A 107,081-nucleotide genomic window follows, 5' to 3' on the forward strand; every position below is an offset into this window, starting at 1 on the left:
TCTAATTTATATGTGATGCATTTCTTCTTTTCTCTTGATTGGCTTCCATATCCAAAATAAAGATCCGAACAAAAACAAAGAACATATAAACACCAAAAAAAAATTGAAAAGAGAATATGAATAAGAAACATCAACCTAAGAAATCACATAAAAAGGAACATAACAATAAGAAATGTTAAATAAACAATAAAACAATAAAAAATAAAAAAATAAAACAAAAAGATAATGAGGTTGAAAACAATGATTTTTTATGGGAGGAAGAGGTAGATGAAAATAATAAAAAATCAAATTGCCTATATATAGGGAAAAAATCATATCATGATCAATTTTGATTGGTTGGTGAAAAATAAGTGAGTCATGATTCAATTTTGATTGGCTAATAGAAAATGAATGAGTCAAGATCCTTTTTGATTGGTTGATGGAAAAACAATAAATGAAATGGGGAGTATGAAGATGCCACGTGTACTTTTACTCAAAGATGTAAGCTTTTGTATTATAAAGGACACAAACTATGCATGTATACATTAGAAAGACCATAAACATTTAAGAGAATTTATTAATTTTTTTAAAACACAAAATGAAAAAGGAAATTCAAAATTATTTGATGTTACTTCTCAATTAAGTTTGCACTTTTTTAAACTAAAGGAATACTTTGTACCAATAATTTTTTAGAGGAATGTATACTAAAATGTTAATATATCATTGAATTTTAGATGTATTTCTTTTCTTTTTCTTTAGATAATTCTTCCTTGGACAAAAACAAACTACATATTTGGTCAAAAAGAAAAGGACACAAACTATGCATGTATACATTAGAAAGACCAAACATATTAAGAGAATTTATTAATTTTTTTAAAACACAAAACGAAAAAGTAAATTCAAAATTATTTGATGTTACTTCTCAATTAAGTTTGCACATTTTTTAAACTAAAAGAATATTTTGTACCATAATTTTTTTAGAGGAATGTAGACTAAAATGTTAATATATCATTGAATTTTAGATGTATTTCTTTTCTTTTTCTTTAAATAATTCTTCCTTGGACAAAAACAAACTACATATTTGGTCAAAAAGAAAAGGACACAAACTATGCCTGTATAGAGAAGAAAGACCTAATTCAAAATTATATGATGTTACTAATCAATTAAGTTTGCACTTTTTAAACCAAAGGAATATTTTGCACCAATAAAAAACTAAAGCAGTATTTTTATAAGAAAACCCTTTATGATCTTTCTATATTTGGATAAAGAATATCTATCTTACCATTACTTCTCAGATACTTCTCATCTAAGTTACCAAATACTATCTTTTATAGTACTATTTGATAATTAATTAGTTGCCACTAGTAGAGTCTATTTTTTTTATTATTACAAAAAAAAAAAGAGACGATTTTTTTTTCATATATATATGTGATCTCATCTTCGGCTCTTTGAATCACACTTGCAGCAAAAACCTTGAATTCCTCCATTCTGCTCTCGCACTACTTGCAGTGACCAAACGTAATCTCCTTACCCACAGGTTTGCATATTCAATCACAGATGGAAAAATCCAGGAGTGCTCCAAGAGAAAAGGTTAGGAACTACATACCTCATGATCTTGCTGTATGTATTCTTTCAAAATTACCTCTAAAATCGTTGAAACGATTTGGATGCGTGCACAAATTATGGACTCTTTTATTTGAGAACTATCGTTTTATGAGCATTTTCGGCAACAATTTCATATCTTCTCATCATTCTTACTATGATGATACATCTCTCATGCTACAATCGACTAATAGAGATTTATATTCCCTTTATGGGCATAAGTTTGAGAATATTGTCAAATTAAATTTGCCAAATCCATTTCAAGAGGAGGACCCCTTTTTCTATGTTTTGAATTCCGGTAGTATAACTGGAATTCTTTGTCTTTACAGACTTTATGATGAAAGAACTGTATTATGGAATCCAACAATCGAGGAATTCAAGATCATTCCTCCAAGCCCTTTTCATCATGTATCACCTTATCAATGGGTTAATTTCACTCTTATTGGATTTGGTTATGACCAAGTTAGAGATGATTATAAGTTTATTAGGTATGTAACTTATTATCCACTAAGCATGCATGATTATGAAGTACGTGGTATTTCATACAGTGATATTCCAGCTCAAAAAGATTTATCTGACGACACCTTATATTGGGAGATATACAGCCTTAGAAGTAACACTTGGAGAAAACTTGATGTCAATACCTCTATTATTTCTGGAGCAATTGGTGATGTTAACGGTGGTCGACTGTACATGAATGGAATGTGTCATTGGTGGCAATTTAGTGCTAGGATTGATGAAGGAGCAATAGACTTGACATCATTTGACTTGGTCAATGAAATGTTCTTTACAACACCCATACCCTTAAACATATATTCAAGATATATACACATAATGGAATTAAATGGCTCCATAGCTTATATGTCATGGATTTTTGGTACTACTACTTTTGACATATCAATTTTGGGTGAAATTGGTGTAAAAGAATCATGGATTAAACTATATAGTATTGGACCATTTCCTGACATTAAACTTCATACTAGAACTTTTACCCGTGCTACCGCCCGGGTCATGAGTACATGGAAGACGATAACGGTGGTGTGCGATAATGTTGATGAGGGTTAATTGAGAAGGAGTGTCTAGGAAAGGGAAGATAGGAATAGGTATGGTGGGCTGATTGTACCGAGGAGAAAAATAGGAAAAGGTGGAGTGGGGAATTGGAACGAAACATTGGTTAAAGGGTCATGGTTGCATAGGAAACGTAGCAACATTTAATTAAGCAAGCCAGCATTAAGATATGATCTAACGGCTGATATCATAATCACAGCTGATGACTGAGATCCAATGGACCACCTTGATTGGCGCCTAAACATTCTAGGTTTAGGGTTTGCAATGTCATTAGCAATGTTAACAAAGATTAGATATAAGTATGATTGGAACAGGAAAAAATGGTGATATATTTTTTGGGAAAGAAAACGGAGAAATTGTTTGGTATAATTTACGCACCCAAATGGTTGAGGAACTTTTCATGAAAGGAGGGGATGGTCATATATTAGTATATAAAAAATGTCTTCTTCCATTTGAAGGAGTAAATCATTAACTTTGGGTTTTACCCACGATATTTATGCCTGTGGATATTAAAATTTCGTTTTTTTTTTTCTTTTCACTTTACCGTATGAATCCAAGTTCATGTTGGAAAAGCTTATTTATTTTTTTAGAGGGGGAAATAGCTTATATTTTGGGACCTTTACAATTTGATGGGAAATATATATATATATATATATATATATATATATATATATATATATATATATATGTTTCAACGTTATTAATATAATCTACTTGAATAAATATGCCAAGATGTTCCATTTATTTTTTGTGTGTAAGTGTGTTTCAAGCTATATTTTTTTTTGTTGTAAAAAAAAAACTATATATTTCTTTTATTGAAGACATATTGTCAAGCTTGATTATGTGCCAACTGCCAAGGGAAGATATATCCTAGTCCTAGAATCCTAATTACTAGTAACTCTCTGGGAAAGACGTAATAAAACACCTTCAAAATAGAGAAATATCACAATTACGGACACATTTGATCCATAAATAAAACACCTTCAATTTTGAAATAACACATTACTAATAAAGGAATGAATTAAATGCAATTGTAGTCCCTATATTATAATCAATCTATAATTTTGATCTTCTAATTTCTAATATTTATCCTTTTATGTTTTACAATTTAGACATTTAGTCTCGACCATCAAATTAATCTCAAATTTGATGATATGGCCTTAGTATTAAGGTTAAGTGAAATATTGTTTCCAAATTAAACAAAATATTTTAAATAGCTTATTTTATTTTTGAAACATAAGAAAAACATATCATATAAAATAGAAAAAAATAAAATTAGCAAAGAGGTGAATAAAGCAAAAACACTTAGATGAAATGGTAAAAGATTTCTTTAAAATTAATCAGAAATCCTAAGTTCGACCAAATCCTAAAGATGCTAAATCTCTTGAGGACGACTTTTTCCACTTTGCACATAAATATACCCGGTTCACACAATAAAATAAAGAGGTGAAATTAATTCACATGGACCTGGAAAATTTGAGGAACTACTACAACGACCGGTCCCTAAAGCCAAATCAAGCTTTCCCCTCCACAAAGATTCCCAATGAGAATATCATAGGTAACAAAATCATGCGAAAATCCTATTCGAAAGGAATGTCATGAATAACAAGTTGCTGCTTGTTCACTTTTTTGTTATTGCATTTTCCTTTTTTCTTTTTTTCCGCTAGTTTGTTATGCAACTCGGCTTTGTACATTGAACCATTTGAAGTACGTTGAACGTTAAGAAGGTTCTATTTCCTCTCAAATTTCTTCTTTGTCTCTCTTACAATTTTCTATGGAGTTTCCACTCACTCGAAGAGTGCCATAAATTCTTGCATCATGAGACAAGCAAGGTGTATGAATGTTTGCTTTCATCATGAATGCATGTGACATATTCAATTCAAACTTGATGCTCAAGCTAATTTAGTCAGTTTGCTCCAAACATTATTGGATTCTCACTCCAATTCCATAAATTCTACGCTCCACTGTAACCTCGTAAAGGTTGAGTTCAAGGTCGACGATATGCGTGTAGATAGATGTCACTCAAATCAAATCTAGATGTTCTCAGACTGGCATCACAGGCAGTGGAGCTTATTGTTCCTCGTTTTGATGGATCTGACCACATGGATTGGTAATTACATAGAGAAATTTTCTTGAAACAACGATTTTGATATGTGAAAAGTGAAGATTGAAGCAATCTTGATTCAAGAGAAGTGTGTAGATGTTTTAAAGGGTGAGACAAAGATGTTGGTCCCTTTAAAAACTAAATCAATCAGAGAAGACATGAATGATAGATAAGCTAAGATGTATCATTATCTTGTGTCTTTGAGACAAATTATTGAGGGAAGTCTCGAGGCAAAAGACCACGACGGAAATGTGGACCAAGTTAGAATCGTTGTACATGACCAATGTCATTGGTTTGCTCTATTCATTTAGGATGGTAAATTCTAAGCTTATTGTAGATCAATTGATGAAATTCAACAAAATCATTGATGATTTGCAATATATTAAAGTGAACTTGATGACGAGGATAAAATTTTACTCTTACAGAGTTCGTCACATAGATCTTTTGAGAATTTTAAGAATGCACTTCTTTATTGAAAGTAATCTACTATCACTTTGGAGGAGGTCCAATCGACCATTAAGACCAAGGATCTAACAGAGCTTAAAGACTTGAAGGTGGAAGATAGTGGAGATGCTTGGGTTTCTCAAGAAGAAGAAGTGAGAGTAGAGTCAATGACAAAGGAAATAAATTTAGGCAAGGTGGATGACAAATCAATGTATAAATGATTCAATTGTCACAAGAGCAACTACTTCAAGAAGGATTGTTCCGAGAAGCGGGGTAAGGACGATTCCTTGCAAGTTGTGCTTGTGTTGGAGGCTGGTAATGAGAGTGTGGGGGAAATAGTGGCGACATGTTTGGAAATGGAAAAAAGTTGGTTCATGAACTCTAGATGCTCTTATCACATGTGCCCAAAGAATGAATAATTTGAGATTTTAAAACTAAAAGAAGGTTGTTCTACTTGGAAACAACAAAGAGTACAAGGTTAAAGATACGGGTTCAATTCATCTTAAGATATTTGACAACCGTAAAATATTCCTTTTACAAGTTGGTTATCAATGCCAGCAAAATTGATTCAAAATTTGAATTTATTTTAAAATAAACTAAAATAAAAGAAAAATATGAAAGATTGGATGATTCTTTCAACAAAAAAAAAATGATTGGATTATGACTACATTACTGACCAAACTCTATCTTAGGTTCCAAGTGCTCTTCTTACTTTTAACCTTAATTAAAACCGATCCAAATAGAATCATTAAAACCTCATTTACCAGTTTATAACTTTTTAGATCCAATTATCTTATTGGTGTGCATTCAGTCTTTGATGATATAAGTGGCAATTACTTCGATAACATTATGATAATCATTCTTATACATATATGAAATTACATCAGAAACTTAAGAGACTCGTCTTATTCTAAAAAATATAAATCCTAAACGATATAATTAAGAACTTTATATAGTGTTATAATAAGAAATGTGATTTCCCTACTATGGAGATTGAGCAATGGTCTTAGTTTGAATTGGAGAAGCACAACACTTGCTGCAGCAAGAGCCCGGGGGTGGTGGAGTACAACACACGCAATCGATACATCTCTTAACTGCATAACAAAATACACTTCATGATGAGTTCATTAATTAAATATCATAGAAAATCATATATCAGTTAATTTATATATAATTCTCTAGTTGAATAGTTTCTGTTATTTGTAATTAAAACGGGTGCTTTACTTACCTGCTAATGGAACACGTATAGCATCACATGGTAAAGTGGTACAAAGAGCCATGGCAAAGATGAAAATGGTCGCCCAAGTAAGATAATTGGTTGCCATTGCTTAAATACAAGAGGAGACTATTGAGAAATTATATGGATGTGATAGGTTTCTGGGGTATTGGAACGATGAGATCATGAATAGGAGATAGGAATATATATACAGGAGTTGTTAACTTACTACCACCTAAAAACGAAGAAGTAAGTTAGCAAACCTACTTCCACCTGCTTTTTACCAAAACCTCAAATCTTTCATATTAACAACTACTTAATTATTAGGGTACTATTGTAATTTACAATAATTAATGTTTCCTTGCTCTCATTTACTTTTTGTTTTTCATAAAAAACAAACTAATATTAAGGAAACAAAAAGAATGCTTTGCTTTGTAGAAAAAAAACACAGGCAGGCTTTTTATAATATAATATATATATATATATATATAAGTAAGGTTTGAATTTGAACTTTGAAGGTTGAATTCCAAGTTAATTAATAATTCCTGCAAAGATTAGTCAATGGCAAATATCAAATTGAGTCTACACGTCCACACTAATAAAATAAGGCAAAGAAAAAGTACAAACGCATTTCAGAAAATTCAGTTGGGAAGCTTCTCATTTTAAAATAAAATAAAGGGTGAAAGAATTTAATATGTAGAAGAACTTGACTAACAGAACTCATGAAGATTAAAATGAAAATCATCATTGAATGGTTCGTCTAGTTCATAAACTCAAAAACTTAACCAACTAAGTTTTAACATCTTTTATCATATTGAATTTGACTGTTTAACAAGTTATCAAGACATATGACAGGACACTTGCTACGTATAGTGTTTCTACTTTCTTTCGCTCTTCCTTTTAGTGTTCATGCTCAGAACAACCAATCAGGTTTGGTAGTCTCATCTCTTAAACATTATTCATCTGAATATAGGATTGTTTAGCACCGACACTTCAGATCAAACACATGTGGTCAGTGTCTGTGTGCATGCTTCAAAGCTTAGAACTTACGCTTTCCTCTTTTGCAGGATTCATTAGTATTGATTGTGGACTAGTGGATGAACAAAATTACACGGATGAAACTACTTCCATCTATTATACTTGGGATGTTAACTTCACAGATACTGGTATAAGCCATAGCATATCATCTAAACACAAGGCATCCCTTGAAAGACAGTTTTGGAATGTTAGAAGCTTCCCAGAAGGAACAAGGAACTGCTACACCCTTTTTGTTTCACAAGGAAGTAGCAAGAAATATTTAGTCAGGGCCAGTTTTGTGTATGGTAATTATGATGGAAAAGATTCTCTTCCTGAATTTGATATCTATCTTGGAGCCAAATGGTGGGAATCTGTGGTGTTTGAGAATTCATCTAGTGTAATAACCAAGGAAATCATTTATACTGCTTCCTCAGATTATGTTCATGTTTGTTTGTTTAATACTGGCAAGGGTACACCTTTTATTTCTGTTTTAGAGCTTAGAGTTCTTAAAAGTGATGCCTATCTTTTTAACTCTATGGAGCTTTTGGCGAGGTTTGATGTAGGCTCACAGGATGGTAAAAAAATCAGGTGAGCCATCTTACATGTAGTATAACTGTAACAACTACTCATAAGAGGAAAAAAAACTTAAAAATGTTTTTTAACACCTTGTCGGATAAACAGCTTCATAATCGTTCATATAAGTGCTTATGTATAATCTATTTCGATTTCTATAATATTGATAAAATAAAGTCAAATTATTTTCATAGAAGCTATATTTTGTTTTTATAGGTTATCTTGGAGATCTTATGGAAATAAGTTTAAAACAGCTTTTGGACATGTCATAAACTGTTTCTATAAGCTCTCCAAACAGTTTCACAAGCACTTACACTTTTTCCTTTTCCAAAGATATCCAGATGATATTTGTGACAGAGCATGGACATCTTATAACTCAATTGATTGGAAAAAAATAGACACTTCACTCACCATAGATCAAAGAGCACCTCCATTAAGCTTTTTAATGGCACCACCCTCCACTGTCATGAGAACAACAGCAATTCCAGCAAATGCCAGTGAGAGCATCAAATTTCACTTCCTTCCCAAGTATAATGCCTCCAGATATTATGTGTACTTGTACTTTAATGAAATCCAGAAGTTCCGGGCAAATCAAATCAGAGAGTTCAACATTTTTGTAAATGGGGAGCTTTTAAATAGTGATCCACTCAATCCTGTGTATCTTGAAAACCTTTATTATATATCAGTTGTTAGTGAAACGAAGTTGGAACTTTGGTTTAATAAGACTAGTAGATCAACTCTTCCACCGCTATTCAATGCCGTCGAGATATATATGGCAAAGGACTTCTTACAATCAGAAACATATCAAACCGATGGTATGTACTATTTAGTTAGATACATTGATTTTACTCTCAAATATCTATTTACAATTAATTCAAGCCCCTGCACTTCATTATTTACATGCATTATTCTTACAATTTAATTAGTATTGGCCGTGTTAACTTTGTTTTCCTGACCTAGTTTTATTTTTTATGATGATAGTTGATGCTATCCTAAACGTCAAGTCAGTTTATGGGATCAAGAGAAATTGGCAAGGAGATCCTTGTACTCCGGTGTCTTACTTGTGGAATGGCCTAAACTGCAGCTATGTTGGTACGGATTCACCAAGGATCATATACATGTAAGTTATGTGGCATGAAATGAAATGCATACGCCGATGATAATCCTTTAGTATAGTCTAGTCTTAAATGATATTAATGAATTTCATAATCATGCTTCAGGAACTTAACTTCCAGCAGCTTAATTGGAACTATAGCTTCTGGGATATCCCATCTGAAATCAATAGAATCTTTGTAAGTTCTTGAATCTATTATGTACACGAAATACAAATAGAAAGCTAATAAGTTGATCCCAAAAATGAAGCATACTCTTAATGTTGAGTAAAAACATTTTGTTCCAATTTTAGGGATTTGTCAAATAACAATTTGACTGGCGCTGTGCCTGATTTCCTATCTCAGCTGCGCTTCTTGAGAGTTCTGTAAGTCAACTATCTTCATCTGGTTATCGTAGGTGGACTTGATTATTCAATTAATTTTATTGCTTGAGTTGTTCAAAATATCATCTTGGTGAGAATGAAAGCATGTAAAGAGTAAATTTTTTATTTTGTTTATTTACTGAAGAAACTTGGAAGGAAATCAGCTAGCAGGATCAATTCCAGTACAACTCCTTGTGCATTCAGAGAATAGTATGCTCAAATCCAAGTATGTTCTATTTCAAGTTTTACTTTTACATATTTTATGACTTCATTTTCCATGTGATGAGTTAGTGATTTATCTCATTTATATTTCAAAAATGTATGGTGTCAGACAATGTCAAATAAATAACATGATTATGTATTACTGTATGTGCAAGTTTTGGTAGAAATCCAAATCTTTGCACCTCAGGTTCATGCAACAAGAGGAATGGGACTAAGGTTTTAGTTCCATTAGTAGCATCAATTGGTGGAGCTTTCATTATACTAGCAGTAGCAATGATTTCTTTTCGCATATATTACAAGAGACACCAAGGTAGGTTTGGCTTTCTATTCTATTCACATTGGTAAGAATAAGATAATCAGGATCAAGTTAACATTATTTTTAATGATTTGACAATTTTTTATCGGTAAATTGGTTGACTACACTCAACGTGTATCAAAATTAGACTCGTACGTAAACACTGCAACAATAAACGATATTTTTTCTTCTATTTGGATAATGAATGATTGTGTTTGCTTTCTTCCCAGTTTCACATAATCTGAGCAAGCTGGGTGCTTATTCAAGAATAAAGCAGGAACTAGAGTCAAAGAAACAAGAATTCAGCTATAAAGAAGTATTAAGCATTACCAGAAACTTTGAGAAAGTTGTGGGGAAAGGAGCATCTGGAACAGTCTACCATGGCTGGATTGATCATGATACCGAGGTAGCTGTCAAAATGCTATCTTCCTCATCTGCTCAAGGATATCTGCAATTTCAAGCAGAGGTAGTATCATTAATAAACTTGTAAATTCCATCATGCCTATTCACACACATATAGCTTCAACAAGTTTCTTGTGAACTGAAGTCATGATGGTTTTCCTTTCTGATTCACAGGCCAAACTCTTTGCTGTAGTTCATCATAAATACTTGACAGGACTTATAGGGTATTGTGATGATGGCACCAACATGGCTCTAATCTATGAGTATATGTCTAATGGAGACTTAGCCAAGCACTTATCAGGTATTGTTTATGATTGTGTCGGTACATCATTTTTATTTCTCACTAACATGTTACAATTCTAGCAACACTTATACTTAATCAAGTAATTTGTATCGACTAAGGCTAGATGATAGTATTTGATTGAAATCAATTATGTGACTTTTGCTAGATGATAGTATTCATTGAAACTAATGTTTCCTAATTTTGCTAGTTATGAATTTCTTGGTTAAGTTTGTTTCATGAATGCAGATAAAAACGAAAATATATTGAGTTGGAATCAAAGACTTCAAATTGCTGTGGATGCTGCAGAAGGTGAGTATACATGAATCCTTTTGGCCATCAGTTTCATGATTTTCACCAATAGCTCATAGAGCTACATTTTATGCAACAAAACTTAACTAAAGTTGAACATTCAACTGTAGGATTGGAGTATCTGCATCATGGCTGCATTCCACCGATTGTTCACAGAGATGTTAAATCTAAAAACATCTTACTAAATGATAAACTTCAGGGTAAATTAGCTGATTTTGGGTTGTCAAAGATCTTTCCTAATGAAGATGACACGCATGTCTGCACGGTTGTTGCTGGCACGCCAGGATACCTCGACCCTGAGTAAGTTAATGCTACTCCGTCCTTAAATATAAGTTAATACGTCACTTTTAAGACAACATTTTTGTTTTTCCTTTTCACTTTTGGTTTGTATATAGATTAAGTTGCAAATTTGTATTTTGCAGGTACAATAGATTAAGCAGGTTGAGAGAAAAAAGTGATGTATTCAGTTTTGGAGTAGTTTTGCTGGAGATAATTACAGGAAAACCAGCCATAACCAAAACTGAAGAGAAAATCCATATTGTTCAATGGGTTGGTTCCATGCTTCTGGAAAGAGAGGTAAAAGATATTGTTGATACAAGATTACAAGGAGAATTTGATATTTACTCTGCAAAGAAAGCTTTGGATACTGCTATGACTTGTGTAGCACCCAAATCCATCAATAGGCCAACCATGAGGAATGTAGTTAAGGAACTGAAACAATGTTTGGAAAACAAAATCACTCATTCTTCTGACTCTAGTTTCTCTAATTTCACTCCTGAGATTTCACCCAGCACCTTAAATTCTGCCTCCTTTGATAGAATTAGTGGTGAGAGCTCTCTTGCGAGGTAGTAAATTAATCAAAACTTGAATGAGACCCACTCGTTGCTCGGTCAATGTTATTATTTCTTATTCTTATATTTGAAAGTGATCTATTACTTGCTGTAAATATAAGTAACACATCATTTAAAACGATAGAATGTTGTAAGGCCATGCATCAGAAACTAGCTAAATACTTGTCAACCAACTAAGAAACTGCTCACTGTTAGCAGAAAACATGTTATCACAACAGTTAACTAATTAATCAGTTAGTATAGCAAAAAGGTTGACTAAAACTGTTGACTAAACCACATTATACAACAACATCAAATAAAATATAGGAAACATTCTTGTTGTTTTTAATAAAAACATAATAATACTCAATTCTCAAAACAGAACCGTTTAAGGAAGGCTCGAACATGAATTGTTTACACATGGAAAGATATACCTTACACTTCGTACCTGTTGCAAACCACCATGTCCTTGTTGTTCAGGGAAGAGCGATTCAACTATTGCGTTTAGCGAGGAACTTGAACAAGACATCAATTTGGTACTCACCAATTTTATAAGTCTATTTCTTTTTTATGTTTGACAATCAATTATATAAGTCAATTTGTGTATGATCTTTTTATACTAGTGTGACAAATTACTATCCCTATCATCAGGCTTTTTTGTTCAATGAATGATTTTTTTTAATGTCTATAAAAAAATGAATGATTTTTTTTTTTTAAGAAGTAAAATTAACCTACGGAAATTGGTACGAGGAGAATTGAAACTGAGAGATTGATTTTTTTTTTTGAATTTGATAAAGAAAATTGTAAAGTACCAAGTTGAATATTCACTCATATACTATGAGAAGAAACAAATAATTGAAGTCTTGTTTGGTCCTTAAAAAAAAGGTCTTGTTTAGCAACAACTTATTATGTCTTTCCTTGGTTGCTTGATGATAAGAACCAAATTATTGGTATTTTTCATTTATACACGTGTACTTCTTCTGTTGAGGACTAATTTGAAGTATGAGGGTTTGTTTGCGGAATTGATTTTTGAGGAGTGCTAGCAACACTCTCTTTTGAACACTCTCTCTATCACTCACTCTTTTATTGGGTGAAATCAATGTAGGACATACACTTTGAAAATGGAACCCACATAAAGTGGTGGGACATACATTGATTTCACCCAACAAACGAGTGAGTGCTAGAGAGAGTGCTCAAAAGAGAGTGTTGCTAACATTCTTCTTGATTTTTTTAAGATTTTGGAGGGGTAAGTTTGAAGTATTAAAGTCTATATTTTGATATATATATATTTAAAGGTAAGATTTGTGATTTTTTAAGGTAAAAATTGTGGTATATTTTGATATATATTTAATATTTAAAAATAAAAATAAAAGAACAACATATAATATTATTTTTTTAGAACGAGTAAAATACTTGGTTGAGTTAAAGGATTAAAATGAGTTTTTTTTTTTTTTTTGACAAAAGGAGTTAAAAAGTTAATAAGCAACATAATAATTAACATCCTAACATTTATCACTAAAAAAAATGTTCACATATTATGTTTTTCTTTTAATTTTTAAAATATCATATATACCTTAAAATATATAATTAATTCTCCAAAATTCAACTCGTAAACACACTTTAAGTTTTTCTTGCTTTGTCGACACCTTGGTGAAATGCAACATTGGAAGATTTCAAAAAGTGACCAACCAAAAGAATGAAATTAGTTTCAAAGGATAAAAAACCATAAATCTCTAGCTTTACCTTAAGTGGTTCAAGGAATTAAAATCTACAGTTGCGCGTAAAGATATCCGATTCACATAAAAAATAATCGAAAGGAAAAATGATTTGATAATTGATAAGTGATTTTTTATTACAAAATTTAATTAATAATAGGATGCGTAGGTCTGTCATATCATATGCATATATAGTTAAGGATTGTTAAGAAAACATGATTTCTTTAATGCAGTTTTAAGCAACTAACCACTAAAATGGATTTGAAAGAAATAGGTGTTCTCAAGCTGAAAGTCAAACTCAAACTAACTAAGGTTTGACTGAGTGATAATAAGCAGATGTTTGCTACTTTACATTGTAATTTGGCTTGACGGTTAGTTGGATTATACATATTCTCAAAACTGATCTGATTTTATTTTCAAAGTAAGATAGGGAAATCACTTTTGAAACATAATCAAATTAAGGAGAATGAGTAAAAGTGAATGATTTTAGCGTTTATGAATGAATATTAATAATAATGTTGTTGATTAATACTAATAATAATATGAGTTTAGCGTTAGAATGGGAGTCTCCAACATCATCACCTACTACACCTCCCTCTCCACTCCCCATTAGTTATGGAGCTGGAAATAGTAGATACTCTTTCTCAACTTCTTCAACTTCATCTTCACCTTTCTCCACTCCAACGTCGACTGCTGAAAATCTTCCCCTTCTGCATCTACAAAAGACATTTGATTCTCCTACTATGAATGTGCCATCAGTATTTTCAGTTGATCGCGAAGATCCTTCAGAATTGGAATCCAAGAGTACATGCCTCAAGGACTTGTAAGTCTCAAATCTCAATCTCTTTTCTTTACTTCCATTTCATGGCATATGGGAAGTCTTAGGTGATAAATTTACACTTAACGTATTATTCAAGTTACTGGATCATTGTATTGCATGCATGTGAGAGTTTGATCGATTCATTTCATATATAATTTAAAAATTAAAATCATCTATGTGCAACTCCTTGTGTTGTGTTCTAGACTAGACTAGTAGTTCAATAAGTTTCTTGACTGGTTGTTAAAGTTTAGGTGGTAGTAATTTAATACACTAATCCATCATCCATCTGTAGTTTCCTAATTTATTCATTACACAATAAAGTTGTCAATGAATTTGATTCAATCCTTACAACATTTTTTTTAATATCGGTGGATCATTTTTTGTGATGAAATGAAATTCGATGGATCATTTTCACTATTTAAAAAGATAAGTTTGTTCCGTAAAAAAAACGCTAATAATAATAAAAAAAACTATTTTTTATATTTTTAAATTAATTTTTGTTAAGAATCAACATTAGTCAACTGTGTATTTACTAGTGTTTATTAGTTTTTAATATTGTAATTAATCATATTTAATACGTTACCAATTGTATACACAAGCATATGAATATAAAGTAAGACACACAACCATTATACAATCTCAATAATTTTAATTGTTAAACTAGATTATAATATTTTTTTAATTAAAATATGTTAAAAACTAGAAATTAAAAATAGTAGTAATGGGCAACGTTGAAGCTCCATCGTAGACCACCGAAGCGCTGCAATATTGTGGGTTATCGGAGCTCTTCCGTGGATAACCATTGGTGACTCTTGTGCTCTAGAATTTTTATTTTTATTTTTTTGACAAAATTGTGATGTAGAGTTGACTGTCATCTCCATCAGTAATTTTATAATATATAAATATTTTTTATTTAAAAAACAATATGTAAATATTTTCTTAATTAATAAATTGATTATATTTTTAAAAAAATAAAAAATAAAAACTTGTATTTTTTATGGTTTTCTGTTTTAATAGTATTTTTAAAAAAATATTCATCCATTGTAAATGTAATTTAATTAAAATGTATTCATCCATTAAAAAATAATTTTAATATGCTATTATAAACGGATTGGTCGAATATCCGTCTATTAAAAGTATTTTTTTTTAGGGGCGTCTATTAAAAGTATGATAATCAATGAACTGGATTATTTTTATATTTAGTGGATGGATTGTATCTGATTTTTTTCCAAATTTTTTAATTAACATAATGTTAATTGATTAATAGATTGTTTTGATTCATCAATTAACAACCTAATTTACAAAATTCAATCTATTTTGTCACATCTAACTCATGTCATTCCAAAAACATTCTTCTAACAAGTGGGGCATTTGTTCCTCTAAAAAAAGTGACTATTTGTTAAGAAATTAAAAAAGAAAATATTACCTTAAAACAATTGTGTATTCTACTTTTTAAAAGTTGGAAAATAGTTATTTTCAATGCAAAATTTGTCCCTTTTTTTAATTCTTAACAAGTGCTCTATGACACTTGTTAATATAACCTTGTTTATATGGGCTTAATGTTAATCACAACAACACGCTAACCACCTTTTCTTTGTCCTCCCCTTCCATTGAATAACAACAGGTTGGAATGGTTTCTACAAAGATGTTGCTGTTGCTGTAACAAATTTCCTTCTATCTTCCTAACACCACAAAAGAGGTCCAGTATTCAAAGCAATGGTCAAGATTTTGCTGCCATTCATTTCAACTCCAAAACTTTCTGAACAAATAACATCTAACAAAATAATGTCAATACATAGAGTAGATCATGAAATACCATCAAATCTCTCACACTACACAAGTCCCCGCAGTTCAAAGTATAACAGTGAACATCGTTACTGAGGCTTGAACTTTGAACAAGAGTGCTCCACCTCTTTTTTAAGATTGTTATTCTAAATGTATACTTTGTTATTAATGCAAATACTAAGATAATATTTTGCTGATCCTAATTGTTCTATTTTTGATAAGAGAAAAACTTGTTATTATGAAGACCATTGCCGAAGAATAGCAAGAAAAGAACATTTGTATTCCGTGAAAAACCACCGCAAGAATTTTAATATTTATTAGTGTAATAGTAGACCTAATGAACAAATAAATTGATGTCTTCGTGAATTTAATTCAGTTGGTATGAACAATGCATAATATATGTAAGGTTTGAGGTTCGAACCCCGACCACCACAAAAAAAAAACAAATAAATTGACAAAAATAAGTTTTTAATTCGGTTTAAAACCGATTAGAATAAAAGGTCAAACATTTGTTGACCAAAGAATTATCTAAGATTTAGTTCAGTTTTATTTTATAGTTATCAAATTCTTACCTTAGTACATTTATTAGCGTAATGCTCTATGTATTCTTTTTTGAAAAACCACTGTTATAAACTATTTTTATTTTATTTTAATAATTATGTTTGCATAGTTTTTTTTTTTGACCAAATGTTTGCATAGTTATTTCTACAATAGTTAGATGTATGATATCAGTTGTGTGTGGACTGAGGAGAAATTATTTCTATATTTTGTCTTCATGGAATTATTACTCTTTATTTATTTCTCAATATCTGTTTATTTTAAAGAGAAATTGTGTTGCTATGTGTTGCTTATTTTATTTTTTATTTTTTGAAACAGCAAAAGAATCACATATTGATTAATGAGAATAAGTAAAATTGATACTCCTCTCTAAAAAAAAAAATGTAAAATTGGTACTTTCACACGAGAAGGTTGAAGAAGTTTGTGGAAAATCCTTTTAGTTTTTTGAATAAACCGAAAGAGAGAAAATTCATTATCCTTGAGGTTAAGCAAAGGCACAATAAAACGATTAAATATCTTTTCACAAATTATATTTTATTAGATTTTTGTTCAATAATTTGGATTTTATTTTTTGAATACAAATAAAATTCAACATATAAAAAAACACCAGTAGCATCTTAAACAACGAAATAATTTGGATTTTATTTTTTGAATACAAATAAAATTCAATATTTAAAAAAACACCAGTCGCATCATAAACAACGAAAAAGTCAAATATATCTATTCCCCTGGATCTTAATCCCACTTGTGAAAGCCTACAAGACAATGAGTTAATAAAAACATTTTTCAAGACAAAGTTTATTGATCAAGAAATCAAAATTCAACGGAGAAAAATCCAAACCAACAAGCCAATTGGATGGTCCTTTTCACACAAAAAAAATTCTATATTTAGCAAGGAACTCAACCACCCTTATCCTCTTCAATTAGTTGTGTCCCATCAAGGTTCTTCCTCTCTTTTTCCCAGCCGTCAACCTTCAATTCCAGCTGCAATTTCAGGAGCAAGACCATATTTAAAAAACATCTTTGAGGTCAACAATTTCTTGTAATTGCGTTCCTTCAAAAAAATAAAAAATCTTCTAATTGTGAAATAGTATGTATATAAAATTACTCATATTGCAATGTTAAACTAAAATACTCTTTCCATATTTAAGCAAAAAAATGACATAGTTTATTAGACTTAATTATCATACACAAAATGTTAACTAACTTAATTATCCGTCTTTAGCAAAATATAAGCAAAATTCATGTCAATTATCCGTCTATAGCAAAATATAAGCAAAATTCATGTAAAAAAGGTATTAGCAAAATGATCCAAAATGGTGGTTTCGAAAGAAAAAGAAGTTATCTAAATTCAAAAATTATATTAACTCAACTAACATCTCTTTTTTTTTCTTCGATAAATACTAACGTCTTTAATATGAGTGTAGCTAGTTTGTTTATAAAGAATTAGGAAGGAATAAAACTTAGTTGATAAAGACATTAGATGGCAGGTGGTGTAAACCGCATATGTACTGTGTAAACTGTAATGTTGATGCATATTTCTCTACATAGCTTCCTAGGTTTTGAAACAAAATGTGTCTACATATGAATTTTGGTATTTTCATGTGTCATGTGTGTTAAAACTCTTTGGTGTGAACCAATTCTTGAAGTTCGTATTAGAGAAGCATACACTCTTTATCTTGTTTCAACTCTTATATAAAGTTTACTATAAGATAAGTCAATGCGACACCTTATTGCTTAGTTTTTTTTTTTTTTTTTTGATAGCTTATTGCTTAGCTAAGACCGTCATTTTCCGGTCATCCGCAACAACAATCTAAGGAATTATCCGCAAGATTGCGCAATTCCCCCAGAATACAACAGGTTCTTCCCGGCGATAATCGTACCGAGGCTATCAAGACACGAGAAAAATTATTGACATAGTAACTCAGGCAAAATAGTTTAATTTAAAACTTTTGAAATATGTGGGGGATTGTTGTATATTTGAGATATTTCAAAAGTTATTTTATTCTATTCTATTTTATTAAAAATAAATGGTTTAATTAATTTTATTGAGAGAAAATTAACTTTGTTGACTTATGCATAAGAAGCTCATTTTGACAGGATATTACGTTGCCATTTTACCATGATTTGTAGAACCTCCTTTTTAATTACTCTTCATGCTCCGTATTTATTAGGAACAATCACTTTTCAAATGAATTTGATTTGGTTTTCTCAATAATTAGCTACCCTTGAATTTTGCTGACCGTATACGTTACCTTTTATCATTATTATTAACAAGTAATATAGAATGTTGCCTTTTAATGGGAAGAACCGTTTTCCAACGGGAGAAAATATATTCCTTCTATATTAACTCAGCTACATTGCTTTTTCGGATAACAAAGAGAAAACATATATTGTTCTACTTTTCTTCCTTCAATTTTATAAATTAAACTAAGTGCCTGAGTTACTATGTCAATAATTTTTCTCGTGTCTTGATAGCCTCGGTACGATTATCGCCGGGAAGAACCTGTTGTATTCTGGGGGAATTGCGCAATCTTGCGGATAATTCCTTAGTCCAGTGACGTAGTCGCGCCTCAGGTTTATTTCACAGTTTGTTATTTTTGCAGGTTAATCATTTTCCGGTCATCCGCAACAACAATAGTTATGCTTGTTACGAGGTCTTTTTTTTTATATATATATATTTCTGCATGTATTAATTCTTTGGTTTTTTTTATTAATTTAGGTGTAACCAAGTGATTGGGTTCAAGTAGTTAATGAGCTTTCCTTATAACTAATGTTCAAAAGAATCCAAATTTGATTTTGAATGGGAACAATTATTGATCAAGTTTTACTTACTTAATTCTCTATCGAACCCTAAATTATTATGGTCTCTTTCCTCCAGGAACAAGAGGGTTCATACCAAAAAAATAATTAAATTTAGTTGTTTACAAAAAAGACTAACCAGTTTGATAGACTTGAACTTGAGACCAAAAAGAAAAGATAATTATAATTAGTGGTAGCATTAGATTAGATATAGTCTTTTATATAATTGATGATGATCTATGGTGAACAAAAAGTAGGAATAATTCTCAAGCATGACAGAGGAAAGGCCGAAAGGGTTTCACTTTTTTGTACTTGAAATATATGCCACATGCAGATACAGTAACACAGATGCATGTGCTTAGTGAAGATATTCGAGCTTGCCAAATTAAAATAATGCTTATATACATGTTCTTCTATTGTATATGATCATAGCACAATTATCCCACATCACATTTCTTTGAAGCCGTCGTTATCATATTCATCATCATTATCAATATCATTAGTTAAGAACTATGGAACTTAATTTTAAATTAATTGATATTAATAAGGCAGAGAGGTTCTTTTACGAAATAAACGTTTATGCAAAACTGTCACCAATTCGGATCACTCAGCAATTTCATGTATTCACGCAATTAACACATCAGTTGTTGTATCATTGAGATCGGTTAGTCTAAATTTCAAGTACTATATTTCGGTTTCGAATTTAGATTGCATGTGATCAACAATTTCACGCATTCACAGGGTCGATACATCAGTCTTCATATCATCAAGATTGGATGGTTTGAATTTAAAAATTGATATTTTAAATTAAAACAAAATATGCATTGAAATTTGTATCGTCCACTCTCACAATCACATGATGTACTGATTGCATGAATGCACATAGATTGTTGACCGTACGTATGAGATTTGAATTATTGGGTTTCAGGATGGTCATGGTTAAGATTCATGGCTATGCTTACATAATTTTTTTACATATTACCACCAACGAAATTCTCATATCAGAAGCGGGATTGAAATCCAAGTTCTTATAAGATCTAAGTTGAATCTTTACCAACCGAATCATGGAGTTACTCACATTAGCACAAAAGTGTTATACTCCTATGTGTGTATGTGTTGCTTAAGACAAACAGTTCTGCCAAAAAAGAAGAATAACACGTGCTAAGCATAATCAGTTAAGTGAGATTTTCAAGAGCACGCTTTGGGTTGAATCAAGGAGACAGGACCACTGACACTAGTCTTAAGAGAATGTCTTTTGCATTGTTTAGCTAACCAATATTACAAATTATCACTAATTAAAAAATACACCAAGTACATAGATTGCATTAATCTAATTTAAAACAAACTTTAAGTGACAGTCCCTTTCTAGCCCTTGATCTTAATCATGGCTGTTATAATTGCTACACCTTTCTGTAAGCCAAAAGGTTGTGTATCTCACTTCCTTTACTTTGATCACTTTCAATGTAATGTAATAACCATCTTTATACTTCATTGCATCAAAAGCATATTAAGCAAAAGCACCCTATGATCCCATGCATGCATAATGCAGAATTATTTAATTACGATAGTAACTAGAAAATTAACATTCTCATATTGATGAGTTTCAAACAAATATCATTGAAGAAAAAAGTCACATGATCATAGACAATGAACAAATTGAAACCTTAACTAGAACATTAGGATATGTTAATCACTATTAGGATATGTTAATCACTATCCTTGGATGAAATGTCAGAGGTTATTGGGTTCTTTGACCCTTTTTACATCTTTCTTTCCATATACCAGATAAAGTTGAAATAACGACGGAATTTAGAGAAAAAAAAAATTAAAATTGGTCACAATACTTGGCGTCTGTAACACTTAGTGATGAAAATAGAGACGAATTACACATTTTTCCTTCTCTAAATTTCTGTCGCTATTTCAACTTTTTCTAGTATTTCTGATGATAATGATTTCAATCATGGGAATATTGGATGTTGACATTAGGGTTTTGCATGGGAATCGATGGGTTGAAGGAGAAGGCTATGTTTGTAGGAGAACAATTATTCATTGTATCAATCTTGTTTCCTAGATTCTCCAGTGCTTTGACTTGTGCTCTAAGAAACTTGAGGTAATTAGCGGCTTCATCAAGCATTGATGCAGTGTCCATCTTGGTTCCACCAGGAACAATCTTCTGCAAGACCCTAATCCTCTCACTTATTCTTTCCCTTCTTTGCCTAGCCGCCACAGTTTGTGGATCATTTGATATCTTAACATTCTTCCTTTTAGGCTTTTCCATCACTTCCAAACCCAAATTCGTCACCGGCCTAAATGCTGCAGCTCTATATATCATTTCCTTCATTTGTGCTATTGCCTCTGGATCAGGCTCTTCAAAGGATGAATTTGACAATGAAACTGATGAATTTGGTTGCTGGAAATTGATATTTGATGAACCAGGACACTTATTATCCCATCTTGGTTTCTTTGACTTTGGTGGTTTCTCTGAGATAAGCTTGAAACCAAATTCAGTAGAAGAAGAAGAATTCTGAGTAGTAATGCTGAAGCAAGGATCATATTGATCAATATTAGTCCTTTTTGTGGAATGAACCATGGAATTATCAATGATTTTACCTTGATCTGAGGAAGCTGGAGTTACTATTTCTTGATCCAGTTCCTTGAATGCATCCTGCATGTCCTTGTTTCTAGCATTTGTACGCTCAGATTCACCAGAAGAAACTGCACTAAAGTTCCATAAGTTTCTGTTTTTGCAGTCAGAAAAAATCATGGAAATTCCATCATCTTGAACAGAATTAGTGTCAGTGTTACTGTTTGTAGTGGCTGAAAGCAAACAATCAAGTGATGATTCAAGTGAGCATGTAGTAGTACTCTTGCTGATTGGTTGGTGGGCCATGTTGAAATCAGGCAGTGGCACATAATTGTTAGGTGGATCGATATTGACTGAAAGTGAAGGGTATGATTGGAATATTAAAGTTTCTTCCCAACTGTTTCCAGCTCCTGGTTGAACCTTCTGCATTTCTTGCATTTGATAGTTAAAAACACTTGAACTTGGGTTGGACATTGAATAGTCTCTTGCAAAGTCTTGTGGTTGAGTGTTCCACAAGATTGGTATGTTGGTAACAAGTTGTGTATCATCATCCCAGCTAAGACAATCCATATGTATAATGACTACTTGACAACAATCTCCAATAGAGACCTAATTGAAAGTTTTAATCCAAAATGATCCTTCTTTTCCTATCATGATGAAGACAAAATATAAGATAAAATCAATATACACTATGAAGCACTGACACATACATCGAACACGACACTGACACGTCAACACCAATAATAATTTGAAAAAATTGAATTATTGAGTCTAACCGGTACATGTGTCGGTGTCATGTCCGGCCTTCATTCTGAAGTGTTATACATGCAAATAATGTATTATGTTTAGGTACAAAGTGTATGTATGGTTCCAACCTCAAGTCCGCTACACTGATTTCATCTAAGGATAAAACTGTGAGGGCTTACACAAAGTCCAAAACGGACATTACCTCAAAAAATATCAGTGCAACAGACTTGAGGTCGGAACTTGCACAAATTTAGTTTTGAAGGACTTACCAATTCTAGATCCAGCTGCTTCCAAAACCTTAACACATAAATCCTTGTTTGACTGTTTTCTACAATTCAGTAGGATGAAAATTGTGATAAATCAAAAAGAGAGAGAGAAAAAAATGTCAGATTGTGAAACTGAATTCTATGTACTGTTTTATTGGAAACAACTGTAAAGTTAGAACTTTTTAAGTTGTATGGTTTATAACTTTGACCAGATACATTGAAAAATAATTGAAGAGGAAATAGAAAGTGAGAGAATAAAGTTTGTATGTACCTTAATATGCCATGGAAGACTAGTACTGATGATGTAGTGTGTGTTTGTTGAAGAGAAACTTATATAGATAGAAAGAATAAAAAGTACAAACTTTTGTAATAAAACAAATATTGGTACTTGAACAATTATGTGAGGAAATTGTATAATATATATAGGCATTTCATCATTTATTATGCAAGAAAAAAAGGTAGGAGGAAAGGGTATTTAATATTATAGTATATGGTTCAACAGTTTTAAGCATTACAATATGGTTTTTTTGGAAAAGATAAGGCTTTTGGGTCAGCTTGATGGCTGTTTTATTGCAGAAGGGAAGCATGAGAATTCAGAGAGAACAATTTTGAATCTAAATTCTCAACTAAATTCATTGAATATTTTATTATCTTTTTTCTACTTTTTTTTAGTATTCTTTTTAAGTGGAAAGTTCTGACTTCTTTTTGGTTATGTATATTCCATGCGCACTGTAAAGTTGCAGTGAAAACTGCAGTGAAAGTATGAGCATCTTTTAATCAACAGCATCATTACTCTCTTTACAAAGATTTTTTTGTTAATCATAGTTTTAATCATAGCCTAGTGATGGTTTCACTTTCTAATGAAATTACTTGTTTAAGTCTTTGTGGTAAATTCTTGGAGGAATCTACTTATTAATTACTGAAGTATAGAGTATTATTGATGATGTAGGACTAAACTTTTTACATCTTAAACTGCTCCAAATTCAAAGCTTAATGGAGTGGAATGGATGATGACTCAAGTTTGTGAATATTTTTTTACTAGTATTTATAAGAGTGTCTCTGCATCTTTGCTCTGCTTTTTATAAATGCTTTATCAGTTGTATTAAGGTTAGGGAACCACAATTTTATCTTCTCTTATCCTCCCTCTGTGTCAACTACTCCATCATTCTAATGTTACATGACACAATTGATTGTTTAACATACGTCAATGCACAATTTTAACATTTATGTATGTTAATATTTTGAAAATATTCATTGAGATAAATCCAACATCTTATATGTGATCATTTGTCTTTATATATTAGTAGAAATTTTTTTTCAAAGTATGACATCTAAATAGTGCACATGTCAAACGAGATCATTTAATATAGAACCGAAAGAGTATTATTTAGGTCACATTTGATTATATCACACATATTAAAGAGAAACTATAATTAGTCTTCGTGAACATAGTTTAGTTGATAGGGACATTGCAATATACATAAATTGGGGTAAGAACTCGTGATTCCCCACTTCATTGAGGTACAGTTGGAAATAGTGATTAATATTACATTAACAGATGAAATGACATTCATTGAGGTAATTTCTCTTTGTAAATGTGATGCTAAATGAGTACTACCTTACTTATTTTTGTCTTTTGAAGTCAAATTACACATAACAAGACAATAATATAATGTCCTTATTTATGTTAAAAAAAATATAATATAACTTTTTATATAAATATCAACTTTTTCAAATTGGAAAAGAAGTAAAGTTTGAGACTTCAATATATAACTTTTTATATAAATATATAACTTTTTCAAATTTTTTCCCGCACAAGGATTAAGGAGTGTTAGAGAAAAGCAAAGAGAAAATGGGTGGTACACAGAATTGTTTGAGGATAAGTAAGGTTCAAGACTTAAGTCGGGTGGTACACATTTTACTTTGTCCTTTCGCTATAAGTCTTCAATTTCATCTAATGCAGAGTATTGAAATGCTCAGAATTACAGATATGTTTTCACTAATAAATATTTCATGCAAGATTGCATGTATGTACATAAGAGAAAAATTACGATAAATATTTGTGAGAAATTTTGTCATGTGTCAATTGTTATTGGGTAAGACTTCTTCAAACAGATTGATAAATATGATTATTTCTTGTGGGTAGAGATTTGGACCATGAAACTTGTGAGATTTGTGCATAGAGAAAGCAAGTTGCCTATAATACTTTTTCTTATCACATACATACTCTGAATCCGTTTCCTTGTGGGGATATAAACAATAAAAATTTGACCATGTTATAGACTTCATTCAACTTGGAATATTTTTTTTTTTTTTAGGGATTCAACTTGGAAATTTTGTTGAGTAGTAGTATTGAATTGAATTCTACCAAGCTCTTTTAACACCCATAACATAACATTATTAACTAGAAGCCCGCACTCAAATGTATATATCACCCAATCATATTCTCTTCCCCTCTAAATAATGTTTTGGTCAAATTTGTTGGCTTTTCTTTTCTTCCTTTTAACATCAAGTACATGTACAACCCTTTATGGAATTTAGTTATTTCATGACAACACCGTATCCAAATGTATGAAGTAGGTACCTTTAATAACTTCTTTGGAAAAATCTTGAAAGCGGTTTAGAATATGATAGTTTTTTATAGTGATTTTTTTTTTTTGTGTTCAAAATATAGAAGAAGTACTAGTTAGATATAAATATATGCCGTAACGATTGTAAAAAAACAATTTAATTGTATATGTTCAATTGTGATAACGATTTGTTTCCAAAAACAATTTGTTTGTGTCTAGCACCAATTGTGTCGCATATAAGTTTACTTCATTTAAAAATTTAAATTTATAGTGGACCAAAAAATAGACGTATAAAGAGCCCCACGAGCGACGACCTTCAATTATAACAAGGCACACGTGAACTTAACGTTCTTATGTAGACATGGCAACTTCTCATTGGTTGAAGTATTGATGAGATAAGTGTGTGCCCTAGATATCGAATCAAAAAAGTAAAAACCATTGGATGTGTATTCTTAACTGGGTCCGGTCCATCTCATCCATCCATCCTTTCTCATTTTTTCACATTTTCGATCTTCTCAACTTTATTTGATGTGGATGTTTTGTTCTATTTCTTCATCTTTTTTCTTTTTTCAAGTGGTTTAATGAAAAAAAAAACATCTTTTTAAGATAAAAAAAAAAAAATGAGAACTATGGTTTGAATTCCGACCCCAACACACTCTGCAATGTTTCTTCCAACTAAATTTTGATCACATGGACGTTCTATTTACTTTTTATCTCATACTAGTAATTTTCATCGACAAATTTTAAATAATTGGATAAAATTTAGATAAGTTTGTTAGCTATAATTTAGGATCATTATTTAGATTTAGTAAAAAAAAAAGTTCATGATATTTAGATAAAGTTCTTATGTTCATTTTTGTTTTTGAAGTTCAAATAGCCAAAGTAGCTACGTTAACTTATGTCTAATGGCACAAGTTTTGTTTCTTTTCTTCGTAGCAAATGTCAATCTTCATTCTACAATATTGACTTTGATCATTTTTTCGGTGAGTTGTGACTTGTGAACGTAAACAAGGTTAGTTGCATGAATTGCTACAACCTTTACAGACAAAGACGGGAAGAAATTGGGTAAGAAAAGGATAAAGACGAGAAAAACAATGAATGCATTACTCACGTAGCTTATATATGGACCATTAGGTGATAGACTTTGTTCCAACTTATTCATGCAAAACCCATAACATATCTAAGTACTCTTAATTATTCTCAAACCCTTCATTCAAAGAGTTCTCATAGTAATGTGAAATAAACACTGAGCCCCATTTGCCAGCTCTTTCCATGTATGAAACCAATATGTCGACCAAATATCAGATAAGAAAAGAAAATATCCATACATACATGACTTGTCGTGGTCATGAAAAAAGCTTTCCTCTAGATAATTCGATCTTTTTTTCATGGTAGTGACCAGCAAGTATTTTTCTCACTATGCATGTATGCATGTACATGTACATTATTTGTCACATTCATTCAACAACCAAATATATAAGACCCTACTATGGGGTTGATTATGATGCTGACTTCCACGTACACACAAACCAGACCCTCCCGATCATGTCGTTTTCTTTTGTAAGAATTTATTGATGTTTGTTCATTACATTACAATGTACTAATGTACGTACCAACCATCTCATTTCCTTCAATGTCGGTGTTGAATGATCATTTTATTTCCCAATTTCATTCATAGCTTCAACAATCAACATCAACCAGCTAGATCCAAACTGGGATGAATGATCATATAAATACAAATAAAGATATTGATTGTGAATGTCACGAGCTGAGTTTGAAAATTAACTATTATATGTTTAAACAGAATAAATAAAAGGTCATCCCACCCTTGGTGTTGATGCCGTCCAGATATAAAGTTTCAGAGACATTTTAGGGAAATTTTTAAAATGGAGTAGATACAATAAGTGGGGGTGCCAATAGTCTGGCCCAAATATAGATGCAGCATTCCAGACCCAGCTCTTCTACCAAACATGGATCCATCTATACAGAAAGAAACTTTCCCAAATCCCAACCCCCTTAATGACTTAATATGTACATATCCTGGAGGGAAAAAAAATGCAAAATTCTATATTAACTTGAGAAATGTGAATCATACATGTCTTTGTTTAGCATACAAGTTAGGGGATATGTCAGTAAGAGTCATGTCTGCTTCCGGTTTGAGCTAGTACCCCTTTGATCTCATTCTCAGTGAAAATTGGCTCTGAATAACACATCAATACAACATTCAAAATAAATTGAAAGCAGTGAATATTGTTTATTTTCTAACCCCGGCATGACAGCAGCACTTAATCTTGAAAACATTTAAAAAAAGAGGCACAAAGAACAGAATTTGATATTTCATACTGAATATATTCACAATGAATAATGTTCACTCATATGGCCAAGCATCTGAAGTTTCATGCACTTGCACGTCAACCTTCTTCAATTAAGCAAGAATCTGACAAGTGTAGGATATGATCTACTTCATGATGGACAAGTCGCATGAAGTAAATAGTAATCCGCATTTGGAAGGTAAGAACTAATCCAACCCTTGAGAGCTCTGCATAAATAGATTATAGTAGAAACTTTAGAAAGTTGGCAACAATGCAGTCATCCATGCATGCTTTGCCAATGCTACTACCATTCAAAATAATTTTGTACACTGATGCAATAGTTTTGGGTGGGCAAAAAATTAGTCCAACCTTGCAGCGTGAAAGCATGTGCTTTCCCATTTATCAACTTGAAGACCCAATTTTGACCTATATCTAGTACCAAGCTTGTTATCTCCTGAAAGACATAGCAGAAACAGAGAAATAAAGAAAAGAAAAGAAAAGAAAAGTGGGTAAATAAGCACACAAACAATACAACTGTGGAGAAACATCTATCAGTATTCAGTAGTAGTAATAGACACTAATGTATCATATTGATTGAACATTATGTAATTTTTAAAAGGTGACCTGTTGTTATTATCATTTAATTAATATATTAGCTGCATGAGAATTGTATAATCATGCTGGATGCTGAATAGAAACACAGGGCAAGAGGGTATATAATTTTTATTGAAATTTCTTATAGGGATGAAATGCAAGTCATAGTTAACCCTGTTGAAAAGAATAAATCCAGAGTGCAGTTATCCATTGATTATTGCACTTCACATTCATTTTCATCAACAAAAAAAACTGTAAATACAGATCAAGAATTCAAGTAGAAATGCTATGATAATTGATTGGTCTTTTCCCAAATATAATCTAAATCTGAAAGTCACCCAAAATTCATCAGACATCCAAGGTTCAAACTGCAAAGTAGTCCCAGATGTAGCAAAAGAAATGAGATGGTGCCCAACCTTGAAATGTAAAGGTTTAGATGATCACAGATCAACAAAGCTCCAGAAGGCAAACACACTCGATATGAGGTGTGTGTGGGAACATGTCAACTGGCTGTAGGCTTGTTAGCTTATAACATCCTTCTATATTCAGCTCTGCCTACACAAAACCTTCAACAACTCAGATAGTTGAATCTCAAAAATAGAGCTAAAACACAATAAAATTAAAATGACACATACCACACCATGACAGAGATAATCAAGGTCACGTGCACATGTAGCAGGATTGCATGAAACATACACTATGCGAGGCGCCCTAAGATTTAAGAGGAACTTGATCAGCTTCATGTGCATCCCTGGGCGGTTGGGATCTGTATTGGTCACACCAAATGACAACATGTTTAATTGTGTACTTCGGTGAGTGTGAAGAATATATATGATCAGCATGTTGATAATTAAAATAGAGCAAATATGGTTTTCTTTACATGGAAATTATCTGTCGATGACTTGAAGCAATTACTTATTAAAACTCGCATAAACCAGAAAATCTCCCTCCATTAAAGACATAAATAACGAAGCAAGTACAGCTCAAATGTATGCAAATGCAGAATAGATATATGCTTCAGCTAACATTCAAATAAATGGGTTGGGTGGGGGGAAAGAAGTGAACAACAATGGCAATTTCAACAATTAGGATAGATTCATATATACTTCTGATCAAATAAAGTTCACAAGTCAAACTAATTGAATAAAATAATATATAAATAGAATAAGTAGGAATATGGAAATGTAGGACAACGAACCTGAAATAACAATGTCAGGTTTAGGAAAATTCTTCCCGAAATTTCCATCAATTTTATTAAGATCCCCCTCAATAAATGTTGCATTTTGTATGCCATTTAGCTTGGCATTAAGTCGGGCATCTGCGATGGCTTGAGGAACAACTTCATAGCCATAAACATGCTTTACACTGTTCAAAATTGGAAGAGAAGACATTACTTTAATTGTTTGACATTTTGTCCTAATATACTAAAACCAAATGAAGATAAAAGCATACCTTTTTGCAAGTGTCAGACCTATGGTGCCTGTTCCACAAAACAGGTCAAGGACAACTTCTGAGCCATCTCCTCTGATGCCAGCACATTCTTCGATGAGTTTATACAAAACTTCTGCCTAATAGGGAAAATCTTGCTTACATTTCTTTTCTGATGGTCATTATTCAATTTAAGAAATAAAATATGGGACAGGATCTAAAGACAGAGCCAAAAAAATTGGCATATTGTAAACCTGATGAGTATTTGTTTGAAAGAAAGAGTTTGCTGATATTTGGAATGTAAGCCCTCTTAAGGTCTCTGTAATGCTAGATTTCCCATGCAAAGTGTATTCCTCCTCCCCAACAGATGTGTTACCAACAGAAGTATTTACATTATTCATGATGCTTACCTATCATTCATGCAGAGAAGGAATTTACTGGTATTAAATACAATAATTACATAAAGTTTGGAAACAAGTTAAAAAGGTCAGATATCCACGCACACAAAAAGAGACAGTTGGGGTTAAGTATTGAATAAAGTGACAACGTATGAGGGAAATACACTTTAAAAATGAAAATTTTACTCAATAAAATTTCAACAATTTTTTAAAATATGTTATCACAGAAATCCTGAAGTTCACCCATCCATAAAACTAAAATGTTAATAGTTACATTGATGAGATCTCTTACATAATAAGGTTTAGTAATCATAGTTCAGTGCCAAGCGTCTTCTAGACAAACTAAACAATATTTCGCTCAGCATCAGTTCACCTCAGTTCCATCCCCTCCCTATTTAGAAGTGGGATGTTACAGAATCCATCCCCTTGGTATACCTTAAAATTTGAAATCTGAGGGTCAATCAAACTAACAGATTCGGGATGTTACAGGATCCATTCCCAGGATATACTTTGAAATCTACGGGTCAATCAAATAGACAGATATTGTTAAGGACCAACTATCCTAAAAGCTTAAGATGTTACGAGGAAGCACCACATAGCTTCATGTCATTTAGACATCCCTATGGGCTATAGCCTTTTTGGCTTGGAGCATGGAGGATGCAAAAGCCCATTTAACCTTGTATAGAAATTAAATTTGATCGTAAAGAATGGGTGTAAAAGGCTCAAAACTCCTGACACTTGATCAATGAAACTCCACTACAGTGTTAAGATCAACTCTTATATAGCTTAAGTTGATGAATGCAAGGAAGCACTTAATTGTTACCTTCAACAGAAACAGAAATTACAGGTTTAAGGGGTTTCGAAAGTTAAGGAAGAAGCACATGTGAAGAAGCTAAAGCAGGATGTATAATCGTAGTGAAAAATTGAAAAACTTAAGTACCAACCACTTCGGGAAATGCAGAAACTTTATCTACTAGGACCTTCAGCAAATCGGGCTTGTAGGAAGAGGTCACAAAGTTGACCATTACTTCAGGCAGACCAGTCATTACATCCCTAGAACAAAAATTAAATATTAATACTGATAGAAAACAAGGTACCCTTCAAATGAAATATTGTTATGTCACCCCTTTGAATTTGATGCTTTTTCAGGTATTATTACTCACATTACATATTTTATGAAGTTTCGTTGGAATTTGGAATTGAACATTGTCGAAATTGTATTTATCTTATGATTCAATGACTTTATTGTTTATATAGTTATATTTCTAAATGACACATCATCCCACACCTTTGCCCGAGTTAAAATAAACTCCATACCAATTTAAAATCAATGTTTGAGCCTTATCCGGTGTATGGAACCCCACATTGCATAGTGATATGGTTTGAATAGTGATAGTAAGTGGTGGGCATCCATCACCATATAAGCCAGCTTTGTGCGGTTGAGTTAGGCATTAGGCTCAACACAAATTCTAATTCTAAGATAGAGAGTCTATCATATATATGTTGGGTCACCCGTAATTGAGTCACCTAGGTCACACTCAAGCCGGCTATTCCTCCCTGGGCGTCTGAGGTGTGTGTTGAGTGTCGCACATTGGATAGTGATATGGTCTAAATACTGCTTATAAGTAATCGGCATTTCCCACCTTATAAGGTGGTTTTGTAAGTTTATTTAGGCTCGACCCAAATTCTATGGTCCACGAATATAGATGCAAGAACTAAAATGTCCATGTGTACCCAAAACAAGTAAGACAAGGAACAAATAATATAACTTAAATACCTTCCACTTCTCAGCATCAAATGCTTAAGAAATCCTTTGTGTGAATGAACATTGTAGGGTGAGAAACCAAGTTGTGGGTCTCTCCAACATTCTTGTATAGCCGCAAGAACCTGTTCAGATGTTCAAGACAAAACATAAGGAGAATGCAATAAACCTCCCAGTTGTGAATATGAAATCAAATAAGTGTAGGTTACTGTCACAGAAACATGCAACAGTTGAATCACAGAAAAACAATAACATTGCATACCTTATTAGCAGGATCAGTTTGTAGTAAGCACTTTTCAACATTTATAATTTTATCAAAAAAACCAGGAACATGCAATCCAAGTGCATAATTTTCACTCCCAGCATCAACATTTCTTTCGTGCAGCGACTCTTTAGGCAACCATTTATATGGACCAAATGAGAATTCCATCTACACAAGAAAGTAAACAAAGCACAATACAACTTAGTCATTAACCAAAAGATGCATTTGCATGAGATATAGTTTTTGAAAATGACAAAAATAAACTAACTAACCTTGTTTCTATAATGAAACTGGATATCACAAGGAACAATCGGTTTCATAATACCATTCAATTCCAAGTCTTTCTGAGAAAACCTTCCAACATGTATGACCAAGTCACGGACCTGTTTATATAAACAGTTTAATTAAATGCTTATAACATAAGCAGTTATCATATAAGTGCTAATGTTTAAATTATTTATATAACAAAAGATAAAATTAAGTAAAAAAAAAATCGTATAAACTACAACTTGTTATCATAAGCTATCATGGAAAACTTATATAAATAGGCCTTGTTTGGATAAATTATTTAATTTGCAGCTTATAGCATAAGAGCGCGTCATGGTAAGTTTTTGTGTATAAGCTATTTTTACAACAAAAGATAAAGTTAAATTGTTTTCGTACAAGCTATAAATTGTTTTCATAAGCTATCTTGGAAAACTTAAGGAGCTGATGAACATGTCATAAGTTGTTTTCATAAGTTCCTCCAAACAGTGTCACAAACACTTATCCATTAGATAAGCTCAAAACAGAAGCTTATAGACATGCCATAAGCTGATTTTATAAACTCTATCATACAGCCTTAGAAGTGCTTATGCAGATAAATAAGCTTAAAAAAATCAATCCAAGCATGTCCTATGTCACGAACTATAAAGTGTTGTCATAAGCTAAAACAACAACTTATGATTCATACATAAGGACTTATCATGATAAGCATGTATGCATAAGTTGCAAAATAAGTTGTTTATCTAAACAGCGTCATAGACATGTCATAAGCTGATTTAAAAAACTCTCTTAAACAGTTTCACAAGTATGTATACCAATAAATAAGCTCAAATAAACGAATCAAAACACATCATAATTCACTCACTCACCTGTTCCTCTTTAGCTTTAATCTGAGCCTGATAAGCCAAATTCTGCGTCTTACAACCACCACAATGCGGAACATAAACACAAGGCGCATCAACAACATCAAAAGGAGGAGTTAAAGTCTCAACCTTAGTAGCCTCCGCGTAATTCCCCTTCTTTCGAGTAATCCTCCCAATGAAACGTTCACCGGGAAGTGCACGGTCACACATGACTACAAAACCGGTATCAGTAACTTTGCATAGACCTTTGCCTTTGAAAGCGAGGGATTCGCAGAGTAGTTCGAGGGTTTGGCCGCGTTTAGGGAAATAGGAATTGGAGGTGTTAGGGTTTGGGGTTTTGGGAATTGAAGTTGTGGTGGTTGGTTCTGGTTGTGGTTCGGGGAGGGAACATGAGAGAGTAGAGAGAGCAAAACGGTGAGAGGGAGAGGATGGGAATTTGAATTTTCGGAAATGGAGTGGGAGTGTGTTTGTTAGGTTTGAAATTGTTGTTGTCATTTTCGCGGTTTCTGAAGCCAAATGCTTCTTGCTTCTTCAATCAGAAGCTGCACTGTAGAGTAAGGGGGTTTTTGTGAAGGAAGGAATGAACAAACGATTGATGAGAGAGAGAGAGAGAGAGAGAATTGAATATAGTTTGTAACTTTGTATTTTATTTTATGAGAATAAGTAAAAGTGTTTTTGGAAAAGATTGTTTTTGAAATATATGATTAAATAAGGTAAAAATTGTCTTTTTTTTATATATAATTTTGGATAAAGAAATTGAGTTTATTTTCCTTATTATTTAAGATGGAGGGAGTATTATCTTTTTGTTCGTATAGAATCACAAGTTTTTAAGTTGAACATTTACTAAACTTTATTTAAATTTTAGTTTTTCATAATATTTCAATTTGTAAGAATAATTCATAAAATAATGCATAAAAATGTAAATAAGAACTAAAAGTGAATAATTTTTTAGGATTAAACTTTCTTTTTTGACGGATTGAGGGACTAAACTTAAAAGGTGATAATTTTGTATAGATTAAAAACATAATTATTTAATTTTAACCCAGTTGATTTTGAATCTATACTTGAGTATGTTTATTTAAAGTTAATAAAAAAATATGTCTTTATTTATGTGTAAAACATAGTTTGATAGGGAATTTCACATATTTTTGTGTCTTTTGACATTTTAGGGTGAAACCTTGCATTGCAAGCATATCCAAACATGTACGGGTAAAGTACTCATAATTCTGAGTTTAACACAAATGTACTGGAGTCAGTCAGTAACAACTTATGTCATATTGTCATATATAAATCTATCTTATACTGTTTTTTAAACATAATTGTGGTAGTTCGTTGGGTTGTCTTCATTGCATTCTTCAACACCTTCATTTGTGTTGGATTTAGTCCCACATTGTCTAGAGATATGACCATCAAAAACATAAGCCTGGATCTGTTCCTGCGGGTTTTGCAACACATAAAAAAGCATCATCAGCGTTTTCCTTCACCACACGGTATTGAATTGAACATAACAACTGCACAAACACGTTGTCCTGCATCCACACAATTAGTAAAACAAAATAGCCCAACCCAAGATAAAACCTTTGTGCTATTTCTCAATTTTCAAACATGATTAACACTAAACCTTTTCATTATGTTAACCATTCAAAACTTCGCACTTTAATTGATTTATGTAAATCTATTAATCAAATTAAACAAACCCATGCAAACTTAATCACCACAGCACAAATCTCACACCCTGTTATAGCCAACAAATTCCTCAAAAACGTTGCTTTAGTTTCTCTTACTTATGCACACAAACTGTTTGATAAAATTCCTCAACCAGATTTATTCATTTACAACACCATGATTAAAGCACATTCTTTGTCAAACCATTTGTATCGTGATTCCGTCGCGGTGTTTAGATTGTTGACTAGGGATTCAGGGTTTTTCCCGAATCGGTATAGTTTTGTGTTTGCTTTCGGTGCTTGTGGAAATGGGATGTGTGTGAGGGAAGGGGAGCAGGTTTTTACACATGCTGTGAAAGTTGGGTTGGATGGTAATGTGTTTGTTGTGAATTCGTTGATTGGTATGTTTGGAAAGTTGGGAGATGTGGAGGATGCGAGGAAGGTGTTTGATTCGGCTGTAGATAGAGATTTGTATAGTTGGAACACGATGATTGGTGTGTATGTTGGATCCGGTAATATGATTTTAGCGAATGATTTGTTTGATAAAATGCATGAGAGGGATGTTGTTTCGTGGAGTACTGTGATAGCAGCCTATGTTCAGGTATTGCAGGATTCGGAAGTAATGATCACACATTTACTGATTATTCTAACATTTTTACATGATTGTCATGTTGCTCTGAACTGGGCATTGCACTAGTGCACAGTTGAAAGTATGTTACATGTGCAGTCCTTTAAGTTGTTTAATTGTACCCAATTATTTTTAAGTCTTTTTTGGTCCTAGATAGGTCATTTAAATCTTAAAATATGCATGGCATTTTTTCAGATTCGGTTTAACTCCATTAAAAAAATGATTTAAACAATATAATTTTTTAATCGCCGCATCAATATCAAAACAGTCACGCATGCATTTTTTAATACCGAGCACATTTTGAGACTTAAATGACCCATCTAGGACAAAGAAACTTAAGGGCTAATCTGGTATAATTAACAACTTAAAGGACCAAAAAGTATTTTGCCTACATTTTATTATTTTGACTTGATTGTATATGTACTCTGTCTAAAATTTTTTCATGCTTACTCTAGGTTGGCTGTTTCATGGAGGCTTTGGATTTCTTCCACAAAATGTTGCAATCCGAGGTCAAACCAAATGAATATACCATGGTAAGCGCTCTTGCAGCCTGTTCAAACCTTGTCACGTTGGATCAGGGAAAGTGGATCCATGTTTACATTCGCAGGGGCAAGATTAAGATGAATGATAGACTTCTGGCTAGCCTCATTGACATGTATGCAAAGTGTGGCGAGATAGATTCTGCATCGAGTGTTTTTCATGAACACAAAGTGAAGCGAAAAGTTTGGCCGTGGAATGCCATGATCGGTGGGTTTGCAATGCATGGAAAACCTAAAGAAGCTATAAGTGTGTTTGAACAAATGAAGGTTGAGAAAGTTTCTCCTAATAAAGTAACATTCATTGCCTTACTAAATGCTTGTAGTCATGGCTATATGGGTAAGGAGGGAAAATCATATTTTGAATTGATGGCTAGTGATTACGGAATTAATCCTGAAATAGAGCATTATGGATGTATGGTAGATTTACTTAGTCGTTCCGGGCTCTTGAAGGAGGCTGAAGAGATGATTTTGAGCATGCCGATGGCTCCGGATGTTGCGATTTGGGGAGCATTGTTGAATGCTTGTAGAATCTATAAAGATATGGAGCGTGGATATAGAATAGGTAGGATAATTAAAGAAATTGATCCTAAACATGTAGGCTGTCATGTTCTGTTGGGTAATATATATTCTACATCTGGAAGATGGAATGAAGCAAGGATGCTAAGAGAGAAAAATGAAATCAGTAATGACATGAAAAAAATTCCTGGTTTCAGCTCAATTGAATTGAATGGGATATTCCATGAATTCCTTGTTGGTGATCGATCACATCCTCGGAGTAGGGAGATTTATTCATTTTTGGATGAGATGATAAGCAAGTTGAAGATTGCCGGGTATGTTCCCGAGTTAGGGGAAGTTTTGCTTGATTTTGATGATGAAGAAGATAAAGAGACTGCTCTTTCTGTACACAGTGAGAAGTTGGCTATTGCTTTTGGACTGATGAACACGGCACCCGGAACTCCAATTCGCATAGTGAAGAATTTACGAGTTTGTGGGGATTGTCATCAAGCAACAAAATTCATCTCCAAGGTTTATGATCGAGTAATTATAGTTCGAGATAGGGCACGGTATCACCACTTCAAAGATGGAATTTGTTCTTGCAAAGACTACTGGTAGATAAAGAAAATGCTCTTCAACCCTAACCCCTGGTGCATAAGTTGCAACAAGTGAACTGTTCTCCCTGCAGTGACATTTGTGAGGCGGTTTCAATTCTTTTGTCCCTGCCTGCATCATGGGAGAGTCTTCGCTAGTAGACTTGGTGTGATTTGGTTTGCCTGCATTTGGAGTATTTGGAAGGCAAGGAATGACAAATTATTCAAATACAAGGAAGTTTACTTGGAAAATATTGTTGAATCGGTGAAACGGAGTTCCTGGAACTGGCTGAGATTCAAGACAAATAGCATGGAGTACAATCTGAATCAATGGTTCGCGAATCCCAGAGCTTGTCTCGGCTGTGTGGAATTGCAAGTGTGAGGATGAGGTGTGTTTTGCTCGTTTGGAGATGGGTCAGACTCGGATAAATATCATCTTGATAGAGTTTTGGAGTATTCTGCACAGACAGGACAGATTCAAATATTTTACAGGATATCAAATTGCAGCAGCATTTTCATCTCGTGTATTATTCCTCTGTGTTGAGGCTCCATTTCTGTGTAATTCAGGCAGGCTGATGTACAAAGGCCGCTTCAGGTTTAATGTACAAAAGCCGCATCAGGTTTGTTGGGACTGTGCTGTGAACTCACCTGAGATCAGTTTATCGTCTTTGCTGGAAGTTGGATAATTTGTTTCATATGTTACTTAGTTTTGACGGTGGCCTGTTAGTTCTTAAGTGGATTTTCTCTCATTTCTTTTTTTGCTGATTGGAGGTCGTCAATGGCTTGGGATATCATTGGCATTCCAGAAGGAAGGTTGGGCACATCTAGATCAGTTGAAGGTTTGGTGCTTCAGATTATGTTCGCAATATGGAGTTTTAGTTTTTTACTTGCTGATTAAGGGTTTCGTTATTAGCCTTTCTAGCTTCGGTGTCGCTGTTTAGGCTAGTCAGTTATCGGAATCGCTTGGTGTGTGGCTGCTGCTGCTTGTTTTATTCAATCTAGTGCTGATCAGTTGGCTTAAGCGTTCCCATAGTTCGTCGTTTCTTGGTTTTAAGTTTCTGCGGCGGCGTCTGAGTTCGGCTAGTCTTGTTTTTGTTTGTTCCTAGCCGGCATAGGCCCTGCAATTTACTTTTCTTTGGGCAAAGGTCTGTTATTCATTGTATCAGGTTATGGGGCTAGTTGCTTTGTGGGAGACTTTTAAGGCTGTTTCTTGTATCAAGTTTGTGTCTGTTTGGGCGAACTCTTTGTACTGTTATAGGCATATCTAATCTTATGCCTCTTATTTTAATTTAATTTATTCTTGGCATTTTCAAAAAGAGTTCGCATAGTTGCCACACTCAAACAACATTTTGACAATTGGAAATGTTCAAAGTCTGCATAGTTGCCACACACAATACTATAAGAATTTTAATAATCGTTATGACCTTTGAAGAAGCTTCAATTCTACACGTCAATTTAATCATAAGTCATAACCAGAACTCTCAAACATACATGTATCCATGACTTACTAACTCAAGTACTGAATAGGGATGGCAATGGGTACCCTATGGGTAGGGTACTACAGTGCCTTTTCCCATACCCGCATTTGTAAAAAATACTCGTACCCTCGTGAGCAACAACTTTAGTGCCCTTCCCCATACCCTATGGGTACCTAAGTGTCCATACCCGCACCCATTACCCGCACTTCAAATATGAAAAGACAATAAAAACATCACAATTGAAATAAAACTATGATCCAAATTTTTTAAAATTAACTCATAAAATAGTACGAATCGTAGTATTTAGTCAAATAAAAAACATCCAAAATATCCCTAAAATATTGTACATCGGCAGGATGGAGTTGTTATTGTATTAAGTAGTTTTTTGGTTTATATTTAGGTTTAGGCTTAAATAGCTAAATAAATTAATTAATTATACACCAAAAATAAATAAATTATTTGTAATATTATATAAATATGTATATGCAGGGTTGCGGGGCTGGACAGTATAGTACCCTTACCCGTGCCCATACCCATTAAAATTTGCGGGTATTACCCGGACCCGTGCCCAAACCCATGAAAGTGGGGTTTTACCCTACCCATTGTGGGTATTTTTTGTGGATACCCACGGGGCCTGGGTCCAATTGTCATCCCTAGTACTGAATCCATTTTACCATCAATAAGCATAAAATCAGCAACAAACTATCTACTTAAATTGAACGTAAGTTTATATATTTATATAGACCAAATACCTCTTTTGACTCTTTAAGTTTTACAAAAATATCGGGTTAGTTTAAATTTTTAAGTTTCAAATAGGTCCTTTAAGTTGTTAATTGAATGCATCTGTTTGAAGTTTTTTATGTTTTTAAGTTTCAAATAGGTCTTTAAAAGGGTACCGATGCATTAAATTAACAACTTAAAAGACTTATTTGAAACTTAAAAAACTTAAAGGACCAATCCGGTATTTTTGTCAAACTTAAAGGACCAAAAGAGGTATTTGGGTATTTATATACTAATGCCAATATAGCACCACAAGACATAAATTCAAACCTTAATGAAGGAGAAAATACTAATATAATAACAATTAGAAACCATAGACATATTCCAAACTTGCTGAAAGTTTGGAACCACACACTAATTGGGTTTGTCCACTTGCTTACATATATACTCCTAAACATAAAAACAAAACTATATTTTTGATACTTTAGGAAAAAGATAAGTTCATGTAAAGCAGAAGATTACATATCATCTTTTGAATTCTCATAACATTACAAACGTCAAGGAATGTATAGCATGGCTACAGAGTACAACTCAACCATCTTAATCACAAACTCACACTGTTCTTTCATAAAATCCAACAGAAACAAATGACATATCCATATATTACCAATAAATTACTATTTTATGTATGTGACACTGTAATAGAGATAGAAGAAACAGGAGTTTGATCAAATTCGCAACATCAGTAACTTGAGCACATGATGCTTCCATGATACCGTTGCGAATTTGATCACCAATATCCCTAACATGGCCAGGTTCATGAGGTATAAAAACTGGCATTCTTTGAATTGTTTCCAAGGTCTCTGATTGTGTCAAAGTATTGAGTAATCATGATAAGATCCATCACTTCCTTTGCTGAAGTTCCTTCCACCTTGTTAGAGAATTGCAAGATATTCTCTCTCAAGCCATCTGTGATAGCTTGTCGCTGTCTTGCCACACCAACTCCTCCTATAAACTCCAACATCTTTTAGTAACATTTTTTCTAGTAGTTTTATAGTAACATTTTTTTATACAATATTTGGTATTATCTTCTACTCATATTATACATTTATCATGCTCTTTTTTACAAATATGAGCATCGGGTGTGTTCATCTGGTTACCTGAAAAAGGTGATATCAACTAGAAAAAATCTTGAGCTAATTTTGGAAGATCTTACATGCCTTTACAATAACAAAACATCTTCCCTTTTTTCCTATATGCTAGGAAAAGTGCACCTAATGTCTTTACAATAACAAATCATTTTCCCTTAAGTTGGTGTTAAGGAGATATTTATGTCATTTTACTTTATTTCATCTATAACAGTTGAGTGACAACGTTGTGGAAATTCATAAACGCTCATAACAGTTGGGTGACTTATGGCTAAAGATTTACAACACTAGATAACCGCAGTTAAATATTATAACACAAAGGGCTATGATATTATCAGAATTTAAATGGCAAATTCACCTACAACAATAGATGTGTCCAACCCAAATGCCCCGCTAGCTTCAGGTTGCAGCAATGATATCACACTTTTTTAATAATAATCATTGCTATAATTCATCACGATATTTCCCCACTACTACCGGTACCTCCTGATGCAATTTGAGCAGATACCTAGAAGCTAATGATGCATGAAGTGCAGCGCCGTAAGGAAGTGCATCTTCGTTGACTTTGAAATAGGGTGAGTGTCCCGACGGAAGATGTTCAACTGAGACATCTTCCATTCCGAGGAGGAATATGTATCCAGGAATAGCCTCTTAATAGAATGCAAAGTCTTCTGATCCCATCATTGGTTGCATGCCTTTAACTTTATCAGCGCCGAGCAAACTCCCGGCGACACTTTGAAAATAGTCATGCAAGCCACCATTGTTTACTGTTGGAGGAAAGAAAGACTTCTCTTCTTCAAGGAAGCTGACTGTTGCATGGCATCTCTGCACAGCAGCTTGTCCAGTGATAATCTACATCAATGAAACAACCTTAGCGCCTAAATAGAATCGCAGTGATAACTATAAGAAGAGCACGCCTTGGTTGGATAAATATCTTAATTAAGTGTTTATAGCAAAAACGCTTATGCATAAACTATTTTTATAACAAAAAATAAAATAAAGTCAAAATTGTATAAGCTATAAACGGTTTTCGTAAGCTATTTTGAAGAGCTTATAGACATTTCATAAGTTATTTCCATCCCAAACAGTTTCACAATTGCTTATGTCAAGATATGAGCTCATATAAATCAATTCAACCAGACTCTAAGAGACAAAAGTAAGATAAGATTTAGAAAATAAGAAAAGAGGTCTCATAGAATTTGACCCCATTTCCCTGGCCAAAGTTTATGCGTCTATTTGCATTCCAAAAGAATTTAGTTCCCGAAATTTCTGTAATCAATGCAAGTTTTTAAGTCACATAAAAACATAAAAACAAAAAGGCTTCGCAAAGGGCCCAACAAATTATGTTGATGGAAATCCCGTCATAATTGCGGTCAATCCCTAACCGACTAATTGTGGCAGTTGGGTTGTCTTCATTGCATTCTCCAGCACCTTCATTAGTGTTGGGTGTGAAGGGTTGGATTTAGTCCCACATTGTCTAGAGATATGACCTAAGTAGTGTTCAAAAGTTGTGCACCTTCCTTACAAACTGGTTTCGTAGGGTTGAGTTAAACCCAACCCAAATTCCAAAATTTGGTCATGCAAAGTGAACGTGTCTCTCTTCCCTGATACTATCAAGTGAAATCATATTTATTTTTCGATCTAAATCCGTAACATCTACTTAATGTATGTTGTTTAACAATTTGTATAGAAACAAATAAGAATAAAACACACTACTAACGAAGATAAAAAAAAATAATATTGAGCTCATTATTTCTATTTAAAGCACAAAATAAATCTATTCTTCTTCATAACAGACCTGCTCAATGCGGTGTCTCAGTTGCGTGAAGCTTTCATTTGAAAAAGCTCGGAAAGTGCCACCAATTGTGACAGAGTCTGGAATAACATTGAATGCACCACCTCCTTGAATCATTGCTACAGTCAAAACCTATGAGGATACTATTTATGTTAGGAAACTATAGAGGCCTCAGGTTTTCATCATATTCAAATAATTTTGCAGTGCCAGTACGGTTTTCAACATTTTTTTTCCCTCAAACAGCCATTATATTCAGCAAGACAGTGTACCTCTAAGCAGAAGTCCCAAAAGAACAAAGCTTTTAATGCTTCAAACAATGATGAGTTGCTAACAAGCACACGTTCTTGAGTTAATTAAAGTGACAAAAAGGTGTATATGAAACTTCTAAAACTAAAAGTAGATAACAAAAAAGAGTAACTGAAAGTAGGGGAATTCAAGAATCTGAGTGGTTGCTTTGGAAATGACAGATTCAAAGAACATTGCAAACTAAGTTCTAATGGGTGGTTGGAAAGGGAAGTAATAAATGAAATAAGATGTTTACCTGAGAGTCGAGGGGATCAATCTCGCGAGAAACAATTTGTTGTAAGCTAACAATCACGTTGGAAGTTGCCAATATGGGGTCTATAGAATGTTGAGGAATGGCTGCATGACCTCCCCTGCCGCTTATTACTGCTTTAAAGAAGCCATTTCCTGCAAATATAGGACCAGACCTAGAAGCCACTTCACCTAAAGGTAAGTTATTTAGGACATGCAATCCAAATATGGCAGAGACATTTTCTAAGACTCCAGCATCTAAAATTTTCTTAGCCCCACCACCTCCTTCTTCTGCTGGTTGAAAAACAAGAACAACAGTTCCCTATACCAAAAATAAGGAATGATATCACGGATCCATCAAAGGACAAAAACAGAAGGCCAAGATAATTCAGAAAAGGAAAAAATAATAATAGGCAGGAGTCATTTTGAGATTGTAGATAATACAATGGCCAAGTTTTTTTTTCATTTCCTTTTCAATCTTCTTGATCATGCTTTTGTTAGAATTACAACAATAATTGATGAATTGACTTATGTTTATAAGACATAGTTTTTTTTTAAAAGGTATAAGGCCTTGTTTGGATCGATAAACAGCTTAATTAAACATTTATATGCTTATCATGTAAGTGCTTCTATATAAGATATTTCTATATATGATAAAAATTAAAGCCAAACTTTTTTCATATAAGCTATAATCTGTTTACATAAGCTATCCTGGGGAGCTTATAGAAATAAGTTGAAAACAGCTTGCGGACATGTCATAAGTTGTTTCCATAAGCACTCCCAATCTTACAAGTGTTTATTTATTACCAACAGATAAGCTCAGATAAGTCAATCTAAGCAGGCCCAAAGTTGGCATAATGAGCCTCAAAATTTGGCATCAGTTTGCTAGTATACAGACATCAGAAACAGAATTCATGTTTGACTTTGGCATAATTTGAAATGAAAACACAGAAACATCTTAAACGCCAAAAGTGCATAACCGTCCGACCGGAATGTTTTAAATTGTGGTCTATAAATGTTATTGTAACTGAGATGTTAAAAGGTTTCAAAAATTGCCGCAACTATAGCAACCCAACTGCACATCAGCCAGATTCATTCTACGATTTTCCACTATACCAATTCACCAAAGATCGTAATGTTTGTAGATCTGCAATTTATCTGCATGATTGGTTTCAATACAACACACCATTTGTACTTTATTTGTTCTTAATTTATCTACACAAGTAACTGAAAATAAAAAAAGTGAAGTAAAAAAAAACAAGATAAGATTTTTGTAATTGAAAATATAAACTAAAAATGCAGATAGAAACTGTTTTCCTCAAACCAAAGGCAACCTCTATCAAAGGTCATGGATGTTATTATTACCTCTTCACATTCCATATTTATTTCAAAAGCAGAACATTAACAAACAACAACAACCAAGCCCTATCCCACTAGCTGGAGTCGGCTACATAGATGAAATTACACCATAATGTTCTATCATAAACCATATTTCGATCCAAATCTCTAAATCTTTCTTGATAGTTTCTCTTATAGTTTTTCTAGGTCTTCCTCTGTCTCTAGTGATATGACTATCCTCCATTTGATCTACCTTCCTTACTACAAAATCTACATGTCTTCTCTCTACATGCCCAAATCACCTAAGCCTGCTTTCCAGCATCTTTTCTACTATAGATGTTACCCCAACTCTTGTCATTTCTAATCATATCCCGTCTAGTCTTACCACACATCCAAGACAACATCCTATCATGTCAAGTACATTAACAAAGCATACAGAAAATATATCATGTATTAAGAAGAATGAACATTAATAAATGTAAATAAATGAAAAAGTGAAAAAACCATACTTGTAACTGCTTTTCATGCTCCTTAAGGATCTTAGCAGCACCAAGAAGCATAGCAACATGAGCATCATGACCACATGCATGCATTTTTCCAGGTACTTTACTCTTATGCTCCCACTCCACCATTTCCTAAGATCAAAAACAACAAAAAATCATCAATGAAATATATATGAAACACTATCCTCATCCTTGTAGAAATACAACACAACCCAAAAAAAAATTGCCAAAAAAAAAAAGTATTGAACTTGGAGTTAAAAAAAATAAAAAATCATTTTTCAGTTTGTTTTTCCTTTTCATCAAACCCAGATAAAATCCATGATCATAATTGAAAACCAAAACCTTAAAGAAGAAAAAAATGTAGACCTGAATAAGAAGAGCATCCATGTCAGCTCTGAGAGCTACAAAAGGAGGAAGACCAGTTCCTATGTAACCAATAACACCTGTAACTGCAACTGGATGTTTATATTGAACACCTAATTCATCCAATTTTGTTCTTATAAGCTTACTGGTTTCAAATTCCTCATAACCAAGTTCAGGATTCTCATGAATCTTCCTCCTTATATCAACCATCCAATCAAAAACTTGAGGCTCTTTGGCTAAATCAAGAAACTTTGGGATTGATAAGTGGTCATTTGAAGTGGAAGAGGAATCTGAGAAGATTGATGTTGCAGATAAAAAGAAAATGAAAATGATGATGATGAAGTTGACCCATTTGAAGAAACCCATGGATGGATGCTTTGAAGGTATTGAACAATGGAAAAGAAAGAACAGAAACGCTCGGAACTCCCTTAGTCATATTAGCCGTCCCACTTTAAGAAAATTATTATTGAAATATTTATAGATTATTATTGAAATGAAATAAAGAAAAAATAATAAATGTTGTTGTATTGGTGTCTTAAAAAGAATAAATGATTTGAGATAAGGAAAATTCAAAAAGAGGATACTAGATGTGGGACAGATGAAGTATTATTGACACTTATGATAAAAAAAACATGTTTCGATGTTCGACATATGTGTTTGATATTGTCGCACACATCCATAATTACATTGAATCCTGACTTTTTCTTTTTAATTTTATGTGTTGTGTCTGTATCATATTTGATGTCCATGACGGGAGTTAAGACCCTCTTCAATTATGGTTCTCTCCATTTATTTCATTTGAAGAGATACAAACAAATTTGAAAAAAGTAAAATAATTAATAATTATGGAACTCATTTTGTAATAAGACTACATCTATTTATTCTTTGTCATCTTTAGAATAAAATTGATTGTCTTTAGAATCAATTTTAACTTGAAACTTTGATTCAACATCGCATTTCTGCATTGAATAGTCATGTAAGTGTGTGTTTAATCAAATCTCTAATTTAGAGCTTTGATACTTTGGTGGTGACACTTATTGTAACGCAAGAAAGACCGAGAAAACGCGTAGTCAATCATATCAACAAACGAACCCTTAAGTTAGTTCTAAGGAAATACTCAATTGTCATTGTATTATATGTCATCTTTAACATATGAATGACATTGTTATTGGAATTGATAAATATTCATAACAAAGCTAAAGATCTAACACAGAGCTATGGAATTATCATAATTCAAATTATATCTGTGACACAAATCCAACGTCCCAACCAACAAACTTGTGGTTGCACCACTGGTATGGCTTTTTTTAATCTTTTCTATAATTCGTCATGATATTTTCCATCTACCGCTGGTACCTCCTGATTTAACTTGGCAAGATACCTAGTCGCTAATGAGACGTGAAGTGCAGCGCCATAAGGAAGTACATCTTCGTTGACTTTGAAATAGGGTGAGTGCCATGACCTAAGACGTTCAACAGTGACATCTTCCATTCCGACGATGAAGACGTATCCAGGCATAGCCTCTTGATAGAATGCAAAGTCTTCTGATCCCATCAATAGATGATGGCCTTTAACTTTATCAACGCCGAGCAAACTCCCAGCAACACTTTGAAAATAGTCGTGCAAGCCATCATTGTTTATAGTTGGAGGGCAGGACGGTATCTTGTCATCAAGGAAGCTCACTGTTGCGTTGCATCTATGCACAGCGGCTTGTCCAATGATAACCTACAAGACCGAAAGAGACTTAGCGTGTAACAGGATCTCAATGATAACTAAAACAGGATAAATATAATTTGTATCCTAACAATTCGAAAATCAACAAATAAGAATAAGACACGTTATTCATGACGTGGAAAATATAGAGATCACTGTGAATTCGTTCTTCTTCGTAAAAAACCTGCTCAATACGGCGTCTTAGTTGCGTGAAGCTTTCTCTCAAAAATGCTCGGAAGGTGCCACCAATTGTGACGGAGTCTGGAATAACATTGAATGCACCACCTCCTTGAATCTTTCCTACAGTCACAACCTTTGAGGATATTATTTTAGGAAGACATTCAGACCTCAGATTTCAAAAATCATTGTAAATAAATAATGTTACACTATGATTTCCAACATTTTTTTCCTCAAACAGCCAAAATATTTCGCAAGATGGTGTGTCTCCAACATGAGTATTGTATGATTCGTGGTTATCTTCTATCATTGATAAGTTAGAACAGATCAACGTAGAAGTTCCAAATGAATACAAAGCTTTTTAATGTTGCAAACAATGATGAGTTGCAAGTTTTTACCTGGGTGTCAAGGGGATCAGCCTCGCGAGAAACGATATGTTGTAAGCTAACAATCACATTCGAAGCCGCCAAAATGGGGTCAATAGCATGTTGAGGATTGGCTGCATGGCCTCCCTTGCCGCTTATTACAGCTTTAAAGAGGCCACCTCCTGCAAGCATAGGACCTGACCTAGATGCCACTTCACCTAAAGGTATGTTAGGTCCGACATGCAATCCAAATATAGCAGAGACATTTTCTAAGGCTCCAGCATCTAAAATTTTCTTGGCCCCACCACCTCCTTCTTCTGCTGGTTGAAAAACAAGAACAACCGTTCCCTTTACCAAAAAATAAGGAATGATATCACATATCCATAAAAGGATGGAAAGAAAAGTATAATGCGCAGGAGTCATCTTGGTATAGTAGTTTCTGCAATTTTAAGCTTTAATTTTAAGGATGAAAAGAAAAGTATAATATGCAGTGTTAAGGTTTAAAAAATTTCCGCAACTATAGCATCCCAATTGCACGTAAGCCGGATTCATTCGCAATTTTTTACAATCACAATTCACAAGGATCACAATGTTTGTAGTTTCTGCAATTCAATGGCATGCTTGGTTTGAAGACAACACCACACCTTTTCAACTTTATTATCTCTTTTTATTTTCTCCACACAAGTAATTGAAAATAATAAAATAAAGCAAAAACAATACACTTTAAAGTTTTAACGCACAATTTAAAAACCATACCTGTAACTGTTTTTCATGTTCCTTGAGGATCTTAGCAGCACCAAGAAGCATAGCAACATGAGCATCATGACCACATGCATGCATCTTTCCAGGCACTTTACTCTTATGCTCCCACTCCACCAATTCCTAAGGTTAACCAAAAAAAAAATCATCAATGAAATATAGATGAAGAGTATCCTAATATAAAATCCATGATAATATATGGTTGAAAACCAAAACACTCAGAAAAAAATGTAGACCTACCTGCATGAGAAGAGCATCCATGTCAGCTCTAAGAGCGACAAAAGGAGGAAGGCCAGTTCCTATGTAACCAATAACACCTGTCACTGCAACTGGATGTTTATATGGGACACCTAATTCATCCAATTTTGTTCTTATAAGCTTACTGGTTTCAAATTCCTCATAACCAAGTTCAGGATTCTCATGAATCTTCCTCCTTATATCAACCATCCAATCAAAAACTTGAGGTTCCTTGGCTAATTCCAGGAAGTTGGGGATTGCATTTGAATTGGAGGAAGAATCTGAGAAGATTGGTGTAGCAGATAAAAAGGAAATGAAAATGATGATGAACAACTTGACACATTTGAAGAAATCCATGAGTGCTTTCAAAGTGTTGGAGAAATGAAAAAGAAGCTAAACTAAATGAAACAACAAATACTCACAACTCGCTAGATGCTATACATGTAGTGGGACAGTACTAGGTAGTAGCAGTACTGTTGGAATATTTTTTGGTAAATTTATAGTATATTTTTTAGCAATAATAGTAATTTAGAACAAAAATAAATGCATGCTTGAATTGACTTCTTTTTTTGGAGGATGTTTGAATTGACTTTTGAGAGAGTCAAAGGTAATTATGCGCATTGAATTATTAGAGACAACCATGTGGTCAATAGATATTTATCATATTCAACTTACTTTAAATAATGAGTGACATAACATTCATCTTATCACATGTATTATGTTCTTCTTTTTGACAACTATTCAGTATTAATCTTATTATATTTTATAACATAATGAGTGACTTATAGCTGAAGATTCGCCACACAAAGATCATTGCATTTAAAGATTCAAACACAAAGGGCTAAGGAATTATAATTTATTACTATAATTTAAATGATAATTCATCTACAACAGATGTGTCCAACCCCACAACCTCGTGGCATCAATTATATTGCTTTTTCTAATTAATATTTGCTTATAATTCATCATGAATTTTCCTCTCTACTACTGGTACCTACTGATGAAGCTTGACAAGATACCTAGAAGCCAACGAGGCGTGAAGTGCAGCACCATAAGGAAGTGCATCTTCGTTGACTTTGAAATAGGGTGAGTGTCCCGACGGAAGACGTTCAACTGAAACATCCTCCATTCCAAGGAGGAAGATGTATCCAGGCAAAGCTGCTTGATAGAAGGCGAAGTCTTCTGATCCCACCATTGGCTGCTGGTCTTTAACTTTATCAACACCAAGTAACCTCCCAGCGACACTTTGAAAATAGTCATGCAAGCCACCATTGTTTATAGTTGGAGGGATGAAAGGCGTCTCTTCTTCAAGGAAACTGACTGTTGCATTGCATCTATGCACATCAGCTTGTCCAGTGATAACCTGCATAACCGAAATTTCCTTAGAGCCTAGCAGGATCTCAATGATAACTAAAAAGATAGATATAATATGTATCCTGACAAATTATTATTAGTTTGTGTTACAAATCTTAATTTTATGTTCTTACCTATATATATTCCTTTCATTTTATTTTTTCATTTGGTTATTAAGATATAATGAAATCCATGACGTTTTGTTTTGTTGTGAAGGAAATCAGCCTTCACATTGGTTGGTTCTCATGATGGGCATTCTGCCCACAAGGTGTTTCTAGAGTTGTCTTACTCATCAAGCTATGAACTAAGCTTAGTTTTGTGGTTATAACCCATGATAGCATATAAACTAAGCTTAATTAACAATTGAAATGCAAAGACACATCACCGCGCATAAAATTCACATTATGCTAATATATCAAATTCAACCATAATCGATTACTGTAGGATTAATGCATACCATCGGGTATGATAAAACATTCTATTGCTCAAAGTCAAAGTATACTAGTGGAAGATCATAACTACTGCTCAATAGAGTACTAGAATGCTTGGCTTGAACAACTAACTTGATGCGTAAACAATTCATCTCCAAGCCTTCCTTAAAACGTAATGTGTTTTAGTGTTTAGAATTAAGTATCACTATCATGTTTTTATCAAAACAAGAAAAAATCCTAATTTTAATTTGATGTTGTTGGCTAATTGGCTTAGTCAACAAGAGTGTTAGTCAACATTTTTCTGTTAATAACAGTGAGCAGTTTGTTAGTTGGTTGACAAGGCTTTAAGAAGTGCCTTCAATTCATTATTCCAGAAACCATTGTTTATCTTGTATTCATTGTGAGGATAATCAGTAACTAAGTTGAGAGAGATTGTACTCACCAAAGAGATATTGATCATCGATAATTGTGGCTGTCGTGGAAGTAGATTAGAGTATATTGCTCTAATTCAAACGATATTAAGTGAAAAATACACTTATAAGTGAAAAATACCAACTTGGTTTGTAAGAATTATAAATGTGGTTAAAAATAGTTATATTTACAGGACTCTATAGTTTTAAGTTGTATGCTACTTATATTTACAGCACATAATAGATCACATGAATATAATAAATAACATACAAAAATTCTTTCACCCGTGCAACACGCGTATCTCATTCTACCTCGCTAGAGAGCTCTCACCACTGATTCTATCAAAGGAGACAGAATATAATGCACTAGGTAAACTCTCAAGAGTGTATTTGGAGTCAGACGGATAAGTGATCTTGTTTTCCAAACACTGTTTCAGTTCCATAACTACATGCCTCATGCGTGGTTGGTCTATTGATGGAAGATTGTGCTACACAAGCCATTGCGGTATCCAAAGCTTTAGTTGCATAGTTAATATCAAAGTCTCCCTGCAATCTGGGATCAACAATATCTTTTACCTCCCTTTCCAGCAGCATGTCACCAACCAATTGAACAATATGGATTTTGTTTTCGGTTTTGGTTATGGCTGGTTGTCCTGTAATTATCTCAAGCAAAACTACTCCAAAGCTGAAAACATCACTTTTTTCTCTCAACCTGCTTAATCTATTGTACCTGAAAAATACAAATTTGCAACTTAATCTATATATAAACCAAAAGTGAAAAGTAAAAACAAAAATGTTGTTTCAAAGGTAACTCCCTTTAGTGGGCTTTGGTTCTTCCCATTTGGGTTTGAGTTAAAATAGTACTACTTATATCCATTCTTAGAAGTTACATTTAACAATTTCACATGTATTAAGAAAATAAAATATTGTATTAATTTATCCATTTTGTGTAATGATTTTTTTTTCAAATGAAACTTATATTAAGGATATCTTACTCCGTGTCGAGGTATCCAGGTGTGCCAGCAATAACTGTGGAGAGATGAGTTTCACCTTCATTAGGAAAGATCTTGGACAAATCCAAAATCAGCTAATTTACCTTGCAATTTTTCATTTAGTAAGATGTTTTTAGACTTAACATCTCTATGAACAATTGGTGGATTGCAACCATGATGCAAATACTCCAATCCTAAATTTGAAAGTTCAAATTAAGTTAAGTTAGTTGCCCAAAGTATTTCTCTTTATGAGATATATTTTGATTGATGAAAATCATGAAATTATGGCAAAAAGGATTCATACTCACCTTCTGCAGTATCCACTGCAATTTGAAGTCTTTGATTCCAATTCAATATATTTTAGTTTTTATCTGCATTCATAAAACAATCTTAACCAAGAAATTCATAACCAGGAAAACAGACATATCTATCTTGTCATTTGGTTTAGAATAACAAAGAAGTATTGTTTTCCTATTCATACTATTAGGACAAATCTTTGACTTAATTTACCTGGTTTTTTTTTTTTTGGACATCCTTTGACTATTTAGAAGTTTTATGCAGATGAGAGATATTCACAAAAATTAGGAATTACTTGAATAAATATAACATAACTGTAACTAGAATTATAACATGTTAGTGAGAAATAAAATTAATGGACTGACATCTGATCATAAACAATACCTGATAAATGGTTGGCTAAGTCTCCATTAGCCATATACTCATAGATAGAGCCATATTGGTGCCATCATCACAGTAACCTATAAGACCGGTCAAGCATTTATGAAGAAGAACTATAGCAAAAAGTTTGGCCTATGAATCACTAAGGAAAACCATATTTAGTTAACATAAAATTCCTTTACTACACACACACACACACGCGCGCGCGCATAGGCATGATAAAATTTGCATGTGAATTAATCATATAACCTCTGCTTGAAATTGCAGATATCCTTGAGCTGATGAGGAAGATAGCATTTTGACAGCTACCTCAGTATTATGATCAATCCAACCATAGTAGACTGTTCCAGATGCTCCTTTCCCTACAACCTTCTCAAAATTTCTGGTAATTCTTAATACTTCTTCATAGGTGAATTCTTGTTTTTTTGACTCGAGTTCCTGCTTTATTCTTGAATTAGCACCCAGCATGATCACCTTATTGGAAACTGGGAAGAAGCAAACCAGATTTTATTCGAACAGCGAATATCAGTCAACCAATCATAAATCGTCACGTTCATTAGAAATTGTCACACTTAAGATAATATATATCTAGTTGAAAGTGTAAAAGATTTTTAAATTAACATTACATACCAATTAAATCCTTTATTTTTATACCTGTTGTTTGGCTCCCACCAAGGTCAATAGAATAGAAATCAAAACGTACCTCGGTCTCTTGTTGTAAATGTAAACATAATTATGTTTTATACTAACATAATAAGTGACTTATAGCTAAAGATTCGCCACACAAATATTACTGTATTTAACGATTCTAACACAAAGGGCTAAGGAATTATAATTTATTACAATAATTTAAATGATAATTCATCTACAACAGATGTGTCCAACCCACAACCTCGTGGCATCAATTATATGGCTTTTTCTAAATATTTTCTTATAATTCATCATGAATTTTCCCCTCTACTACTGGTACCTCCTGATGAAGCTTGACAAGATACCTAGAAGCCAACGAGGCGTGAAGTGCAGCACCATAAGGAAGTGCATGTTCGTTGACTTTGAAATAGGGTGAGTGTCCCGACGGAAGACGTTCAACTGAGACATCCTCCATTCCAAGGAGGAAGATGTATCCAGGCAACGCTGCTTGATAGAAGGCGAAGTCTTCTGATCCCACCATTGGCTGCTGGTCTTTAACTTTATCAACACCAAGTAACCTCCCAGCAACACTTTGAAAATAGTCATGCAAGCCACCATTGTTTATAGTTGGAGGGATGAAAGGCGTCTCTTCTTCAAGGAAACTGACTGTTGCATTGCATCTATGCACAGCAGCTTGTCCAGTGACAACCTGCATAACCGAAATTTCCTTTGAGCCTTGCAGGATTTCAGTGATAACTAAAACAAGATAGATATAATTTATATACTGACAATTTATATATATCAACAAATAAGAATAAGACACACTATTTATGATGTGGAAAAAATAGAGCTCATTAAGAACTTATTCTTCGTAACAGACCTGCTCAATACGGTGTCTCAGATGCGTGAAGCTCTCTCTCGTAAAAGCTCGGAAGGTGCCACCAATTGTGACGGAGTCTGGAATAACATTGAATGCACCACCTCCTTGAAACTTTCCTACAGTCACAACCTGTGAGGATATTATTTATGTTAGGAAGGCATTTAGGCCTCAGGTTTTCATCATATTCAAAAATCATTGTAAACAAATAATGTGGCGGAATGGTCCCCTACCATGTTTTCCTCAAACAGCCACAATACTCTTTGGCAATGACAGAATCAAACAATGGTGCAAACAATCATGAGTTGTAAGCCTTTACCTGGGAGTCTATAGGATCAACCTCGCGAGAAACGATTTGTTGTAAGCTAACAACTACATTGGAAGCCGCCAAAATGGGGTCGATAGCATGGTGAGGAATGGCTCCATGACCCCCCATGCCGCCTATTACTGCTTCAAAGAAACCGCATCCTGCACCCATAGGACCAGACCTCGATGCCACTTCACCTAAAGGTAAGTTAGGTGCGACATGCAATCCAAATATGGCAGAGACATTTTCTAAGGCTCCAGCATCTAAAATTTTCTTAGCCCCGGCACCTCCTTCTTCTGCTGGTTGAAAAACAAGAACAACCGTTCCCTATACAAAATAAGGAATGATATCACGGATCCATAAAATGATGAAAAACAGTAGAACAAGATAACTTGGAAAGAAAGAAAAATATGATATGCAGAATAACTTTAACATACAAAATTGGCATGAGCACTCAAAATTTGGCATTAGTTTGCAAATATACAAATGTAAAAAACAGAATTCATGTTTGATTTTGGCATGATTGAATTGAAAACACAGAAATATCTTAAACAGTATAAGTGCATAACCTTCAGAGAGGAGTATTGTGCTTTAAAGGATAAGATTCCATAGAGTTGGGGTACACAGTTAACACATTGTTGACTGTTGGATCAAGATCGGATTGTCCAAATTTCAAGCTCGGTAATTTGGATTTTAAAAAAAGAACAAAATTCGCATATTTTGTGAACTATTTGATCTGAATCTAACGGTCATCAAGGCACGGACTAACGCTCACCAATTCACTATGGCAACCCATTTCCACATCAGCCTCAGACATTCAGAATTTTCTAGAACACAATTCACAAGGTTCATAATGTTTGTAGTTTCAGCAATTTAATGATGTTTGGTTTGAATACATAACACTACTTTTTTTCAATTGAAAATAAAGTAAAACAAAGTAAAAAACAAGATAACATTTTTGCAATTGAAAATAAAAACTGAAAATGCATATAGAAAACTTTTTTCTCAAACCAAAAAAAGATATTGTAGTGACTTCATCATATTTCAAATTTATTTCAAAAGCAGTACATTAAAGAAAGCATAAAAATAATAGCAGAGCATGAAGAAATCTCATATATTGAAGAGAATGCACCTAAAAAAAATAAAAATAAAATAAAATAAAAAGAAGTGAAAAACCATACTTGTAACTCTTTTTCATGCTGCTTGAGGATCTTTGCAGCACCAAGAAGCATAGCAACATGAGCATCATGACCACATGCATGCATCTTTTCAGGTACTTTACTTTTATGCTCCCATTCCAACAATTCCTGATGTTAAAAAAATAAATAAAATATAGATTAAACATTATCCTCATAGAAATAGAAATACAACACAAACAAAAAAATTGCAACAAAAAAGAAAAAACTTAATTGCAATTTTGGTCTCACCATTTTGTGGATTTAGTCCTTCTATTTTAAAATATGCCAGTTTTGGTCTCTTCGTCTTATTTTTCAACTAAAAAATTGGTGACGTGATATATTTAAATTATGTGGTATATGATCTGATGATTGAGAAATATGAACGTCGATAAAATTGTTAGAAAATTCTCTTGAAAACTTCATTTAAAACATGTGATATAGAAAACCAAGATGAAATCCACAACTGAAAACTAAAACACTCAGGAAAAAAAATGTAGACCTGCATGAGAAGAGCATCCATGTCAGCTCTAAGAGCGACAAAAGGAGGAAGACCAGTTCCTATGTAACCAATTACACCTGTAACTGCAACTGGATGTTTATATGGGACACCTAATTCATCCAATTTTGCTCTTATAAGCTTACTAGTTTTAATTTCTTGATAACTCAGTTCAGGATTCTCATGAATTTTTCTCCTTATCCACACCATCCAATCAAAAACTTGAGGCTCTTTAGCTAAATCTAGAAAGTTTGGGATTGCTGAGTGATTATTTGAAGTGGTGGAGAAGGAATTTGAGAAGATTGGTGTTGCAGATAAAAAGAAAATGAAAATGATGATGAACATGTTGAAACATTTGAAGAAATCCATGACTGCATGCATTCAAATTCAAGTGTTGAGGTGAGAAATGGAAAAGAAAGAAGACAAGTTAAATAAAAGGAACAAACAACAAATGTTCACAACTCACTACTAGATGTTACTATATATGCAGTGGACAGTAGCAGGTGGTGGTAGGATTGGTGAAATATTATATACACAGAAAACGATAGAAATTTTAATTTTTTAGAAGTTTCAATTTTTTTTTTTACCAGTAGACTAATGGTTAAAATTCCCATAGTAAGGTGAATAAGTGGGTTAATAATATAATGGGTTAATGAAGTTTTTGGTCCCTATAAATATCTGCAATTTTGTTTTTAATACCTATAAAAACAAATCACACTTTTTAGTCCCTACAAAAATTTTCGTTAGTGTTTTTAGTCTCTCTTAAATTAAAATTTGTTTAATTATGCTTAAACTTCTAAATTTTTGAAAGATTTTTTACAGACATGTTCATAACATCGTAAGATACTCTTTTATAAAATCTTTTAGTTTTTTACCATGTAATGAATTAAATATGAATTTTTCTAAAAGCAAAATTTTCAAGATTATATTAATGAAAATTTAGACCTAATAATAAAATTTTGAGTTACTTTTTTGCGGAGGAATTTTGTATAATGTTCTAAATAAGTATGCAAAAAAAATATGTTAAAAATTTAAAAGTTTAAGCACAATTAAGATAATTTTAATTTTACAAGGACTAAAAGTATGTGTTGGTCCCTGTTAAATTAAAATTTGTTTAATTATACTTAAAATTTTATATTTTTAAATGATTTTTAACAGACATGTTAATAACAATCTCTTTTATAAAAAATTAGAATTTTTTAACATGTAATGAATTAAATATAATTTTTTTAAACGCCAAAAATTCAAAATAAAACTTACGAAAATTTGGACCTAAAAATAAAATTGTGAGCTAACTTATTGCGGCGGAACGTTTTCTAATGTTATAAACAAGTATGTAAAAAATCATTAAATTTTTTTAAATTTTAAGCATAATTAAACAAATTTTAATTTAACAGGGACTAAAACTACGTGCTAAAAAATTTTATAGGGACCAAAATATGTCAAATTTTTTTATGAGGACTAAAAACAAAATTCGGTATATTTATAGGGACAAAAAACTTAATTAACCCTGATATAATTAATGTGTATGTATTTTTTTTAAAGGATTAATGTGCATGTTACTTTGTCTATAAATATATTAAATATTAAATGTTTCTAAAAAATGTTAAATGTTTTTCTAACAAAGCAAATGATTTGTAAATAAAGACAGAGGCCACTAGGGAGTACCGTCCATTGATTTCACATACAACGGAGTAGTATTAAAATAAAATAAAAATAAAAAAAATAAAAAAAACTAGATAACGTGCTACATTCTTTAGGGAAAATGTTAACGAGTGTTTTTGATGTACTCTTTAACATTTTAAATGGTATGTTTTTTATGAAAATTATAATAGTTGACTTTTTGAAAAAATAATTGTTAAATTTTGAATTCTTAAAGAGTATTTTGGGACACTCGTTAAAAAAACTCTTTGTTTATTAGGGGATCAGGATTGTATGTTCTATAATTATCATTTAATTAATATTTTCGATAAATAATCTCACAACAAGGTAAAAGAAAATTTGTTATCATGATATTTGTACGATTTTTTTTTTAATTCAAACATCCTCATTAGGAGAATGTGGGACACAAAAGTTAATTCTTCAATTTCAACAATCGAATTTTTCCATACATATTAATCATGAATCTAATCTCCAACCACTTGTAAAGATTCATTGTTGCTCCCATAATACGATTGCTCACGCACACTTTAGTTTTCTTGTTTTTGAATTCAAGCTTAATTTTATAAATAAATATTTCATTAACAATATTAGTATAAATCAAGTAATCGGTCAGTTTTATTTCAAATCAAAATTGAATAATAAATGTATGAACTCTAATTTTGAGAGCGGTAAATGTAGACATACCAACTTAATATTAAATGTTTACATAAACACTTTTTAACCGAGTTTGATGAAAGAAGAATCGATATGTATATAATTTTTGACTTAAATGATTAATTTATAACAAAAATAACTTAAAAAATTAACTTATTACAAACATCTAACTTAAAGCATTTGAAATGGTCTATAATCTATTTACCTCAAACATAATTTTCACAATCAAATTTATTTCTATAGAGCCGTACAATCAAAAAAATTGAGTGACCGTACAATCAAAATTATTGTTTCATTCATATGTGGTGTATATACAAACATACTATAAATTGATTTTACCATAAAGACACACTAAAATAAAATTTGCAATTTTTGACATGATAAACATGTGCATTTGAAAGTGCAGCTGGTTGTGTTATGTCAAATCAGAATGTCCTAATCACAACCCATCACCAGCATGTGAGTATTTCCTTTTCTCCACGTTTGACTTATCAAATAGAATACACTGAAAAAATATTGGTCGGTTAAGGAAAAAAGTATTGGTCGGTTGTTTTTCACTATTGTGTTAGGAAATAATTTAAATTGAGCAATTTGGTTTTTATCAAAAAATAACTTATTCCCTACTTTAATTTCAATTGGTTTTTATCGAAAAATAACTTATTCCCTATTTTAATTTGGATTGGTTGGAAAGCCTTTTTTGCACAAAGTACTGTTTTTAGGATTTTTCTTTATAATATTATATACTATTTATTGAAGTTTTTTATACCGTCACTTTCTTAATTAACAAATTGATGATCATTTTGTCCATGTGAATTTAATTTAATTGGTATGAAATCTGAAGGACTAAATCTAGTAACGGTGAGAAACTTAGAGGACCAAAATAAATCAATTTTTAGTTAGAGGACCAATCCGATACCAATTAAATAGTTAGAGGACCAAAAAGGTAATTAAACCTTTTTTTTTTACCACTTTCACTGATTCTTTTACCATGATCTCCATAATATTTTTGGAAAATTGCTGTTCACACATTAGAGAAGGCTGGGACACACATGTAAAATACGCTTTTGCCCCCTCGGCAGTTAACTGCCGAGGAATTCCTCGGTAGTTAACTGCCGAGGATTATGTTTCGTCAGATGAAACAGGAAACCTGCTCCCCCTACACACTATTTTCATCAACTTCCATACCATTTCATCCATTCCTCCCCAAATTCAATAATTTTTTTCTATCAAATCTTTCCCCCAAATGATTATTTACATGTGTGTCCCAGCCTTCTCTAATGTGTGAACAAAATTAAATGGAATGTAATAACGAATAAATCAAATGCGTAAACATTAATAAGCTATAAATAAGTATTACACTAGTTTCAAGTAAATAAAAGTCATATTATCATATATATCAATATCAATTACATAATGTTACTTATATATTGGCCACAAAAAATTAGCATTACAATTTTGACCCCAAAATATACGTCGGTGTAATTTCTACCAAAAAAAAGGACTAACACCGACAAAAAAATCCCTTGTTAATTGCCAAGTGATTGGAGAAGATCAAGTGACATAAAATCTTCCTCATCTTCCGCAATAACTTCAAATTGTTGCTTTGGTTTTTCGGGAGTGTCCAACAAAATAGGCGCCGCTTTGTTTGATTCCTTTTGTGGTTTTGGCGGTTTGTTTCCACTTTCAATAGCCATGAGCTTTCGGAACAACTCATGTTGATCCAAATACTCATCTTCCCAAGTCACCGCATCTTGTTTCTTGTGATTGTGCCACTCCGTAGATGATGGAGGTAGTGGACAACCATTCCTCAAGTAAATAAGCACAAAGTGATTAGGAATTACCCCAAGGCACATGATGGGAGTTTTTTTCTTACCCGGCGGTGGTGGCCCTCTTAGTGGAAAAAAAGATTCCGAGTTACCAAGTTCAAGATTTGTCAACACAACCACACACCTTTTGTAATAATTGGCAACAATGTGCCCCATGTCCGGAAAAGTCAACCACTTATCAACAAGATGTGCACAACTTTTTGTATTTGCGGGAGGATGTAAGCCATTTAAAATGTAGTTATAACGATCCTCATTCGCAAATACTTCAACATAATCATCTCTATGATCTTTTAATTCTTGAATAAGATGTGTACGAATCATGAGATGATTTTGTTCGGTTAAGCCCATGAACTCGGCTATAGCCCGGAATCCACAATGTCCATCGCCAATAACATCCACCACTTTTTCAATAAATGGAAGCATGAAGCGTGACATATAATCAATAGGCCTCATAACCGGGATAGCCTTAGGCTTTGGATACCGAGAAGGTGGTGGAAGTGGGGAAATTGGTGCTTTACCAAGACGAGCACCTTTTTTCCTTTTATATGATGATGTTGTTGGTGATGGTGACGGTTGACTATCCGGATTTTGGGAATCAACAACCTCCCAAGAAGAAGGGATCCGGCTAGTGGATGTAATTCTTCCTTTAGACCTCGCAATGTCCACTTTTTTCTTGGCTCCCTTGGTTGTTGCTTTTTGTGGTGGTGGAGACATCATGGTGGTTTCAGGAAATGCCAATTGCCGCAAAGCCTCCTTGACTTCAAGCTTTATTTGGAAAGGGAGTTTCTTGAGACGTTCTACAATACCCTTCAACTCATCATCCACCGAAAAACCAAGTTCATTACTTTCTTCTCCCATGCGTAACCTTTGCCAATGGTGGTGTATCTCATCCAATAAAATTGGCTTTTCTTCAAGGAGTTTAGTTGCAATTTCGCATGCACATGGTAAGCCGTAAGATGTCCTTTGAACACAACCACAAATTTCCTTGTTCATGCACAACGTTTCCCTACAACGTGACTCTTCCATAGCAATGTTGTCCAAAGCATATCTAGACACATGACCACCTAAGCTGGAGTACAAAGTGACATCTTTGAATCTATGTTCCAACACGGTAACGCTCTGACCAAAGGCTGTTTGTATCGCAGTGTGTTGAAGCAACAACATGTTATGTATTTTCTCCCAACAAGTACCCAAATCACCCACACTATTGTCCAAATATTTCTTCACCAAAGCATGAGCCGATTCTACCCTATTGGTGGATCTACAACCAAGATGCAACACACGGTCTGTCCATACCCTCACTATTTTCTCCTTCACTTCATTCAAGGTGGTCATGGCATAGGCTAGGAAAGGTGGGAAATCACTACAAGCATCTTGGAACTCCACTAATGCATTTGCATATAACTCTTGAGTGGACGATTCAACCATATCTTTCCATGCCCTCATGATCTTCTTGACAACATCGCGATTACTCACCTCTTTCCCATCCTTTTTTCCCATAGGATATTTACAATCTAAGACGCACCTTTGTTTAACATTTGCTTGCACATGAAAGTAACAATTCATACCATAACTTTCCGGGAAAACAATTCCAACCGCTTTCATCAAAGACCCATCTCTGTCGGTAACAATCACCTTAGGCATATTCATCTTTGAAGTAAGAAGTTTACGCAACATTTTTAAAACCCAAACAAAGTTTTCCTCTTTCTCATGCATCAAGAATCCAAACCCAACCGAATATGTCAAATCGGTCGAAGTTACCCCAACTACCTCAAACATTGGCATCTTATACAAGTTGGTTTTGTAGGTGGAGTCCATAACCAAAACCGTTGGAAAATTGTTAAACAACTTAACGGATGTTGGATGAGCCCAAAAGATATCTTCGATTGTATTACTTTCACCATGTGTTCTTGAGTAATAAGTATAGTTGTACTCCTCCAACTTCGAGATTAGATATTGCAACGGCTTCTTGTCACCTCTATTTGCCTTCCATATTTTTTGACGTTCATTGTACACTTGCTTCACATTTGTCATGCAATGTGGTCTTTTGTTCTTCAAGTGTATCAAAATATTTCTTGGAAGCATCTTGCTCTTGGTCAAGTCATGTACAATCTTCTTGTCATCCTCCTTTAATCTACCGGCAAGAATGTGTCCTTCTAAAGCCGGCTCCATCGCATGGTTGTGAACTCCATTAAGAATGTTCAATCCCCATTCCTTTGTTTGCGTACTTTGATATCCACTAATCATGAACAAGCACCCGCATTTTCTTGAGCCCGTTGTCGCATGCTTTGGTTTTTTTTAGGCACTTTGTGAGCTCCACTCCTTTCACACACTAGGCGCAATATTGGATGGATCAAGCTTGATCTTTGTGTAACAATTGTAAATCCCGCCTTATTTGCTTGACAACGTACCCACCCAAGCAATTCTTCTCTATCTTGAAACTTAATGTCGTCAGAAAAAAACCTAGCCGTGTCCACTTCGTGGGCTTGAAGTGGGACGACACCGGGGCTAACATATTTAGAAGCTTGTTCAATGTTTGGTTTGACTTCAACCTTAGGCGGCTTGACATCTCCGGAAATTTGGACAAAATTACGTTTTGTCTCTTCCGAAACATCTTCCGCGTTCTCGGTCATTACTATAATTAAACAACACATAAATATGAATTAACAACTAACTAATGCATAAACATCAATGCCATAATGAACTAAAACAAAAAAACAAAGAAAAATTTTTTTTGAAAAAATGGCAGTAGCTGCCATTTTTTCGCACCAAATTTTTTCCCTAAGTGTTCCTCGGTAGTTAACTACCGAGGTTTTCCTCGGTAGTTAGGTACCGAGGTTTTCCTCGGCAGTACACTACCGAGATTCCCCATGCCAGAGTTCTACGTAACTGACGTAGATACCCATACAATAACCAAAAAATAAATTGATTAAAATGCTCAATACCTGTTTTTTTACGTCTAGAGTGTGTTGATAGCTCCTATTCTTGATGCTTGAATCATTTGGGGGAAAGATTTGATGGAAAAAAATTATTGAATTTGGGGAGGAATGGATGAAATGGTATGGAAGTTGATGAAAATAGTGTGTAGGAGGAGCAGGTTTCCTGTTTCATCTGACGAAACATAATCCTCGGCAGTTAACTATCGAGGAATTCCTCGGCAGTTAACTGCAGCCGCATTTTGAATTCCTCGGCAGTTAACTGCCGAGGGGGCAAAAGCGTATTTTACATGTGTGTCCCAGCCTTCTCTAATGTGTGAACAGCAATTTTCATATTTTTGTGACCTCACTGTAATTTCCTTGGAGAACTACATCTGTCATGAACTAAAGTAACTCCGTTGGATCAAAAAATCATTTGTAAATTTTACGTTGATTAAATATACCTCAATCTAGCATACACCAAATTATTGGCGTTAGAAGGAGGGAAATCTCCACACATCCATCACTCAACTATTTTTCTGATGCTCGAAACTTGTGACACAAAGCCTTAAATGTATTCTCTTAACCATTGCACCATGGAAATGTTTTGTGAATTAATTACTTCTAATAAACACATTTTAAAATAAAATGAAAATATCATCGCCTAGCATCACATATATTTGTATAAACATTTTTTACTTGATTGCAACTGTATTTTTTTTTTTTTTGGCTTGTACTTATAGATCAGAAGTGAATTTTTTTTTAATATTTATTATTATTATTTTTTAGATAAGCCAAGAGTCCAACGACATAAAAAAGGAATAGAAGACGGTCCAACAAAGTTGAAGTGTCTTGCGTATTCCAGTTTATGTTAGGTGCTCATATATATATATATATATATATATATATATATATATATATATATATATATATATATATATATATATATATATATATAGGGGTTTGCTACAATAGACCCACTCATTTTTATGAAGGTCTATTTTAGCATGATGCACCTTTTTGTTTAGGACTAAAAACCCCATTTTTGTTTTTTTGGAAAAGACAAAATTAAAGGACATAATTGTAATTGATGATTTAAATGATTTTTATTTGAATATTTTCTACTTTTTTTGAGCTTCTGCTTGGGTCCCACTCTCTCTCAATTCACGTTTTCTTCTTTACTGTGTTTCTTGTTCATCTTTTCAAATTCTTCAATATCACAGAACCAAACTAATTTCATTGGAAGGAAGAAAATAGAAATTCAATCCAATCGAATATAATAACAAATCAGAGATGAGAATTGAAATTTACATGATGGGAATGCTTCTTTTTCTCCTTTTTCACTTCCTCCAACAAAATTGATTATGTAAAAGTTGTTCATAGATATGTAAGAAGATTTATGATTGTGGTGGTTCAATTGATAACGAAATCAATCAATGTTTACTGTTCAATAACTTCAGACTGCGTCTCTGGTTCTGTACATCGTTGGGTGAGTTTTAGGTTGCTTTTCCAGCGGCTTCCTCTTCATTGGCGGCTGGGTTTGGAATGTATTATGGTGTTATGGTTTCTAGGTGTTCAATTTTCGATTCTTTCTTTCTTTCTTGTCTGCAACTAATTTCTGTTTTCCAATATGTTCAAGAACTCATCCTTTCACTCAAATAAAAAAAGAAGAAAAAAAAACCATTCTATTGATTGAAATAAAAAGAAAGTTCATAAGAAAATAAAAAAAAATAAACAAGCAGCAAAGATGATAAAATTGTTGGGTGAAGATCTAGAACATGGTCGTTGATTTATGGAGAGACCTCAAGCTTTCGTCAAGTTCCCGACAAATTATCAGGAAGAAGAATAAAGGAGAAGAAGAGCTAGAATTAAAAACAACATTGAGAAATAATCATTAAACCATTTGAATTACATGGTTACCCTTCAGATTTTTGTGTTTTAAAGGATACAAAGTGGGTGTTTATGTCCAAACAAAAAGGTGCATCATGCTAAAATAGACCTTCATAAAAATGAGTGGGTCTATTGTAGCAAACCCCATATATATATATATATATATATATATATATATATATATATATATATATATATATATATATATATATATATATAGGACATATCAAGTGAGAGGAGTAACTTAAATGAGAGATGAGAGGATATACTATCATCTGTTGGATCAAAATGTACGGTCAAGATCAATTTCAGTAAAAAAAGGATTGACACATGTGATCTCTACTGATTATCTTCTACTTTTGTTCTGTCTCTCTTCTCTTCCAAATCCAATTACAAAGTTTAATTCTGTAATCCACCTCAAATCTAATTCATAATTTTAACAGACACAAATTGAATTATTCAGATCTTCAATTTTAAGGGATTGTTCAATATCCATGTCGATTGATATTTTTAATTCCTTCCAAATTCCAAAATCAAATCTTTAAGTTTAATTTAAGGCACAGATTTATTTCCTTCCTTATGTTCAGGTGTGCATCTATGAGTATGATCATCTAATTTAATTTAATTAATTAATTTCAAGAAAAACACAGTCAGGAGGAACAAAGATAAAAAAGAAAGAATAAAAAAAGCTCAGATTCAAAAAAGTGAATTTTGGACGGTTTGCAGGATAAGAAGAAGCAGAAATTGATGAGCCGTGTGAGAGAGAGATCGATAGCCTTGCCTAGAAAATCAAGTGATGATGGAGAAGCTTTTTGTTTGTTTTTTAACGAAGAAGAGGAAAAGTCAGAGAAGTGGAGGGGATGAATGTTAGGTTGTGGTCATCAAAACCTAATTATCACATTAAAGATTAATCTAAAGGTCCTAATTTAACCCTCTCATCTCTCACAATAAAACTCCTCTCACTTGATACACCCTATATATATATATATAGAGGACATATCAAGTGAGAGGAGTAACTTAAATGAGAGATGAGAGGATATACTATCATCTGTTGGATCAAAATGTACGGTCAAGATCAATTTCAGTAAAAAAAGGATTGGCACATGTGATCTCTACTGATTATCTTCTACTTTTGTTCTGTCTCTCTTCTCTTCCAAATCCAATTACAAAGTTTAATTCTGTAATCCACCTCAAATCTAATTCATAATTTTAACAGACACAAATTGAATTATTCAGATCTTCAATTTTAAGGGATTGTTCAATATCCATGTCGATTGAGATTTTTAATTCCTTCCAAATTCCAAAATCAAATCTTTAAGTTTAATTTAAGGCACAGATTTATTTCCTTCCTTATGTTCAGGTGTGCATCTATGAGTATGATCATCTAATTTAATTTAATTAATTAATTTCAAGAAAAACACAGTCAGGAGGAACAAAGATAAAAAAGAAAGAATAAAAAAAGCTCAGATTCAAAAAAGTGAATTTTGGACGGTTTGCAGGATAAGAAGAAGCAGAAATTGATGAGCCGTGTGAGAGAGAGATCGATAGCCTTGCCTAGAAAATCAAGTGATGATGGAGAAGCTTTTTGTTTGTTTTTTAACGAAGAAGAGGAAAAGTCAGAGAAGTGGAGGGGATGAATGTTAGGCTGTGGTCATCAAAACCTAATTATCACATTAAAGATTAATCTAAAGGTCCTAATTTAACCCTCTCATCTCTCACAATAAAACTCCTCTCACTTGATACACCCTATATATATATATATATATATATATATATATATATATATATATATATATATATATATATATATATATATATATAATTAAAAAAAAAAGAAAAAAGAAATACAAAAAAACTAAGGGGACATAAACCTAATCCAGTCAATCCACACAAAGTGTATGCCAACCCAATCACGTGATACAAAGAAATAAAAACAACACTGGTGGATGCCTAATATACGGTGTATGGACCAACCGTCAACACGAAATTGAACCAAGAACCAACAGATCCTTGCGACAACAACAAGCAAAACGTCTCTTTCGAGCCAAACAACCCAACATCAGAGACCGATGCGGATTTTGAAACATCCCCACGTTATATAGTACCAAACTTCATGAAGGTGGGCGATTCGACCGCCAACACGGATACAGATCCCCACGCCGACAACCTGTTATGCTGCGACAGAAAGCTTCACGACCATTTCTAGCCAAATCCAATAGAAAGCAACTCAAATCCAATTGAAGGTCAGATCGAGAGATGGTCAATCAACGAGTCCTAGCACCACGAGCACCGCCAACACGGTTATACCCGCACCCACCAATCACAGCAACAACGGACAACAGGACATGACCATTTCTAGCCTAGAAGACCTGTTACGAAGCACATCCAAACGTCAAACGTATCAAGTAGGTAAATGAAATTGTCCGCCAACACAGAAGCAACTCCACGTACCGAACCACTTGTTGCGATGAAACCCACAAGTTTACGGGCATGAATCAACGTGAATCGCATAGCCATGACCCTTTCAAGCACTGTAGTCCGAAGCGCAGTCCAAATTTGATGGATTCTCAACCCAACAACCTTGAACAGGATCAAAATTTTGAAGCAGAACCAAATAACAAAATCGGTAGAACACCAAAACTGTCACCACCTCCAAAAGGAAAGCAGCAACAATTCTTTCAAGTCAAAATCAGGAGAACATACCCTAACGAATTGGAAAGGCCAGATTTGTACGGGTTTTGTAGACGAGGTATGACGACGACACCGCCGCCTACCTTAACAAACCCCAACCTTCCGACACCGTGGAGAGAAGCTGCGATTCCATGAAAAGAACCCACACGACCCATCAGCACAGAATGAACGGCCGCCAGAAAAAGGAGAAGGTTAAGCGGTGGTGCGGAGGACGGATGCCACTCGTCGCACCACCAATCATGGAGGCTACATGGCTGAAGAAAAATAAGTTAGTTGGTGAGTAAGATACATATATCTATCAAGATATTTCTCCCATAAAAAAAAAAAGATATTTCTATTTATGTTATAAAATTATGCCTGTATTAAGTGTAAAAAAAAATTAATTTTTTGAGTTAAAAGTTATTTGATTCAGTCTAATTTAACACACATAATTTTTTTTTATATATAGACCGACTTATATGATCGAGTCAATCGATTCAATCCGATTTAGTCATTCAATTCAATAATGATTCAGTGGTTCAAGCAATAAATCAGTTAGTACCCTTACTGAGTTGATCACTGATCTAGTTTTTAAAACTACGCGAATAACCCAAGAAAGCCCACCGTAATTTTAATGCTATTTGTTTATTTTTATTTTTTAGGGAAATGCCATTTCTTGTCGAAAAAACCCTAATAACCAGAGTTTTGGTTTTTTAGGCTTGCATGTTTAATGTCGTTGGAAACCTGAGCCTTTGATCATCACTGATCACAATTGATTATAGGTATGTTATTCTTTAACGATCGATGCCTTCAATTTCATTACATCGTATATGTTTTATCGATTTCTTTTATTTTCCAACAAACCCTGAATTCATGTAATTCACACGATCATGAATTTGTATGCACCGTTTATGTTAATTTATTTATAGTTTCAATTATTTTTATAGTTTGCACTGCATAATTTGTTAACCCTAATTCTTGAAGTTGTTGATTTTTTTATTTTCTGGTTGAATTCGTAACATGTGAAATGATTCTGATGATAACTAGTTACTGCTTTCACATTATTTGAGTTACTGAGATATAGATTAATGTTTAATGTTAATTGTAACGAAAATGCTCTGTTTTTCTGATATATAGATTCTTTTATGTTTTGATTACTTGTTACGATTATTATATTAATCTGAACGTTCCTCAATCATATTGTTTAATCTGTTTATGTTTGGTTTGTAAAGTTTGAAGCTTGTGGGGATTAAGTAGCAGCATTTGTTTTCCGGTGTGTCGAGTATTGGCAGATATCTGCCCTTCCAAATGGTCTCTAGTGGCGATCCTCAACACGCGTCTCTGGGAAAGAAAAGGAAACTTAAGATCAAAGATAACACTAACTCCGTTGTAGAGGGTACGGGAAAGAAAAGGAAACTTCAGATGAAAGATAACACTAACTCCGTTGTAGAGGGTGATGGGCCAAAAGAAATTCAAGTGGAAGAGGATGTGGGGCAAATGGTACAGAGTGTTGAATCTGTGGATCGTATCTCAGAGTTGCCTGATCATGTCATCCATCACATTCTTTCCTTCCTTCGAAATGTGAAGGATGCAATTCGAACCAGAAGTCTTTCCAAGAGATGGAGAACGATATGGTTTTCGTTTGCGGCGTTGATATTTTATGAACAAAAGTTTGCTGCAGGAATTGGACCTGAAGATGGAAGTAAAAAGGAAAATATGTTTAGACAACATGTAGCTGACTCTCTGCATACATACCTTGCAAACAATTCGCAGATACATAAGTTTTTGCTGCATATGACATCCTTTGATTTAACAGACGCTCCACTTGTGGATAGCTGGCTAACTTCTGCCGTCTCACAGGACATTAAAGAAATAGATCTCCAGGTTGGCATCAAGGATAGCAAGCGCTACACTCTACCAGAAGTTGTCTTGTCATCCGAAACTTTGACCGGACTACGGCTAAGTGGTTGCATACTGCAAAGATTCAGTAATATAATGCTGCCTCGCCTGCAGAAACTTTATCTAAGGAAAATTCACCTTGGTGAGCTAATTCTTCTAAATCTGATCTCACGCTGCCCTTCAATTGAGGATTTAAGACTTATACAGTGCTCAGGTTTGAAATTCTTGTGTATTTTGCATCCTAGTCTCAGTAGGGTGGAGATCCACAACTGCAATCAACTGAAGAAGGTTGATATCATTGCTCCTAATCTTGACACATTTTGGTTTTGTGGCAAGAAATCAACACCTTGCAAAGTAGGTTTGCAGGGATGCAATGACTCTCTGAAAAATTTGACAATAGAGCATCCACTAGTGAGCCGTGACTTTTGTAAAAATCAGTTCAGCAGATTTTCCTTACTTGAAAAATTGGATCTAAATATTTTTGATAAGACGAAATCTTTTACAATTTTTAACATTAGTCTTCAGAGAATTGCTTTAAAAGGAGGCAAGAAATTGACTTGTGCTCAAATATATGCTCCTAAACTTGTTTCGTTTGAGTTGAAGGGTGAAAACATGCCATACTTTGACTTTACTGCCCCTTTGCACCTCATAGATGCTAAAATTTCCCTTGCATCTATAACTCAAAGTAAAGATGTTGGAGTTTTAGACGGTAACAAACTGTGGTTTAAGATGGCACCGTTTATAGAGAAGTTCGGTCCCGAAGGATATAAATTGATCATGCATTCCAACAAGGTAATGTTCTTCCAGTTTTTAACATTATGTCATACTTGGTCTGCATCCTTGATGAATTTCCATTACAATAACCATCTCTTGTTTGTTTTTCTTACTCGGTTGCCTATTCCAGCATATTATTATTCATGAAGATTGGAGCAGCATATTATACCCACCTTTGCGTGACCTGACCTTTGAGATTATCAAATCATCAGCATGTGTGGAGGATATTTTATCTGGTATATTGCGGACATTGCACCCAGAATCTGTATCTATAATTTCTTCCTATGACAGCAAATTTCATGAGGTATGGCAGCTCTTTATTTTTTTATTTCTTCAATGCATAAGATACATCCATGTTGATTTTTTAAATATCTGTTATCCATGATTAAGCAAGACTTTATACTCGTTGAAAGCCTACTTGAAACTGTTTTTGGTATTAACTTTTTAAACTACGTGATTGCAGTCTGTGTATGAAATGATTAAGATCAAAGATGAGGATCCAGTTTGCTGTAGCTATAACACTTCAACAAATAAATGCTGGCGGCATTTCTTGAGGGGTGTTAAGTTTGAGAGTTCGAAAGAAATGCTTGATGTCGTGGGCGCCTCTGAAGATGAAAGTGCTAATACATTGTATCTTTGGTTGCAATCGTCATATACTCCGACATCGCGGCATCAGATGACTAATCTTAGATTATCCTGGAATTCTCATGAACCTGATGTGGAGACATGAAATCCTTATTTCGTCATTGATTGAAGAAGATTGTTTAAAGGAAGCTGTGCTTTGAAATTTTTTCCAAGGACATTATACCTGTGTTCGTCTGCTTTTATCTATCTCCGTTGTTTCCTTCTTTTTGCTGTTACATCAAAATGAAGTTTTAGTGATCAGTGCCATCTTCGAACATTTTTTATATTTTGAGCATGACTCTCTGTCTCTTTTGGATACCTTTATATGTTTTGAGCTTGATATTTTTAGTGTTTCTTTCGCCGGATATATATTCTTAATTATATTTTTTTTTTTTTGGTGTCCGGGGTTTGAACCCGAGAACTTGCATATATTATGCATTGTCCTTACCAACTGAGCTAAGCTCATGGGGACTATTCTTAATTATAGTATTTGATATATCAAGTATTAATTAATGTCCTTAAAAAATGTACTAATTAATGTATTCTCCTAAAAAAAAGTTGTTAACGTACTTATTATAATGAGAAATCTGTCATGACATTACTGGGCACTGGCTGGTGGCCAGCTACAGCTCCTATCCCTTTAAATTAGTATTAAATTATAATTATTTATAACTATAAAATGAAAATTAGTGAATTGATATTTGTAGTTCTTATTCAATACTCCCTCCGTTTTAAAATGAGTGTTGCTTTAACCAAAAAAATTGTTTCAAAATGAATGTCACTTTCGGTTTTCAATGCAATAATAATTTTTTCTTTTCAATTGTACCCTTCAATTAATACTATGTTACACTACTTCCCAAGTATTATTTTTTCTTTAATAAAAACAAACCAATAGTTGATTAGGATAATTTGGTAAAATTGCTATGACATTTGACTACTTTATTCCATTCCTTAATCTATGTGCAATTGACTAAAACGACATTCATTTTGAAACGGGAGTATAAGACAACACATTGGGCTTTATTAAAGCAAAACTGCTCGAATTAGATACTTCTACCAATTTGGTTCCAGTATATTAACATCATATTAACATCGCAGACTCAGGGTGGACCTCCCACTGTGGGCGGCTGAAAAATAATTTTTAACTAGTTACAAACCCGTGCTTCGCACGGGTTGAATTATGTATTTTTTTAAAAAAAATTCTCTGAAGGAGAGATGTTTAGCACAGTGGAATGCAATGACTTCAAGATAATGCACTAACATGACAAAGTTCAAGAGAGATCACCATGACAAAAAAGAGTGATGATATAAAACACCTTTCAAATTTGAAATGGGTGAACAACGACGAAACATAACAGCCACCTCAAAATATCACTTAATTATGTCCCAGTCCCAGATACCCTAATCCCACACTATGACATTAACCCCTTTCCTATGTTTACAAAGTGGTTAATCACTTTGTTTGGTAATGGGTTGGAGCACCCTTGTACTCCGTATAATTCTATTTTGCTTACCAAAAATAAAACCTCTGGGATCATGGGTATGCCTCTACAAACATTGTAGAGGGTAAATTAACGACACTCAAGCGACAATAATTTTATACGTCGATTGTTTGGAAAATTACAGGTATAAACTTGATACACAATATCATTTGATAAATGATAGCACCAAGATGCAAAATTAGATGACTAAAATCTCTCTACCTTTTTTTTTCTTCTGGATAGTGGTCACAATCACTTATTTGAAGAATATTATACTCTCTTCTAAAGTTCAAAATCTGTTATTAAAACACCAGATATTTGACAAATTGCAAAGTTGTTGCCAGCCAAAATAGCTTAAGAAAAGAAAATTGTAATATATACGACAGAGTGAACCAGAAGGTGTGAGTGATGTTCCAATGATGCTAGTATTGTGAAAATGAGCATGATCCAATACTTCAATGTAAAATGACATATTACTTATCATTTGGACTATGATTACATTCTTTGCCTGTTTTCCAAAGGCGTGCTACAGAGCAGCAAATACCTTCATCTATGTTAGCATAATTCGACAAAAAGTGGGGGGAGGGTTTATAAGAGAAGATAAAATAAAAATTTATATTGCGTAAACTGTATTATACTCATTTCAGGCATCCCTGACACTGTATCTATGATATATGACATCCCTGACATAGTCAATGACTGCCTACTGCTCGTCATTGATCTGAGACTTCGTAATCTGGAGGCCTCGAGGCGGTGAGCAATCACCTAATAACAGTGTTCCCAGAGTAGTTGCCATAATCACCGCTCCTAGAGATGTGCCTGAAAGAGCCTGACAAACTCTTTCACAACATGGTCCACATTCTCACATTCTTCTAATCTCTCTTCTGCGTTTGGATCTTCTCCCACCCTTCCTTTCTTGAAATACAGATGCAAATGATTCTCTGGGACAACAATCGGTTGCATGACACAGTAGCTGCCCCAAACGATTTTCTGCATAATTTTCTTCATAAAAACTTGTAAAAAAATCAGTTAAATCAACAAAAACAGTGTCACTTTCAAGATGAGATTTTCTGCATAAAAACTTGTAAAAATTCAGTTAAAACAAACACAAACAGTGTCCCTTGCAGCTGCACATTTTCTGCATAAAAGTACAAAAAAACACATCCAAAATGATCCCAATTAGTCCCAACAATTCAAATTCATTTCCAATTCAGTCACTATCATCCATCAAGGATCAAGGAAACATTTAAAGATACATAATATAGGTTAATCATTCATTCTAATAGAGTCTTAATTTTTGTATTCTTTCGTCGTACCACATTTTGACTCCGCATTTGGGGCATTCATATTCAGTCTGGCCAAAATTCACATACTGAATTGTTTCCTCTGCCAAAAATAGATGCTACATTAGTCAGTTAGTTATTCAAGAATCTAGGTCCTCTCTTTGTCAAAAACAAAGCAATTTGCATCGGCCAACAAAATGGTCAAGTAAATAAATTTATTTATCGTGGTTGTTGGCTGGGATAGAGAACATGTTATTCTGAATTCTGATTCAGCTGAGCCACATATTACAGTAATGACACTGAACTGTATGTAAAATTATAAACAACCTGCAGAAGAGGTAGCTACAGAAAAAGGTTGATATATATTCTGAGACAGCAGTGAAGTCAACCGCTTTTGAGACACCAGAAAGCAAAGCTGCTGCTTTCAAAAAGTTTTATGTGCCTATTATATAGGTGCATGGTCTCAAATATTGCTCATGTTTTTCATAAGAGATATACTATACTATCTGCCAAGATACGATTACTTTATGAATACTAATCGTTAGGTAGTTAGAGATGCTATATTTTTTCTATTGAAATTCAGCCTCATTCTCATATTCAAATCACAATAACAGTGAAAGAAAAATAACCAACAATAAAAGAAAAACTCCAACAGACAAAAAATTAAGGACGTTCCCAAGAATACAGTGAAAGTGGATATCAATTGTCTGCAAAATTAAGCGTCATTCTCATTTCAATTGTCTGCTAACACTGATGAAGGGCATTATAGAAAAAATAGCAGACAGTACAGTGCATCTGATTGGAGATTGCTTATATTTGAGAGTAAAAAAATGAGATTAGAGGAAACATTTTGAAGCAAAGTTGCTTGCAGAGGCCATTTTCAATAACTGCAAAATATTACGTGTGCAGATTAATACCATTAGAAAAATAAACTAAAGCCGAAGAGCATTGAGCTGCTCAAGAAAGAACCCGATGAAGCCAAATTTACAGGACAACATAGCATCAACATAAGTTCAACTACACATCATGTAATTTCCTTCCTCATGAATTTTCTGTATCATGGATTTTCTGTATCATGAATTTTGGTGTCACCACATAAACTTCATGTTTTGTTCATTCTAACATTGTAAAAAGCCAACATAGTTCTGTGCCTTCAATTTTTATGTCATCAAGCAAACTCACTATTACATGTACAGAATCAATTTTATGACCCAATTTGGTATAGAAACTACAGAAATGGTGCACCAAATCTCTATAAAAGTGGGTTCAAGACAATTCAATAAAGGTTCAGTTCAATTTTTCTAAACTGTGGTAACTGTTCGATTTGCTTCCTGAACGGAACGAAAAATATCCTAGAGAGTAGGTATAATAAGTTAATAACCAGCTGTCATTTAACAAATTTGCTCATAAAGATTCTTTTAAAATTCAAGATTCTCAATCACATTAGTCCTTCTATGAAAACCGCTAATAATTTATATAAAAATATTTTGACTGTATTTTAACTATTGTTATAGAAAATAGCTTATACAAAAGCACTTATGCTATAAGCACATAATTAATGTGATAGAAAAAATTAAATTTCAGGGGCCATTTCATAATTAAGTTAATTTTAGGTACCAAATTGCCAATTCATACAATTTTCAGGGCTAATAAATAAGTTTAAAAATGGAAGAATCTTAAGAAAAAAATATTTTATATCAAAAGGAAACAAACCACTTGCATCATGCCAAAAGAAAAGAACTAATTATAATCTGATCTGCATAGAGAAGAGTAAAATGGTATGGGATGAATGATTACTACCTCAATTCCTTCTATTTTTATATTCACTTTCTCCCCTCCTTTGACAGTGAATTCAGAAGCTGGTTTTGGGGGGACCATTTTGCAAATCACTGGCCAAACTCAACCCTCCATACTGAACAGGAATATCCTCAGGTCTAATGAATCTGACCATAAGACATAAGACAACAAATTTCAGAAAGCAAACCCCAAAATGGAAACACAAGGAAAGTTGGAACATTTTTTGCTGATAATGGTAAGTGCATCATTTGATTAAAGACATATTTGAAAAAATCACATCATGATAATATCACCTTGATTTTGATGGATTTGGATTTCTTAGCAATTCAAAACATTCATGCAGTTGGCACATCGGTAGCCATTGACTCGAGATTGGACGATCCAAATTTCATTGCGAAAAAAATTTAGCATGAAATTTAGACCATCTGATTTCGATTCAACGACCACCGATGTGATGACCGTATAAAAAGTGATATTGCCAACTGCAGGCTAAAAAATGACAAGAAAGAAAAATTGAATACCAAAAGTAATAAATGGAAGAAAATTCAAAATCTTAAACAATAGTAGAAAGGGGTCTTAATATAGATAAAAACTGTGAGAAACTCAGGCAACTAAAACATTCTAGATCAGTGTATTTGTGACTTGTAAAAGGTTCAAAATAAATGACAGAAAAGCAAACCAAAATGGAACAACTATTATATACTCACTTGTAGAGTGTTCTCAACAGCATTTCCTGCCTTAGAGATCACAAACTTGCTCTTAGTCCTTTGTGTCAAAAATGGACTAAACATTGAATACAACATGCTGAAGTACCATGGCACATTGATGAAAATCTATAACACCAAAAAAGCAAAAACAAACACTTAAAAAACATAAACATTTAAACCAACCAATCCACTCAAAAACAACAAAAATGAATAAAACAATCTCAATTAAAAGTATACAAAAGTAATAAATAGTTTCTAAAGCACATGAAATTGGTTATTTTAGTCAATTAAAGCTATTAATTTGCTCTAACAATCAATTTAAACTCAAATGAAACATAACCCTAATGAAATTCAAGAACAATCAAACACCACAAGTGAGATAGATATAAGTATATGAATTCAAAAATTAAAATTCAACAGTGAAACACAAAATTAGGGCACAAAACTTGTGTTTGGCAACACCAAACCAAACAATTAGTAAAAACCCAAAATCATAAGCTAAAATTTCCAATTTCTTGTACCTACATTTCAGTTCCAACACTCATCCCCTGCTTCAATCTTTCCTACTTCTCCTTGCTTCTAACACCAAAACAAACTAAACTGAAACCGTGATCACCACCATGGATACACATGCTGCCACCATCAAAACCTAACCTTTCAAAAATTTCCCAAAAGAGAGAAGGGAAAGTGTGAATTAAGCTGGTTGATTGTATATAATAGGTCCAAGGATCAAGATTAAGCAATTGCATGTTGGTTTAGTTGGGGAAAAGATGAAGAAATGGTGGATTGTTAGAAAGGGAAAGGGTGGCCGAGAGAGAGTCAGTTGTGTGAAGAGAGATGAAGAAAAGAAAGCAACGTGAAAGAGAGAAGGAAAAGAGCACATCATCAAATATATAGGCAAAATAACATGAGGGGTCAACAAAGAAAAATCACCTATTAAGAAATTACCTTAATGCCCTTCAATGAACTTATGAAGGGCAAAAATGGAATTATCAAGGGCTTGTTTTTTCTGGTATAAGTTAGTAGATGTTTGGATGTTGAAGTTCTATAGTAGTTCTTAGGGTACACTAACAAAACCAAATACTTTTTCCTCCTAAAATAAAAATATGGAATATCTTGAGTTGTATTATTTGAACCACCATTTGTATTATAACTTTTGGAACAATCATAAATTTAATATATGAGATATTGACATAAACCAAAGCAATAGAGAGAGAAAGTAAGAACATAATGTAAGTACTATAGATAAAGTCATCATAAAAGTTGTAAAAAATGATTGTACAAATATCTTTTTTTTATTTATTTCGGTCGCACTTTCCTTAATTATCTCTCCTCTCGATTTGGAACAACTTTTTAACACCCAATAACTAAAATTTGCAAGCACCATGGTTTTCAAACAAGACTTCTCAAAAAGTAAAACCGATGATGTGGTATAGATGGGTGTTGATGCACTTGCTGCCTTTTCACTCATTCACTGTGGACGATATGTTTCACTCGTCTATCCTAGAAGGCACCTTAACATCATTATCCATTACAAATAATAGTTTTGTTTTTCATTACAAACCATGCTTGCTTCTTCGATCTCTTGGATACACTCATACACATCTTTGCTTGTCAATAGCCCTTATGGTAAAGAAACCTTATTGTTTTCCATTTCTAATTTGTGCTCCTTAGTTTTTTTAAAGTAGTTTAGCAGAATTTGTTGTCCAATTGAAAATTACGGTTTTGTTTATGAAGTGTGTTAGAATTTGAACAAGTTTGGATTTTACCGTTGTTTCAAAATCAAATAATGGAGGGAACGACAAAAAACAACCTTTTAAATTGAGGTGTGAAAGAGGAAGTTTCTATGCCGAGTACAAGAGGTTGTCGAAGTAATTCTTAGCATTCGCGAAATGTGATTGTCTGTTTCAATTGAGAAGTAATTTGTTGAGTGGTAGTGTATGAAGCCTTAGAGTTGGGGACGAAGAACACAATCATGAGATGACTCAATTCTTTCAAGGTCATAAATATGCAAAACGTCTAAAATCGAGAGAAAAGAGGTTTGTTTGTGAGATGACAACCTCAATGGTCCTTCCGAGAAATACTCAGACGACCTTGAAGAATATAAATGATCGAAGTGCAACTACCATCAAACACACACACACACACACATATATATATATATATATATATATATATATATATATAATGCTCGTCACATGTATAAACAATCTATCCGGGAAAAGTGATAAGAATGTTGAAAATGTTGTCAAAGGTGAAAATGATAATCTTAAGAGTGTCAAATATGATACCATAGATGTCGCCAACGATTAGTTCAAATGTTTATGATTAGGGAACGAAAATCATTATCTCACACACACACATTTATTGATTTTTTATATAATTATCTATGTTTTTATTGGTCAAGTCCTACATTTTATGCATGTCTGCTAAATTTGGGTACACATACATCTATTTATATAATTCAAACGAATGAGTACGAAATTGGAAATATGAATGGCGCGCGAGAATAGGAAAAGAAAATCTCTTATAATTATGTAAATTTGGGCCATCTGAGAATTGCTCATATAAGCCACAAATGAAGAAAATTGCTCTTCTCCCAACAGAATTGCCCATGCCCACCTGAACTTCCCAAAATACCCCCCACATGACTTAAGTCACGCATGTTTTATATTGAGCATTACTTAAGTCACGTTCGATTCTCCTTCAATGCAGCTTCCTCCTTCACTATCCTCAGCCTCGATTAGGAACATATTTTCCTTCCCTTCCCACAAACAAATAGCTTATCGTATCTAATCCTTTTTTTCTTCTTGATTCTAGATCTTCTTTACAATGGTACCTACATACATAGTTCTTAGCTAGGACACTCAACTTTGCGATTAAGGATATGAACTAGAGAGAGACTCATTATCATTTTCGATTTCTATTTCTAAACGGATAAAGCAACACTCGACAACTAACAACATCGTTTTGTATACCGTAAAGACCTCCACCGTGATAGTGTCGTCGAAAAGAGAATCGGACGTGACTTAAGTCACGTAAGTTGAATTCCAACATGACTTAAGTCACGCTATATGACACATGTGTGACTTAAGCGCGAGGGAGAAGAGCAATTTTCACAAATGAAAGGGACCAATATAGCTAAATAAAATTCCCATAACTATTTTACTCTATTTCTTCGTTCCCTTTATTATTCAAAAAATTCGAAAACAAACCCCAATTTCGGGTTTTTAGGTTCGCATTTTCAATGTCGTTGGAAACTTGAGCCTTTGATCACCACTGATCACAATTAATCATAGGTATGTTATCCTTCAACAATTGACGCCTTCAATTTCATCACATCGTAAATTGTTTTGTTGATTTTTTGTTTTTCTAACAAACCCTAAATTCATGTAATCTACACGATCATGAATTCGTTGACACCGTTTATTTTAATTTTTAATTTCAATTTCAATTTTTTTATGTTTGAATTGCACAAATGTTAGCCCTAATTCGTGAAGTTATAGACTTTTTTTATTTTCTAGTTTAATTCATAATCTGTGAAGTGATTCTGATAACTAGTTACTGCTTTCACAGAATTTGAAATATTGATATTTATATTAACCTTAATTGTAATGGAAAAGCTTGGTTTTTGTGATATCTATTCATGTTTTTGATTCTTTACCTTGTGTTAATTTCATCATGTCTTGATTCCTTGTTGTGATTATTATAGTAATCTGAAACAAAATGAGCATTAAGCCCATTGTTTATTTCTTTCTGTTTGGTTTGTAAAGTTTGAAGCTTGTGGGGGATTAAGTGGCATTTATTTTCCTAATTATGTGTGTTGGTATTGTCAGATATCTGCCCTTTCAAATGGTCTCTAGTGACGAGGCTCTGCAAGCGTCTGCTGGAAAGAAAAGGAAACTTGAGATGGAAGCTAGTGCTAACTCAGCTAAGAAGAATGTGGAGCAAATGATACAGACTGTTGAATCGGTGGATCGCACATCGCAGTTGCCTGATCATGTCATCTATCACATTCTTTCCTTCCTTCGAAATACGAAGGATGCAATCCGGACCAGATGTCTTTCCAAGAGATGGAGAACTCTGTGGTTTTCCTATGCGGCGTTGATTTTTTATGAACAAAAGTTTGCTGCAGGAATTGGACCTGAAGATGGAAGTAATAAGGAAAATTTGTTTAGACAACATGTAGCTGACTCTTTGCATACATACCTTGCAAACAATTTGCAGATACAGAAATTTTTGCTACATATGACGTCCTTTGACTTAACAGATGCTCCACTTGTGGACAGCTGGCTAACTTCTGTTGTCTCACAGGACATCCAAGAAATAGATCTCCAGATTGGCTTCAAGGATATCAATCGCTATACTCTACCAGAAGTTGTCTTGTCATCTGAAACTTTGACCGGACTAAGGTTAAGTGGTTGCATACTGAGGAGGTGTGGTAACATAATGCTTCCTCGTCTGCAGAAACTTTATCTGCGGAAAGTTCACCTAGAGCAAATTGTTACAAATCTTATCTCCTGCTGCCCTTCAATTGAGGATTTAAGATTCGTACAGTGCTCGGGTTTAAAATTCCTATATATTCATTGTGATAGTCTCAGTAGGCTTGAGATCCACAACTGCAATCAACTGAAGACGGTTTATATCTTTGCTCCTAATCTTGACACATTTTGGTTTTGTGGCAAGAAATCAACACCTTGCAAAGTTAATTTGGAGGACTGTGCCTCTCTGAAAAAGTTGACATTAGAGCATCCACGAGTGAGCCGTGACTTTTGTGAAAACCAGTTCAGCAAATTTCCCTTACTTGAAAAACTCGATCTATGCATTGCTGATAAGATGAAATCTATTACAATTTTTAACCGCTGTCTTCAGAGAATTGTTTTAAAAGGATGCAAGAAATTGACTTATGTTCAAATATATGCTCCTAAACTTGTTTCATTTGAGTTGAAGGGTGAAACCATGCCGTACTTTGACTTTGTTACCCCTTTCTGCCTCACAGATGCTAAAATTTCTCTTTCAACTGCAACTGAAAGTAGAGAAGTTGGACTCGGTAACCAACTGTGGTTTATGATGAGACCTTTTATATCGCGGTTCCTTCCTGTTGAAGGATTTAAAATGATTATGCATTCTAGTAAGGTATTACTTCTAATTTCCAACGTTTTGCCATACTTGGTCCGCATCCTTGATGAATTGCCTTTATAATAACTATCTCATTTATTTTTCTTACTTGGCTGCTTATATTCCAGCATATTATTATTCATGAAGATTTGAGCAGCGTCAAATACCCTCCTTTGCATGACCTGACCTTTGAGATTATCAAATCATCAGCATGTGTGGAGGATATTTTGTATGGTTTGTTGCGGACATTGCACCCAGAATCTGTATCTATAATTTCTTCATCAGGCAACAAATTCCATGAGGTATGTATGGAATACATAAAGATACATCCATGTTGATATTTTAAATATCTGTTATATGTGATTTAGCAAGACATTATACTCGTTGTAAGCATACTTGAACCGTTATTTTTATTAACTTTTTAAATTATGTGGTTGCAGTCAGTGCATGAAATGATTAAGATCAAAGATGAGGATCCATTTTGTTGCATATACAACACTTCAAAAAATAAATGCTGGCGGCATTTCTTGAAGGATGTCAAATCTGAGAGCTGGCAAGAAATGCTTGATGTTGTGGAAGCCTCTGAAGGTGGTACTGGTCAATTGTATTTTTGGTTGCAGCTGTCATATTCTTCGACATCGCCGCGTCAGATGACTAATCTTAGATTATCCTGGAATGCTCCTGAACTTGAATTGGAGACATGAAATGCTTATTTAGTCATTGATTGACAGAAAATTGTTTTAAAGGAAGTTATGCTTTAGAATTTGTTCCATTGGCACTATCCCTATGTTCATCCGTTTGTATCACTCTCCGTTGATTTCTTCTTTTTACTGTTACACCAAAGATTCAAAATGAAGTTTTAGTGATCGGTGGTATTTTGGAACATTTTATATTGAGCATGATTCTCCGTCCCTTTATTTGTTTTGAGCCTGAAGTTTTTAGTGTTTTTTTTTAGCCAGATTCTTAATCATATTTGGTAGAGTATTTGTGTTATTATGAGAAATCTGTATCTGTCACGCAATTACTGGATGAAGCAATTTCTTTACCACAAGAGCTATTGAGAAATCTGCTATTCCTCTAAATTAATAAATTGTAGTCGTAAAATAAAAATTAGTGAATTAATATTTGTAATTGTTATTCCATATAAGATAACTCACTGAGCTTTATTAAAGCAAAAGTGATATTCTTTCAAAACTGCTCGAATCAGATACTGCCTACCAATTTGGTTCTTTATATTAAACATCTTACTCCAATACAAATAATAGTTGCGTTTTCATAACCAACCATACTTGCTTCTTCCGATCTTTGGGACTCATCTCTTTGCTTGTCAATAGTCCTTTATGGTAAAGAAACACTCTTTATTATTTTCCTTTTCGAAGTTGTGTTTCCCTTAATTGAAGATTATAGTTTTGTTAAACAACTGTTAAAATTTGAGATTTCAGAGTAAAAACATGTCTACCAAGACAAGAAGTGCAAGGCAGGACGTGGTAAGTTGAACCCTCATGCTTACTTGATTGTGTGTTAAGTACACGCTGTTAAATTTTCATTGTTGTGTTTTACAACAACAAAAGTTGTTTTGGTGTGCTTCTTTTCTTGATTTATTTCTTTAAGAGTTAAACACAAGTATTGTTTATCAAGAAAATATATTGTTTTTTCTCTTTATGGTTTGTGCTTCCGTGTTTTATTAACGTTTAAAGATAGATTTCTTTAGAACCAACCGAAAGCAACTATGTATTGCAATACTGTAGGAAGGAACAAGTAAGAAGAAGAGTGTAATAGTTGGACCTTGGGGAGGCAATGGTGGGACTAGTTGGGATGATGGAACCTTTACAGGGATAAGAGAAATCACACTAGTTTATGATCGTTGCATCGATTCAATCCGTGTGGTTTATGATAAGAATGGTAAGCCTTTCACAGCTGATAAACATGGAGGAGTTGGAGGCAACAAAACAGCTGAGGTAAGCTCAACTGTTGTTTCTTTCTTATCCACCATTTCATCAATCTATTCTAAGAAAAGGCTTCTCTTAACGACACGTGAAAAACTTTATTTTTTGTCATTTTTTTAAGATCCGTACGATCTTTGCATGGATCTTTACAGGTTAGTTTGACTTATAAGGGACATGTTTGTTTATGACCCTTAGATTAAGCTACAATACCCGGACGAGTATCTGATAAGTGTGAGTGGCCACTATTATCCAGTTGTTCGTGGTGGCACCCCGGTTATTCGGTCATTGACATTCAAGAGCAACCAGAGAACCTTTGGACCATATGGAGTTGAAGAAGGGACACCGTTCACTTTCTCAATAGATGGAGGCCAAGTTGTGGGTTTTAAGGGACGGGGTGATTGGTATTTGGACTCAATTGCCTTCACTTTGTCAAGTGCACCCACAAAGTCTCTGCTTCAGAAGGTGCAGAGAGGCTTGTATAGGCTCACAAGCATTGCTCCAAGATCTTCTTCCACTAAGGCTGCTTAGAAGACTATATATGAGAATTTATGCCTCTTGCCTCAGTCTTATGTAATTTTGTTCATTCTATATCGTTTGCCTTTTTTAGTTTTGTTGCTTATATTTCTTTGAAGCTTATGATACTATGAATATCATTTGTGAAACTTAAAAGACATATGTAATGTTTTAATGCTTGTGAATTTAGTACACTATGAACACCTTAGCGAGACATAGTTGTGTGTATGCTCATATTCTAGACTTTTTTTTAGACTTGATATATCATATGTGATGTTTTTAACGTTGAACATGTTTTTCAAATACTTACACTACAAAAAAAATGGTCATTATATTTATGAACTACTAGTACTAGACGATGCAGATCCTAATTGAATAAACAACTTAATTTAGAGCTTACAACATAAGCGTTTGAAAATAGAATCGTTGTTTTAATGACGTGGGACTATTATTGCTTCTTTTTTTATTTTTCTAATATATATTATTTTTAGCAACCATTCCTAACTCTTTGTTTTTGCTCCATCCAATTATATTTATAAGAAAAATGTATGGGTTAACAAGAATTGATGTAGTACATTCTCTCAAAAAAAAAAAAAAAAGAATTGATGTAGTACATAAACTTTTTTCGACACAAACATATCTTATAAGTAGGATAAGAGGAAGATTTTGTTATTGCTCATCCAACCTTTCAATTCAACACACTCATAACATGCACCTCTCTCGTGAACAAGAGTAATAACGTTGACACGAGATAAAAAAAGTAAAATCACGTGGTAAAGCTAAAAACCAATGGTTTCATATTGAAATTTTAATTCTCAAATCATACTCCATTTTTTGTGACAAAAAAATATCATTCTCCTTCCTTTTAATACCTTTTACATACACCTTATAATATTCTACATGTTTACTAACAAAACATGTAATAATTATAGAAAAACTGCAAATATGATGAAAAAAATAGATTATATAATTTCAAGTATTAAGGAATAGCAGCTCTTGTATCTATTTCATTTCATAAACAACCAATTACAATCTTTGCTTAAATAACAATACCCAAACAAAAACAAATATCAATATTATTTATTATTACACAAAGTCACCAATTAATCAATGCAAAAATTAAATAAATTTTAGCAGTGGCCACTTTATTGGTCACACTATCTATATCTCTTCTTAATGCATACTCCCTCCACCCATATATCTAAGCACCCTTTTATTAGATGCAAATGGTGCTTACAGGGACGGAGGGAATATCAAATTCTACGCATAGCTGCACATTCCATAAACGCATGAACCTCTATTGTCACACTTGTTACCACATTTTCCACAATGCTTCTTGTTACTCCTAGGATTCACACATTTACCTTCACAACATATCTTCGGAAAGCTACATTTTTTTCCACACTTCCCACAATTAAACATGTCTATGGAAAAGTTGACACATTTGTTGTTACAGCAATTCGGGCCTGCACTACCTTTGATATTGCAAATCTTTGGATATTTGTTACATGACACAGAGATTCTGTTTTGTTTCCGGGAAAGGAAGTAGCTTGTTCCTTGCAGAGAGTTTGGTTCAGAAGATGTTGCTGATGATAGTATAATAGCCAAAGCCATTAGCAAGGTCACAAGGAAAAGGGTCTTGATGAACTTCATTGTTTTTGTGTTATGAGAGGTAAAACAAAGTTGGATATATATGAGTAAAAGTTGGATATGTTTTGAATGAGAAGGATAAAAGAAATGGTAGGTATTTATAGAAGAGAGGGGGGTCGATGGATAATATCATAAATTTTTCATATAGATATTGCAATTTCATGCATGGGATAATATTAGTTAGTGGGGTGGTCTAAATCAGTGTGGCTGCATTGATTCTGTAAACGAAGTTAGGCTTGTTTGGCAAGAATTTCATATACATATTAATCAGTTGAAAATGAGGAGGAATTAAACATGCATTAAGCAAAGAAATTAGATATTTTGCTGGTAATAAAGAAATTAGATATTTTAAGAAAAAGTTAAAATAATGGCATAAATTAGGGACAAAATAAATAAATTTGGTCGTCAGATTTAGTATCTCTAGCTAACAATAAGCAAATAAATTAGATATTTTGCCCTTTTCTTTCTCTAATTAATTTCATCCTTATTTCAACTTATTTCAAATAAATTTGGTCGTCAGATTTAGTATCTCTAGTTAATTTATAAGGTCTTCAAGTATATTATTGCAAGCATAATTTTATTAAGCTATAAAGTATTAAATATTTAAAGACTTCATTTAATTATTATTCTTTGTCAAAAAAACTTCATTTAAGTTGATTTTAAAGTTCATGATATATGAAAAGAGTTGTGGTAAGAATATAAAATAGTACATGTACATGAGAAGATATTTGTTCATAAAAATAAATGGACTTCAATCTTTATACATAAGGTGAATTTATATTATGTCCTAGATATATTATATAATCCAATTTGGACCGTCTGATGCCAGGTCGCATGTAAACCAGGTAAGTAGGTACGTGTTCATAGAATGCACTTAATATAATATATTCAACTTAAGACATGTATAGAATCAAAAGCATGTACTTGGCCCAAATAAAGAATTGAAAATCAAGCATGTATAGTCTACGGAAACCATAAAACAGTTACAAATCCACTACACCATTGTTTGACCTGTGTTTATAGAATATACGTATGCTTAGACGGATAAAAATTTGACTTTCCTCAGACTTCAATCAATGAGGTGCTGCTACAAAATACAAATCAATTTGGATAACAAGAGACACACTTTCTCAAGGTATTTCTAATGTGCGCAGATGAGATAGGTGTTGTATGGTACACAACATTTTTTCACCATTGGATACTATAAAAAAGGGTTATTTCGGTGGCTTAATTAGGCATATTAGGGTGGTTTTAGCCGCAATTATAAACGAAATTTGCATCTCTCAATATGTCAAATAAATTCGGCTTCCGATGTCCCCGTGAGCTTAACTCAGGGACATGCATTGTTATATGTAGGGGTCGGGGTTCGAAGACACCCCACTTATTCACCTTAAAAAAGGTGAATTCTAATCACTAAACTACTTAAAAAAAAAAAGATTCGACTTCCGATAAGTATAAGTGCGTTCACATTTCTTACTTAACTTTTTTTTAATAAAAAAGTCATAATTTAAATAACTAAATTGCAAGATCAAACATTGTGATTGAATTTCAAATCCCAATTCAACCACTTGTGTGTGTGAGTTTCTAATGATTATTGTCATTTCGTCTAGGTATCCGTTGTAACAACTGTCACTCCCAATATTGTTTAAATTGGAAGTTTCTTTTTGTACAAAAAATGGAGTTTTGTTTTGGTTTCTTATAATGGCAGTTTCGAGATCACGTATATTTCTTTTCCTGATAAGAAATTTATTTGTTTAAGGTGAATAAGTTAGAAATTTGAGATTCAAACTCCGACACTTGCATATATAATATAACGTCTCTATCAACAGAGTTAAACTAACAATGACAATTTCAAGACCACATTATCCAATGCAAAAACAACTTTCAAACACTCATTTGTCATTTCATACCATGCATATTATATTGCAATAACATTATTTCAAAACGCCACTATTTGCTACTACTCCATTTGTATTTATTGACATTTGCATACATACTAAGAAATGTAGTTAGTTTCGTATTAGAAAGTGAAATTATGAGTGATTTTATAAAATTATCACTCATTAAAGACATGAGAAAGATATATTAAAAGAATTGAAAACAAAGAAAATAATAAATAGGAAAGGGTATGATGGAAAAAAAATATTAATTATGTATTGTATTGGTATTGTAAAGTGACATAATATAATAAAACAAAAATATTTTTTTTAAAATGATATATAATTTGGGTTTTTCTTTTTTAATAATTATTTTGCAAGTAGGTTTAGAAAATCATAAAAAGTTCATCCGAAAAATTGACTCAAAATTTGATGTTTAGGTCTAGATTTTTCGTTATTTTAATCATGAACTGTTGGCATTTAAAAATCTTAATATTCAATTCATCTTATGATAAAAAAAATCTAATTTTTAGTCAATAGATTTTTTATAGTTTTATAATTTAAGATAACTAAGCAAATTTAGTCTTTTAGAGGTAAACTAATTTAGTTTGTTCATAAACTAGACCAAAACTGTGTGTAGAATTTTTTTTTTGTAAAAATTTCAAAACAATAAAGACTAAGTGGTCTTAATTTATTGGGTGACAAAGGTCTTCAACTTTTTCTCTCAAAAAAAAAGGGTTTAAATGTGTAATTGGTCCCTGCACTTTTAACAGATTTTGGCATTGGTCCCTGCACTTTTTTTTGTTTGGCATTGGTCCCTGCACTTTGTAAAAATATTGGTATTGGTCCCTGCACTTTGAAAAAATATTGATATTTGTGCCACGTGGCATGAAATGATTGGGACCAATACCAATATTTTTCCAAAGTGCAGGGACCAATACCAATATTTTTACAAAGTGCAGGGACCAATGCCAAACAAAAAAAAGTGCAGGGACCAATGCCAATATTTTTACAAAGTGCAGGGACCAATGCCAAACAAAAAAAAGTGCAGGGACCAATGCTAAAATCTGTTGAAAGTGCAGGGACCAATTACACATTTAAACCAAAAAAAAGGTCTTCAACTTTATAAAGACCATTAGAATATTTAACATATTGTCAAAAAACATATTTAACATTTTAAATAAATTTCCTTAAAAAAATCATTTGAAGTAATTTATAATTGATATAATTTTGTTCAAAGTAAAAATTTAAAATGTATGAGAAAATAAAAAATACAGGTAGAGATCCAAAAAGATTTGGACCATGAAGAATAAGCCCCGTTCTGTTAGTCAACATTGACCATGCGAATGACTGTATTTATTCGGCCAATTTTCTTCTAAGGAACTTGCATAGGCTCCACACACGTGTCTCTGCCAGCAAGCCCCCAACTTGAAGGTTTACCCGATACCGGGCCTGCATAAAATTTAAAATGTATGAGAAAATAAAAAATACAGGTAGAGATCCAAAAAGATTTGGACCATGAAGAATAAGCCCCGTTCTGTTAGTCAACATTGACCATGCGAATGACTGTATTTATTCGGCCAATTTTCTTCTAAGGAACTTGCATAGGCTCCACACACGTGTCTCTGCCAGCAAGTTCACAATGAACATGCACCTCTCTCGTGATCAAGATTAATGCTTTCTACATGTTCACAATATTATTTCAACAAGTTCCCTCCACCATAGCATATGAAAGAAATAATGGTCACACGAGAGAGCTTGACCAAAAAGTAAAATCACATGCTAAAGTTAAAAACCAATGGTTTCATATTAAAAGGAAGGTTTTAAGTAGCATTATGTGTGTAACCACTTTAGGTCAATTCTTTTAATAGCTATACCCAACTTCAACCCTCATTCATCAATAGGGTCATTTATTCAGCCGCAATATTAATTTTTTCTACAACTTATAAATTATAATACACATTAGATCAATGCCTTCAGAAACCTAGTGTTGTTAGCTAGAGAGAAAAATGAAGATGAATATTAGAGAAGCATTTTTTGTTGTGTTTGCATTTGTGTTTTTGGGATGGGGGAATGCACAAGATGATACTGTTGTTCCGGCAATCGTGACGTTTGGTGACTCTGCTGTGGATGTGGGGAACAATGACTATCTTTTCACTCTTTTTAAAGCTAACTATCCTCCTTATGGAAGAGACTTTGTTAGCCATAAACCCACTGGGAGGTTTTGCAATGGCAAATTAGCTACTGATATTACTGGTAAGAATATAAACATCAAACATGCAACTCTCTTAGCTTAGATTGTAATTTTTTTTTTAATAGGCAAAATGTTAGTATTTTCTCCATGGGTTTGAATCTCGGCCCTTTTAAGACCTTCAACACTTCTAATACTAATGTTAAACATGTAACTTTCATTCTTATTGAGTTGTTTCTTTTTGTAGCTGATACACTGGGTTTTAAGAGTTATGCACCTGCATATCTTAGCCCTCAAGCAACAGGAAAAAACCTTCTTATTGGAGCAAATTTTGCTTCAGCTGCATCTGGTTATGATGAAAAGGCTGCTATCTTGAATGTAAGTTTGTGATGAACAACGCAAACACACACTAGAAGATTCGTCTTTTTCTAACTCTTTTATTTTTTCACAGCACGCAATTCCATTGTCGCAACAGTTAAAATATTACAAGGAATACCAAAGTAAGCTTTCCAAGGTAGCTGGAAGTAAAAAGGCAGCATCAATTATTAAAGGTGCATTGTACCTATTGAGTGGTGGAAGTAGTGACTTTATCCAAAACTATTATGTCAATCCTTTAATCAACAAAGTTGTCACTCCTGATCAATATTCTGCATACCTTGTTGATACATACTCAAGTTTTGTTAAGGTATTCTGTTGTCATTAGAAATGTTGTAATACCATATATTTATAACAATTGTACTCTTCTAAAACTTTGAAATATATCATAAGTATTATTTTCTATAACCATACCACATCGTTACAAATAAAACCATTTAAAGTTGCTTTGTTTTTTAACACAGGACTTGTATAAATTGGGAGCTAGAAAAATTGGAGTGACTTCACTACCACCATTGGGTTGCCTACCTGCTACAAGGACTTTGTTTGGATTCCATGAGAAAGGTTGTGTCACCAGAATCAACAATGATGCACAAGGATTTAACAAGAAAATCAACTCGGCTACAGCGAAACTCCAAAAGCAACTTCCTGGTCTTAAGATTGTTGTCTTTAATATTTACAAACCTCTCTATGAACTTGTTCAATCCCCTTCAAAATTTGGTAAGCAATACTTTTACTAGAATAACATATGATATTCATTTCTCTCTGTAAAAGAATGTTACTTATTCTCGTAATCTATCTTGTGACATTCAATAGGTTTTGCGGAGGCAAGGAAAGGCTGCTGTGGAACTGGGATTGTAGAGACGACATCCTTATTGTGCAATCAAAAGTCACCAGGAACCTGTTCTAATGCAACTCAGTATGTGTTTTGGGACAGTGTTCATCCTTCAGAAGCTGCTAACCAAGTTCTAGCTGATGCATTGATTGAACAAGGCATAAGCCTTATCGGTTAAGGATTCATGCGGTGAATGTGATGCAAAAGTTTGTTATTTCTCTAGTGTTGAGAAACCTGCATCCTATTAAATAAAATTTTAGAAATTTCCTAGTGACTTGTTTAAGTACATTGGTTAATTTGGAAGGGAATTATGTAGTTCAGTTTACACTCCATGTTTATTTTCTTTTAAATATCTCCAATTTGTTAATGAAAACCATATTTCCTTAGTGAAATTAACCAAGATTCGTATTGTGTTATCTCGTGGAAACACCATCTTGGTCATTGTGCTAATCAAAGAACATTGAACTCCGAATTCGGGATGAAATATGGCTGCTATATGATCCTTTTTTTCGTTGAAAAGCTGCTATTTGATCTAGTAACAATAATCACATAATTAATTCTAAGAAAATTTAATGAAGAAATTGATATTGTTGCTTTCCAAGATCAGAAAGTAAATGGTTAGATAGAATTTTCCTCCAAATATTATTATTTTTGTATGTATGTTATAACATGGACAAAGAAATTTGAACCTTTAACCTCTTCCACACTATCCATAGTTATGTATAAACCAGATGTAGATTTGTAAGTATTGACAAAGTATCATTTTGCATTTGATGAACGCTGCCAATTATTGATAACGCGTTCTTCTGTAATACATGATTGGTGTCTGAACTGGACCTAAAGGCTAATTTAAATGACAGGGTTAACAGAACAACATAAGTTTCTAATATATAATATTCACAATCGAAAAGGTGAAATCCTTGTATGTTGACAATAAGCTAAAACAGACTAACTATATGATACTGATCTTCCGCGTTTTTTATATCTAGCATTCACACTAGAATCTTTTAGAGCTTCTGCATATTTCTCCAAATCGGATTTCTCTATGCCTAAAAAACCAGAGAAGGAACCTTCTCCACTTAAACTTGAATATCTCCTATCAAATGAAGTTCTACCATCAACTCCGGTTGATGTATTTGGCCATGTAGAATTGCTATCTTCTTGATATCTAGATGAAACCTGACTATGATGACGACGATGATGATGACGATGGCTATCCTTTCCTTGTATCATTCTCCTAAGCTTGCTGAAAAATTTGTTCTGGCTTGTGGTATTAGTTCTGGCAGCAGATGAATTATCAACAGAAGAAAAATCATCATATTCTCCAGAGTCAGTAATAGAAGAAGCTTGTGAGGATGACCGTTGATCAAAATCAAAATTTACAATACTCCCTGCTCCATTAGTATCAGCATATTCAAGTATAAGCTGTTTGGCTTTCTTCTCAGAAGAGGGGCTTAAGCTTTTACTCAAATCCTTTGCAACTGTTTTATTGTGTGGCGGCTGATAATTCCGCAACTCATATCGTAAACAAGCATTTATCCAACGCATGTAAACTAATTCTTCAAGATCCGAACATCGATCAGAATGTAGTTGCTCAATTTGCTTCATCAAGTCCTCGTTTTCTTTTCTAAGACACTCACTTTCTCGGTTCACATCATTAGCAATGATCTGTGTAGAGTCCAATCTTCGAGCTAAGTCATAATTCTCTGTCTGCAATTTTAAATTAGATTTCCTCAACTCTTCTACTTCAGACTCAGCATTTAGCTTTTGCAGCTTTATTTTAATATCTTGATCGCAAGCAGAACCTTTGTATTCTTGGTCTTGCAACTTGGCTACTCTTTGTTGAAGAGAAACTATCTTTTCCTTATTTTGTTCGGCTTCACGCCTAATTTCATTATTGAGTCGTTCAATTTTTGCTTTTGCTGCGTCAAGCTCAGCCAGCACCTTTGCATGATCGGCAGCCTGTTCTTTTAATCTCCGATTCTCAGTCTGTAAGTTTTTAGCCTTCAGATTGAACATCTTCACCTCCATATTACTTATCTTCAATCTATTTTGGAGCTCCATTACAACTGTTTCTTGCTCTCTAAGACCACAGTACTCAAGCAACTGAACCTCGAGATTCTGTTCCTTGTCTTGAAGCAATCTAACCATGTTCCTAAGTTGAATTATCTCCTGTTCATAGTCATTCTTATCAGGAACTGCATATTCTCTAGAAGACCCTACTTTTAACCTCTGTGCCTCTACTTCGAACTCTACCTCCTTAACGAGCTCATCAAATTCAGGTAGAAGAAACTCATCTTTATCTCCCTTTTGTTCACTGCAACTGAAAGGAGCAATCAGAGAATTTTCATTCCTCGATCCGCGGGTGCATGTTTCTTCCTGTTATATAGGAAATTCAATAGTCCTATTTTAGTTTCATTGTTTGAAAAAAGTGCATCTAAATAGGAGAAGGTCTGAATGGTGGAATTCAGTTGGCTATCCATGAAAGTTACCTCAACTCCTTACATTATTTATCTTATTTTGAAATAGCAAATCTATATGGGTAATGAGCATTACAAGAAAGACTATAAACCAGTTTAACCAAACCACGCCAAAATCAAAGCAAGTTTTGAATGGAAGGTTCATAAATTGACTTAAACCGAAACCAAATTTGAGACTGGTTCTATACATACACTAGCTCAAAACCAGTCCAAAACCAATTCACCGATAACAAATCCAGTTGTTGTATCAAACAAGCCAGTTCAATTTTGAAATACAAACCAAACAGTTAATACTATAAAATGAAGAGAAAAACTACCTCTGAAACAGTGTTGAAAGTACTGAATGTTGCTCCAATATCTTCTCCTAAATTAACTTCACTTTCATGACCTGAGAAACACATGAATCATTTAATAAAAAACTACTCACATGATTATTTGAATTCATCATGAAATTGAAAGGAAACAATACCCGAAGAACGACCCGTGGGAATGATTCTTGTGATTCGGAGGCGCGAGTAGAGAAATCCAGCAAAAGAAAGAGCCAAAGCCAAACCAAAGTTCACTAAAATTGGCTTCATACCCTTCTCTTCCTTCTTCATCATCAAAATTAATCTAAATTTTCACAAGATAACTAACATAGCTCTTCTTCATCACTATCAATCCAACTCAAACCCGCGAAAAAATCATTAAATTTTTTAGTGGTTTATGCCTAGAAAAACAATAAGTCAAGTCAACAACCAACATATATATTATTTGAATGATTTTCTACACATAAAACAAAAAATAAAAGCATTACTAGCACTTTGTTCATCACTAAACTATTATCAAGCTCAATCAAATCAAAATAGTATATATATATTTATATGTATGCGTCAAAAGGGGAAGAAGAGGAATAAGGAAAGAATTGAATTGAAATGAAATAATTTAGGAAAGAAAGAAAGAAAAAGTGAGTAAGGAAGAAAAATACCTTTCCGATCAGAGAATAACATGAAAAATGAAAAGGCAACAAAAAAAAACAAAAAGGGTATTTGGTTATTTTATTTTTGGAGTTTTTTGCTTTGTATGGTGATGGTGTGGTCTTTCCTTTCCTCTTCTGGGTGGGACCAAAAGAACAGTTGGGGAAGTACTCATGTATGTATGACTTTGATGAGAACTCACAATCTTTTAGAAATACGATGTCTTGTGTTACGTGTTGACTAATGACAGTCCCTCCGTTTCAAAATGAATGTCGCTTTAGTCAATTGTACACATATTAAGCAATGTAATGAAAGTAATCATTAGACATAACACTTTTACTAAACTGCCCTTACTTTATAAGAAAAAGACAAACTTAAAGTTGCATTGAAAATTGTGTGAGAGAAAAGTTGGAGAGGGTAAAGTTGGAAGAATAAAAATAAAGTTGTATTGAAAATGTAAAGTGGCATTCATTTTAAAACAAATTTTTTATGCTAAAGCGACACTCGTTTTGAAACGGATGGAGTACTTGATTTTCGTCATGTAAGACCATGTACAATGGTTTTTCCCTTTCAACACCCTTCAACACCCACTTTTTCAATTCTCAACACGCCACGTCATTTTCTCTCTCTTAATTCAACACTCGTTCAATTTTTACCTCTCCAATGATTTTCATTCAACACCCTACCCCACCACTTTTTATTTCTTATTCTTATTTAATTTTTGTTTTTATAATTGCATAAAATTATAATTAAATTAAAATAATACAATTAACAATTTATTTTTTAGTTTTTTTTTTGGAAAAACGAAATTTTGTAAAATAATTTATTTTTATTTTCTTAACTTAAAATGCAATACAACAAACTAAGCATGCGACACACAAATAACTTAAGAGAGTGAAAAACTTGGTTTTTTTTCTGTGTCCAAATCAAATGATCTAGGGGTGGGCATGGTTCGGTTAACCCAAAAAACCGAACCGAACCTAACCAAAATTTTGAAATGGTTCGGGAAAACCGAACCGAACCGTTTCAGGTTTGTAGCTAACCGAACTGAACCAAAGTTATGGTTTGGTTAACCATTTGCTTACCTATTAACCATACTGAACCGAACCAAAACAAATATTTTTTATCCAAGGAATAAAACCACTTTTATTATAAAAAATAACAAATTAAAATTAAAAGTTAGAATAGTTTATTTCTTAAAAAACAACTTATCTTATGCAAAACAGTTTATTTTAAAAAACAGCTTATTCGAAAAAACTTATTTTATGAAATTTCAAAAAAACTTATTTTATGAAAAACAATTTATTAGGATCTTTTTTTAAAAATAGCTTATTCAAAACCGCTTATTTTATGCAAAACACCTTATTTTAAAAAACAGCTTATTTTATGAAAATACCTTATTTAAAAAAAACAGCTTATTCAAAACAGCTTATTTGATAAATAGCTTATTTTATGAAAAACAACTTATTTTAAAAACAGCTTATTCAAAACAGCTTATTTTATGCATCACACCTTATTTTAAAAAACAGCTTATTTTATGAAAAACAACTTATTTTTGAAAACAACTTATTCAAAACAGCTTCTTTTATGAAAAAAAGCTTATTTTATTAAAAATAGCTTGTTACGATCTCTTTTTTAAAAACAACTTAATCAAAACGGCTTATTTTATGCAAACCAACTTATTCAAAACAACTTATTTTATGCAAAACAACTTATTTTAAAAAATAGCTTATTTAAAATAGCTTATTTTATGCAAAAACACCTTATTTTAAAAAAACAGCTTATTCAAACAGTTTATTTTATGAAAACAACTTATTTTAAAAAAATAGCTTATTTTAAAACAGCTTATTCAAAACAACTTATTTTATTCAAAACTTTTTTGAAAATAAGCTGTTTTGAATAAGTAGTTTAATAAGCTGTTTTAAATAAGTTGTTTTTTGAATAAGTTGTTTTTTTTTAAATAAGCTGAACGATGAGAAAGGATGACGATGATTTAAATATGCCTCAAAGAAAGCAAGTGACGGGAGAAGGTGAACAACAAATCCAAGTCACAAAAAACTCCAATCAGACATGCTCCAAACACCATCACCGAAGGTTCCCACGGGGAGGGGGCTATAGTTTGGCCATAAGGAGATATGGGCGCTAGTTAATAAGGTACACACATCTTTTTGGTGTTTTCCTTTAGTCCATGGTATCACCCTTTCTATCAAAGATCATGAGGGACTCGTCCCACATGAAAACGATCACATGGTGGTGAAAGGCTTTACATATTCTTTGGACAATGTATTTTACATCTGATAAAATGCTTGAATGGTGGAGGTTGAAGGTTTTCCAGCGAGGGTGGGGCTACGACTGAAAGTTTTGTAGTTATTTGGAGTTAGTAGAAGTGCTTGGTGTGTCTGGACTAGTGTATAATTTTTTCCAGGTTGGTTCGTTATTTGTAGGACGAGTTCATTCCGTTGTTTTAAAATTGGATGCATTGGTTTGCAAGACTTGGTTCCTTTTTGTTTTTATAGCTATAGATGGTTTTTCTAGATGACATACTAGAAGTTTGGAACAATTTTCAAGATTTGAATGGGTTAATAATAACGTGGTTATATCAGACTAATATATATGTGAGTGAGTGGGTGAATTAGCCACACAATTTATAGTTCAGCTGGGTGGAGATGTTGCTAAGTTAAACGGAGGATTGTATTAGACTAATAAGATGTTTTGAATTATCCAAATAAGCTGTTTTGAATAAGTTGTTTTTTTTAAAATAAGCTATTTTGCATAAATTAAGCTGTTTTGAATAAGCTATTTTTTTAAAATAAGTTGTTTTCATAAAATAAGCTGTTTTTAAAATAAGGTATTTTGCATAAAATAAGCTATTTTAAATAAGTTGTTTTTTTGGAAAGATCCAACAAAGAGTTCAAGCGGTTTCCTTAAAAAAAAAAAATCAAGTGGTTTGGTTCGATTCAAACGGTTCGGTTCGGTTCAAGATGGTTCGGTTATGGTTCAAGAACTGTTAATAAATTAACGGTTTGGTTCATGAACCATTATAATGGTTCGGTTATTTTTGGTTCGGTTCGGTTCTCGCGGTTCGGTTCGGTTCATTGTTCTTTTTGCCCACCCCTAAAATGATCCAAGTCTCTATTTGTAGAGAAAACAAAATCACGAATTTTGGTAAAAAAATAAATTAATTTTTTTTTATTTGCAATGAAATAATTGAGTCCAAATTATTAAGAAGATAAAAATCCAAGCAGCCAATCGTAGCAAGTCATGTGGCGTTTGCGGGCCAGCTTTCAACATGTTGAATCCTTTCAACACCCTCTTTCATCCACATCATCTTCAACAACCATCTACAATGGTTTCAACATGTTGAAAATGGCATTCAACAAGCCATTGTAAATGGTAATGTTAAGGCAAATGTGATTTCAAAAGTGGTGACATTTTCCCTCAAAAAAAGTGATGACATTTTCAAATTTAACATGAGTTCATCTCACATGATTTTTCCGGTTGTAAAAAGTTTTTCAATTTGATTTTTTTTTTTATATAGAAAACTTCGTTTCAAACTTCCCAATTTAAATGAAATTTTCAAAAAAAAAAAAAAAACTTGTTGTATAGTTTTTGGGTTTGAAGTTTTACGAGATGAAAAACCCCAAATCACACCAGTAGTTGGAGTATGTACGGTAACATAGTTGATGAATGAAACTAATTTTTACCATATGTATGGTAAAAAATAAATCATACCATTATGTTGTACTATTAAGAATGATGATGCAAGGGTATTTTTTGTAGGAGAAAACTTAGGTACAGTACCTTATGTGCTGGTGGTACTGTTCCCTATCAGAAAATAACACGTGGCTTATAAAAACAAACAAAAAGTAAATTTTATTTGTAGTTTTCATGGTGGATGGGTTCTGGTTATCGTCATGAACTTTATTTGCAATTTTAGTTAACTATTTTGCTATATATCTCTAAAAAAAAAGAACCAAGAACTTTTGTGAGAATTCCGTGAATGAAGGTAACACTTTGCTGGATTTTTCCTTGCTGTTTGAAGGAATGAAGGTGGAAGTTCAACCTTTGCTAGTTGTTTGTTGCCATTGACACTGGATTCAAAGAATTTAATTTGGCTTTATACTTCAAGCCCAACTCTAAAAAGAAGGATGATAAAGCCATCACACCCATAAAGCCAATTTATCCAAGAAGAAGGACCATGTGTGAAAGGGGTAGGGAGAAATTGAAACGGTAGCTATGAGCAGTAAAAACAGCGAGATGGATGAATGAAGAAAACAGCGAGATGGATGAATGAAGAAGAAAAGTTAGTTTTTTAATTTTTAATAAAAAGGACACGTGTATTGTTATTATTGGGGAACAGTACCACCAGCACATAAGGTACTTTACCTAAGTTTTCTCCTTTTTTGTAAATAGAACTTGATCTATTCCACAAAGAAGTCACCGGAATTCATGAAAAGTTTTTCTAATGGTCTGTTTGGTTGAAGAGAAATAAGGAAGAGAGAAAGAGAGAAGAGAGAGCAACTTTCTCTTGCATGGAATGAAGAGAAATGGGGAAGATAGATTAAAAAGTAGTGGGCCCCATCACTTTTTGGTTTCTCCTCACAATAATGGGCAAGAGAATACTGTTAACTTTGTTGTTCCATTATTGCCCTTGTATTGAAATACTATATTCTCAATTTTTAGAACTGCAAATACGGGTCTCTTGCTTACGGTACACGTGATGATTTCTAATAAAAGTTATCAATGCGCAAAAAACAAATAATTAATTTAATTGATATAAAGTTTAATTAAATAATGTAATTAATTAAAATAAATTTGAATAAAAGATTAAATAATTTTAATGGATATTTTTTATTGTAAGGGCATCTTAGTACTTTTATAAATAATCAACACTTCTCTCTCTTTTATTTCTCTCATCTCTCTCTTATACCAAACAACACATCAAATCTACTCTATTTCTCACATATTTCTCTCTTCTCACTCTCTCTCTCACCTATTTCTCTCTTCACAACTTCTCTTCCAAGCCAAACACACCTGAAAAGTAGAATTCATGAAAAAGTGTAACTGGAATAGGAGATTTTACTCATAAGTAGGTTTAAGTACAAAAGTAGATGATTTTGATACGCTCTGAAGTATTCCTCTAAAGAAACTAGCACATAGTTTCTCTGAGTAGATCCTACGAGGAAACTAGCACATATAAGAAGTGATTTTACTTTATATGCATTCCGTCTGTTTTAAAATGAGTGTCACTTTAGCAAAAAAAAAAATCAAAATGAATGTCACTTTACATTTCCGATACAACTTTAATTTTTTTGTTCCAACTTTACCCTCGATAAATACTCCAACTTTTCTCTCACAATTTTCAATGCAACTTTAAGTTTGTCTTTTTCTTATAAAGTAAGGGTAGTTTAGTAAAAATGTTATGTTTAATGATTATTTCATTCCATTCCTTAATTTGTGTGCAACTGGCTAAAGCGACACTCATTTTGAAACGGATGGAGTAGTTATTTTCTGATCCGACCAAAATGTCATATATACTTGACAAAGACTTAATTATATGGTAATGTCCAAGAAAGACACAAGCTCATTACTCTCTCTGATACCTCTCATCCTCCTGATTTCCCACCTAACTTAGCTGTTGGAGCGCATGTGCAGGTATCACCCCCTCCCGTCTCACTTACATAAACTTTTGGATGAAATAAGTGTTTTTATTTCACAAGTATATTTAAATACTAAAACAACTGATTTGGATACTCTGTCAAATACTTCATTAGATCCTCTAAAGATACTAGCACATACTCCCTTCGGTCACATATATAAGCAAAAATTAATTTATTAGGTTCATTAAATGACTAATGTACATGGTTTATAAATGTGACTAGATGCAATAATTATTCAATGAACCTAAAAAGTTGATTTTTGCTTATAAATATGACCAGAGGGAGTAGTTTTTTTTTGGTGGTGTCAGGGGTTCGAACCCCGGACCTTGCATATATTATGTGTTGTCCTTACCAACTGAGATAAGCTAACGGGAACCAGAGGGAGTAGTTTATATAACACAACTTATTTATAGCCAAATTGGCAGTGATTATATTAAAAAAATAACTCGTATATTTCTTAATAGTAGTACTACATTATGATACAACTAAAATATCATTCATCCATCCATGTGACAAGATGATTTCCTCATTGTCTTTTTTTTTTTTGGGATGAAACCAAAACCTTCTCATCGGGTTGAAAATCTAAAGTTGGACATGCCCAATGTAACACCCCGTTTTCCCAACGTAAAAATTTCATAAATAAAATCAGAGTTTTTTCATCATAAAACGGAATGTCACATTTCTTAAAAATCATAAATGGAATAAATAATAATTTATCCTTCAAAACGTTCAACAACATAATATTTAAAACTTCGCAGCGGAATAATTTCAACAACTTAAATAATCTTTGGCACAAGGGCCTCAATATAAAATCTCATAAAACTTAGTTCAACATCAATTCTTGAAAGATTCATAAAGTAATACGTAAGGAACAGAAAGTAAAGACATAATCCCATCTCGTTACGTATCAGAGCACCTAAGATACACTTGTGAGGAGTCCACTCACGACCGCAACTAATCTTGGTTACCTGCAAGTTACCCATACGAAGAGCAACATTTTCAAGCAAAGGGGTGAGATTTCACCAAACAACAATATTAAGCATATAATTCATCAATCACATTTAACAACTTAAACTTCATCAACTAGTATCATTAATCTTCCTACATTAGTCATAAACTTCATCTTATATTATCATAATAAATAATCATAAACATCATATATCATCTTAATCAAAACATCATATATCACATTAATAATAACATCATATATATCATCATAAATATCACAAACATCATCACATATCATCATCAGTAAACATGTAGCATCTTATCATAAATCACATAGCATCATATCATAAATCACATAGCATCTTATCATAAACAACTTCATAATCAATCTTCATAAGCAACTTCATAATCAATCATCATAAACATCATAATCATTCATCATCTTAAACATCATAATCATTCATAAAGCACTTCATTAATAGCTCATCAACTTGACATCTTAACATCTTAACAACTCGATAACTTGACATCTTAACAACTCGATAACTTGACATCTTAACATCTTAACAACTTCGACTCGACTATGCAACTTCAACTTCTCAAATCATCTTGACAAATGCAAATGCATGTGGTATCATTCTAGGGCATAAGCCCTCATCGTCGTGGTTGAACATAAATATACTCCTAGGGCATAAGCCCTCATCGTCGTGGTTGAGCAAAAGCTCCATCGTCGTGGTTGAGCAAAAGCTCCATCGTCGTGAGCCCTCATCTTTAAATGAGTATGCATGGACTCAACATCTTACGTCTTAGAAACTTCATGAACATCTATGACATCTTAACAACTTGACGACTTCATAACGACTCGACGACTTAACAACTTCATATCATCTTAACGTCTCAACATCTTAACATCTTAGCATCTTAAAACATCATATATAATTCACATTAATACTCATATAACAATATCACATTGATAATATTAACAGCAACATGACAGCACACAATTAATTCATCATATATCATCGTATTCAAGTATCAACAATTCATCACGCATCTTTGTAAGAACATAAATAATCATGCACAACATATTTTCATGTCAAACCAAGGCTACTGGAAAGATATCACAATTATCAACAACTTTCATGTTTACAACAAAGAACAATTCAAAACAGAAACATATGAACAAAACGCAAAAACATGAAACAGAGAATGTTGTCACTGTACAATTTCGCTAAGACCTCCTTGGAGTATTTTCATCATAACTCAAAAACTAAAAATCATATTCACGTCAAACCAAAGCCACTGGAAAGATAACAAAATTATCTAAAACATTCATGTTTACGCCTAAGACCAATTCTGTACCGATCAATACCAGTTTTCATTTTAAATTCGGAAAAGTTGTGCTGAAAGTCCATAAAAATTCACTGTGACCTACGTGCAGTAATTTGACCATAACTCAAGTTCTATAAATCGTTTTGACGTGAGACGACGACATTAGAAAGCTAACATCCATACCTACGACTTTTGTGTTTACACCTAAGATCAATTCGGCACCGATCAATACCAGTTTTAATATCAAAATTCAGGCAGAATGCAGATTTTCTCCAAGTTTCACCTAATCTCATAGTTCTAACCTCAAAACTACTTCCAATAATCATCTTATGGATTATCTAAGGTGTGTACACAATTTCTACATCAATTCAACAGGTTTTTATCATCTAATCATCAAATCTCTCTCAAAACCCTAATTCTCAAATTCTCATAAACTCAACCTACAACATGTTAAATCTAATTATCATAATTACAGACTTAATATTACTGAAAGTTAGTCTCACCCTTACCTTAGAATTATCGATTGCCAGCCCTTCTCTCTTCTCTTTGTCTTCTCTTCTCTTCTCTTCTCTCTAAACCTTGTTTTCTCCAAAAACTAATCGTACGTTCTATATCTTTCTAAACCTAACTTCTCTTATTTATAACCCCTCATCTAATTTCTCTTACACCTCAAAATTACTCTTTTCCTCATAATCTTATTTATTTCTAAATTAAATATATATCTCTCCCACTTAATAATATTAATACACCAAATAACAAATATACCTCTTCACTGAATAACAAATATATTTCTACACCAGATAACATATATTTCCACACAAAATAACAAATATATTTCTACACTAATCCAAGGACAGATAGCAGTGACGGATCCAGAAATTTTAATAAGTAGGGTCAAGTTATATCATAAAAATTTATATAAAACTTTATAAACGCGTAAGCGTGTGAAAATTATACAAGTTATGTTATAATTGCCCTAAAATGTTGATTTTTTTAAAATATTTATTCATTTCTAGCAGAGTATAAAAAATATAACTATAATTAATTATTTTTTCACCACCAACGTAGTGCCAGACACAACCTTTTTCAATAAATATAAGAATAGTTTATATTATAATAGTAGTTTTATGGTCTTGTCAACGATATGATCTAAGATAATTGTTTAAAGATTTTATAAAAGAAAAATTTATCTTAAAAATAAGCATTATTTTTATCGATATACTCCCTCCGTTCCTTTTTAAGTGTCGTTTTAGGGTGAATTTTTCGTTCCTATTTAATTGTCGTTTTGGTATTTTAAGGGTATGATTTGGCAATTATATCCTTTGTCAATTATTCTTATATTTTTCAATAGTGCTATATATTTGGAAAACTAAAGTTTGTTTTTTTAAACAAAATTTGTTTGTTTTGTTTTAAAACAAAATTTGTTTATTGTTATCTTCAAATTTAAACAAAATTTTGTTACCTATGATAATAGTTCCATGAAGAGTTAAAATTCTATAAATAACATGATTAGTACTTGTTAAAAATTTCAAGAGATATGCACGAAAATTGGAAATTGTTTGTTATGAGAGAAAGATAAAGCGCACAAAAAATTGAAATTTATTGGAGAAAGAGAGTAGTAACTAACAATTGTTTGTTACATATTAAATTTATTGGAAAGATAAAGTGTGTGCAAAAAATAGGAAATTATTAGTGGATTAAAATGAGGGTATAATAGGAAAAAAGTGTGCAAAAATACACTTCGCTATTTTTGTGTTAAAATTCTAAAAAGACACTTAAAAAGGAACGGAGGGAGTAATAATTATAACAAACATCGATACTTCAAAAAAAATATAACAATTTTTTTATAAAAAAAAACAAGAAAAAACTACTTTTGATTTATTAACTAGTGCTTTTAAAATACTCATTAGGATTCTTTTTAGTTTAGAGTAATTTTTTGTAGTGTAATAAATAAACTATGTGAAGACAATAATATCTAACTTATTCCTAATCCTAGTTAACATTCCTACTAGCACTGGCAACCCTAATTCTACTGTTTTTGGGCGCCAATCATTCCTGGCCATTGGATGCTAATCTTTGATATCAAGCTTAAATGGTATGCACAAATCACAACACTCATTTCAAATTCAAAGCACGTATCATTTATTGCACCCATCCACACCTTTTTCCTATGCATCTCCTTTTTCCCATACACCTCTGATATGATTTTTTCTCCGTATATCCAATTTCCCATGCTGCACTAATTCCTTCCTTGCTTCTCATATGGGGTTGTTTGTATGTGAGAAAAATATATCTCTAGAAAGATCCTATTTTATGTGAACTTTGAATTGTTGGTTGCTACATCTCTTCAATCTTACGTAATCCCCGGAGCTGCTACAAAATAACATATAGCTTAAGAACCTGGCTCAAGCGGTGCAGTGGTTGTTGTCGAAAGTCTTTTGATTGTTGGCGAGTGGCTAACAATTCGCAGTTGTGGTATAGCTTGCTTGGGATTTCTTCACAAATCAGGTAATTATTTGGGGTTTGTTTTGTTGGTTTGGAAGTTTAGGGATTTTTAGATTGAGGTGTTCACCATTTTTTATTTTGTAGTTTTTTTTTTTGTGTGAGTTTTGATTTGTGGTTTTTTAAATCCATCAATGTAAGTGTTATAACAAAAAAAGTATCAGGTCTCTTTGACGTTAATACTTCATGTTTCATACTCTCCCATATATACATAACCTGATTCTTGAATGTGTTGAATTGCTGCAACTCATTCATCATTTATCAACTGTTCAATTGGTAGGCATACACATGATATTAATTTAAATTTGTTAAATCATTATTGGGGAATAATAATATGTGATAGAGTGTTTTTTTTGTTTGTTTTTGTTTTGAGTAACTTATCTATCCAAAGCTTTTTTGTTGATTTTCTTAGGATTTTGACTCATCATGTTTTGTGATTCCACATCTTCAAATTTTTGGTTTTCTTTTGAGTAACTTATCCAAAGCTCTTAACCTGTTGTAGAGAACTACACAAACAAAAACCCCTCACTGCCACACCTATCTATTAATTTTTATGTAGACTTGAAGTTTATTATGTTCTTTAATTTCCAATCTCAGTTTGAATTATGTATTTTGAATTAAGACATGTTCTATTTATTTTCAAATTCAGTTTCGTCCAATCTACCACTGTCTATTAATACTATTATATTGCACCAAACATATAGTTACAATTTGCAACGGCTAAAATAACATTTGGTCGATCTCATAATTTTATCTGTGCTATGGCTGTAACTGTAATTGTAATCACACACCTCCAAGTGAAACAAAAGTGTCTTCATACTTAATGTATCTTTCATAGATGCTTAATGTAGTTTATTGTTTGATTCAACTTGCAACGGTTGATTAAGTTTTCGGTTTTCAAATTTTAATACTAAACTCGCAACTAATCTGACAGATTTCAATGTGCAAATTACGAATTATTATCAATGAGTCCCATCCACAAGTCTTGCATAACACCTTATTGTATAGTTATGTTTACACATCTGACTTTCCAAATTCATTATGGTCATGACTATATTTAATGGTCCTTCAAGTGTACTACACACACACACACGCACACCAATGCCTTATGGAACTTTTTTTTTTTTTGAGATGGAACTTAATGATCTTTGTGATGGCTTTCCTCCTTCCATGAGTACATTAAATGGCGTTATACTTTCTCATGCATTTGTGTTTTACCAATGTAAAGTGATTATATGGCATATGGTATCTAATGTGTGTGTATATACTTGATTCACTCCATTCATATCTCATTCCTTTCAAATCTCATCGCCACACAGACATGGCCAACAACGACGTCCAAGCTTTGTTTTCTAGGGCATGGTTGTTCTCCCAAGCATGCTTGCACATGATTTTGTGGACCAAATTGATCGCTACGCAAGGCTGGTGGAGTCATACATGTTGCAGGGTGTTGTCAACGTAGTTTTGAGAGTCATATATATACAAACTGAACAGTAGCGTAATATATGTACCTTTTGGCAAGCACATTTGGTGCTCGATGATGATCAAATAAAAAGCTATGGACTGACCGAAATTGAAGTGTTATTGTAAGCCCATGGAAAAGTTATGAAAGAAGATTATCCTACCATGCCTCTCGGATGGATGTGTTGAATAATGAGCGTAACCGGTTGATATATGATGAGCTAAGATATGACAGAAATGTTCTAAGAAACAAGCATGATCGATTAATGTCAACGATGACTTCGGAGGAAAAAAAACTATGACAACCCTTTATCAAGGGTTGATGAAAACCGGCCTGGTATTTTTTTCCAATATGTATACGGTGGGACATGTATGACATATGTTTCGATCCACATATACTATATAATTACCGCCACTTCAAAAAATTGTTATTATTTTGAATGAGTAACTGAATTGTATAATATTTTTGATGGAGTACGTATATAATTATGAATGTCCCAATTTTTTTTTTTGTTTCTATATACGCCTTCATTGTTTATTATTTTTGGCTTAATGTAGTGTATTTTTATTCTAATTTTTGTTACTATTTCAAGTAAAACTTTTATCTGGAGAGTCATGTCGTTTGCATTGCGCTCAATAAACTTTTATATGTCGAATTGTTTTATTTTCTATGTAATGGATGATATTGTAATATATTAGTTTCTCCATTGTTTATGATCCGGGCGGTAGCACGGGTAAAAGTTCTAGTTATATAAAGGGGAGTCAAAATAGATATATACCTAATTTTGGGTTAAAAATAAAGTACACAAGTGGAGGCAAGTGGGGTCGCTTGACCCCATTGCCCCCACACTAGATCCGTGCCTGACGGATAGGAGGAGACCAAATCACTTCTCTGATTATAGGAGCTCTAGGGAGCCTGATATGAACCTGACAAGCTTCCAAAATGTTAAACTCCAACGTACTAATATAAGATGTCTTTGTAGTGTTATTGCCAGAAATGGAGACATTTGCAATAATCAAGTTGAGGGCACTCCTCCAATGTAAGGCTTTGTCTTGGAATCTATTATGGTTTCTATTAATCCAAATAGAATAAAGAATATTGATCA

At 33.1% G+C, this 107,081-nt stretch overlaps 14 protein-coding genes and 2 long non-coding RNA genes across 24 annotated transcripts; 8 read left to right on the top strand and 8 right to left on the bottom strand.

Annotated features, from left to right (window-relative positions):
* The first annotated feature begins 1,415 nt into the window (after window positions 1-1,415).
* On the top strand, window positions 1,416-3,291 carry LOC146951219 (F-box/kelch-repeat protein At3g23880-like). Its single transcript, XM_085741592.1, has 2 exons — window positions 1,416-2,575; window positions 2,943-3,291. The coding sequence occupies exons 1-2, from the start codon at window positions 1,537-1,539 to the stop codon at window positions 3,119-3,121; spliced, it is 1,218 nt and encodes a 405-aa protein (XP_085597718.1). The 5' UTR covers window positions 1,416-1,536; the 3' UTR covers window positions 3,122-3,291.
* Window positions 3,292-6,020: 2,729 nt separating this feature from the next.
* LOC146951220 (uncharacterized) lies at window positions 6,021-6,568 on the bottom strand. The gene is made up of 2 exons (XR_015027833.1): window positions 6,426-6,568; window positions 6,021-6,291 (listed from the first exon to the last, which is right to left on the bottom strand). It is a non-coding gene; the product is annotated as an uncharacterized LOC146951220 (long non-coding RNA).
* Window positions 6,569-7,040: 472 nt separating this feature from the next.
* Window positions 7,041-11,934, top strand: LOC146951221 (putative LRR receptor-like serine/threonine-protein kinase At1g05700). Of its 2 annotated transcripts, none has more exons than XM_085747198.1 (13): window positions 7,041-7,343; window positions 7,481-8,018; window positions 8,337-8,818; window positions 8,985-9,123; window positions 9,224-9,295; window positions 9,409-9,480; window positions 9,623-9,703; window positions 9,855-10,009; window positions 10,225-10,460; window positions 10,571-10,697; window positions 10,926-10,988; window positions 11,099-11,288; window positions 11,411-11,934. In XM_085747198.1, the coding sequence occupies exons 1-13, from the start codon at window positions 7,262-7,264 to the stop codon at window positions 11,835-11,837; spliced, it is 2,664 nt and encodes an 887-aa protein (XP_085603324.1). In that variant the 5' UTR covers window positions 7,041-7,261; the 3' UTR covers window positions 11,838-11,934. The 2 variants fall into 2 exon arrangements, with proteins under 2 accessions (XP_085603324.1, XP_085603325.1); XM_085747199.1 differs by having other exon boundaries at window positions 7,045-7,343; window positions 9,864-10,009.
* Window positions 11,935-13,685: 1,751 nt separating this feature from the next.
* Window positions 13,686-16,335, top strand: LOC146951222 (uncharacterized). Its single transcript, XM_085741593.1, has 2 exons — window positions 13,686-14,356; window positions 15,978-16,335. The coding sequence occupies exons 1-2, from the start codon at window positions 14,049-14,051 to the stop codon at window positions 16,114-16,116; spliced, it is 447 nt and encodes a 148-aa protein (XP_085597719.1). The 5' UTR covers window positions 13,686-14,048; the 3' UTR covers window positions 16,117-16,335.
* A 4,731-nt stretch (window positions 16,336-21,066) lies between these two features.
* On the bottom strand, window positions 21,067-23,506 carry LOC146951223 (transcription factor bHLH87-like). Its single transcript, XM_085747169.1, has 3 exons — window positions 23,367-23,506; window positions 23,099-23,157; window positions 21,067-22,729 (listed from the first exon to the last, which is right to left on the bottom strand). Exon 3 carries the CDS (start codon window positions 22,650-22,652, stop codon window positions 21,453-21,455), a length of 1,200 nt encoding a protein of 399 aa, XP_085603295.1. The 5' UTR covers window positions 22,653-22,729; window positions 23,099-23,157; window positions 23,367-23,506; the 3' UTR covers window positions 21,067-21,452.
* A 4,200-nt stretch (window positions 23,507-27,706) lies between these two features.
* Window positions 27,707-34,145, bottom strand: LOC146951224 (RNA methyltransferase family protein). 2 transcript variants are annotated; one of them, XM_085747171.1, is made up of 12 exons: window positions 33,555-34,145; window positions 32,694-32,804; window positions 32,422-32,589; window positions 32,175-32,284; window positions 31,342-31,450; window positions 30,254-30,409; window positions 30,024-30,139; window positions 29,770-29,936; window positions 29,207-29,337; window positions 28,988-29,122; window positions 28,347-28,431; window positions 27,707-28,204 (listed from the first exon to the last, which is right to left on the bottom strand). In XM_085747171.1, the coding sequence occupies exons 1-10, from the start codon at window positions 34,041-34,043 to the stop codon at window positions 29,117-29,119; spliced, it is 1,563 nt and encodes a 520-aa protein (XP_085603297.1). In that variant the 5' UTR covers window positions 34,044-34,145; the 3' UTR covers window positions 27,707-28,204; window positions 28,347-28,431; window positions 28,988-29,116. The 2 variants fall into 2 exon arrangements, with proteins under 2 accessions (XP_085603297.1, XP_085603296.1); XM_085747170.1 differs by having other exon boundaries at window positions 28,988-29,126.
* Window positions 34,146-34,452: 307 nt separating this feature from the next.
* On the top strand, window positions 34,453-38,783 carry LOC146951225 (pentatricopeptide repeat-containing protein At5g66520-like). Its single transcript, XM_085747172.1, has 2 exons — window positions 34,453-35,813; window positions 36,296-38,783. The coding sequence occupies exons 1-2, from the start codon at window positions 35,154-35,156 to the stop codon at window positions 37,490-37,492; spliced, it is 1,857 nt and encodes a 618-aa protein (XP_085603298.1). The 5' UTR covers window positions 34,453-35,153; the 3' UTR covers window positions 37,493-38,783.
* A 2,210-nt stretch (window positions 38,784-40,993) lies between these two features.
* Window positions 40,994-45,794, bottom strand: LOC146951226 (IAA-amino acid hydrolase ILR1-like 4). The gene is made up of 5 exons (XM_085747201.1): window positions 45,350-45,794; window positions 44,990-45,115; window positions 43,150-43,464; window positions 42,612-42,740; window positions 40,994-41,665 (listed from the first exon to the last, which is right to left on the bottom strand). The coding sequence occupies exons 1-5, from the start codon at window positions 45,710-45,712 to the stop codon at window positions 41,465-41,467; spliced, it is 1,134 nt and encodes a 377-aa protein (XP_085603327.1). The 5' UTR covers window positions 45,713-45,794; the 3' UTR covers window positions 40,994-41,464.
* A 605-nt stretch (window positions 45,795-46,399) lies between these two features.
* LOC146951227 (IAA-amino acid hydrolase ILR1-like 4) lies at window positions 46,400-49,064 on the bottom strand. The gene is made up of 5 exons (XM_085747204.1): window positions 48,601-49,064; window positions 48,358-48,483; window positions 47,635-47,949; window positions 47,244-47,372; window positions 46,400-47,071 (listed from the first exon to the last, which is right to left on the bottom strand). Exons 1-5 carry the CDS (start codon window positions 48,952-48,954, stop codon window positions 46,664-46,666), a joined length of 1,332 nt encoding a protein of 443 aa, XP_085603330.1. The 5' UTR covers window positions 48,955-49,064; the 3' UTR covers window positions 46,400-46,663.
* Window positions 49,065-49,558: 494 nt separating this feature from the next.
* Window positions 49,559-56,405, bottom strand: LOC146951228 (IAA-amino acid hydrolase ILR1-like 4). Of its 2 annotated transcripts, none has more exons than XM_085747203.1 (5): window positions 55,953-56,405; window positions 55,457-55,582; window positions 54,288-54,602; window positions 53,972-54,100; window positions 49,559-49,960 (listed from the first exon to the last, which is right to left on the bottom strand). In XM_085747203.1, exons 1-5 carry the CDS (start codon window positions 56,328-56,330, stop codon window positions 49,592-49,594), a joined length of 1,317 nt encoding a protein of 438 aa, XP_085603329.1. In that variant the 5' UTR covers window positions 56,331-56,405; the 3' UTR covers window positions 49,559-49,591. The 2 variants fall into 2 exon arrangements, with proteins under 2 accessions (XP_085603329.1, XP_085603328.1); XM_085747202.1 differs by lacking the exon at window positions 49,559-49,960 and adding an exon at window positions 53,237-53,800.
* Window positions 56,406-68,289: 11,884 nt separating this feature from the next.
* LOC146951229 (F-box/FBD/LRR-repeat protein At5g22660-like) lies at window positions 68,290-71,228 on the top strand. Its single transcript, XM_085747205.1, has 4 exons — window positions 68,290-68,348; window positions 68,799-70,257; window positions 70,370-70,543; window positions 70,703-71,228. Exons 2-4 carry the CDS (start codon window positions 68,875-68,877, stop codon window positions 70,967-70,969), a joined length of 1,824 nt encoding a protein of 607 aa, XP_085603331.1. The 5' UTR covers window positions 68,290-68,348; window positions 68,799-68,874; the 3' UTR covers window positions 70,970-71,228.
* A 1,570-nt stretch (window positions 71,229-72,798) lies between these two features.
* LOC146951230 (uncharacterized) lies at window positions 72,799-76,989 on the bottom strand. Of its 5 annotated transcripts, XR_015027836.1 has the most exons (5): window positions 76,657-76,989; window positions 76,132-76,257; window positions 75,428-75,570; window positions 73,661-73,730; window positions 72,799-73,482 (listed from the first exon to the last, which is right to left on the bottom strand). It is a non-coding gene; the product is annotated as an uncharacterized LOC146951230 (long non-coding RNA). The 5 variants fall into 5 exon arrangements; XR_015027835.1 differs by having other exon boundaries at window positions 72,799-73,730; XR_015027838.1 differs by having other exon boundaries at window positions 72,799-73,730; window positions 76,653-76,989.
* A 2,322-nt stretch (window positions 76,990-79,311) lies between these two features.
* Window positions 79,312-82,134, top strand: LOC146951231 (F-box protein At3g59000-like). Its single transcript, XM_085747207.1, has 4 exons — window positions 79,312-79,430; window positions 79,968-81,267; window positions 81,378-81,551; window positions 81,690-82,134. The coding sequence occupies exons 2-4, from the start codon at window positions 79,984-79,986 to the stop codon at window positions 81,951-81,953; spliced, it is 1,722 nt and encodes a 573-aa protein (XP_085603333.1). The 5' UTR covers window positions 79,312-79,430; window positions 79,968-79,983; the 3' UTR covers window positions 81,954-82,134.
* Window positions 82,135-82,512: 378 nt separating this feature from the next.
* On the top strand, window positions 82,513-83,922 carry LOC146951232 (Mannose-binding lectin superfamily protein). Of its 2 annotated transcripts, none has more exons than XM_085747209.1 (4): window positions 82,513-82,592; window positions 82,685-82,736; window positions 82,998-83,207; window positions 83,391-83,922. In XM_085747209.1, the coding sequence occupies exons 2-4, from the start codon at window positions 82,701-82,703 to the stop codon at window positions 83,721-83,723; spliced, it is 579 nt and encodes a 192-aa protein (XP_085603335.1). In that variant the 5' UTR covers window positions 82,513-82,592; window positions 82,685-82,700; the 3' UTR covers window positions 83,724-83,922. The 2 variants fall into 2 exon arrangements, with proteins under 2 accessions (XP_085603335.1, XP_085603334.1); XM_085747208.1 differs by having other exon boundaries at window positions 82,692-82,736.
* Window positions 83,923-89,213: 5,291 nt separating this feature from the next.
* Window positions 89,214-91,052, top strand: LOC146951233 (GDSL esterase/lipase APG-like). The gene is made up of 5 exons (XM_085747174.1): window positions 89,214-89,491; window positions 89,674-89,804; window positions 89,878-90,111; window positions 90,266-90,521; window positions 90,618-91,052. Exons 1-5 carry the CDS (start codon window positions 89,245-89,247, stop codon window positions 90,812-90,814), a joined length of 1,065 nt encoding a protein of 354 aa, XP_085603300.1. The 5' UTR covers window positions 89,214-89,244; the 3' UTR covers window positions 90,815-91,052.
* Window positions 91,053-91,352: 300 nt separating this feature from the next.
* LOC146951234 (protein CHUP1, chloroplastic-like) lies at window positions 91,353-94,150 on the bottom strand. The gene is made up of 4 exons (XM_085747175.1): window positions 94,084-94,150; window positions 93,586-93,825; window positions 93,434-93,504; window positions 91,353-93,015 (listed from the first exon to the last, which is right to left on the bottom strand). Exons 2-4 carry the CDS (start codon window positions 93,716-93,718, stop codon window positions 91,585-91,587), a joined length of 1,635 nt encoding a protein of 544 aa, XP_085603301.1. The 5' UTR covers window positions 93,719-93,825; window positions 94,084-94,150; the 3' UTR covers window positions 91,353-91,584.
* Window positions 94,151-107,081: the final 12,931 nt, after the last annotated feature.

This window comes from Medicago sativa, chromosome 2 (genome assembly GCF_051527215.1).
Source record: "Medicago sativa cultivar Bolivia chromosome 2, Bolivia_mono, whole genome shotgun sequence".
Taxonomy (NCBI): Eukaryota; Viridiplantae; Streptophyta; class Magnoliopsida; order Fabales; family Fabaceae; genus Medicago; species Medicago sativa.

What these genes read in the sequence shown, in the direction of transcription:
- LOC146951232 (XM_085747208.1), top strand. An exon ending in GAAGTGCAAGGCAGGACGTG is followed by an intron (nt 82,737 to 82,997) that starts GTAAGTTGAACC and finishes GCAATACTGTAG; the next exon opens with GAAGGAACAAGTAAGAAGAA. An exon ending in GAGGCAACAAAACAGCTGAG is followed by an intron (nt 83,208 to 83,390) that starts GTAAGCTCAACT and finishes TATGACCCTTAG; the next exon opens with ATTAAGCTACAATACCCGGA.
- LOC146951221 (XM_085747198.1), top strand. Translation starts at nt 7,262, where the DNA reads ATGACAGGACACTTGCTACGTATAGTGTTTCTACTTTCTTTCGCTCTT. An exon ending in CTGAAATCAATAGAATCTTT is followed by an intron (nt 9,296 to 9,408) that starts GTAAGTTCTTGA and finishes TTCCAATTTTAG; the next exon opens with GGATTTGTCAAATAACAATT. An exon ending in CTTAGCCAAGCACTTATCAG is followed by an intron (nt 10,698 to 10,925) that starts GTATTGTTTATG and finishes TCATGAATGCAG; the next exon opens with ATAAAAACGAAAATATATTG.
- LOC146951228 (XM_085747202.1), bottom strand. Translation starts at nt 56,330, where the DNA reads ATGCATGCAGTCATGGATTTCTTCAAATGTTTCAACATGTTCATCATC. An exon ending in TGGATGCTCTTCTCATGCAG is followed by an intron (nt 55,583 to 55,952) that starts GTCTACATTTTT and finishes TTTTAACATCAG; the next exon opens with GAATTGTTGGAATGGGAGCA. An exon ending in AGCATGAAAAAGAGTTACAA is followed by an intron (nt 54,603 to 55,456) that starts GTATGGTTTTTC and finishes TATTTTGTATAG; the next exon opens with GGAACGGTTGTTCTTGTTTT.
- LOC146951229 (XM_085747205.1), top strand. Translation starts at nt 68,875, where the DNA reads ATGGTCTCTAGTGGCGATCCTCAACACGCGTCTCTGGGAAAGAAAAGG. An exon ending in TGATCATGCATTCCAACAAG is followed by an intron (nt 70,258 to 70,369) that starts GTAATGTTCTTC and finishes TGCCTATTCCAG; the next exon opens with CATATTATTATTCATGAAGA. An exon ending in ATGACAGCAAATTTCATGAG is followed by an intron (nt 70,544 to 70,702) that starts GTATGGCAGCTC and finishes ACGTGATTGCAG; the next exon opens with TCTGTGTATGAAATGATTAA.
- LOC146951222 (XM_085741593.1), top strand. Translation starts at nt 14,049, where the DNA reads ATGTTGTTGATTAATACTAATAATAATATGAGTTTAGCGTTAGAATGG. An exon ending in AGTACATGCCTCAAGGACTT is followed by an intron (nt 14,357 to 15,977) that starts GTAAGTCTCAAA and finishes GAATAACAACAG; the next exon opens with GTTGGAATGGTTTCTACAAA.
- LOC146951219 (XM_085741592.1), top strand. Translation starts at nt 1,537, where the DNA reads ATGGAAAAATCCAGGAGTGCTCCAAGAGAAAAGGTTAGGAACTACATA. An exon ending in TCATACTAGAACTTTTACCC is followed by an intron (nt 2,576 to 2,942) that starts GTGCTACCGCCC and finishes AACAAAGATTAG; the next exon opens with ATATAAGTATGATTGGAACA.
- LOC146951223 (XM_085747169.1), bottom strand. Translation starts at nt 22,652, where the DNA reads ATGGATTGTCTTAGCTGGGATGATGATACACAACTTGTTACCAACATA.
- LOC146951224 (XM_085747170.1), bottom strand. Translation starts at nt 34,043, where the DNA reads ATGACAACAACAATTTCAAACCTAACAAACACACTCCCACTCCATTTC. An exon ending in TTAAAGCTAAAGAGGAACAG is followed by an intron (nt 32,805 to 33,554) that starts GTGAGTGAGTGA and finishes TTATATAAACAG; the next exon opens with GTCCGTGACTTGGTCATACA. An exon ending in AGTTTCATTATAGAAACAAG is followed by an intron (nt 32,590 to 32,693) that starts GTTAGTTAGTTT and finishes TTTCTTGTGTAG; the next exon opens with ATGGAATTCTCATTTGGTCC.
- LOC146951234 (XM_085747175.1), bottom strand. Translation starts at nt 93,718, where the DNA reads ATGATGAAGAAGGAAGAGAAGGGTATGAAGCCAATTTTAGTGAACTTT. An exon ending in TCCCACGGGTCGTTCTTCGG is followed by an intron (nt 93,505 to 93,585) that starts GTATTGTTTCCT and finishes TGTGTTTCTCAG; the next exon opens with GTCATGAAAGTGAAGTTAAT. An exon ending in CTTTCAACACTGTTTCAGAG is followed by an intron (nt 93,016 to 93,433) that starts GTAGTTTTTCTC and finishes CCTATATAACAG; the next exon opens with GAAGAAACATGCACCCGCGG.
- LOC146951227 (XM_085747204.1), bottom strand. Translation starts at nt 48,954, where the DNA reads ATGGATTTCTTCAAATGTGTCAAGTTGTTCATCATCATTTTCATTTCC. An exon ending in TGGATGCTCTTCTCATGCAG is followed by an intron (nt 48,484 to 48,600) that starts GTAGGTCTACAT and finishes GGTTAACCTTAG; the next exon opens with GAATTGGTGGAGTGGGAGCA. An exon ending in AACATGAAAAACAGTTACAG is followed by an intron (nt 47,950 to 48,357) that starts GTATGGTTTTTA and finishes TTTTTGGTAAAG; the next exon opens with GGAACGGTTGTTCTTGTTTT.
- LOC146951226 (XM_085747201.1), bottom strand. Translation starts at nt 45,712, where the DNA reads ATGGGTTTCTTCAAATGGGTCAACTTCATCATCATCATTTTCATTTTC. An exon ending in TGGATGCTCTTCTTATTCAG is followed by an intron (nt 45,116 to 45,349) that starts GTCTACATTTTT and finishes TTTTGATCTTAG; the next exon opens with GAAATGGTGGAGTGGGAGCA. An exon ending in TTGATCCCCTCGACTCTCAG is followed by an intron (nt 42,741 to 43,149) that starts GTAAACATCTTA and finishes GTATCCTCATAG; the next exon opens with GTTTTGACTGTAGCAATGAT.
- LOC146951231 (XM_085747207.1), top strand. Translation starts at nt 79,984, where the DNA reads ATGGTCTCTAGTGACGAGGCTCTGCAAGCGTCTGCTGGAAAGAAAAGG. An exon ending in TGATTATGCATTCTAGTAAG is followed by an intron (nt 81,268 to 81,377) that starts GTATTACTTCTA and finishes CTTATATTCCAG; the next exon opens with CATATTATTATTCATGAAGA. An exon ending in CAGGCAACAAATTCCATGAG is followed by an intron (nt 81,552 to 81,689) that starts GTATGTATGGAA and finishes ATGTGGTTGCAG; the next exon opens with TCAGTGCATGAAATGATTAA.
- LOC146951233 (XM_085747174.1), top strand. Translation starts at nt 89,245, where the DNA reads ATGAAGATGAATATTAGAGAAGCATTTTTTGTTGTGTTTGCATTTGTG. An exon ending in ATTAGCTACTGATATTACTG is followed by an intron (nt 89,492 to 89,673) that starts GTAAGAATATAA and finishes TTCTTTTTGTAG; the next exon opens with CTGATACACTGGGTTTTAAG. An exon ending in CATACTCAAGTTTTGTTAAG is followed by an intron (nt 90,112 to 90,265) that starts GTATTCTGTTGT and finishes TTTTTAACACAG; the next exon opens with GACTTGTATAAATTGGGAGC.
- LOC146951225 (XM_085747172.1), top strand. Translation starts at nt 35,154, where the DNA reads ATGATTAACACTAAACCTTTTCATTATGTTAACCATTCAAAACTTCGC. An exon ending in TGATAGCAGCCTATGTTCAG is followed by an intron (nt 35,814 to 36,295) that starts GTATTGCAGGAT and finishes TGCTTACTCTAG; the next exon opens with GTTGGCTGTTTCATGGAGGC.